The 144,179-nt window shown below is 45.7% G+C and overlaps 2 protein-coding genes across 3 annotated transcripts in view; both read right to left on the bottom strand.

The window, feature by feature from the left end:
* HAMP (hepcidin antimicrobial peptide) overlaps positions 1-1,396 on the bottom strand; it is a 10,137-nt gene extending 8,741 nt beyond the window's left edge. Inside the window, exons 1-2 of the mRNA XM_068241530.1 lie at positions 1,108-1,396; positions 465-530 (exon numbers count right to left, since the gene is read on the bottom strand). Of these exons, the coding sequence (XP_068097631.1) occupies positions 465-530; positions 1,108-1,188 (147 nt within the window). The 5' untranslated portion in view covers positions 1,189-1,396. The remainder of the gene's footprint in view (positions 1-464; positions 531-1,107) is intronic.
* A 38,160-nt stretch (positions 1,397-39,556) lies between these two features.
* On the bottom strand, positions 39,557-114,804 carry USF2 (upstream transcription factor 2, c-fos interacting). 2 transcript variants are annotated; one of them, XM_068241528.1, is made up of 10 exons: positions 114,375-114,804; positions 65,515-65,561; positions 64,161-64,276; positions 60,361-60,480; positions 54,558-54,711; positions 49,480-49,567; positions 48,204-48,262; positions 44,923-45,017; positions 44,700-44,831; positions 39,557-40,309 (listed from the first exon to the last, which is right to left on the bottom strand). In XM_068241528.1, the coding sequence occupies exons 1-10, from the start codon at positions 114,407-114,409 to the stop codon at positions 40,220-40,222; spliced, it is 936 nt and encodes a 311-aa protein (XP_068097629.1). In that variant the 5' UTR covers positions 114,410-114,804; the 3' UTR covers positions 39,557-40,219. The 2 variants fall into 2 exon arrangements, with proteins under 2 accessions (XP_068097629.1, XP_068097628.1); XM_068241527.1 differs by having other exon boundaries at positions 44,700-44,852; positions 114,375-114,803.
* Positions 114,805-144,179: the final 29,375 nt, after the last annotated feature.

The raw sequence follows: 144,179 nt of genomic DNA, 5'->3' as shown, positions 1-144,179 counted from the left end.
TACCAGAGACGAACAATAGTCAAAGTATTTTATACATACCTGGGGCTTCCTCCAGCTCCATCCGCACCACCAGGAGCAGTACTATTCTCCGCCGGAGACGGAGAGAGAGCACTGCGCACCCCCAGACTGGCCGTGACTGCCTGAAGTTACGAGACCCGGTACCGGCGTAGGAGAAGGCTGGGGACGGCGGCGTAGGAGCAATCTGTGCAAATGGCGACGGAGGAAGCCCCAGATATGTATAAAATATTGACTATTGTTGGTCTCTGGTTTCCTTTAAATGCAAGAATTAAAAATTGTCTTCTAGGAGAAGAGCTCAGGTGATAAAGTGAATTGCGTATAGCCCAGAGGTGAGATAACTGAAGAGAAACGCTTTGCGAATCAGCCCTAATGTACAGTGGGTTTCATTCTAACATCAATTGCTGGTGAAAGCGAGAACTTTACTGAGAAGCAGGGAAGGGACTCACCGGATTGTGGGACTCCTCTGTCTGCAGTGTGTCCGGGTGCTCTGCTGTGTCCATGACTTCATATTGCTGCAAAATATCAGGGTGTTATTATCAGTGATAGGAAGCTGATACATAGACAGACAGAAGGACAGATGGGCAGGCAGGATATAGGTAAGTATAGATAGACTGGTAGGTAGGGCATAGGTGGATGGATAGATGGATAGATAGATAGATAGATAGATAGATAGATAGATAGATAGGGGATTAGATAGACGAATAGAAAGAATGATATATGACACAAATAGATACAGTAGATAGATGGATAGATAGATTAGAATGATATGGCACAGACAGATCCAGTAGATAGATAGATAGATAGATAGATAGATAGATAGATAGATGAATAGAGAGAATGATGTGACACCAATAGACAGGTAGGTAGGCAGGATGTAGATGGATAATAGATAAGATAGATGAATATAGAAATGATATGACACAGATAGATCAGATAGATACAGTAGTAGATAAATAGTTAGATAGATAGTTAGATAGATAGATAGGCAGATAGGGGATTAGATCAATGAATAGATAGAATGATGTGACACCTATAGATAGATAGATAGATAGATAGATAGATAGATAGATAGATAGAGCCATGTCTCACCCCAGGTATGGAGGCGCAGGTTGATGGATAGCAGATGGTGGACAGGAGGACGAGGACGAGGCATACAGTTATGGATCTCATCTTCTCTCTGTGTCTGTAGGTAGGGCAGGTGTGCTCGGTCAGGCAGTGAGGTGTGCTCGGTCAGGCAGTGAGGTGTGCTCGGTCAGGCAGTGAGGTGTGCTCGGTCAGGCAGTGAGGTGTGCTCGGTCAGGCAGTGAGGTGTGCTCGGTCAGGCAGTGAGGTGTGCTCGGTCAGGCAGTGAGGCTTGCTGAGTTACCTGCTGGGACTCTGCTGTATTTATACAGTCCCCGGGTCACATGCAGGGTCGCTCTTCCGATAATCCCTGGCGTCAGGGCACCGTCCAGCCTTATCTCTGCTGATTGTTTGTTGTCATTTTTTTTTTTACTTTTCCCTTTCCCGGCAGATGAGATTTATATCCAGAGACTTCTGTAAAGTTTAGCAATATGTAAGGAATGGGAGTTTCCAGGGCTTAAGTCCGGTAATTTCCCCCATTCTTTATAGGAAAATACAGACAGGGCCGGTTCTAGCCCCAGTGGGGCCCCAGGGCAAAAGTAGCTTGGGGGGCCCCAACCACCCCCCAACCGCTGCTGGAACCACCCTCATTTAGCTAGTCTCCCTCCTGGTATAGATAGCCAGATGTGTCACCATGATTAGATAGCCACCCCACCCCCTCAGTATAGATAGCCAGGTATGTACTCCATGATTGGACAACCCTCCCCCCAGTATAGATAGCCAGATATGTACTCCATGACTAGGCGGCCCCCCTCGTACTATAGATAGCCAGATATGTACTCCATGACTAGGCGGCCCCCCTCGTACTATAGATAGCCAGATATGTACTCCATGACTAGGCGGCCCCCCTCGTACTATAGATAGCCAGATATGTACTCCATGACTAGGTGGCCCCCCTCATACTATAGATAGCCAGATATGTACTCCATGACTAGGTGGCCCCCCTCGTACTATAGATAGCCAGATATGTACTCCATGATTAGGCGGCCCCCCTCGTACTATAGATAGCCAGATATGTAATCCATGACTAGGCGGCCCCCCTCGTACTATAGATAGCCAGATATGTAATCCATGACTAGGCGGCCCCCCTCGTACTATAGATAGCCAGATATGTACTCCATGACTAGGTGGCCCCCCTCGTACTATAGATAGCCAGATATGTACTCCATGACTAGGTGGCCCCCCTCGTACTATAGATAGCCAGATATGTACTCCATGAATAGGTGGCCCCCCTCGTACTATAGATAGCCAGATATGTACTCCATGACTAGGCGGCCCCCCTCGTACTATAGATAGCCAGATATGTACTCCATGACTAGGTGGCCCCCCTCGTACTATAGATAGCCAGATATGTACTCCATGATTAGACAACCCTCCCCCCAGTATAGATAGCCAGATATGTACTCCATGACTAGGCGGCCCCCCTCGTACTATAGATAGCCAGATATGTACTCCATGACTAGGCGGCCCCCCTCGTACTATAGATAGCCAGATATGTACTCCATGACTAGGCGGCCCACCTCGTACTATAGATAGCCAGATATGTACTCCATGACTAGGCGGCCCCCCTCGTACTATAGATAGCCAGATATGTACTCCATGACTAGGCGGCCCCCCTCGTACTATAGATAGCCAGATATGTACTCCATGATTAGACAACCCTCCCCCCCAGTATAGATAGCCAGATATGTACTCCATGACTAGGCGGCCCCCCTCGTACTATAGATAGCCAGATATGTACTCCATGAATAGGTGGCCCCCCTCGTACTATAGATAGCCAGATATGTAATCCATGACTAGGCGGCCCCCCTCGTACTATAGATAGCCAGATATGTACTCCATGACTAGGTGGCCCCCCTCGTACTATAGATAGCCAGATATGTACTCCATGACTAGGTGGCCCCCCTCGTACTATAGATAGCCAGATATGTACTCCATGAATAGGTGGCCCCCCTCGTACTATAGATAGCCAGATATGTACTCCATGACTAGGCGGCCCCCCTCGTACTATAGATAGCCAGATATGTACTCCATGACTAGGTGGCCCCCCTCGTACTATAGATAGCCAGATATGTACTCCATGATTAGACAACCCTCCCCCCAGTATAGATAGCCAGATATGTACTCCATGACTAGGCGGCCCCCCTCGTACTATAGATAGCCAGATATGTACTCCATGACTAGGCGGCCCACCTCGTACTATAGATAGCCAGATATGTACTCCATGACTAGGCGGCCCACCTCGTACTATAGATAGCCAGATATGTACTCCATGACTAGGCGGCCCCCCTCGTACTATAGATAGCCAGATATGTACTCCATGACTAGGCGGCCCCCCTCGTACTATAGATAGCCAGATATGTACTCCATGATTAGACAACCCTCCCCCCCAGTATAGATAGCCAGATATGTACTCCATGACTAGGCGGCCCCCCTCGTACTATAGATAGCCAGATATGTACTCCATGATTAGACAACCCTCCCCCCCAGTATAGATAGCCAGATATGTACTCCATGACTAGGTGGCCCCCTTCGTACTATAGATAGCTAGATATGTACTCCATGACTAGGCGGCCCCCCTCGTACTATAGATAGCCAGATATGTACTCCATGATTAGACAACCCTCCCCCCAGTATAGATAGCCAGATATGTACTCCATGACTAGGTGGCCCCCCTCGTACTATAGATAGCCAGATATGTACTCCATAACTAGGTGCCCCCCCTCGTACTATAGATAGCCAGATATGTACTCCATGACTAGGTGGCCCCCCTCGTACTATAGATAGCCAGATATGTACTCCATGATTAGACAACCCCCCCCCCCTCCCCCCAGTATAGATAGCCAGATATGTACTCCATGATTAGACAACCCTCCCCCCAGTATAGATAGCCAGAGGGTCTCCCGTGGTAAGTAGATAGATAAATGTGCCCTCACCCCATGATAAGTTAGTCTCTTCCTCCACCCCATGTGCAGAGCAGTGAGGAGGGAGGATACAACTCACCTGTCAGCGTCGCTGTGAACTTCAGCAAATCTTCTCCATGTCTCACAGTTACAGTGTGTCCTCTCTGATTCCTCCAGCGCCGCAGTACTGAGAGGCGCCACTAGAGGGCAATAGAGAGGAGACACACGCTAAACTGTGCAAAGTAGAGAAGACTTGCTGAACTTCCCAGCAACGCTGACAGGTGAGTATGCTTTCCGCACATCTCTGCATATTTTCAGATGGGGAGCAGTCGGGGAGGCCCTGCCTGTCGCTGCTGCCTTATGTCCTCCACCACCCGCACCACGCACAGCACCCGGCAGACAAATTCTTTATTTAACAGATGCTTGCCCACCCTGGACTCTGGGGCATGGGGGCAATTGCCCCCTTTGCCTTAATGGTAGCGCCGGCCCTGAATACAGACTATGAAGCTTTACAGTTTTATAAAGATACAGTTTATAGGCATGTGAGTGATGGTTTATTATATTTAATAGTGATTGCATTTCATTTCATAGTATTTCTCATACAAAGAAACATTATAAAAAAACACACAGTGAAGTGTCATTGGTTCGGAAACTCACTACAAATAACATTTATATTAGATTGTGGTTACATTTTTTTAGCCTAATTCTCAGATGGAAATTTTTCATAAAACCAGAGCTGGTGCTGCCATTAAGGCAAAGTAGGCAATTGCCCCAGGGCCCCAACAGCTGCCGGACCTCCTCTGCACTGCCAGAACTCCAGGTGGTCTCCACCGACTGCTCAGAGTCGGGACAAGGTCCTCCAGCACCCGAGGCTGAGACACCCAACAGCGCCCCTCCATCCCTCCACCCCAGCCGTCACACTCTGATTCCTATTAGAGTAAGAGGCAGCCCAGGGTCCCCCAACACCTTAATCTCTAGTTATCTGGCTTGCAGTCACTGCCATGTATCCCCTTTTCTTATTTCTTTCTGCTTCAAACACAATAGGGGAATGATAGGTGAGCAGGGGTGCTCGGATACCCCTTTTCAAAATCCGGATTGATCCGGATCCGGATACCCAGATATCCGGATCCGGACACCTAGGGATCCGGATCGGATATCCGGATCTTAACTTTTGGGTATCCGAATTGAATCAGATATCCGACCCCAGTATCCGGGATATCCGGGGGGATTCGGATATCCGGATAGCAAAACCGGAAGTGGCCTTTAAATCAATAACTGCAAAGTTGGGTGTGCGTAATTATTCGGCCCCCTAAGTCAATACTTTGTAGAACCACCTTTTGCTGCAATTACAGCTGCCAGTCTTTTAGGGTATGTCTCTACCAGCTTTGCACATCTAGAGACTGAAATCCTTGCCCATTCATCTTTGCAAAACAGCTCCAGCTCAGTCAGATTAGATGGACAGCGTTTGTGAACAACAGTTTTCAGATCTTGCCACAGATTCTTGATTGGATTTAGATCTGGACTTTGACTGAGCCATTCTAACTCATGGGTATGTTTTGTTTTAAACCATTCAATTCTTGCCCTGGCTTTATGTTTAGGGTCAATGTCCTGCTGGAAGGTGAACCTCCGCCCCAGTCTCAAGTCATTTGCAGTCTCCAAGAGGTTTTCTCCCAAGTTTGCCCTGTATTTGGCTCCATGCATCTTCCCATCAGCTCTGACCAGCTTCCCTGTCCCTGCCGAAGAGAAGCACCCCCAGAGCATGATGCTGCCACCACCATATTTGACGGTGGGGATGGTGTGTTCAGAGTGATGTGCAGTGTTAGTTTTCCGCCACACATAGCGTTTTGCATTTTGGCCAAAAAGTTCCATTTTGGTCTCATCTGACCAGAGCACCTTCCACATGATTGCTTTGTCCCCCACATGGCTTGTGGCAAACTGCAAACAGATCTTCTTATGCTTTTCTGTTAACAATGGCTTTTTTCTTGCCACTCTTCCATAAAGGCCAACTTTGTACAGTGCATGACTAATAGTTGTCCTATGGACAGATTCCCCCACCTGAGCTGTAGATCTCTGCAGCTCTTCCAGAGTCACCATGGGCCTTTTGACTGCATTTCTGATCAGCGCTCTACTTGTTCGGCCTGTGAGTTTAGGTGGACGGCCTTGTCTTTGCAGGTTTACAGTTGTGCCATACTCCTTCCATTTCTGAATGATCGCTTCAACGGTGCTCTGTGGGATGTTTAAGGCTTTGGAAATCTTTTTGTAGCCTAAGCCTGCTTCAAATTTCTCAATAACTTTATCCCTGAATTGTCTGGTGTGTTCTTTGGAATTCATGGTGTTGTTGCTCCCAATATTCTCTTAGACAACCTCTGAGGCCGTCACAGAGCAGCTGTATTTGTATTGACGTTAGATTACACACAGGAGCACTCTATTTAGTCATTAACACTCTTCAGGCAATGTCTATGGGCAACTGACTGCACTCGGACCAAAGGGGGCTGAATAATTACGCACACCCCACTTTGCAGTTATTTATTTGTAAAAAATGTTTGGAATCACGTATGATTTTCGTTCCACTTCTCACATGTACACCACTTTGTGTTGGTCTTACATGTGGAATTCCAATAAAATTGATTCATGTTTGTGGCAGTAATATGACAAAATGTGGAAAACTTCAAGGGGGCCGAATACTTTTGCAACCCACTGTATTTAACAGCCTGACATGACAGGTGCTGTTTATGATAACCCTTGCTGCGCTCCATGTGTCATGCTGAAGTCCAGCAGGTCTCGGCTCCTGCTAGTCGGACGCGCTCAGACGCCGGGGCGCCAGAGGCTGCCAGGACAGTCAGTGACCTCGCTGGAAGAGGAGGAGGAGGGTGTGGGCTGCTTCCTGACCTGTGACAAATAACAGCTATCAATAGATGCTTATCTGCTGATAACACAATCTGTGCTGAACTTCATGTGTCAATGACATGTACTGCGGGTACCACAGCTGCAGCACAAACAAATATTATTACTATGGCCACTACTATACTAGACTAGTTAACAGGCAATTTATTTTATTGTTATCCTCTACTTTCTGGTTATAGAACTGATGGGGAGCTTTGGTTGGTTAAACCTTTTTTAGCTGTCCTTTGTTCCCATTTGTTATAATTTATTTTATTTCCACAAGGATGTGTAGCTTGAATACTGAAATTAAGCCATAGGGGAGTGACTGCAGGTGTGGCAGGGGTGTGTCCTAAAGGTGTCCCTCCTTCTGTATCTGAGAAAGTGGTAAAGAATCAGAAAGCAGGCGGCTGAAAGAAAGTGGGTGTTGCTTCCTAGCTAGCGAACTGTTCTCACTCTCCAGGACAGATTCGAACATCCTGATCCTGCCCGCCCTCTTTTTTTGCTGCTGGGAGATTACCTATTTGTATCCAGCACTGCAGCTTAGCAGAAGCTTAGCAGCTTCCTGACCAGTTCCTTCCTTCTAAGTGGGTGATAGAGCATCTGACCCATCTTATTCACAGAGACTCCCAGAACATATCTACCTAGGTACCAAGGGATCTGCATATCAAGTTTTGAAGAAATCGGTCTAGACCAGCGCTGGGTAAACTACGGCCCGCGGGCCACATCTGGACGGATTCCCCCCCCCCCCCCCTTTCACTGCAAAGTTGCGAGTGGGCATCGGGGGATTTGGAACTCATCTGGCTCACCAATGTCCTGCGTCGAGTCTCCACGGGAACAGGACACTACATCATGTGACGTCAGGACGTGGCAGCGTATTACGTGTAATACGCTGGCACGTTCTGATGTCATGTGATGTGACGCCCTGTTGCTATGCAGACGCGGGACATTGGTGAGCGAGGTAAGTTTCAAATCCCTCGATGCCCACTCGCAACTTTGCAGTGAGGCACAGGGGTTGGAATTTAACCTCTTACAGACAAGCAGGCATATTAAAATGTCCTGCTGGAGCCTTTTAATGGTTCCAGGACTTTTTTTAAGTTAACCAGTGCTGCTGCCGCTGTGCGTGTGCACGTGCGTTCCCGCGCACGTGAGAAATGTAAAACAAAAAAACACAACATAGACAAACTTCACCTTTATTTCCAAATACTATATTGTCCCCATACTTTGTACTAGGGACATAATTCAAATCTTGTGATAACCAGGACAAATAGGCAGATACAATGTGTGGGTTTTATGCACAGTAGCAGTGTTTATATTAAAACTACAGGGGATGAAATTGGAGAAATAGTGTATTTTTTTCATTTTTTCCCTTGTTTTCCCTTTAAAATGCATAGAAAATAAAGTAATTACTGAAAACAAATATCAACCCCAAAAAAGCCCAATTTGTGGTGAAAAAAACAAGCTATAGATCATTTCATTGTGATTAGTAGTGATTAAGCTATTGGCAAATGAATGGGATGAGCACTGAAAGGTGAAAATCGCTCTTGTCCATTAGGGTAAAAACCCCTTTTGGGTGAAGTGGTTAAGGAATACGGCCCGCGGTCCACATAATGCGGCCTGGGCCTCGTAAACTTTGCTCAGGCCTGGTCTAGACATTTTCCAATCAAGCAGCACAGAACAAGTAGCGGCGTCAGCTGAGAACTGACCTAATATCTATTGGTACGAGGTAGCGGCTGATATTTCCCGATGGAGTTTGGATGGGGAAATAGAGATGAATCCTAATGCCAGACATACGCTGCATACTGTATGCGTAACTTATTGCTCTGTAGAAAGTGTGTCAGCGCAATATAAATGCGTAATAATAATGATATCCCCAGCTGGCACATCGCCCTGATAAGACACAACACGTATAAAACACTGTAGGATGGGAGACGTTACACGTTGGCGTCACCTCACCATATGCAATCATTTAAACGAGACTCTCCCTCACGCTGTGCTGCTAATTACATCTCATTATGGGTGATTTAATAAGGACGGAGCACAAACAGATCCAGCAAACCTGCACTGGATTTCTTAAAGCGGGATTATCACCATAAAAATCAAATTTCACAACAACTGATCTGAGTGTATTACGTGATACAGATGCTAATCCTGCATTCAAAACTTTCAAAACTTTTTCTGCTGTTTGATGGTTTGGAGTTATTACATACCTTAGGAGCACTGGCCCTTTAGTAGTCAGTGCCAAACAGGTGCATGCTGGGGGTTCTTATTATCTATAATAATACAACCTCTTCCATTTAATTCCCTGCCTAGCTGCCTATCTGAAACACAATTTTCTGCACACTTGTGTTTACAAGCAAGGCTGGGGTGACTCATCAATTGGAGGAAAAAAGAAAAAAAGTAAATGGCAGAAATGACATCAGGATTTAGCCTCAAACTGTGGGTAAAAGACATGGTTCCCACCAGGAACAGAATTCTCCTCATCTATATATATAAAATCGGATGTATGTGTGTGTGTGTGTGTGTGTGTGTGTGTGTGTGTGTGTGTGTGTGTGTGTGTATGTGCCGCGATCACTCGAAAACCCCTTGACCGATTTGAACGAAACTTGGTATACAGGTTCCTTACTACCTGGGATGATAGGTTCTGGGGGTCTCGCGGCCCCCCTGCCCACCTGGGCGGAGCTACAAACAGCAAATCAGATTCCACCCATTCAAGTCAATGGAAAAAATGTAAAAGGCTGCCATTCTCACAGTAATCAAGCCAGAGTCCCCACACTTGGCACAGTTGGTCACTTGGTGACCGAGGTTACAAATCCAGGAAAAGCGGGTGGAGCATAAAACAGCCAATCAAAATTCAGCCATTCCTTTTAAATGGGAAAAAATGCAGCCATTCTTACACTGTTAATCGCAGGGTTCTCAAACTTGCCACACTTCGCCACTGGGTGAATAAGATTAAGATTTTGGAAAGTGGGTGGAGCCTACAACAGCCAATCAAAATTCACCTATTGCGTTTAAAGGGGAATATTTAAACTGCTGCCATTCTTACACTGTTTATGGCAGAGGCTTCAGACTTGCTGCAGTCAGTCATTAGGTGACTGGGGTCCAAATTCACTAAAGGGGCGGGGCCACAAACAGCCAATCAGATTTCTTTGCTGGATAAACTGCTTCCATTCACACAATTTTGATGCCAGGAACCTGAAAGCTCACAAAATTGGTCATTGAGTGACTGTGTGACAAGGTTACACAAAGTGGGTGGAGCCAAAAACACATTTTACTGGGAAAATATAAACTGCAGCCATTCTTACACTGTTAATGGCAGGGTTGTCAAACTTTGCACAGTTGGTCATTGAGTGAATGTGATTAAGATTTTGGGAAGTGGGTAGAGCCTACAACAGCCAATCAAAATTCAACTTTTGATTGTCAAAGGGAATATTTAAACTGCAACCATTCTTATACTGTTAATAGCAGATGCCTCAAACCTGGTACAGCTGGGCACTGGGTGACTGGGGTTCAAATTCAGAAAGGGGCGGAGCCACAAACAGCCAATCAGATATACAAAGTATTGATACCAAGGATCCCAAAGCTGATAAACTTGGTAATTGAGTGACTATATGTCAAGGTTACAAAAAGTGGGCGGTGCCAGAAACTTAATTTTTTACATGGCAGGGTTCCCAAACTTGATACAATTGGCCACTGGGTGCCTGGGATTATTATTCAGAAATGTGGGTGGAGCCTACAACAGCCAATCAAAATTCAGCTATTGATTTTCATGGGGAATATTTACATTGCTACCATTCTTACACTGTTAATGGCAGAGGCCTCAAACCTGATACAGTCAGTAATTGGGTGACTGGGGACCAAATTCACTAAAGGCGGTGGAGCCACAAACAGCCAATCAGATTTGTTAGATTGATTTCAGCCATTCTGTTATTGGCAGGGTTCTCAAACTTGACACAGTTGGCCACTGGGTGACTAGGATTAATATTTAGGAAAGTGGGTGGAGTGTACAGCAGCCAATCAAAATTCATCTTTTGATTTTCAAGGGGAATATTTACATTGCTGCCATTCTTGCACTGTTAATGGCACAGATTATTATACAGAAAAGTGGGTGGAGCCTAAAAAAAACAATCAAAATTCACCTGTTGATTTTCAAAGGGAATATTAAAATTGCTGCCATTCTTGCACTGTTAATGGCACAAGCCTCAAACCTGGTACAGTTGATCATTGGGTCACTGGGGTTCAAATTCAGAAAAGGGGATAGAGGAGGCATGGGCAAACTTGGCCCTCCAGCTGTTGAGGAACTACAAGTCCCACAATGCATTGCAGGAGTCTGACAGCCACAGTCATGACTCATAAAGGCAAATGCATTGTGGGATTTGTAGTTCCTTAACAGCTGGAGGGCCAAGTTTGCCCATGCCTGTGATAGAGCCACAAACAGCCAATCAGATGTTTCATTTCACTGGGAAAATACAAATTATTGATGCCAAGGACCCAAAGCTCACAAACATGGTCATTGAGTGACTGTGTGTCCAGTTTACAAAAAGTGGGCGGAGCCAAAAACAAATTTCAATGGGAAAATGTAAACTGCAGCCCTTCTTCACTGTTAATGGCAGGGATCTCAAACTTTGCCAAGATGGTCACTGGGTGACTGAGATTAATATTCAGGGAAGTGGGTGGAGCCTATAATAGCCAAAATAGCCAAAATAGTCAAAATTCACCTGTTGATTTTCAAAAGGAATATTTAAATTGCTGCCATGTTTACACTGGTATTAGCAGATCAGAGCAGTTTCTAGGCTAAATTTCACCCAGGGCGAGGGTGTAAAAATCGCCCCCCACCCCACCCCCATGGAGCCAGGCATAGGTGCCCGCAGTACAGGTTGAACAGGTTAGCTACGTAGGTGCCTCCAGTATAGGGTAGCCTGCATAGTTGCCCCCAGTGTAGGTTAGATAGGTAGGTGCCTGCTTTATAGGTTATCTACGTTGGTGCCTCCAGTATAGGGTAGCCCGTATAGTTGCCACCAGTGTGGGTTAGATAGGTAGGTGCCCCCAGTATAGTTTAGATAGGTAGGTGCCCGCAGTATAGGTTAGATAGGTAGGTTCCCGCAGTATAGGTTCGATAGGTAGGTTCCCCCAGTATGGGTTAGATCGGTAGGTTCCCCCAGTATAGGTTCAATAGGTAGGTTCCCCCAGTATAGGTTAGATAGGTAGGTCCCCCCAGTATGGGTTAGATAGGTAGGTTCCTGCAGTTTAGGATAGTTAGGTAGGTTCCCGCAGTATAGCTTGGCTAGGTAGGTTCCCGCAGTATAGGTTAGTTAGGTAGGTTCCCGCAGTATAGGTTAGTTAGGTAAGTTCCCGCAGTATAGGATAGTTAGGTAGGTTCCCGCAGTATAGGTTAGTTAGGTAGGTAGGTTCCTGCAGTGTAGGATAAATAGGTAGGTTCCTGCAGTTTAGGTTAGTTAGGTAGGTTCCCACAGTTTAGGTTAGTTGGTATGGGCGGTATGAGTTGGGCGCAGGAGCGGGGGGAGCGAACATAATAGTAATAACTCACCTGCTTCCGCCGAACCCGCGCTGCTTCAATGTCCTTCCTTTCCCGGCATCTATCTCATTAGTCACAGTGCTTCCTGTGATGACATGCGGTATGTCATCACAGGGGGCGCTGTTACCAGGCGACGGACGCCGGGAGAGGAAAGATATTGAAACTGCGGGGAACGGATGAAGAAGGTGAGTTATAACTATTATGTCCGTTCCCCCGCTCCGGCGCCCCCCCCTCCTGCCGCACAATAAAGCACCCCGGGCGATTGCACGTATCACACACCCATAGAAACGGGGCTGTAGCAGATGCCTCAAACCTGCTATAGTTGGTCATTGGGTGACTGGGGTTCAAATGTTGGAGAGGAGTGCAGCCACAGACAGCCAATCTGATTTGTTTAATTTCTATGGGAATATACAAATTAGACCCCGAAGTTCACAAACTTGGTCATTGAGTGTTCGTGCATTAGGGTTAGAAAAAGTGGGCGGAGCCAAAACCGGTCAAATACATACACAGGCAGTTCCACGTCATTAGTGGGTGGAGACAAATGCAAATTTCACTGGGAAAATGTAAACTGCAGCCATACTTACACTGTTAATGGTAGGGTTCTCAAACTTTGCACAGTTGGTCACTGGGTGACTGGGTTAAATATTCAGAAAAGTGGGTGGAGCCTACAAAAGTGAATCAAACTTCACCTATTGCTTCTCAAGGGGAATATTTAATTGCTGCCATTCTTGCACTGTTAATGGCACAGGCCTCAAACCTGCTACAGTTGGTCATTGGGTGACTGGGGTTCAAATTCAGAAAAGGGGTGGAGCCACAAACAGCCAATCAGATTTTTTTCATTTCAATGCAAATTATTGTTTCCAAAGACCGCAAAGCTCACAAACTTGGTCATTGAGTAATTGTGTGTTAGGGTTAGAAAAAGTGGGCGGAGCCAACACTAGCCAAATACATACCCGGGCAACGCCGGGCAATCAGCTAGTTTACTATATAAAATTCACTGAAATCAAAACGTGGACAGTACAATACATGTCTTATTTAAGTCGATCAAGACTTTTATGTGTTTTTTTTTCCCCTGGCATAGTATGGCTAATCCTCCTGCTTGAAAAGGCATTAGCTATTAGGTGTCAAATGTTTGCACCCCTCAGCTGGGTTATATCAGCAGGACATGATGGAGGTTTCTAGCAGGATGGCAAATTAGTACTTGAGTCATGCTGACATGTAGATTTTGTTATTTAAATAAATATGTTTTTGATAACATGATAACAACAAAAGGGTACTTGAAGTGAGAGGGATGTGCAAGCGGCCATATTTATTTCCTTTGGGTGTGAAGATAGCATCTGCGACTTCTGTAAATAAGGACAGCTAAAGGGGGCATGGCATCTCCTATAACTATTAGAAATCATGAGAAATTCCAGGGAAAGAAAGGGTGCTGGGTTCCCTTTAAAGTGGACCTGAACTCAGATCTTCCTCTCTGCGCTAAAAGATAAGCAACAGTATAATTAACCTTTAGGTTTCTTTCACACTAAGACGTTGCGTTAGGTGCTACGTTAAGGTCGCATAACGTGCACCTAACGCAACGCATGGTGGTGGTGGCAGAGGACGTTAGCAAAGAGCCGCGTTAAGCGGCTCTTTGATGCGTCCGTGATGCGTCCTATAGTTGCATGCGCTGGTGGAGACCACGTGAGCGGAACACTCCGCATCACGTGGTCCCGCCAGTGACGTCACCACAGTGCAGTGAATATTAATTAGCCATGTGGCTAATCACTGCGCCTGTGCAAGCAGGCTAACGCGGCAAAGCCGCTCTAACGCCGTAGCATGCTGCACTTTAGATTGATGTGCAGCGTTACAATGTAACGCAACGTGGGCACTGTGAACAGCCCATTGCAGTTACATTGCTGTGCGGTGGGCTGCATTACAGGCTAATGTGCGCCTGTAACGTCTAACTGTGAAAGCAGTCTTAAAGAAAAAACATTTCTTTGTTACAGCTGATACAATTCCTGCAATAAATCTGCAGTGCCTACTTCCTGATTTCATGAAAACAGACATAGGGTTGACATCCTATGTTTACAGCCAGCTGACAGATCAAATTACACTGGTGATTAGTCACCGTTGAGGGGAAATTAGACAAGCTAAACTCTCTAAATACACACAGGATGTATTGCTCTCTGTTTTCCTTCTGTCCTGTGCAAGAGTTCAGATCCACTATAAAAGGACATAAATATGTACACCTCCATATCCCTCTCACTTAAAGAGAATCTGTATTGTTAAAATCGCACAAAAGTAAACATTCCAGTGTGTTAGGGGACATCTCCTATTACCCTCTGTCACAATTTCGCCGCTCCTCGCCGCATTAAAAGTGGTTAAAAACAGTTTTAAAAAGTTTGTTTGTAAACAAACAAAATGGCCACCAAAACAGGAAGTAGGTTGATGTACAGTATGTCCACACATAGAAAATACATTCATACACAAGCAGGCTGTATACACCCTTCCTTTTGAATCTCAAGAGATCATTTGTGTGTTTCTTTCCCCCATGCACTGAAGTTTCAGGCTGCTCTTTTCTTCCTGCAAACAGCTTTGCCCTTGTCTGTAATTCCTCAGTATGTGAAAGCCCAGCCAGCTCAGAGGACGATTTATCCAGCTTGTAAAAGATAAGAGAGAAGAGAGAAGCTGCTCTAATCTAAATAACACACAGGCAGTGTGCAGAGAGGGGCCTGGAAGTCCCCCTTCATAGCAGAACCACAACACTGAAGAGTTGGCAGCCTTCCAGACACAGGCCGACAAGTCTGACAGGGGAAAGATACATTGATTTATTACAGAGACAGTGATAGTATAAAGAGCTGCAGTAAGCCAGAACACATTAGAATAGCTTTTGGAACTTGTAGGATGATAAAAAACAGGATGTAATTTTTGTTACGGAGTCTCTTTAAGGTTCCCTTTAAGTTTAATAGGCAAAGCTTATGTTTATTTTATTTGCTGTAATTCAGTTTCTGGGATGGTGCACACCAGAGCGGCTCGTTTTTTCCACAAACGCAAAATCGGGGGCTGCAGCTATATTAGTCTATGGCAGTGTTCACACTTGAGTGATTAGCGATAATCGCGGGTGTTTTCCGCGATTAGCGATAATCGCAGGTGTCCCGCAATTATCGCTAATCGCAAACGTGTTGTATGCAGCATTTTTTCGGCGATTTAGGAGCGATCACCATTAGCATATATAGAACCACTAATCGCGGTTGCTCCAAAAATGCAAATTTGTACAGTGATTTTTCTGCGTTAAATCACGGAAAAATCCCCTACAGAAAACGGTACCACATTTGCTAGTGGTTAGCGATTTTAGGTGTGAATGGGCCCTTAAAGTATAGGAAAGTGGAAAACCGCTCTGAAAAATGCTAGATAAGGCCCAGTGCACACCGAGCGGTTTTTGGAGCGATCCGCCGGCCACATCCGCCTCTAAAAACGCTTGTCTAATGTATTGCAATGGGATGGTGCACACCGGCGGTTTGCGGTTTTTGCCAAGCCGCAAACGCGCCTCCTGCTGCGCGTTTGCGGTTTTCGGAAGCGTTTCGTCCTCAATGTAAAGTATAGGAAAACCGCAAACCGCTCTGAAAAACGCTACTTCAGAGCGGTTTGCCAGGCATTTTTGTTACAGTAGCTGTTCTGTAACAGCTTTTACTGTAACAATATGTGTAATCTGCTACACAAAAACGCACCCAAAACCGCTAGGTATGTTTAGAAAACCTCTCTAAACATACCTAGAATCGCTCTGAAATCAGCTCCCAAAACCGCTAGCGTATTGCGGATCTGCTAGCGGTTTTGGTGTGCACTGGGCCTTAGATCACTTTTCCAGGTGTTTTTGTTACAGAAGCTGTTCAGTAGCAGCTTTTACTGTAACAATATTTGTAATCTGCTACTCAAAAACGCTCCAAAAAACACTAGGCATGTTTAGAAAACCTCTCTAAACATGCCTAGGAATCACTCTGAAATCTGCTTCAAAAACCTCTAGCGTTTTGCAGATCTGCTAGAGGTTTCTGGTGTGCACTGGGCCTCTCAGAAGTTGTGTGAAGTCGTAACCCTGCTGCCTCGTTGTGCTGAGCTTTGTGGTCCAGCGGTAATGTGCCCTAGTTTTGTGTTTGATGTTAAACCTTTATCAGAAGCTATGAGTCAGACTGGTGTGTCTGCAGGACAAGCTGTGCGTGATAAAAGAGAGACGCACTCGGCTGGGACACGGCGTATTGCCTGGATGACGGCTGAGCTCACATCGCTGATAATACGCTGTGATCTCTAGTTCATCCACCAGGCACACTGCAGCATACAAGTTACAATAATACAATGCGAGGGCTACACGACACACACACACAACTCAAGGAGGTTGGACTGTTTCCCAGATCTCTCTAGCTCTGTCACTCCTGCCCCCACCTCACAAAGTACATAGAGAACATCTGAGATAAAAAAAAGAAAGCAGATAAAAGTTCTAATCTAAATCCGATATCCCAAAATGTGTCCTGAAAACAAAAACTGCACAATCTCTGTAATGTTTAAGGGGCCCATACACCTATCGATTTTCCCGCCGATATACAGCAGATTCGATCACTGTGATGATTGAATCTGAAATTGGCGCGCACACGCTGTCCGAACGATCGATTTCCGTCCGAAATCAATCATTCCCGCCGATGTGTCCGTGCGGAAGATTTTTCTTGATTGCCGGCGGGTCGGGAGTGCATCGATAGCGGCGTTCGAATGCCCGACAACTGACGCAATACAGCGGCAATACATTACCTGCTCCGGCCGACGTGAGTCCTCCCGGTCACCGCTGTCTCTTCTCCGCTGGGTTCCGCGTTCCGGTCCGGCTGGCTTCACTTCCTGTCCCGGCAGGAAGTTTAAACAGTAGAGCGCCCTCTACTGTTTAAACTTCCCCGGACAGAAAGAAGTGAAGCCAGCCGGACCGGAACGCGAAACCCAGCGGAGAAGACGACATCGGTGACCGGGAGGACTCGCGCCGGCCGGATCAGGTAATGCGGGTTGCGGCGGGCGGCAGCACCACCACCAGATTGTGATCGCTTTCATGCTGAAATCGATTCACAATCTGTTTGCAGTAAAGGCAGCCATACGATCCCTCTCTGATCAGATTCGAACAGAGAGGGATCTATCTGTTGGTTAAATCTGATGGCAAATCGACCAGTGTATGGCCACCTTTAGAAAGAAAACCCCTGACGACGCTAGTGAACGAAACCGGTAGGATAGGAGAACAGCAGCATCTGACTTTTCATTAAAGCGCTTTCTACTTCCTGGGGTACCCTGTAAATAGATCCCCATATGCGAGTTCATGATTCTTCCTTCTTACTTTGTTTTAACTTGTTTTATGGATAAACAGCCTGCGCTTAGTGCGATTTTTCTCTGTTTTCCACGGAGTGTAATTGCTCTAGCAAGAGAATGTATGCAGATACTGGTTGTGAGGACTGAGGAGGTGCTGTACGAATGAGAACATCTACTATTTGATCGAGCTACAAGATACTAGGATAGATGGTGGGATGACCTCATGATTAGGGATGATCAATGATATGCACATTTTTTGGGGGGTTTATGCAAATGTATGTACATTTTTATGCAAATTTATGCAGCTTGAAAATTGACCAATCAATTTAAACCTGGGTGAGACTTGATTGGTCCATTTTCAATCTGCATATATTTGCATAAAAATGTACATACATTTGCATAAACTCTGCAAATTTGCATATCATTGATCATCCCCACTCATGATCCTGGATTACTCTCGCTCATTAACAACCTTATAATATGGGCTGTTAACTACTTCAAGACCGCCCCACACTAACGGGCGCGGTCGCGGCGGCAGCCCCAGGACCGCCTAAAGCCAATTGGCGTCAGGTCCTGGAGCCGGCCACTGAAGGAGATTGCGCGCCTCTCCTTCCCGGGGGGCAGAGCTCCATCCCGTCTTCAGTCTCCGACCGGGAGGCTGTTAGACGGCGTGATCGCCATCTATTTACACAGTACAGCGCTACGATCAGCAGCAGCTCTTTACTGGGGTCAGTCCCCCTGGGGGACGAGAGCGATCGGCTCTCATAGGCAGAGCCTAGAGGAAAAAAGATAAATAAATACATTCATTTAATTAAAAAAAATAGGAATAAATATTTGTATAAAAAAAAAAAAAAAAAACTGGGGGGCGATCAGACCCCACCAACAGAGAGCTTTGTTGGTGGGGAGAAAAGGGGGTGGGGAATCACTTGTGTGCTGTGTTGTGCGGCCCTGCAGCTTGGCCTTAAAGCTGCAGTGGCCAATTATGAAAAAAACGGCCTGGTCTTTAGGGGGGTTTACCACTGTGGCCCTCAAGTCGTTAAATGCTGGTAAGCCTCTTCTTTTGTATTTTGGTGCAGGGCATTTCTTTTGGTGCGTGGATGCACCTGTAGCACTGAAATCTAGAATACTAAATAATGTTTAGAAAGAGTCCGAATAGAACTGAGCCCCCCCCCCCCCCCCCCCCATGACTTGTACTATTCCTGAAAGGATCCGACTGTGACCGACATGTTTTGGCGTATCCACTCCTTCATCAGTCCAGCCCACAGCGTGCACCTCTCCTTCAGATACTGGCTTCATGCACCTCTGCTTCAGATACTGGCTTCAATTCATCAAAGGCTGTTCGATTAAAAAAATAAAAAAAAATACTGCATGCGGTATTTTAGACTTTTGTTTTGCTAATTCCTCAAGATTTTCACAGGTGCGGTAGAAATTCGGTAATTTACCAAAGCCCACTGACAAAAACCTGTTCGTAACAGCAGAAGAGTCTCTGTTTTTACATGCTGCTCTCCATGCAGCGACAGCATTACAATAGTAAGAGGCATCCCCGACATCCCTTTAGATGTTCATATTTGTTATACTGTTTATTAGACTGCCTCTGCTCGCTTTGAATCTGAGTTTTTAACATTTTATTTAGTTGCCACAGCTTAGAAGGACTTCCAGGAGACATTACACATGCCATGCTTAGGTGATTTCCCCACTAGCTCATCTACATCTTCAAACAGGAACCTAAGAAGTTAAATGGCCACCGGGAGACTTGGGCGCCGGATACGGCTCACCCTGATGCTGCACAAGTCCCGGCGGCATTAATTACTACCTCCAGGTCGACGTGGATGGTAGGGAATGATGTAATTCGGCTTCCAGGCAAATTAGTGTTTTAAAAGCAACTTAAGCTCTGTCTTCAGACGGCGCCGAAGTTACTCACTGTGCGCCGTTATAGCCGTAATACCTATTACGGTCTATGGTGGCGCCGGCTGCGCCCAAAACTCCTCCGCTGTTATTACAGCGCTCAGCAGGGTAAACCACTTTTGTTCTGTGATCTCTCCGCTCGCTGCCTGGGGAGTAGAAGGAATAGACCAGCTGAAGAAGCCTGCGGGTCCTATCAGATCCGATCATCGGGACTTGCTGGAGATAGGCTGTTTCTAAGGGCTCCCTGCTCCTGTCATTCATTGGGATATCCACAGGGAAAGCATTGGAAGCTGGTATTCGCCACCTCAAACCTGATACTGATTTCGCCAACGATTTAACCTAATACTGCATGCTGTAACCTTGATGAATTGCCATTTACTGACATGTGTCAGCACATGGGCAGCACGGTGGCGTAGTGGTTAGCACTCTCGCCTTGCAGCACTGGGTCCCGGGTTCGTATCCCAGCCAGGGCACTATCTGCAAGGAGTTTGTATGTTTTACCCGTGTCTGCATAAGTTTCCTCCGAGCACTCCGGCTTCCTCCCACATCCCAAAAACATACAGATAAGTTAATTGGCTCCCTCCTAAATAGGCCCTAGACTACAGTACTTACACTACATAATACATACATAGACATATGACAATAGTAGGAATTAGATTGTGAGCTCCTTTGAGGGACAGTTAGTGACAAGACAATATATATACTGTACAGCGCTGCGTAAGATGTCAGCGCTATATAAATACTAAATAATAATGTGTTGAGGTATTTAGCGCACAAGTCTGTAATTTACCTCACCGCTCGGTAAATTCAGCTTTCCATGCGGTAACAGCCTTGATGAATTGATTTTTTCCTAAGTGCTCGATGAAGTCAGTTGTTTTCTGCATTACTGAATGCGGTATTGCTTGATGAATTGAGGCCACTGTAGCTAATCTTCCCTCAGGCCATTTTAACCACCCTGGCGTTCTATTAAGATCGCCAGGGAGGCTGCGGGAGGTTTTTTTTTAAATAAAAAAAAAACTATTTCATGCAGCCAACTGAAAGTTGGCTGCATGAAAGCCCACTAGAGGGCGCTCCGGAGGCGTTCTTCCGATCGCCTCCGGCGCCCAGAATAAACAAGGAAGGCCGCAATGAGCAGCCTTCCTTGTTTTGCTTACATCGTCGCCACAGCGACGAGCGGAATGACGTCATGGACGTCAGCCGCCTCCGATCCAGCCCTTAGCGCTGGCCGGAACTTTTTGTTCCGGCTACGCTGGGCTCAGGCGGCTGGGGGGACCCTCTTTCGCCGCTGCTCGCGGCGGATCGCCGCAGAGCGGCGGCGATCAGGCAGCACACGCGGCTGGCAAAGTGCCGGCTGCGTGTGCTGCTTTTTATTTCACTAAAATCGGCCCAGCAGGGCCTGAGCGGCAGCCTCCGGCGGTGATGGACAAGCTGAGCTCGTCCATACCGCCCGGCTGGTTAAAGTGGTCTGAAACTCCGACATAACATTCAATAGAAATGTGTTTTCCTACTTTGTATACTCATACAGTTATCCTATCTGCTTTTGTGCACAAGTATTATTGTCTGTTTACAAAGTGTAGTTTATCTTGCCCTGAAACCTGCCATTGCATTTTATTCAACCAGCTTTTTATTATATATTAACATCTTCTAATTAGCTGTTCTGATCTGTTTGTGTGTTTGAAGCACAGAGAGCTTCACAGGGAGCTCCTTTTCACCTGTTACTGTGTTTGCACACATTGTAACAACATTAGAATGCAAACAAAGATACTGTTATCTACAGTTTGGATGCGGATTTGAAGCTGAATAGCAGGACAAAGTGGTTTGTTTATCCATTTTAGTGATTTTCTGCTAAAAAAATTTTTCTAGGATAGTAGCTTTCAAGCTGTGAGGAATCTTTTAGAGCAAAGTAAAATATGCTGACTTGAGATTTATAAGAGTAATAGCACTATTGATTTTTTTTTTTTTAATAAAATTCTGCTACATTTTGGCATACCTTGTCGTCTTTATTTTTATGGTACTATTTATGTGCTGTTAAGCCTGCGCAGCTGGAAGGAATATTTTTGTTGTTCTCGTGGAGTGTCTCCTTTGACCTCATTGATAATCAGTGATGAATTGTCTGCCGCGGCATCACATCAAGGAAGGGTTCCAGTTTTCAAAAGCTTTGGGCAGAGCTAATACTACATAGAGGTGGTACAATTGTTCAGTGATTGGCCAATCCTAATTGAAAGTGTGTACCAGGCTTGAGTGTGTTTTTCTCTGACAAACAAAGTTGGAAAATGTTTTTGTTTTTTTTATAAGTATGCAAATTCCTGTTGCTGTAAATAATCATTTGTGATCTTTTCGTGTGATAATTTTGGAATGATCACTGTACGGATCACAGGAATGGAAGAACAATAGAAACTCCTTTAAAGGGAACCAGAGACTAAGCACCCTCATGTATTTTACCATATAGATCAGTGGGAACATTAGAGAAAACACCTACCCTGCTCTCTGTTTCATTTTGCACTGCATAGCTTGCTTCTAATCAGCCCTGATAAAATCCCTGACTGAGCATTCAGTCTGGCTTTGCTCAGGAATTTTGATAGCTCAGTCTGTGTTCTCTCATGTCTTTTCAAGTCCAAGCCTGCCCCCTGCTGGTTCTGCTCAGGAATCATTATAGCTGAGTCATTATAGCAAAGCCAGACTGAATGCTCAGTCTGGGATTTTATCAGGTCTGATAAGAAACAAGCTGTGCAGTGTAAAATGAAACAGAGAGCATGGTGTTTTCTCGAATGTTCCCACTGATCTATATGGTAAAATACATAAGGGCGCTTCGTCTCTGGTTCACTTTAAGTTTAGTGATTTGCTCTTATTGATTCAGCATTTTGGACCACTTACAACCTCCTCGGTAACATCGCAGGTAACCTTTACATACTAGATTTTCCACCAAGACAATCACAATCTAATTTTTTTGCCATAAAAAATGTGGTCTAGCCATAAAAATAGGTGCACACCTGAAAAAAAAACAAAACCTCAGTAGTGGCAAGCCTCTGGCTATTACAGAGACATCCCCAATTCTCGTACAACCTGCCATTCCAGCGCTGGGTCCCTCTAAACATATTTTTAATCCAATCTTTACAAAACCAAAAAGCTGGATATAAAGCCATCATATACAGTACTTATCAGTACATGCAGTGCAGAAGGAGGAGCGGAGAAGGGTCGACAGTCGTTTCACCCTGCAATGTAGCTTTCGCATGTGGTCTTGAGAAAGCCCACATTGCAGGGCGAAACAATCATCAACCCTCCTCCACACCTCCTTCTATACTTCATGTGCTGGTAAGTATACGGTTTTATATGCTGTTCTTCCGCTTTTATAAAGATTGGATTAAAGGTTAGGAAGTTTTTACATTTAGCAAAGAGTTTTGCTCATGGATTCTTTTCCTACTTGAAAGTAACAATTGATCTATATTTCATCCGGATGTTGCACCCCAATTGTGAGTGTGTGTAAGTGTATCAGGCATAAGCGTTAGTGTGCACTCACTTTCTCCTTGGTGTGCATGTCCTCTAAACATATTTCTCGAATCTGTGTACAAACTTGTCTACATTGGGCATGAGTGGATACGGTTCACACATGCCCAGTAGAACAAAGTCGCATGTGCACAGCTTCTTCCTTCATGCATGAGTGCCTTTGTTCTACTGGGCATCCACGGACCGTACATTATACGAGTGTCCAGCATGGAGAATTTTGTACTCAACGGGAGCATGGCCACAACAAGACAGAGGGCTAGTACAGGTGGCTTCCTACTACTGAGATATCAAGTCTTACACCTTGTTCATTACTTGGGGGTGTGCTTTAAAGCGAATCTGAGATGAAAAACTAACTATAACAAGTAGCTTGTCTATATGTCTTATCTAAAGTTTAGATAGTTTACACAGCAAATCTAGCTGCAAATAGCTTTAATAGAATATGATTCTTTCTTCCTGTGATACAATGACAGCAGCCATGTTGTTTGTAAACATTACACAGAGGCAGGCTTATCTGCATCTTGAGCAAAAAAAACCTAATCACCCCTCCTCCTCCTCTGAAATCTCTGGCTAGTAACACCTCCCCCTCCTCCTGCCCAGACTGAGCTCCCATGAGCCCTTGCTACTGTCTAAAAGTCAACATAACACATTTTTTGTTTTTACTGTCTAAAAGTGCCTTGGCTCTCTAAAAACCTGTGGGCGTGGCTTGTTTAGTTTATAGGGAATTAGAGTATTAAAACAAAACAATATTTGGCTTGAGGAATGCCCTATAAACAATAGGAAAGGAACACAATTATGCAATGAGTAAAAGTTCATCTTGGATCCACTTTAAGTCTATTTCAATTAAAAAAAAAAAAATCAAGGTGTTTTCTACAGTTTAGATGAGGGAGATTGCCACGATTCATAGTCACTTTCTCCTGGCACTCTTACGCCTATCCTACATTGAGACAGTCAAGGGTCATGGATTGGTGACAATGTTGACCAGTCAGCAGATATATTACCGTAAGAACAACAGCAGGAGCATTCAGAAGGAGCTGATCTTCTATAGGACTCAAAGAACATTGGTGAGAATGTTTTCAAAGTCTCCAGCAATCCGGTCCTGTTGGGAAAGGTACGGAGGAGAGCTGTGCTGGGATTGCTGGATCCCTCACCCACATTGTGACACAGCGAGGGGCCCGCCAGGTAAAGTACATGCTTAGCAAACATCAGAGAGGCGCCAGGAGCGAGCTGGGCGTCAGACAGACTGGACAGAGGACAGCAGAGGTGCAAGCCATCCACCGTATATTTCATAATCCACAAACTTCACCTTACACTGGTGTCTGAAATCATTTCCTGAAAAAAATTGTGGCCCAAATACCCCCTTTTTTTTTGTTTCAAAATCGTTGCGTGATGTGTGCACCATCTTCTATAGGGATTTGAGGACAATGCTGGTGAAGGTGTTGTAGCTGTAGGTTCACCTCCTCTCATTGATGCTGTTTAAACTCATCCATGGGGGTCTTCCTCAACTGGTTGGGGGGAGAGGGAGGGGGGCGCTTACTTCACAAAAGCATTATGTAAACAATCTCTGGATGGGTCAACAAGTAAAGCTAGCGGTGTGATCTCCGGATCTGCTCCATCGAGAGGTTGTGCCAGAAACCTTCAGGGTCAGACATTGCACAGTGGAAAAAACAGAATGTGGAGAATAATTAAGGCATCGAATGGTAATTGGATTGAATTTCAGCTAGGTCACATCAAAGTAGTACAGGTGTCCCATGCTTACAAACTGGTTCCATCCCGGGACAATGTTTGTAATGCCTAGTACCCACCATACAATTTTCTGTAAAATTTACCTGCCAGATAGATAATTTCCAACATGTTGAAAATTATCTAACCATCTATCTGCCTAGCAATTAAGCATTGCTCTACTCAGCAGGAGATAACCAGAAGACAATGCCCCTACCAGTACTTTACAGAATATAATCTAATTACAGATGCAGATGTAATCAACAATCAGCCAATGCAAACCAACGGGATTCTAATTTTGGCATAATTTAGTTTTTAGGTTTCTAAAATTGGAGAAAAAAAACTGAAGGGTGTTTTTTCGTTCTTCAGGTTTTTTTTTGTGTACGTGCTGTCGGCGGACTGATAAGGCTGTTTCTGAACGATCCGATGAGCAGATCGTTCAGAAACAGCTTTATCAGTCCGCTGACATCGCGTACACATGCACTACTGTCGGCTGAACGTTCGGCCAGCGGGAGGGTCCCACGGACCCGTCGTTGCTGGCGTGAGTGTGTGTGTGTATGCACCTTAACAGAAAAATCTAACAGAAAACTGTATGGTGTGTACTAGGCATTAGTCAATCAAGTCATGTATTGTATACACAGGTAGTCAGAAGTACGCTAGGCCTGAGGACATCACTTCTATAATAAAATTGTTGACTTCCCCTAAAAATTTGCTTCTGAGTAAGTTCACATTGAATCTTCTGCAATTTGTATGTGGCACATCGCAAAGGATTTCAAAATTACCAGCTAATGCTAAAGTAAAAAAAAAAACTGAACGAAAAAACACCCTTCAGTTTTTTTTCTCCAATTTTAGAAACCTGACTAAATTATGCCAAAATTAGAATCCCGTTGGTGTGCATTGGCCGATTGTCGATTACATCTGCTTGCTCTGGCCACGGCCATTATTTTAGAAGTCCTGTACGGCTACTTTTTAAAGAGATTATTTCAACTTTTACATCCATGGGCCCTCGGGTCTGATAACCACTTTATAAATCAAATCCAGACATGGACTCCACAAGACCTCATATGAGGTCCAGAGCAGCAGAAGATACACAATGGGCTCTATTCACAATAATTTTCCACATGTGGAAATGCACTTGCGGTACATTTTCTACCAAAATTAAAGCATTTTGACATTCACAAAATTTTCTGCACGTTTTCTCCGCAAGTGGAAGAAGTGCGGTAAAGATTGCAAAAAATGCAGAAATTTTTTTAGCAAAAGTCAGTAATTTTCCACAAAAAATCCAAATTCACAATGAAAAAGGGGCGCATTATTTCTGCCTTAACTACTGATTTTAGATCGCCTCCAAGTACCTGGTGATTTACTGTATTTCGCTTCCCATTGACTTAACAGAGTCTGGAGCCTTGAGGGCTGTGTTTGCTGGACTTTACAACTTTTTTTTTGGACAATTTTTTGTGACTTTACCGCATGTTTTCCACCTGTTTGCGTACTTCCCCCCCCCCCCCCCCATATACCCGCATGCAGAAATCTTTTAGTGCATAAGGAAAAGATGCGGAAATTACCACGGCCGGTAATTTAGCGGGAAAAAATCCATTACTGCATGCGTCATTGAGAATAGAGCCCGTTATCCTTTAGTTTGTGAATTGAGTTCTCCATGGATTAGACTTGTTTCTCCCACAGATGTATGAACAGATTGAGATCTGCGGAACTTGGGAGAGTAAAAAAGAATGTACTCAACAGACTAGGGCACATTCTTCCATTGCTCTATGGTCACGCTCTGATGCCCACCTTTCCACTGTAGCCACTTGCTGCCAGTGATGATACTGTGTGTGAGCCATGCGCGCAGAGCAGTGCTGGTGGCCATACGCGCAGAGCAGTGCTGGGGGTCAAGCGCACAGAATTACACTGGGCTTAATGCAGCCTTAGTGGGATAAAGCATTTTGTTTCATTATATAGGAACATTTATTGAGCATTCCTTTAGATTAAATAATCTGTATGGAAAGTGATTATTGCAGCAGGTAAACCTCAGTCAAGGTACAGCAAGTTGAGGGTCAGCAAGCATAACGAAACCTTCAAATAAGAATTAAAACCCTTGTTCAGGCTTCCATACCTGGCTGGCTGCGTTTGCAATTCTGGCCACCTGTACAAATGAGGGAGGAGTGAATCATCTCCTCATCAGCTGACCTTTTTCAGCCAGTGCAGAGGGGAGGGGCGCAACCATACAAATGAGGAAGCAGTGAATGCTCTCCTTGCTAGCTGAGCATTTCAAGTAAGTGCAAAGGGGAGGGACGCAACCATACACGAGGGAGGAGTGAATGCTCTCCTTCTCAGCTGAACATTTCCAGACAGTGCGGAGGGGAGGGATCCTCTCCTTTTCACCTGAACATTCCCACTCAGTGCAGAGGGGAGGGACGCAACCATGCAAATGAGGAAGGAGTGAATCCTCTCCTTAGCTGAACATTTCCACTCAGCGCAGAGGGGAGGGGGGGCAACCATGCAAATGAAGGAGGCGTGAATCCTCTCCTTCTCAGCTGAACATTTCCACTCAGTGCAGAGGGGAGGTGTTTTTGTATACAGCAAATGGACAAGCACCATATACATTAATAATAAATAAATTATATTTGTAGGGTAAGGGGACTGTTCCTGAATAAGGAACCAGACTTCCTTCCCAACATAGGTAGAGTGTGCTAAAAGGAATTATATACTGAAAACGTTTACAGTGATGTGAAAAACTATTTGCCCCCTTCCTGATTTCTTATTTTTTTGCATGTTTGTCACACTTAAATGTTTCTGCTCATCAAAAACCGTTAACTATTAGTCAAAGATAACATAATTGAACACAAAATGCAGTTTTAAATGATGGTTTTTATTATTTAGTGAGAAAAAAAAACTCCAAATCTACATGGCCCTCTGTAAAAAAGTGATTGCCCCCCTTGTTAAAAAATAACTTTACTGTGGTTTATCACACCTGAGTTCAATTTCTGTAGTCACCCCCAGGCCTGATTACTGCCACACCTGTTTCAATCAAGAAATCACTTAAATAGGAGCTATCTGACACAGGGAAGTAGACCAAAAGCACCTCAAAAGCTTGACATCATGCCAAGATCCAAAGAAATTCAGGAACAAATTTGAACAAAAGTAATTGAGATCTATCAGTCTGGTAAAGGTTATAAAGCCATTTCTAGAGCTTTGGGACTCCAGTGAACCACAGTGAGAGCCATTATCCACAAATGGCAAAAACATGGAACAGTGATGAACCTTCCCAGGAGTGGCCGGCCGACCAAAATTACCCCAAGATCGCAGAGAAAACTCATCTGAGAGGCCACAAAAGACCCCAGGACAACATCTAAAGAACTGCAGGCCTCACTTGCCTCAATTAAGGTCAGTGTTCACAACTCCACCATAAGAAAGAGACTGGGCAAAAACGGCCTGCATGGCAGGTATCCAAGGCGCAAACCACTTTTAAGCATAAAGAACATTAAGGCTTGTCTCAATTTTGCTAAAAAATATCTCAATGATTGCCAAGACTTTTGGGAAAATACCTTGTGGACCGACGAGACAAAAGTTGAACTTTTTGGAAGGTGCGTGTCCCGTTACATCTGGCGTAGAAGTAACACAGCATTTCAGCAAAAGAAAATCATACCAACAGTAAAATATAGTGGTGGTAGTGTGATGGTCTGGGGTTGTTTTGCTGCTTCAGGACCTGGAAGACTTGCTGTGATAGATGGAACCATGAATTCTACTGTCTACCAAAAAATCCTGAAGGAGAATGTCCGGCCATCTGTTGGTCAACTCAAGCTGAAGCGATCTTGGGTGCTGCAGCAGGACAATGACCCAAAACACACCAGCAAATCCACCTCTGAATGGCGGAAGAAAAACAAAATGAAGACTTTGGAGTGGCCTAGTCAAAGTCCTGACCTGAATCCTATTGAGATGTTGTGGCATGACCTTAAAAAGGCGGTTCATGCTAGAAAACCCTCAAATAAAGCTGAATTACAAAATTCATCCAGAGCGCTGTAAGACTCATTGCAAGCTATCGCAAACGCTTGATTGCAGTTATTGCTGCTAAGGGTGGCCCAACCAGTTATTAGGTTCAAGGGGCAATTTATTTTTCACACAGGGCCATGTAGGTTTGGAGTTTTTTTTCTCACTAAATAAAAACCATCATTTAAAACTGCATTTTGTGTTCAATTATGTTATCTTTGACTAATAGTTAACAGTTTTTGATGAGCAGAAACATTTAAGTGTGACAAACATGCAAAAGAATAAGAAATCAGGAAGGGGGCAAATCGTTTTTCACATCACAGTATATACAAAAGAGAAAGAAGGATTCCCCATACAAAAAGCACCAACACTACCAAATTGATATACATTTATAATCAATCACTTTATTAGGAACATTCAGCAATAAAAAAACATTTAAAACACCAAGAGGAATTGCACTGGGTTTAATACAATACCATGAAAAAATGAACCTTAGGGGATACATTTTAGGCATATGCATAACCAGAGTAATTCTGTGCAAGGGACACACATAAATGCAATTACAACTATATGCCTAATCCTCACCACACAAGTCAAAATTCATTGAGCATATTGAAAAATTATTTAAAGTAAAGTGCCAATCGTGGTAAAAAAAGAACCACTATAAGGGTAAGATAAGGCGCTAGCAATGCCCAAATAGGGTAGGTATGCTGTGCAAGAATCGCAAAGATAAGGTTGCTAGTTAAGGTAGCCATACACTGGTCGATTTGCCATCAGATCCGACCAACAGATAGATCCCTCTCTGATCGAATCTGATCAGAGGGATCATATGGCCACCTTTACTGCAAACAGATTGTGAATCGATTTCAGCATGAAACTGATCACAATCTGTGGAGCTGCCACTGCCCCCCGCATACATTACCTGATCCAGACGGCACATGTCCCCTGGTCTCCACTGTCACTTCTCCGTGCTAGGCTCCTCCAGCTTCACTGAACTGCCGGCCGTGGAAGTTTAAACAGTAGAGGGCGATCTACTGGGACAGGAAGTTCAGTGAAGCTGGAGGAGCCCAGCGCGGAGAAGTGACCGCGGAGACCAGGGGACACGTGCCGTCCAGAACAGGTAATGTATTGCCGCTATCGACGCATTCCCGACCCGCCTGCGATCAAGCGAAATCTTCCACGCATATGGATCGACAAGAACGATTGATTTTGGACGGAAATCGATCGTTCTGCGATTTCACAGCAGATTCGATCAAATCTACTGTATATCGGCGGGAAAATCGTTTGGTGTATGGGCCCCTTAAAAGGGACGGCCGAGTAACCAGCTATCAAGTAAGAAAAATGTAAACAAAAGATAGGAGGGTGACTTACGTGCTGCAAAGAGGAACCCAGATGCAAGGCAGCCTTCATGCATCTCGCGGGTTACTCGGCCGTCCCTCTTACTAGCAACCTTATCTTTGCGATTCTTGTACAGCATACCTACCCTATTTGGGCATTACTAGCACCTTATTCTACCCTTATAGTGCTCCTTTTTAGCACGATTGGCACTTTAATTTATTCTACAATCAATATGCTCAATGATTTTTGACTTATGTGGTGAGGATTAGGCATATACCGGTAGTTGTAATTGCATTTATGTGTGTCCCTTGCACAGAATTACTCTGGTTATTCATATGCCTAAGATGTACCCCCCTTATTAATAAGGTTCATTTTTTCATGGTATTGTATTAAACCCAGTGCAATTCCTCTTGGTGTTTTTAATGTTTATTGTTGTTTAATTTTCCTAATAAAGTGATTGATTATAAATTTGGTAGTGTTAGTGCTTTTTGTATGGGGGAATCCTTCTCTTTTGTATATAAACGAGTGCAGAGGGGAGGGACACAACCATACAAATGAGGGAGTAGTGAATCCTCTCCTCAGCTGAACATTTCCAGCCACTGCAGAGGGGAGGAGTGAATTCTCTCCTTCATAACTGAACATTTCCAGCCAGTACAAAGGGGAGGGATGAAACCACAGAAATGCAGGTGGAGTGAATGCTCTCCTCAGCTGAACATTTCCAGCCAGTGCAGAGGGGAGGGCTGCAACCTTACAAATGAGGGAGGAGTGAATCCTCTCCTTCTCAGCTGAACATATCCAGACAGTGCAGAGGGGATGGGATGCAACCATACAAATGAGGGAGGAGGTGAATGCTCTCCTCCTCAGCTGAACATTTCCAGCCAGTACAGAGGGGAGGGGCGCAACCATACAAATGAGAGAGGAGTGAATGCTCTCCTCCTCAGCTGAACATTTCCAGTCAGTGCAGAGGGGAGGGACACAACCATAAAAATGAAGGAGGAGTGAATGCTCTCCTCAGCTGAACATTTTGCAGTCAGTGAAGGGGGAGGGCGCAGCCATACAAATGTGGGAGGAGTGAATGCTCTTTTGCTCAGCTGAACATTTCCAGCCAGTGCAGAGGGGAGGGACGAAACCATGCAAATGAGGGAGGAGTGAATCCTCTCCTCAGCTGAACATTCCAGTCAGTGCAGAGGGGAGGGGGGCAACAACACTAATGAGGGAGGAGTGAATCCTCTCCTTCATAGCTAAACATTTCCAGCCAGTACAAAGGGGAGAGCTGCAACCATACAAATGGGGGAGGAGTGAATGCTCTCCTTCATAGTTAAACATCTCCAGCCAGTGCAGAGGGGAGGGGGGCAACTATACAAATAAGGGAGGAGTGAATTCTCTTTTCTCAGCTGAACATTTCCTGTCAGTGCAAAGGGGAGGAGCATAACCATGCAAATGAGGGAGAGGAGTGAATGCTCTCCTTCTCAGCTAATAATTAATCAGTATGATGAACCCTAGTCTACCAAGGTCACTGAAGATAAAAAATGTTGCTTTAATTTGCAAGGAAACATCCCCACCCTCTCCCTCCATCAGTTTCTGACCAGAAATGCTCAGCTGAACACAAGCTGGAAATAGGGGAGGGGGGCTTGGGAGCCTTACAAAGCTCCACCCACTAGTGTGCCTGCAAATAGGATTGGCCACACCTTCAGACAAACACAGCAGTGGGTACAGAAAACAGATAATTATTTGGAAACTTTACAGTGCCAAATTTCACAAACAAGACCCCAGACATCAGTACAGCTTTACATACATTTCCTTTCTCCCAAAACTCAATGGGGTAGTGTGCTCCATTAAAGCGGTATTGTCACCATAAAAATCTAATTTTAACAGCAACTGGTCTGAGTGTATTAAGTGATAAAGATGCTTATCCTGCATTCAAAACTTGCAAAACTTTTTCTGCTGTTATGGTTTGTATTTATCACATTCTTTAGGTGCACTGGCCCTAGTGCCAAAGAGTTGAATGCTGGGAGTTCTTTTTATCTATAATATATTCCTCCTCTTCCATTTCCCTGCCTAGCTCCTTATCAGAAACACCCTCTTGTCACTTGTGTTTACAAGCAAGGCTGAGGTGACTCAGCGATTGGAGGATAAGACAGTGCAGTTGTTAGAATACACCTCAGTGGGAGTGTCTGAAGACTCTGGGAGGAGGGCAGCTAATGAATACACAATGAGCAAGAGAAGGGAGGGGGGAAAACAAGAGTCAGGGAGGATATGATGTCAGCATTAGCTTGGCAAGGCTGCCTAGAATAGGATTTTCTGCTTTTCCTTTATAAAAGTCACAGGAATCATTATGTGGATAGCACAATACATCTGTTAAGTAGTAGTAGTATTTATCTACTTATATATGGATTTTTTATTTCTAGGTTAGCATGGGTGTCGCTTTATCTTTAAGAAGGAAATGATTAGGTTGCATAGGAGTCATGCTATTAGCAGAACAAAAAACAAAACACTTTTTTTTTTTTAAAGAGACTGAATTCTGTATGCTAGCATTTTACTTTTACATAGATTTGAAATTCACAGATCTATGCATGTAACAATTGTACAATAAAGTAAAAAAAAAAAAATTGAAATAAAACTCTTTACAACGTGCCAGTGGTGCGCATGATGTGAGAACTACGCAGCAAGCAGGCCTGGGGACGGTGCAGAAATATGGACAACCGCTCAGCCGCTGGAGACGTGATCTGTGCGTTTTATAGCAGAATGAATCCGCTCACAGATGGCAGACACAACCTGACCCGGCAAAGCTGCTGAGAGGTGGATAAAGTGCATAGATACACCTTCATGGCAATCCGATTCAATATTGCTCTGTGATTATTATTATTACGCTCGCAGGAAGTGGAAACCACAACATGAGGATACTGATGCATAGACTCCCCATCCTGCTCGATACATAGCTCAATCCCGCCACCTAGTGGCACTTTCAGGTCACTGTAAGAGACGGGTAAAAAGGGGAAAGAACATCTGTAGTGGGATTTGAATTTGCAACTCCAAGCAATTCTTCAGAAATATACACAAGATAAAAAAAAAAAAAAACATTTAAAAAAAAAAATAAGTTCACTTTTATCTTATGTCAAATGGCCCAAATATTTTCATAAGAGCACCACATTGGCTCACTGGCCAGCCTTTCAACAATAAATGACCCCATTCAGCTCTGGGCAAGCAAGGACAGATATTAGTATTCGTTTATAGTCACCAAAATCAGGGCTAGTGTACACAGATTCTAACTGCCATTTTAAACTGGAAATGAAAGAGAAACGTTAAAGAGAACCCGAGGTGGGATTTAATGATGTTACTGGGGCACAGAGGCTGGTTGTGCACACTAATACCAGCCTCCGTTGCCCCATGGTGTGCCTCCATGTCCCCCCTGCGCGCCGCTATACCCCCCGCGGTGCTGGCGACACGCAGCGCGTCGCCAGCACAATGTTTACCTCTCGCCTGTCTGTTAGCGCCGCTCCCCCGCCTCCTCTGTATCGGCACTACCCGCCCACGTCACTTCCCTCCCGCTGATAGGAGGGAAGTGACTCGGACGGGTAGCGCCGATAGGGAGGAGGCGGGGGAGCGGCGCTGACTGACAGCGCATAGGTAAACATTGTGCTGGCGACACGCTGCGTGTCGCCAGCACTGCGGGGGGTATAGCGGCGCGCAGGGGGGACATGGAGGCACACCATGGGGCAACGGAGGCTGGTATTAGTGTGCACAACCAGCCTCTGTGCCCCAGTAACATCATTAAATCCCACCTCGGGTTCTCTTTAACCCAAGATTGAACTTCACCCCAATCAGTAGCTGATACCCCCTTTCCCATGAGAAATATTTTCCCTTTCTCAAGAAGATCATCTGTGTGGCTGATATTGTGGTAAAACCCCTCCCACAGTATGATGTCATGACCTTGGTCTTAAAGCAGACCCAAACCAAACATTTTTTTTAATTAAAAATATTTAGTTGCACCACTGTGACACATACAAAGAAATAAACACTCCAAACCTATGAGCATTTCAGTGCATGCTTTTCACCCTCTTTTCATAACTAGGGTTATACAGGTAGCCATTAGCAATTCCTCCATTGCCGGACACCATCTACTCCACCAGTCTGCCGGATTCTGTCCCGGCAATATGAAAGGAAGGGAGGGGTTCCTCCAATAAATGTAAAATATTTTATATTTGTCATCATGCAGCTGAAAAAAAGGCTGCCATTTATTATTATAATTTAGAAAATAGATTTTATTTCTGAATTCTTGTAATTTTAATTTGGGTCCACTTTAACAGTTTGCTGTACGAGAACCACTTTGCATTGCGGGAAATAGGGGCTTTTTTCAACTGCCAAGCAAGCAGTATCTCCCTCTGTGCATAAAACACTCTGTAACAAACATTCCATACAGATCCCCTGGCAGAACTAAAGATGTCACCACCAGTGATACATTTCATAATATAATTCAGGGAGAGGAAAGATTTTACAATGGGCAAACACTGACTAATCTATAAATGAATACTGCAAAAAGTAAACAATTGTATTAGTTATTTTAACTACTGTTCCTCTTTAAAGGGGCACTACAGCGAAAAACTGTAACATTTAAAATATGTGCAAACATATATAAATAAGAAGTACATTTTTCCAGAGGAAAATGAGCCATACATTACTTATCTCCTATGTTGCTGTCACTTACAGTAAGTAGTAGAAATCTGACAGAACCGACAGGTTCTGGACTAGTCCATCTCTTCATAGGGGATTCTCAGCAAGGCTTTTATTCTTTATAAAGCTATTCCCTAAAAAGGATTTAAACAATGATACTGGCCAGCTTCCCTGCTCGCTGCACAGTGTTTTGACAGTTGGACAGAGTAACTGCCATTCACTAAGTGCTTTTGAAAATAAATAAATCCCTGAGAATCCTCTATAAAAAGATGGACTAGTCCAAAACCTGTCGCTTCTGTCAGATTTCTATTACCTACTGTAAGTGACAGCAACATAGGAGAAAAGTAATTTATGGCTCATTTTACTCTGGAAAAAAATGTACTTCTTATTTATATATGTTTGCACATATTTTAAATTTTACAGTTTTTCGCTGTAGTGCCCCTTTAAGTGAAAAAACTTCCTCTCTGCTCTACAACAGATTAGCCACACCATTATAAATACCAAGAACTTCTTCTTTGAAGCTCAACTGAAGCAAGAGGGACATGGAGGCTGCCATATTTATTTCCTTTTAAGCAATACCAGTTGCCTGGCAGTCCTGCTGATCTGCCTTAAATACTTTTAGCCATAGACCATGAACAAGCATGCAGCAGATCAGATGTTTCTGACATTATTGTCAGAACTGGCAAGATTAGCTGCATGCTTGTTTCTGGTGTGATTCAGACACTACTGCAGTCAAACAGACCAGCAGGGCTGCCAGGCAACTGGTCTTGCGCCAAAGGAAATAAATATGGCAGCCTCCATATACCTCTCACATCAGTTGCCCTTTAAAAAGTGCCCAAAAGGGTTAATGGGTTTAATTTTATTTTCTCCTGGGAGCCTTGTGAGTCTCTGATTTGTGTCACACTTTCCAAGCTTCTGAAGTTATGTTTTTATCTCTAAATGAAAAAGGCTTGACAGGGCTTCTGTGTGCATGTTACAAATCTAAGTAAAAAAAAAAAAAAAAAAAAGGACAAATGCTTCCAGTAGTAGCTGAATTTGATCATTGAGGAAGAGTGACTTTCACACACGACATTACTTTTGCTCAAAGGCAGGTAGGATAGCTATACTGTACAGTCAAGTAAGGTGTTGGGAGTAATGTTCTTAATCTGTATATTATGCCAGTCTGCCTTTCTGATTAAACATGTTTTTTCAAATCAGGTCAGCTTTAGTTCATAATCCGCTGCTCAGATTTTCTCTGAATTTGGATGGAACACCCATCTTCATTTCGAGATCAGGTCGACATCAAAAAGTGAACTGGACTCAAAGGTCTGTGTACACTAGCCCCAAGCCAATAGAGCTTTCGTCTCTATAGTTTGGTGTAAAGGCGGGGCCTTGTCCAACTTTAGTACTCCATCCCTAGGGTCCCACATCAAGACAGCTGTGGACACATTTAGGACAACTTCCTGCTGTAAGGGATCGTGGAGCAAGTTTCGCCATCAGATAAAGACGACAACTTTTCATGCATTTAAACATTCCAGATTTTCCCCCCATTTTAACATTTCATGTAGGATTTCTCCAGTCAAACATTTAAGTTAAAAAGCAAGGAAGGGTTAAAAAAGCATCAGTGTTATTGCCATCCATGCCTCTATTCAAATGACCCCAAACTTTCGAATTAGGATTTTTTTGTTATCTGTTGAAATGTACTCTTCTATCCAGTCCTAATCCCTCTCCCTTCCATACCTCAGAACACAGCACTAGGTTTACCAAAAGCAAAAATCAGCCAGCATTCGCCAAGGTGGAAGGCAAAGACCAGCAAAACTATCTGGCAGATGGTTATAGCCCTTCAGTACTGTATCTACAACTTTTAAAGGATACCTGAAGTGACATATGACATGATGAGATAGTCATAGGTATGTACAGTGCCTAGCACAAAAATAACTATGCTGTGCTCCTTGTTTTCTTTCTCTACCTAAAAGAGTTAAATATCAGGTATGTAAGTGGCTGACTCAGACAGGGAGTACAGTGTGACCCTCAATGATAAGAAAGTCCAACGATAAAACACTTTCCTAGCAGAAAATGGCTTCTGAGAGCAGGAAAGAGATAAAAAGGGGAATTTCTTATCAGTGAGGGTCACAATGTAGTCACTTCCTGTCTGAGTCAGGACTGAGTCAGCCACTTACATACCTGATATTTAACTCTTTTAGGTAGAGAAAGAAAACAAAGGAACACAGCATAGTTATTTGTGTGTTAGGCATTGTACATACACACGTCTATCTCATGTCACGTCACTTCAAGTATCCTTTAAAGCTAATGGGAAGTAGGGGAAAACAAAAACAGACTTACATAAGGAGAGTAAGGGCTCTGGGTCCAAGAGCCTTCCCATTCCTCCTACGGCCCACTTGTTCCAGTGCTGACTAATCCGTTTGAATCCCCCACCGTGGGAGGCTTCTGGTGCTCGAGTGCTCCTGAAGATGGCTGTGCTGTACTGCACATGTGTGAACGCCCAAGAGAGCACCCTAGCACAGTACAGAGCCGCCCATCTTAGAGCATGCAAGCTCCTAGAGCTTCCTGTGGCAGCACAGAGTAGTATTTGACCGATCGGTCGCATACTGCTGCAGGGGGAGCCAGTGCTGGAACCGGGAGAGGAGCGGGAAAGCTTTATAGGACCCAGAGCCTTTCCTTTCCTTACATATCTGTATTTTGTTTTGATTTTTTTTCTCCCCGCTTTCCATTGAATTTAGGAAAAAAAAAGTGTGTATGTCTGAGCTGGAGCTTAGAACAAACCTGTTATAGGAAATGTGGATGCTGCCATCACTGAGCCCTGCAAACTGCTAGAGCATGGCTGGAATGCTTGCTGCTCTACTATAATACTTTCAGTGAAAGCAAGTCAGGTGTTCATGTTCCACAAGTTTCCTGCATACTTGTCCCAACAGATAACCAGGCCATTTACAAGGAGCCAATCACATTGCTCTGTGATGATCAGGGCCATTTACAGGGAGCCAATCACATTGCTCTGTGATGATCAGGCCATTTACAAGGAGCCAATCACATTGCTCTGTGATGATCAGGCCATTTACAAGGAGCCAATCACATTGCTCTGTGATGATCAGGGCCATTTACAGGGAGCCAATCACATTGCTCTGTGATGATCAGGCCATTTACAAGGAGCCAATCACATTGCTCTGTGATGATCAGGCCATTTACAAGGAGCCAATCACATATCTCTGTAACTCTTACACAGTAGATAAGCATTACAGCCAGGAAATTAGCAGTATCTGGTGAGTCATGACAGCCTCCATATTCATTTCATTACAAAAGTGTGTAAGTGCAACAGTAGAAAGTCATTTTGCAAAAGGTATTCAAATTCTCCCCTCAAATCAATGGTGCAATCACACTGAAATATCGATCATGCATGGGATGCTATAGCGCCCTCTATTGCTTACATGCAGCATCTACACAAGAGCCTTATTTGTGCACACTTCCTGCTGCTGCCATACTGCAGTTACTCCTTCCTGTCTTCCCAGCCACTTCCTGCTGTGCGGCATGTAAACAATGGACTGTGCTGCAGCGTCTCATCCAGTTACAGAAGCAGAATCGCCTGATTCATTGATGAATAGGGGGATACTGAACACGGCACATTCACAAAATGTTACACTTTAAAGCCCATCTAAACCAAATGCCAAACAAGGCAAATTCTGAAAGTATATGAGGATTATAAAGTATTATTACCTGGAAATGAATTGTTAACATTGAAAAATCATTTGTGTAGATGCTCAGGCTGCAGCTGTGCACCTATCCATACAGGCTTAAAGCAAACCTGACGCGAAAATAAACTTCTAAAATAATGAATTGTATGTGTAGTACATCTAAGAAGTAGAACTTTAGCAGCAAAGAAAAGAGTTACATGTTTTCCAGTACAGGAAGAGTTAAAAAAAAAACCTTCAGTTATCTATGCAAAAGAGCTTATCTGAGCTCTTTGAATACAGTCCTGTTTTCTGAAGCACTCATACAGCCAATAAACAGTGAGAGACAGCTTGAGATAAGGTTTTACTGCAGGAAGGTTCAAAGGTTCATTATTTCTGCTTTGATTTATAGTTTTAAAAACATTGTGTGGTTTTAAAACTGCAACTGTGACAGTATCATGCAAATTTTTTTTTAAAGCTATATAACTGAAAATAAAAATAGGAGACCCTTTTCTTTACTACTAATGTTCTATTCATTATCTGTACTACAAATACAATTGATCTTTTTTTTTTTTGCTTCAGGGTTTAGCAAAGAGGGCATAAAGTACCCATACATTTCTCGATCTGCCACTAGACAGAGCCCTCTCTGATCTAATATGATTATGATCTCATTATGATCTAAAGTGGGCACCCTAACACCCACTTCCTGTTAATAAGTGATGAATGGGCACCCTAAAACCCACTTCCTGTCAACGACAAGGTGCCATCTCCTCATGTAGAGACATGGCTTCTGCTGTAATCCAGGGGATTCTGGGTAATTTAGTCTGGCATCCATCCTCAGGCCTTTGAAACGAGCATTCCGTTCTGCGCCTTGCTTCTGTACACAGTTTCTATTCGCTGAGAATTTGCCTTGTTCAATCACGGCTTTAGCTGGGTTTTAAGATTCTTCTGGGGCTTTCAACTTTTACCATTAAAAAAAATAAAAAATACATTACAGCAAGATCTCAAGCCTGAAAGTATAATTTGTACCTCTGGCCACGTGTGCACCAGATCTCCTATGAACTTATAATACATAATTTCCCTGGAAGTTAGTCTAAAACTATCAGCAATTTTTCCATCCTTCCACGTACTCCAGTCACAACGGACTTTAAAAATAAAAAAGGGAAACGAAAACAGAGAATGTAAGTTGAAGGGGTGAAGGAAGGTTATCTTATCTAGGTTTTCATTGCTAAAAGTCTAAAGGTAGGTTCATATTTTTATATATTTATAAAAAGAAAAAAAAACTGAGCGATGCAATGTTATTAACCCCTCTGTGCCATGGAGGGCCATCCTGGGGGCCGAGCTGGCAGTGAAGAGGCCGGATCCTTCCTCGCAGTGTCCATTAGAGGTGAAGGGCGGAGCTCTCCCTACAGGGAGACGCCATGGCTGTCTCTTGCCTTTCCGCCCCCCGCCGGCACATTCTGTCTTGCGTCCACAACGTCCTTCGTGAGGATTGGAGGAGGAGCTTTGACACAATAAATTTAAAGGGAGCGGAGGGTGAAGAAGCGGGGTGCTGGCAATGGTAAAAGGAAGGGTGCTAATATACAAGTTTTTTCGTGGCAAATTACTCCCTATTAAATAAAAAAAAACGAAAACAGAAAATCCCCACGCCGGATGTGGTGACCGGCCTACGACCTCTGGCTCTCCTCCACGATCTCGAGGCCGTGCTGCTGCAGCTGCGCTCTCAGGAGCGTGTTCTCATTCTTCTGTTCCTCTATCTGCAAATGGGACAAAGAAAACGGGCAATGAGGCAGCTGGAACGCACCACGAAGACACTGAAAATGCAGGCCGGCACGTCCTACGTGTTGTCACCTTATGGTCAGTGACGAAAGCTCAGAGTTACAGCTTGGAAATGGATCAATTAAATGCAACAGATTAATCTGATTGGTCCATTTCCAAGTTGCTTAACCTCCTCGGCGGTAACCCCGAATCAGGTTTGGGGTGGAAAAAAGAAGCCTGACACAGGGTAGCCGCTGGGAGGTACTGGAGACAACGTAGCGTGACGGCGTTTCAACTCACCTCCATCGGGATCCAGACCCTGGCAGCCATTCTTCTTCCGGTCCTTGGAGGCTCTGGATCCCTCTGGTGAGATCACCGTTTGTCATCATGACAACAGGCTACAATCTCACTATAAGGGTACAGCGGCACCCAGAGGACGGAGGGAAAATAGCAGCGCTGGTTCACAGGGAGGTATGCAGTATGATTTTTTTTCCTGCTTTCAGGGTCTAAAAAGCTCATTTTAAACAATAACAGTTGCCTGGTATCTCTTTGGCATCAGCAGTGTCAGTATCAGACTCCTAAAACAAGCATGCAGCTAAATCTAGTCAGACTTCAGTCAGAAACATCAGATTTGCATATGTTTGTTCAGGGTCTATGGCTTAAAGTATTAGGGGCAGGGGATCAGAAGGACAGCCAGGCAATCTGCATAGTTCAAAAGGAAATAAATAGGTCAGCCTCCATATCCCCCTCACTTCAGGTATACTTGTCTGTCTGGGTGTGGGAGGCCCACATACCTGTAGCTCACTCCCAATGGTGGAGACTGTCCAGTAATGAGTGACATTACTCCACACTGCCTAGGGCCAGGTCTATGGACAAATGGCTGTTTGCATAGATCTGACCCCTGGGAGTGGTTAACAGAGATAGGCGTTGCCCACAAGATGCTGTACAGGCAATGCAGGTGAATGGGTGCCCAGCCTGGGTTCATGACAGGCACCTAATAGTGCTGTCAGGCAGGGCAGTAAGCTCCCCCTAAGGTTAGCTAGGTAGGTGCCTCCAGTATAGAGTAGACCGTATGGTTGCCCCCAGTATAGGTTAGATAGGTAGGTGCACCCAGTGTAGGTTAGATAGGTAGGTGTCCCAAGTGTAGGTTAGACAGGTAGGTGCCCTGAGTATAGGTTAGATAGGTAGGTAGGTAGGTGCCTCCAGTATAGAGTAGACCGTATGGTTGCCCCCAGTATAGGTTAGATAGGTAGGTGCCCTGAGTATAGGTTAGATAGGTAGGTGTCCCAAGTGTAGGTTAGACAGGTAGGTGACCTGAGTATAGGTTAGATAGGTAGGTGCCCTGGGTATAAGTTAGATAGGTAGGTACCCCCGGTATAGGTTAGGTAGGTGCCCCCAGTATAGGTTACATAGGTAGGTGCCCCGAGTAAGGGTTAGATAAGTAGGTGTCCCGCAGCAGTGGGGGGAGCAGTTAGGAGTAGTTACAACTCGCTTTCCTTCCGCGATCCACCACATTCTCTATCTCCTTCCTGTAGCAGGCATCTGTCACATTGATAACAGCGCCCCCTGTGATGACATGCGGTCACGTCATCACAGGGGGCGCTGTTACCAACGTGACGGATGCCTGGGACAGGAAGGAGGTAGAGGCTGCAGGGGATCGTGGCAGGTGAGTCTTAAATACACTTTGCCAGCTCCCCCTGCTGCTGCGCCCCCCTCCTGACGATCAATCCGGTGCACCGGGCGGCTGCACTATATGCACGCCCATAGAAACGGGGCTGCTGTCAAGTAATAGTGAGTGCACCGGAATCTACCTTATGGGAGAAGCAAGGACTGGAGTGATACGTGAACTTGAAACATTAAGGCATATGGAGTCAGAAAGTAAAAGGCTTTACTCATGTTGGAGCGGATTCTCCCCTCTAGTGATGGTAGCTACTCATAATCTAAATTCAAGTTAGTGCTGCCCACAGCAGGGGGGAGTTAACTTACCTATGCCGCCTGTAGCCAATGCGTTCCACGTAACTCCACCACTTCCTCCTTCAAACCCGAAAGGAGGAAATAGTGGAGGCATAGGTAAGTTAACCCCCAAGCCGCGCTAGTTTAAATTTGGATTACAAATATCTACCATCATTACTCCCCCCTCTGGACCATACGGCACCTCCTTTCCTAACCACACACTTGTGTATGCCCACAGTTAGCAAAGACAGTGGTTCTGCTATACTTACCCCAAAACAAGGCCCTGGTGGGGGAGTGGGCCGCAGAGGCATGAGTCGCCATCCAGAACATAAAAAGTGTGTCCAGCTAAAACTACTTTCATTTTTCTTTTGATCTACCATGACTTAGACAGGCGAAAAGCTTTGCCGGATTACTAAGCTGTCTACAATGTATATCTAATGGAATCTCATATTTATTATCACCGCTTTATAAGTACTTCCAGTTCAAAAGACAGAGTATCGATTTTAGCAATATTTTAAGATACTCTCACCTGACCGTTAAACGTGGAGACTCTTGCTCACCTTCCCAATTCCCTCTTCATTAAAGTGAACCTGAGATTAGAGGATAGAAGAGATGTATACATACCTGGTGAGTAGGATAGTACAGAGGCGCCAGTAGGATAAAATACACTAAAATGTTTAAAAATTTTGGGAAGCGGTGGTGGACCAGCAAACCCCAAAAACAGACAACGGTACTGTCAGTTATGGTCAAAAAAAATTATTTTAATCACATACTCCTAGTATAGGTTGCAACGCGGTTCGCAGGCAAAATCCTGCTTCATCAGGCAGTAAATAACCGGAGCAAACAACAGCACGGGGTCCAAACGGAGCTTGGCACCTTCCCAGAGAAACGTGTTGCAACCTATACTAGGAGTATGTGATTAAAAGAATTATTTTTTTTGACCATAACTGACAGTACCGTTGTCTGTTTTTGGGGTTTGCTGGTCCACCACCGCTTCCCAAAATTTTTAAACATTTTAGTGTATTTTATCCTACTGGCGCCTCTGTACTATCCTACTCATCAAGAATCCACCCTTGGTGGAAGGGTGACATACCCTATTTTTCCTTCTATCCGCAGAGAGCGACGTTTTAATCCCGAGTGGGGACAGGATTGTTCTCCCCACCTGCTCTTACAGTGGTTGCCTTGGCGGTAACCCTGGTTTGTGAGTATAACATTTATACTTTTCATTCTATTCACCAATTCCAGTGCATACTACACTATATTGGGCTCTCGGTTCTTTGTTTATACATACCTGGGGCTTCCTCCATCCCCCTTTGGCCTGATCGCTCCCTCGCCGCCATCTGGATCCTCGGCAAGGGCTCCCCGTAAGTTCGGCAGTTGGCACATGTGCAGTGCGGCTGGCCACAGAAGCGGTACGGGGGTGGGGCTGGGGGTTAGTTATTTAAACCCACACGACACGTGCGTGGCAGTAAGCCCCGACTGGCAGAACTTACAGGGGCCCTTACCGAGGATCCAGAAGGTGGAGCGCGGCGGCGAGGGAGTGATCAGGCTGGAGGGAGCCCTAGGTGTGTATAAATTTCTCCTATCCTCTAATCTCAGGTTCACTCTAAGCAGGATTGTACAGTGTTTCCAATTCATAAACTAACACTCAAACCGTTTTGTAGTGACAATGATCCAAAGCCTGTACGCAGCAGGACATAGTTTACATAGGAGCAGGGCTAGCCATGAGTCATTTTCTGCTGCAAACAACTGGAGTAGAATGTTAGCATATTCAAGTGGAAATCAAATCAGATTTGGAAGTATGAAGCCTTATTGGCCAGTAGAGATGGTCATTCGGATTCCGCGTTTCCGATCGGAAATCTGATTTCTGCGGCGGAAATACCGCAACTCAGTAATTTTAGGCCACTCACAGGGCTCAGAAGCATTGGACCAATCCGAGAATGCAGAGTCAACTCAAAAGTATTTTGACCAATTAGGGAATGCCTAATTGGCCAATTAGGGAAAAGTTACACCCCCCCCCCCAAAAAAAAAGAGACTACTCGGAAATCAGCTAAATCAGTAATCGGAACTGGTGGAAATGGGAATTTCTGTAGAATCTAAAATCTTGATTTTTCGACCATCTCTATTGGCCAGTCGCCTTTGTCCACCTGGAGAAGATCCCTCATTTCCTGTTGAATGTGACGTGACAGGAAATAAGGATGCATCTCTACCGCAGGAAGAAGGAAGTATATGAGAGCTGGAAGGCTACATGGTAGGCAGCCCACTGAGGTGACGACAAGGGTTAGTTAACCCAAATACCAGGATCTGCTTTAGATTGAATTCAGTGCTTCGATCCGACTGATTAACCCAAATGGTGATATACTATTGGCTGACAGAGGTTTCTCTCCCATCCCCCCAGCAGCAATACACAACAAGTGAGCACGGTGTGGGACGGACCTGCTGACGCAGCAGCTCGTTGTCCATCTGCAGCCTCTCCACTTCCTTGAAGGTCTCCTGCATGCGTTGGTTGGTCTGCCGCAGCTCGCGGATATAGTCACAGGCTTTGGAGAGGATCCCCCCTTTGCTCTGCTGCGAAAATAAATCAGAAGACTTTAGGCAATTGAATATGATTCTAGAACATCACTGGAATGTAGAAGTCACCAAGAGAAACCGTTCTTACTGCTCCGGTTTTGCTGCTCTCTGTGTTGCAATCTGGAATGATTTTGGACAGCTGGACGATCCAATTGTTGATCTTGTCTCTTCGTCTTCTCTCCACTGCAAGGAAGGAAGGAGAGTCAGAGGTGACCAGCGGGATGCTGAGAGCACCATGTATAACAAACACTCCCATGCAGCTGGTAAACTCAATGGGTGCCTGTACCCAAATAGAGGGAGCTAAAGCAAACCTGCTCAAATCTACCCATTTTATATCCCCGCCCACCATGGTAAACAGTACATAATTAGCAAACTTCCAAGAAAAGCTCGCCTTAAAAGGGAACCAGAAATGAGAGCGATATGGAGGCTGCCGCATATATTTCCTTTTAAACAATACCAGTTGCCTGGCATCCTGCTGATCTTACTGGTTTCAGTAGCCTCTGAATCACACACCTGAAACCAGCCTGCAGCTAATCTTGGCAGGTTTTTGTCAAAAACACCTGATATGCATATGCTTGTGTAGGGTATATGGATACAAGTATTCGAAGCAGAGTATCACCACTGAGGGCTTTTACCCCTTGACCACCAGAGCAATTTTCACCTTTCAGCGCTCCTTCCATTCATTCGTCTATAACTTTATTATTACTTATCACAATGAAATGAACTATATCTTGGTTTTTTCGCTACCAATTAGGCTTTCTTTGGGTGGGACATTATGACAAGAATTATTTTATTCTAAATGTGTTTTAATGGGAAAATAGGAAAAATGTGGGATTTTTTTTTTTTATTATTTTTCAGTTTTCGGCCTTTATCGTTTTTAAATAATGCATGCTACTGTAATTAAAACCCATGAAATGCATTTGCCCATTTGTCCCGGTTATAAAACAGTTTAAATTATGTCCCTATCACAATGTTTGGCGACAATATTTTAATTGGAAATAAAGGTGCATTTTTTTCAGTTCAGTTGGGTCCATACCTAATTACAAGGCCATAGTTTATAAAGTAACAGTGTTATACCCTCTTGACATAAATATTTAAAAAGTTCAGTCCCTAAAGTAACTATTTATGTATTTTTTATTTATTGTAATTTTTTTTTTAATTACATAAAAAAAAAAACAACAACTGGGGAGTGTGGGAGGTAAGGAGTTAATTTTTTTGTGCAAACCGAATTTGTAAGTGAAAAATGCTTTTGGGTGTAGTTTTACTATTTGGCCACAAGATGGCAACAGTAACTTTTTGTTTAATGCGACCGGACGCTTGCAGGAAGTACTAGGAGGCTGGGCAAGTTTTTTTTTTTTCACAATGATCGCGCTGCTTATCGGAGAAGCAGCGGATTACTGCAGGGCTTAGATCAACGAACGGGAATGGATTTTCCCGTTCATTGATCTCCGGGCGAGCGACCGGCGGCGTGTTTACGAGCGGGAGTGCGCGTTAGAGCGGAAAGTACGGATTTCTCTGTCCCTGGTGGTGAAAGGATGGAAAAAGGGATGGAGAAATTTGTACGCGTGGGGTAAAGTGGTTAAATAAGCATGGCAGCCTCTGTATCCCTCTCACTTAAGGTTACCTTTACAAGGAAACATATCAGAGATATTCAAACCATCTCCTAATTTAAAGGGGCACTATGGCGAAAAATTGTAAAATATATGCAAACATATACAAATAAGTAAATTTTTTCGAAAGTACAATGAGCTAAAAATTACTTTTCTCCTATGTTGCTGTTACTTACAGTAGGTAGAAGAAATCTGACAGAAGTGACAGGTTTTGGACTACTCCATCTTTTCATAGGGGATTCTCAGGGATTTATTTATTTTCAAAAGCACTTAGTGAATGGCAGTTGCTCTGTCCAACTGCCAAAAAACTGTGCAGCGAGCAGGGAAGCTGGCCAGCATCATTGTTTAAATCCTTTTTAGGGAATATCTTTATAAAGAATAAAAGCCTTGCTGAGAATCCCCTATGAAGAGATGGACTAGCCCAAAACCTGTCGCTTCTGTCAGAAATCTACTACCTACTGTAAGTGACCGCAGCATAGGAGAAAAGTCATTTATGGCTCACTTTACTCTGGAAAAAACACCCTTATTTGTCTATGCACATATTTTACATTTTACAATTTGTCGCCATCGTACCCCTTTAAAGTTATTTTACATTCTCTTTAACTTTCAGTCTGCAGCTGCAATGATGACCCAGTAACGAACCATTTCGGAGCAAAGTGAAGTCGAACAATGGCTCATTCTTCTCCTGCACAAACTCCAGGCTAGGTTAGATTTTCATCATGAACCCCTGTCCTCCCCCCCCCCCCCCCTCTTTACTAAAACAGACCTTTCCCTCTAGTTAAAGAAAACCTGAACTGAAAATTAAAAGTCAAAATAAACATACACAACTCATACTTACCTCCTGTGTAGTCTACTCCTCAATCTCTTTCTCCTCTCTTGCATCCCATTTGTCCACTGTAATCAGTGGAATTCATCGTCCTCCATTTTGAAAATGGCTATTACCAACTAACAGCTTCCTGGTCAGCACACTGTTAAACTGTAACATCGCCACTTGAGCCATAGGGAAACATGGACACATCAGTTCTCCTCTCAGCTGTAACTGACAGCAACTGATGTATTTCACTGTCAGAAGAAAATGGTGAGCTTCTGAGAGGAACGGATGGCAAGGTAACTATGTAACGTTCATTTGAAGTTACCTCATGTGTTTATTTTAAATAATTTTACTCAGTACAGGTTCTCTTTAAACAAGTTAAATTCTTAAATCAAACCTGTGTGCACAAAAAACACCGTCCGGTATCTCAGCAGCAGCAGCAGGGTGAGCAGTCATTCGGCTCACCATGCTCCCAACCGACCGGGCGGCCAAAAGACAAAAAGACACGTACACCCTGTAGCCCCGTCCCTGTGGAGGTAGCTGCCACCACCCGCAGCTGGCTGCACTTCAAAGCTGTAGCCTCTGCATCTCCACCGCAGGAGCAGTACACACATCTACACACTACAGCTCCTGGCATACATCTCCCAGCATGCATTGCAGCCAGGAGCGTGCTACACAGGTGTGGCCAGCTGTGGACGGTGATGGCTACCTTCACAGGGATGAGGGTCTACAGGAGCAGCTCCCCGTATGTAAACAATGGCGCTCCCCCAAAAAGCATACTACGTTTCGTTCCATTACAGGGCATTGGATCTCAGCCTGGACACCGTGACCTATGACATGCACAATGCATTGTGGTTATATCATGAGTAGTGCACACAAACTGCTCAGGGGAGTGACAGATGACAGTCGTGCACATGGCATTGTGGGCATTAATCTTACATCACTCACCCTCATTATGCTGCGCTCTACGCCGCTCATCCCGTGGAGTTCTGACTCCATCCATCTTACTAAATAGAGGGGAGGAAAAAAAAAAAAGTCATCATAAAACAGTATAACAGTAAGAGAGGATGATTTCTCACATGTGACACCGCACTATGAACAGGCTGTTCAGCTCAGGGCACCAACTCACAAAAAAGAGATTCAGGAAAGGGTGCATAGAAGCCATAGTGTTACCAGGGGGAAGGGAGGACCTCAGTTTAAGGGAAGTGGCTGGATAGTGCACTGGTTAAGGGCTCTGCCTTTGACATTGGAGACCAGGGTTCGAATACTGGCTAGGGTCAGTACCTATTCAGAAAGGCATCCATGGGCAAAACTACCTAACACTATATGGTGGCCTCTTGTGCGTGCCCTTATAGGGAACCTAAACTGAGAGGGATATGGATGTTTCCTTTTAAACAATACCAGTTGCCTGGCAGTCCTGCTGATCTCTTAGGCTGCAGTAGTGGCTGAATCACACACCTGAAACAAACATGCAGCGAATCCAGTCTGATTTCAGTCAGAGTAACTGATCGAAATGCTTGTTGAGGGGCTGTGGCTAAAAGTATTAGAGACACAGGATCAGCAGGAGAGTCGGGCAACTGGTATTATTTTAAAAGGAAAAATCCAGATCATTCTCAGTTTAGGTTCCCTTTAAAGCGTACCTGAGATGGAAGAAAGAAAAAAAATACACATACCGGGGGCTCCCATCGCAGAATGCTTCCGGCAACGGGCATGCACAGAATGCCCCAGACCGCCAATAGCAGACAATGCAGGCGGAGGACAGCGAGGGAGCGATCGGGCTGGAGGAAGCCCCAGGTATGTATATATTTTTTTCTCCCTCGCTGTCTCAGGTTTACTTTAATGGCTGCAGCTATCGAGCGTTTTAAGTCCGACAAGCCTTTTGTCTTAAACTATACAAATGTTAGGATGATGATGATGATTATTATTATTATAAGGAATGGTCATCTGAACTAGGATTACTCACAACTAGAAGGAGGGATTATGGGGTTATAAATATAAAGAAGCAACATAAAGAAAATTCTGTGACAAGCTGTACACCACAAGATAACAACAAAACATTCAAGGGCGCCCCCTGTGGCTGGAGGAATGGATGTTTACATCCCGTTTCTTGGCAGAGCCAAAGACCATGATTATTGTAGAAGGCGGGCTGGAGAAGAGTGTAATCCCACCACCAGCCACAGGAGGCTGCAGGATTGCAGTGCAGTAGAGTCAGACTGGTACATACGGGGAGTAGGGGTGCGTGCGCGGGGCGATAGTCCTCTGCGTTGCCGTGGGAATAACATCTTGCGGGGTCATCATGACATAAAACTGCCCTGTTGACAGAAAAAATAAAACGCAATGTAAATGCTGGTAACACCAGATCTCAGATATAGGACAAAGGAACAGTACATGTCACAGAAATGCAGTAAGAGGTAAACCACTCTATATTTTACCCTGAATAAATTGTAATAAATTGAGTATAGGTTATTTTGTATTTTTCAGATAACCATTACTTCTCAAAGTGTGTTCATCTCTGTTCAGCTGTGTACATACAAAACTTTAAATTTGGTCACCTGAAACAATTGTTCATGATCATTTCATGTGAACGCTGAGCTTACACGTCTCCCCCCCACCCCTCTCCTGACATTAGTGGTCCCCACTTCATGCGAATGGCTAAGCAAAGACATCCTTGGCTGACACTACTGTGCCTACAGTGGGGGTACCTCTTGCTCCCCCCCTATAGAACAGCGCAGACCACTCTGCAGATAGCGCAGCGTTATGTCTAAATTAGGACTGCTCCTAAATGGTACCGTGACATGATCTAGACTAGGCATGGGCAAACTTGGCCCTCCAGCGGTTAACAACAACAACAACAACAACAAATAACATTTTTAAAGCGCTTTTCTCCCGTGGGACTCAAAGCGCATAAGCATGGCTCCGACCATCGTGGTACAGAGGAAGAGTTTTATAAATCTGGAAATGCCAGGCTAAACAGGTGGCTTTTCAGTCTGGATTTGAATAGCTCCAGGGATGGTGCTGTCTTTACTGGGTGTGGTAGGGAGTTCCAAAGAGTAGGGGCAGCATGACAGAAGGCTCTGTCTCCAGATTTTTTGAGGTGCACTCTGGGAGTGACCAAGTTTATAGAACTTGCTGATCTGAGGTTGTGAGAGGTGTGGTGCAGCTTCAGCAAGTCCTTCATGTATCCAGGGCCCAGATTGTGCAGGGATTTGAATGTCAGCAGTCCAATCTTGAAGAGTATTCTCCATTCTACTGGTAGCCAGTGCAGTGAGCGAAGGATCGGTGTAATGTGACAGTGGCGAGGCTGGTTTGTTAGCAATCTGGCAGCAGCATTCTGCACTAATTGCAGGCGACGCAGGTCCTTTTTGGGGAGGCCAGCATAAAGGGCATTGCAGTAGTCCAGCCGTGATGTGATGAAGGCGTGGACTAGGGTTTGAAGATCCTCTGGGGGAATTAGATGTTTAATCTTTGCAATGTTCTTCAGATGAAAGAAGGAAGATTTAACTACAGATGAAATTTGGTTTCTGAAACTTAATTCCCCATCGATTAGTACGCCAAGGCTGCGCACAAGGTTGGAGCTGTTTATGTCTGAATTCCTAATCCTGATTGGTGTTGCTTTAGGATAGAGCTGTTTTGATGGCGGGCACTGGCTTTGGACAAACAGGACCTCAGTTTTGTCAGCATTCAGTTTCAACCAGTTATCATTCATCCATGCCTGAAGCTCAGCTAAGCAAGAGTTTATTTTTGGGGTAGGGTCTGTTCCACCAGGTTTGAAGGACAGGTATAGCTGTGTGTCATCGGCGTAGCAGTGGTACGTCAGGCCATGTCGTTGGATAAGTGTACCGAGTGGCAACATGTAGATTGCAAACAGCAGAGGGGATAGGATTGATCCTTGTGGCACTCCGAATTGTAGAGGTGCAGGTTTGGACATTATAGGTCCTAGGCATACTCTCTGTGTTCTGTCAGTCAGGAATGATCTGAACCACTGGAGGACTGAACCACTGATGCCACAGTACTCCTGCAGTCTGTTAAGCAGGATTTCATGGTCAACTGTATCAAAAGCAGCTGAGAGATCCAACAGGATTAGGATGGAGCATTCCCCTCTGTCCCTTGCCATGAGCAGATCGTTGCAGACTTGGATGAGGGCTGTTTCACAGCTGTGGTGTTTCTTAAAGCCAGATTGTAGAGGGTCCAGGATGTTGTTTACTGACAGCCTGGTTTCAATTTGCAGATAGACAGCCTTTTCAATAACTTTACCTAAGAAGGGGAGGTTGGAGACAGGTCTGTAGCTGCTCATAGCATCTGGATCCGTGGAAGGTTTTTTAAGAAGGGGCTTGATGATTCCTTCTTTTAGAGAGGTAGGAAACCTCCCTGCTTGCAGAGAGCAATTTACTATTTTGTGAAATGCTGGACCAAGCAGGTCAGGACATTTCAGCATATGTTTAGTTGGTCCAGGGTCCAGGTCGCAGGTTGTCTGGCGGAGACGACAGAGGATGTCTGAGATCTCTTCCTCACTAATACTTTTGAAGTCAGTCCAGGGTGTTAGGCTGTTTTTGCAGCTATTTCCATTAGTTGCATGAGTCTTGGGTGCTGTGGACTGAATGAGAGACCGAATAGAAGATACTTTGTCAGCAAAGTAGCAAGCAAATTTCTCGCATAGCTCCTTTGAGGGAGTTATAGTAGGTTTTAGACAGGATGGATTACATAGTCTATCAACTGTGCGGAATAGTTGGGCTGGTCTGTTGGCGGCCTTTGCGATCTCCTGTGATAGGTAGGAGGATTTTTTCTTGGTGATCGCATTTTGGTAGCTTTCCAGGTGAGAGACAAGGGTGTGTTTATCTTTTGAATTCTGAGATTTTCGCCACTTCCTTTCTAGTCTGCGCACTTCTTTCTTTATGTCCTTTAGTGAGCTGTCAAACCACCGTGCATGGTGAAGTGGTGTAGACCGTTTGATGCGAACTGGAGCGAGGGCGTCATAGGCAGATGACACTGCATGGTTGTATATCAGGACCATGGAGTCTGGGTCTGCGCAATGATTGGTTAATGCGTCGAAGTTGAGGATATTCTGAACGTGCTGGGGTGAGACATCTTTCAGTGAGCGGTATCTTATGAGTTCTTTCCCTCTGTGTTTTATCGCTGGTGCTGTCAGAGAGAAGTGGATGGTGTGGTGGTCTGACCATACCACTGGTTTATATCCATGTGTGATATTAAAAGTCCGGAATGAAATATAAGATCCAGGGTGTGCCCTTTCGTATGGGTGGGGAGGTTGACAGCCTGAGAGAGACCCAGTTCACTCATTATGAGAAGTAGTTCACTTCCTAGCTGGGAGTCGTGATCATCCACCCATGCATTGAAGTCTCCCAGGATGATCCATCTAGGGTGTTCCACTGTTAGGCAGGATAAGAGTTCAGATATTTCCTTAAGAAAGGCTGGACCATTTTTTGGGGGGCGGTATATGAGCAATATGTTGATGTTTACTTCTGCTGACAGTTGAGCTGCAAGACATTCAAAGGTTTCAGTGGGGCCTATGGGCAGGGGCCTTATGTTCAAAGAGGATCTGAAGCATATGGCAAACCCCCCCACCCTTGCCGACTTGTCTCTCACAGTGCAAGATTGAATAATTGGCCGGCACGGTTGCTTCAAGAGTTGGGCCTGCATGCTTCCCAAGCCAGGTCTCTGTCAAAAAGGTCAAATCAGAGAGCTCTATTAGGTTAAGGAACTACAAATCCCACAATGTATTTACCTTTATTAGTCAAGACTGTGGCTGTCAGACTCCTGCAATGCATTGTGGGACTTGTAGTTCCTCAACAGCTGGAGGGCCAAGTTTGCCCATGCCTGATCTAGAATGATTGTTTCAGGTGAAAGTTGCTCATGGTGTTTGCGCGGTATTGACTTAATGCTTAAACCTAACCTGACAGCAGAATGTACTGTGTGAGGGGAAAACTTGCTGATGCCTGTGAGAGGACAGCTACACGATTGGCTGAGCAGCCTCTGGAAAGCGTATGGGTGAGACGGCGGCATGGTGCACAGAACGCTTGCCTTGCAGCACCGGGATTCCAGGTTTCAATCCCAGCCCAGACATTATCTGTATTGATTTTGTATGTTCTCCCAGTATTTATGTAGGTTTCTTCCACCGTGGTTTTTCTCTTAAACTCAGAAAAATCGATATATTTTTTAATGAAACTTTGCTGACAAAAGAGATTCTTAAAGAGACGAGCGCGAAAAAAAAAAAAGATGATATGATTTGTTTGTGTAGTACAGCTACACTTCATCATCCCTCCTCCCTTCTCTATAGAAACAGAGGTATCTGTCTGTGCAGCTGTGTCACCCTAAAGGTGGCCACACGCCATACAATTTTTTTAAAATATCGGTTCAATTCAAGAATAGCAATCAGTTTTTCTGACAGATTGTAACATTTCAAAAATATGACCAATGTACCACACACCTATGTTCAGTTTTTCCCCAATTATGATGAAAATGATTGGAAACTGAGAAAATTGCTTGGGAGTATATATTAATAAATTGACAATCTACCACTCACCATTCAATTTTCATAAAATTGAGAAGACAAATCCACCATTCCCGATTGACTTATCGAATAAAAACGGGAAATCCAATTAGATGTCTTGCTTGGATTAAAAAAAAAAAAAAAAAAAACACTTTTCGATTTTTCGGAAAGTCCGATTTTTTTGTCGAATTGACGTAAAATCGGATCATGTTATTGTATCGTGTGTGGCCACCTGGGCTGGAGCTCGATTCTCACCGGTGATACTAATTTAGTGTGTGCGACTAGCTTTACTGCAGGCTCATATTTGCACATGACTCTTCTTTAAAGTGAACTTCCGGACTAAAAATCTACTCAGCAGAACTGAAAAGGCTTGGTGTTTCTTTAACAGTTTCACAGCATCAGAACTTTGTTTCTCTTACCAAAGCATAATTTTTAGCTGCATTTTTAGCTAAGCTCCACCCATCAAAGAAAACTGCCCGGGCTTTTTTTCCCTGATGCTGTGCAGAGCATGATGGGATTTCCTATGTTATTCACGTTGCCTAGCAACTGGGAGAGGCGCTCAGGACAGTTGGAACTGTGTCTCGTGCTCCCTGTCACCTCCTTTCAACCAAAAAGATGGCTGCCCTCATTAAATCAAACATTTGCCTGTTCTTTTTAAACACGGTGGGTAAGATATTATATTACCTATCTATTTTAATTAACATAACTAATGTAACTTAATGACAGTATGTTTGTTTAGGCTGGAGTTCCTCTTTAATGTGATATGTGGAAGCAGGTGAGAGCTATGAAGCCATTACCTCCAGCTTGAGCCAGCGTGGGGTCAGCTGTCTGGACAGATACTGCCGTGGTGTCGCCCACCGTGGAAGCCGGGAAATAGGCAAACCGTGTCTCCCCGCTGACTGCATCTGTGGAAGGACTTCCTCCATTACTGAAAGGGTTCTGGATGACAGCCTGGGGAAGGCAGACAGAACAGAATAATCGGCTTTTTTAGTAAAGTAGAAAGAAAAAAAAAGCATACAGAATAAAACATCATATAAAAACAATCACTACTTTACTACAGACAGTGCCTTTATCCTCTAGGCCAGTGATGGCTAACCTTGGCACTCCAGCTGTGACAAAACTACAAATCCCATCATGCCTCCACCTCCCCGAGTTATGCTTAGAGCTGTATTGCAATGCCTCGTGGGACTTGAAGTTCTGCCGCAGCTGGAGTGCCAAGGTTAGCCATCACTGCTCTAGACCCTAGGTTCTCAACATGTGGTACGCGTACCCCAGGGGGTACTTCTGATGGGTCCAGAGGATACTTGGCCTTGATGTATTTAACCATTTACCGCCATCCTAACGTAATAAAACGTCATGCTTACCGCTATTAACAGCAACATGACGTTTTAATACGTCGCGCATTCCCGCCGCTGCTACCGCCGTGTGTCCGCCGCTACTACCGTCGGGATCCCGTGCTGGGCGATTGGGGAAGAGGACCGAACAGTCCTCTACCCAATCGCAGTGCCTGGAGTGAATGGACGTGACCGCGAACAGCGGCTACGTCCATTCACATAAACAGGAAATGTAACAGTTTAATAAAGTGTAAAAAAAAAAAAAAAAAAAAAAAAGTGAACACGTCCTATGAGTGTTCACTAGCGCCATCTTGTGGCCAAAAAGTATATTACACCTACAAAATACATACATTTTCAAGTATATACACATCATTAATAAAATTACACTTCCAACCCTCCCCCCCAAAAAAAACACTTGTAAAAAAAAAAAAAAATCAGCTTAAAAAAAATAAATAAATAGTTGCCTTAGGGACTCAGCTTTTTTTTATTCTATATTTTATGGGGGAAAATTAATTTTAATTTATTACATAGGAGCTTGTAATTATGGCCAGAACAAACAGAAAAATAACCACTTATATTTCAAAATAATATACTGTCGCCATACATTGTGGTAGGGACATAATCTAAACGGTTTAATAATCGGGACAAATGGGCAAATAAAACGTGTTTGTTTTATCCACAGGAGAATGTTTAATTTTAAAACTATAAAGGCTGAACACTGAGAAATAATGATTTTTTTTCTTTTTTTCTCATTAAAATGCATTTAGAATAAAAAAATTCTTAGCAAAATGTACTATCCACAGAAAGCCTAATTGGTGGCGAAAAAAACGAGGTATAGATCATTTTCTTGTGATAAGTAGTAATAAAGTTATTAGGGAATAAAAGGGAGGAGCGCTGACAACTGAAAATTGCTCTGGTCCGTTAGGATAAAAACCCTTGGGGGTGAACTGGTTAACCACCCTGGCGTTCTATTAAGATCGCCAGGGAGGCTGCGGGAGGGTTTTTTTTAAATAAAAAAAAAACAAAACTATTCCATGCAGCCAACTGAAAGTTGGCTGCATGAAAGCCCACTAGAGGGCGCTCCGAAAGCGTAACTCTGATCGCCTCCGGCGATCAGAATTAACAAGGAAGGCCGCAATGAGCGGCCTTCCTTGTTTTGCTTACTTCGTCGCCATAGCGACGAGCGGCGTGACGTCATGGACGTCAGCCGACGTCCTGACGTCAGCCGCCTCCGATCCAGCCCTTAGCGCTGGCCGGAACTGTTTGTTCCGGCTACACTGGGCTCGGGCGGCTCGGGGGACCCTCTTTCGCCGCGCTGCGGAGGCGATCAGGTAGCACTGGCAAAGTGCCGGCTGCGTGCGCTCCTTTTTATTTGGTCTAAATCGGCCCAGCAGGGCCTGAGCGGCACCCTCCAGCGGTAATGGACGAGCTGAGCTCGTCCATACCGCTAAGGAGGTTAATTAAGTTTAATACATTTATAGTTTTAGAAAATAATAAATCCTATAAACCACATCCAAACTAGTATTTCAACAAATTAAAACAATAGCAAATGTGTGTAAAATGGTTTAGAAACGATTATCATGTACTACTATTAAGTGCATCTGTACCGGGCCGGATTTGTACTCTTTACCGCCCAAAGCCACTGTCACCAGCTGCCCCCCTTCAGTATAGGTAGCCAGATGACCCCTCTCCCTTTCTCTCTAGTATAGGTAACATGATGACCCCTCCCCCTCAAGTATTGGTAGCCAGATGACCCCTTCCCCTTTCCCTCCAGTATAGGTGGCCAGATGACTCCCTTAACCCCGCCCTTTCCCTCTCCCCCCTTTCAGTATAGGTAGCCAGCTTGCCTTCACACTGCAGTAGCCACCTGTGTTGCCTCTCCATTCGTCTCCAGCGCAGAAGCTTCCTCTTTCCCTCCCTCTCCATCAGCCGCTGCTGTACATCTGTCCATCCAACCAGCATCACTCACTTGTGATTTGCCGGCATGTTACCAGCAAGTCAGACAGGAAGAGGAAGCTTCTATGTGAGCGACTGGCGGCTGCTATTCCACATCCTCCGCTTGTAACTCTGCGATGCTGCCTAAGTCCATAGCCAACAGCCACAACTCCAACGTGCAGAGAGAGCAGTGCAGCCGCTGCACAAGGGGCTGGCAGCAGAGTACCGCGATCAGGCACTCGCCTAATCTCTCTCCACTGCAGCATTTGAAAGCTTGCAAATGCTGCACCAGTTTAGCCTGCTGCTTTGGTGCCCTTGTTCCTGTGGTGCCCTAGGCCATGGCCTAGGTTGGCCTTGGCCTAAATCCGGCCCCTGTATGTGTATCAAGGGGTACTTGAGATAGTCTTTACCATATCAGGGGGTACATATCCATGAAATGTTGAGAAACACTGCTCTAGACCATACATGCCAAATCTGGCCCTTAAGGGGTTTCCCCACTTTGCATTATGTTTGGCCCACTCTAGACCACCAGGGAAGCTAGATTGGAGGTGAAGCCCTAGAACACCAGGGAAGCCATATGGGTTAGGTAGGGGAAAAGCCCTAAACACTAGGAAACTGTATAGGAGAGGGTGGGGGGCCACTAGACACCAGGGATCTGTGTATGGGAGGGAGAACTACTAGACAGCAGATAACTGTATAGGGGAGGGAAGAGGACCACTACACACCAGGGAGTTGGAGGGGAGTAATTGGACGCCAGGGAACTTTATAAGGTGGCGAGTAGACATTGAGGTTGGCCCGTGGCTAGGTCCCAGTATTCAGTGTCGGCCCACTTTGTATTTGACACCCCTGCTCTAGACCAATAGTACATTGCACCTTTAGACCAATAGCACCTACACCTCCTACTCAGCTTGATGTAAAGCAGTGGACAACAACTAATAAGCTTTTACGCCAGGTACACACACCATACAATTTTATGGCAGATTTACCTGCCAGATCGATTATTTCCAACATGTCTGCTCTGAATTCCTATCAATTTTCCGATCGTTTTTCATTCACTTCCATGAAATTCGATCGAAAAACGATAAACAGTTAAAGTATATGGCATAAACAAAGCATTAGCTTTACAATGAACATCAATCAGTCATAACTTTTACAAGAACACCAGAGTGGTAAGGCCAGCAGTAGTCTTGTGAACAGATGGTGGTGGGAGGAGCTGCCAGTCGGACAGCGGTGCTCTAGTGCTGGGCTGCCTGTTGGACAGTGCTGCTCTAGAACTGCTTCAGTTGTTTCAACTATTGAAATCACATTCAAAAGGGGCACCGGATATTGTTGCTAGTGGAATATTAGTAAAGTTACCGATATTGCACTACTTCATTCCACTAATAAAATATCTAATTTATACCAATATTTTATTAGCCCTATTTTCACACTAGCCCTCACTTTAGCGATGCCTTACTAATCCCATTTCTGTAAAATTGGCTGAAATTTAAACCTACCCCTAACTTACTACCACGAGCCATCTCTCTACTGAGGCCTAACCCCATAATCGATCCCCCCTCTGCACAATGTCTAACCCTAACTGAACTCACCAACCCATGCCTAACCCCGAAATCACACCTCTCCCCCCCCCCCCCCCCCGCAATCCACATGCCGATTTGCTGCAAAAAAGCACTAGTAGGGAAAAAGAACACCTCAAAAACATACCACACCAAACTGGTATGGTGCGGTATGTTTTTGAGGTATATTTTTCTTTTTCCCTACTAGTGCTGTTTGTTACACACCGTTCTGCACATTCTGGATTGTAATATAGCTATTTATTTTTTGTTCCCTTGGGATTTAATGTTACATATTTATGTGATGGTGCTTACCCATTTGTTTGAGTAAAATTACTGCAAAAAAGCAGATGCGTTGAAGTTTTGGCGCTGCCTTCGGCGCCGATGAGAATAGCCACGATTAGCGACTATAACTGGAAATCTGTAGGCACACGCTTTATTTATTTTTTTTTATTCGGGCACCAAAGCGCAAACATTTCCAGTGATAGCTGCTAATCACGGTTATTAATATGGGCGCCTGTGGCGACATCTAAACCTGCTTAGCTGAGATCACATACGGAGCGGCTCCTGTGTAGCAGGACTCATGGAGGAGCATGTGATCAGTTTGGTCAGGTGACAGAAGTGTAAGCCTCTCATTTGCAGATCATGTGTTATTTCTGTTTCCCATATAGCTGAAGGGGCTCTTTACCACTGAGCACAAATGCTAATGCTCTGCTAGCCTTTCCAAATTTTAACACACGTTCTTCCACGTGGTTTTACAACAGCGACCGCGAGGGAAGAGTAACCAATAGAGCGATGATGAAAGAGGCGGTCAACAAAAGATTGAAAACAACCATTCAGTGGCGATAAACCTCAATTCTTAAGCCACTGCAGTGTTCTCCCCAGAATTTGTTTCCAGCCGGGTGGCATGAAAAAGTAGCCGGGTGGGGCGAGTTGAAAATGCAGGGCAAAACTGCTTACAGCATAGGAGGATGTGAGGAGCTGAACAGATGACAGCCGGGTGGTCACAAAATCTAGCCGGGTGGAGCACCCGGCTAAAAGAGCCTGGGGAGAACACTGCACTGCATTGGCAAAATAGGGTCACAAACTATCAAAAACAAATCAAAGATTGACAAAAGGCATTTAAAAAAAAGTGCAGTTTTTCATCTTTATTTTTATCTACACAGGGAGACACTACATGACCATATACATGACTAATGGTGCCCACACATCAAGGGTGTCCAACTCAGATACAAAGAAGGCTGAAAATGAAAACCGGGCCTAGTCGTGGGCCAACCTTAATGTCTAATGGCCACCTTCCTCCCTTATAAAGTTTACAGGAGTCTAATGGCCCCCCCTATACAGTTCCCTGGTGTCTAGTGGTCCTCCCTACCCAGTTCCCTAGTGTTTAGTGATCTCCTCCTCCCTCCCCATATGGCTTCCCAGGTGTTCTAGGGCTTCACCTCCAGTATATGCACCTTTAGGCAGACTTGTGTATCACAAGGGTATTGGTAAAGACTTCCACGCAAAAATGTAAATTTACAACACGTGGAAAACTTGGTTTAGAGGGTTGAAGGTGTCCTACAACGTGCAGTTTGTCAGGGATTACACCCACCAGCGCCGTGTGTGTATAGATTGATAAAGATATAAAGAGATATATATCTATCTATATCTATATATATATATATATATATATATATATATATATAGATAGATAGATAGATAGATAGATAGATAGACTGTTCCAAAGTAGATGGACATTGCATGAGGCATCACACGATTACATCTCAGCCACTCACCTGTGCTACAGCCTGCGGTGCGCCCGCGAAGGCTGCTGTAGAAACCACACTCACTGCTCCGGATGCATCGCCCTGTCCGTCCAGCTGACCGTCTGTCACCTGGACAACTCTGTATGTCACCTATTGGGGTTGAGAAGATGCAACTTATTTTCAGAGCAGAAACTGCACAGAGCTCAGAAGAGCACATTGCCCACTCTGCAGAAGCCACTCCATTCAGAACACAGCCAGGAGGTGGAGGTCCCTACAGCTAGGACAGGAGGTGGAGTCCCTACAACCAGGACAGGAGGCGGAGTCCCTACAACCAGGACAGGAGGCGGAGTCCCTACAGCCAGGACAGGAGGCGGAGTCCCTCTGTTGGCTGCACACATATGCCGGTTCAGGTCATCCCTAAATTATATTAGGGAAGGGGGAGATTCATTTAATAGCCAACTGAAGTGAGAGGCATATGAAGGCTGCCATATTTATTTCCTTTAAAGTGAACCAGAGACGAAGCACCCTCATGTATTTTACCATATATATTAGTGGGAACATTAGAGAAAACGCCTACCCTGCTCACTGTTTCATCCTTCACTGCTCAGCCTGCTTGTTATCAGCCCTGATAAAAATCTCCGACTGAGCATTCAATCTGGCTTTGCTCAGGAATCATTATAGCGGAGTCATTATAGCGCCAGAAGGGGGCAGGCTTGGGCTTGAAAAGACATGAGAGAACACTGAGCTATAAATATTCCTAAGCAAAGCCAGACTTTATTAGGGCTGATAACAAGCAGGCTGAGCAGTGAAGAATGAAACAGAAAGCAAGGTAGGGGTTTTCTTCTAATGTCCCCACTGATATGATAAAATACATGAGGGTGCTGCGTCTCTGGTTCACTTTAAAGGGAACTGAGCACATTCTCTTTCAATGGAACCTCTCCTGGCATAGAAGCTGCCATGTTCCCCCCTCCCCTTCTCACATTCCTTATTTACAGAAGTCAGAGATGCTATCTTGACACATTGACACAAACTAGGTCTTTGAAGAAACAGTCCTAATTACTAACCCCCTTTGTTGTCTAATAGCATTGTTTACCTCTTGGTAATTAGCCCAATAAAACAATTAGGAACCTGAAAGCTCTGCGGCCGGGGACGGCCGGGCAGCCCTGCTGGAACAGGGTAATTAATCTACTTTGAATGTAAAATACAAGGTAAAATGAAAGTTTATTTTAATAATGAAACAGATTGTCGGCATGCATTTTTCATGTGCTATAGAAATGTCCTGAATGATAAAAAAGGTGCTCGGTTCACTTTAAAGCAATACCAGTTGCCTGGCTGTCCTGCTGATCCTCTGCCTCTAATACTTTTAGCCACAGACCCAGAACAAGCATGCAGTAGATAATATTTGTTTAGCGCTTTTCTCCATACAGAGTGGCAGCACATATGTGACATCACACGGTGAGCGGGGGAGTGGCATGCACAATGAGGTTGGCTGTTCAGCCAAGTTGATCCGTGGATCAATTGCGTGTCGAGGTCTACTGTGCACATACCGGATTATCAGCTGAGGCAGTTGTCATTGGCCGGCTCAGCCAAATTTAGTAGTGCGTGTGTATGGGGCTTAAAGCTATGTACCCCCGTCGCGATTTTCCTGGCGTTTTTTTGAGTGCCGTAGTGGGCGTTTCCATGATATTGCGATGTGGGTACAGTCATACGACCACGCAAACGTTGCTCCGCAATAACGACCGTCATGGAGGATCAGATAACTAAGATCCTCAACGACTCCTGTGTTTGCTTGAAGTCTTGTTTTCTCCCGACGCGTAGCGCCGTGTGACGTCATGCATACCTGCTGACAAGATGTTTCGCTTGACAACTGTCATCAAGGGGACGTCACAGGATCAATCGGGCGATGAGTAGGAGGCTTTAGAGCAGCAGCCCCAGGAATACTGGTCTAACTCCTGAGTGTTCTCTTGTCCAAACAAATCCTTCCATCACATGTGAGCCTCATAAATCCTCTGTCTGTTTACACAATCCTCCTATAAATAGGGCTTTGTAACACCAATGGGAAAAGGAGGAGGGCGGTATCGGGAGAACTGAGGTCAATTCAGGGCTCTCCCAGACTAAAGATGGTATACACTACTAGATTTTTACTGCATCTGTTAAAGGATCCATCACAAGCTGAATTCACCAACTAGCTCCATTCAATGTTGATTAGGTTCCAGCTACAATTATGTTGTGGACCGTGCTTACCCAGTTACTACTCACTTTAGCATTTAGATGGCGCTGTGCTCATAATGGTAAGACCACCTTGTTAAAGTGAACCCAAGCTGAGAGTTACATGGAGGCTGCCATATTTATTTCCTTTTAAGCAATACCAGTTGCCTGGTTGTCCTGCTGATCCTCTGCCTCTAATCCTTTTAGCCATAGACCCTGAACAAGCATGCGGCTGATCAGGTGTTTCTGACATTGTCAGATCTGACCAGTATAGCTGCATGATTGTTAAAGGGAACCAGAGAGGAAGCTATGTAAAAAATAGAGAAAGCTTTTATACATACCTGGGGCTTCCTCCAGCCCCATAAACCTGAATCGCTCCCACGCCGCCGTCCTCCGCTTCCTCTATCGGCGGTACCGGGTCCCGTCACTTCCGGCGGAAGCTGCCAATTTTCCGCATGGCACGCGTAAGGCTAAGGAGGGAGCCCCTGTGATGCGGAATATTGGTCGCGTCTGCCCGCCGACTGGCCGAAGCAACGGGACCCAGTACCGGCGGACAGAGGAAGCGGAGGACGGCGGCGTGGGAGCGATCCAGTCTTAAGGGGCTGGAGGAAGCCCCAGGTATGTATAAAATCTTTCCTCCCAACGCCTCTGGTTCCTTTTAATGGTGTTATTCAGAAACTACTGCAGCCAAATAGATTTGCAAGACTGCCAGGCAACTGGTATTGAATAAAAGGAAATAAATATGGCAGCTTGTGATGAGCGCACGAGGAGTGAGCTATTCGACTCCTATTGGATGCGTTGCAAGACTCACTACACACACTTCCTCCTTCCAGCTTGAAGGAGGAAGTGCGCGTAGTGAGTCTCAACGCATGCAAGACGTTTGGAACGCAGAGGACTGCGGACTTATAAGTAACCCTCTCTCTTCCAGCCACACACCTGAGGCAATCAAGCCTCATTTTAATCACGGATTCAAATAGCTCACTACTCGTGAGCTCATCACTGATGGCAGCCTCCATATCCTTCTCACTTCAGTTGTCCTTTAACCCCTGTACACATGTCAAACTGTTGGCTGAAATAATGATTAGTGAGTATTGTGGGTGGCAGTTTTGGAACGAATGCAGTACAGACATGTTGTTCAGCGCCTGGCCAAGCATGTGCACTGCTCTATGGAGAGGGACTATGGTAAATGCACAAGCGGATTCCTGTTCCAGGAATTTCCAGCAAAGTTACAGCTGAGAATAAGAAGTGCTGTGTTACTACAACACAGCCAGACAGGTCACTACCAATGTGATGTCACCCTCTATTTCATGTTCCCCCTGTCACAGATGCCATTCAGCCCTCAGTCGCTGAGGGGATTCTGAAGGGATTCAACACTGCAGACAAAGTAACCTTTTGGGTTGGTTGGCGAGTCCACACACAATACAATTTTGATTGTGTGTACAATCTATACAATCTGCGATCTTGTAAAGAGATCAGGTAAGCAGCCACCAATTCACATTAGCATGCGGATACGCAATTCTATCTCTAGCTAGTCCTATAGCAAAACCGGTTAGTTCAACAACCTCTCTAGATATAACAATGACGTGTGAATCGGGGTGATATGAAGGGTTTCTGCTACTCACCTGTCCTCCATTGTTCTCTGTGCGGAACTGATACTGAATGTTGTGGTCTGAGAAGGCTGCTTGCTGGACAGTAGCAATGGCCACCGCTGTGTGTTCATCGGCACTCGTCTCATCCCCTGCGCACAGTCACATACAAAGTCATTACAAGGTGCAGCACATTGTCCCTGCATAGCTGTGTGCTCTGACATCCATACACTAACAGCACATTGTCCCTGCATAGCTGTGTGCTCTGACATCCATACACTAACAGCACATTGTCCCTGCATAGCTGTGTGCTCAGGCATCCATACACTAACAGCACATTGTCCCTGCATAGCTGTGTGCTCTGACATCCATACACTAACAGCACATTGTCCCTGCATAGCTGTGTGCTCTGACATCCATACACTAACAGCACATTGTCCCTGCATAGCTGTGTGCTCTGACATCCATACACTAACAGCACATTGTCCCTGCATAGCTGTGTGCTCAGGCATCCATACACTAACAGCACATTGTCCCTGCATAGCTGTGTGCTCAGGCATCCATACACTAACAGCACATTGTCCCTGCATAGCTGTGTGCTCAGGCATCCATACACTAACAGCACATTGTCCCTGCATAGCTGTGTGCTCAGGCATCCATACACTAACAGCACATTGTCCCTGCATAGCTGTGTGCTCAGGCATCCATACACTAACAGCACAAGGAAACAAGCAATATCTCACGGGCTGGTAAACAATGTTTTGCTTGAGTCAATATTATAAAATTTAGGGCCTGATAGATTAACGTGATTGTCAACTGAAAAAGCAAATCAAAAACAGATGCTTACCTATGGAGAGGGAGGGCTCTGGGTCCTATAGAGCCTTCCCCAGTTCCTCTCACGGTCCCCGCGTTCCACCGCTGACTCCCCCGTTAGCATTCGGCCGATCGGTCCAATACTGCTCTGTGCTGCCACCGGAGGTTTCGGAAGTCTTTGTGAGCCCGAGTGCCCCATGAAGACGAGCAGCTCTGTACTGTGTGTAAGCGCGTTTTCTCATGCAGCCGCAGTACTGAGCCACCTGTCTATAGGAGCACTCGGGCTCCCAAAGACTTGCGAACCTCCCACGGCAGCAGATTGGAACAAGGTGACATCGCTGGAACAACGGGACTGTCAGAAGAACAGGAAGGCTCTTTAGAACCCAGAGCCTTCCCTCTCCATGGGTATTTTTTTTTTCAGTTGACTTCGGTTTAAAAACAAGTACCAGCGTATGGCTAGCTCATTACAAACAGACAGTACAATAAAAAGCTCAGGAAGACAGTAGCAGGAGAGCAGCTCAGTGCATTCAAGACGGAAAACTTTATCAGTATGAGAGCATAAAGCCAGAAGACTCACCGTCGTGCAGCTCTACCACTTCATCTGTGTCCTGTCCCTTATCGTGACTGCAAAAAAAGGAGGGAAATGCTTCACAATACAGGTAAGCACAGACATCATATACATGCATGCAGATTTTCTTTTTCTGTGTGAGATGCGGGAAGCAGGCTGGACCATTCTCAGAGCCAGGTAGCAGAGGTTCTTTATACATTAAAGACGCCACCTACAGTACAGTCTAAAGTTTTCCTCTCATTTAGGTCAGTAGAACTGAAGGAGGAACTGTAACCAAGGATTGCACTTCATTCCAAGCTGTAGCCCTTTCCCAGGAGAAATCTTTCACTTTTCTCAAATAGATCATCGGGGGAGGGGGGTCTGTATGGCTCATATTGCGGGGAAACTCCTCCCACTGTGTGATGTCAGGACCATGGTCCTAACAGTGTCCTGTCTGTGAACCTTGTTGCATTGTGAGAAATAATGGCCTTTTCCAAATGCTAAACAACCAGTATTTCTTGACCTCTCTTCTATTTTTTAGCTTCTCACTTTGAAATGTATTGATTTATTTTGGCCCCCTTTTCCCTTAAGTGCCTCTTGGACTGGACAGGCCGGGACCAGCATTCTGTATGAATTGGGCTTCCTCTGCACTGATAATTCCAACAGAGAGCTCCATGTCTGTTGATCTGGGGTGGAATCTGCAGCCAAACAAGGCTCTGATAGTTACATGGAAATACAACGACCGAGATTGGGGATCTTCTTGCGGCAGGCCTTCCAATCTGTGGTATTTTCCTTCATGTTTGAAATCTGACTGTGTTGTGTGTGGCTGGAGGAAGTGGTTTCCTGTATCGCAAAGCTGGGGCGCCCATGTATATGCTTGTGTTGTGGTTAATGTTAGCACCTTGTGGACAGCATGCCACTTCATAAAACACAGACACACACATGCACTGTACACACACACACAGGCCCAGACACACACATGCACTGTACACACACACACACAGGCCCAGACACACACAGATACACTGTACACACAGACACACACAGACACACTGTACACACACACACAGGCCCAGACACACACACACGCACTGTACACACACACACACACACACACACACACACACACTGTACACACACACACACACACACACTGTACACACACACAGGCCCAGACACACACAAGACACACTGTGTACACACACACACACACACACACACACACACACACACACACTGTGTACACACACACACACACACACACACACACACACAGATGCACTGTACACACACACAGGCCCAGACACACACAGACGCACTGTACACACACACACACACACACACACACACACACACACACACACACACTGTATACACACACACACACACATGCACTGTACACACACACACACACACACGCACTGTACACACACACACACACAGACGCACTGTACACACACACACCCACACACACAGACGCACTGTACACACACACCCACACACACAGACGCACTGTACACACACACCCACACACACAGACGCACTGTACACACACACCCACACAGACACACACGCACTGTACACACACACACACACAGACACACTGTAAACACACACACACACAGACACACACACAGACACACACGCACTGTACACACACACAGACACACACACACACTGTACACACACACACACGCACTGTACACACACACACACACACACAGAGACGCACTGTACACACACACACACACACACACACACGTACTGTACACGCACACACACACACAGAGACGCACTGTACACACACACACACAGACGCACTGTACACACACACAGACGCACTGTACACACAGACGCACTGTATACACAGACGCACTGTATATACACACACACACACACACACACACACACACACACACACACACACACACACACACCTCCTGTAATGGGGCCCTTTTCCACTAGGAAACAATCGCATTTCCTTCTATTTCCACTACCGTGATTTTGCCGCGATCTATCTGGTGTAAGGTATGATTGTGCTGCATTCGCAATTTCCGAGGAGAAAAACAAAAAGAAAAGAAATCGCGGAATCGGCATTGGCACAATTGCTATGTGATTTTTCTGCACTCCTATCGCAAACGCACCAAAAATGCAGCAGGTTGGTGACTGCAGCTCAGGGAAAATCAGGTCGCACTAGCAAAAAGCAGCACCGCAAGATCGTCGGCAAAACATGAGCGATCCATTTTTTTTTGTTTTTACTGAAATGCATCCAAGCACAGTACTGTGACAAGTCAGTGTTCGGGGACTTGAACTATAGAAGTCTGTGTGGTCAGGTCTGCCACTCGTTCTCCAATAGATACATCTCTGGAAAGCAGACCGCACCCCCTCTCTGTCCACTAGATACTGAGTGGCAGACTTAACCACACCTCCTCTAAAACCCATCCACTGGAAAGTGAGTGGCAGGCATGGCCACACCCCTTCAGTACAGCACATGGCCTTGTGGTCTACGGTGAGGAGGAGTTCCCAGTGCTGATCACATGACTGTTGGGTGAAAAATTAAATGGTTTGTTTAAAAATAATTAAGGGCAGAAAAGGACTCCCTGTGTCTTCCTGTACATCTTCACGAGCTGGCTTGTCACTAAGGAGACGCAGCTCTTCTCTCCTAAATATTATTGTATGGTGGGTGTTGCGTCCACAATGTTGTCTCTGCCATGTTGTGAAACATATCCCTTGATTCAGCAGCTGTCTGAGGGCCTTTGTTACAGCAGCATTTCATTCCATGCTGACAAGCAGTGTGACATGGCCAGACGCTGGATATCTACAGGAAGGATATGGGGGGGGGGGGGGGGGGGGGGGTGTCTGGATGTAAACACTGCACATGAGGAATATCCCTTGTTCAGCTGCAGAGGATTTTCTAATGTATACTTCTGACAGCTGCCTGAGCCCAGACACACTGCTGAATGCACAGATGGAATACAGAATGTGGGAGATGTCTAACCCGCTAGGAAATATTATATAGCCTCTCATAGCCCAGCCACACAGTACAGCCAGAATTACCAGCGCTGTGACTCTACTCCAGAGGTCCCCAAACATTTTGGGTCGAGGGCTGGGTCAACATACTTCAGACTGCTGGGGGGCCGGAGTATACATAAAATTATGTCTTTGCGGGTCAAACAGTGAAGCATACCCAGGTGAAAACCTGCAGTCCAATTGGACAGCAGTGTCACCTGATGTGGAATTTGATTGGAAACCAGCGAAATTACTGCTTTCTGGCTTCATTCTATATGTGGAAAACCAATATTTAAAGATGTAGCTGACTGCATCTATAATATTGTGTGTATGGTGGGGCGGTAAAAAAGCTTCAGGGGGCCACATTCGGCCGCGGGCCTTAGTTTGAGGACCACTGCTCTACTCTATAGCCAGACAGGTAGAGTTCCTGAGCTCCCCCCCCCCCCCCCCCCAGCTGTACAGGGGTCACTCCCCACAGTGCCGCCTATTATTATTATTATTTATATAGCGCCAACATCTTCCACAGCGCTGTAGAGAGCCTACAGATTGAGCTGGATCCTGATGGGCGACATTAACTGATATGTGTACGCAACTTAAACAGGAACTTCAGCAAAAAAGGGGAAATAAAAATAAATGAATACATTGAAAAGTGAGAAGCTAAAAAATAAAAAATAGATTATTCAATGGATTTATATTTGTGCCATGTAATTAGTTCATGTTATGTGAACCACGATGAGCCTGCAGGTCATCATCACCTTTACTACTGGCAGATGAAAAAAACAACAGCACTACAACTGCCATTATCTACAACCACACCCCCTAACAATGTGATAGGCTAAATCTGTTCTCCGTTGTTATTGCCTGATGAAGCGGGATCAAACCTGTGAAACGCGTTGCATATTTGGAGTTCATAAATAAAATAAATTGACTGTCTTTACTACAGTCGCTGTGTGTCTACTTGGAGGAGGTAAGTCCACCACTGCCTCCTCTATTTACCAAGGATTTGGTTTTTAAGCTCATTTAGCTTCCTCTTATCCTTTTGGCGCCTCTGTTCTCCTGCATAATATTGAGTCCACCCTGAGTGGAGGGTTGAACCCCCTTTTTTCTCATCTACAGAGAGCGACTTCTTATTCCTGAGCAGGGTCAGGAGAATCTCCCCACCTGCCTTTACAGTGGTTGCCTAATGGTAACCCTGGTTTGTGAGTATTAATATTTACTCTATCTAGTAACCATTTACCAGTACATATTGCACTATTGGGGCTCTTGGTGTTCCTTGTTTTTATGACATCACACTGTTTCACCACAATATCAGGCACACAGACCCCCTTAAAGAGGAGCTGTTAGGTATAAGGTCTCAGAGAAAATAAACACATATCAGTAGCTAAAGATTGGCTGTACTTACATTACATATGCATTTCACTGTCCACGTTTGGATTTCACAGAATTTGTATATAGTATATGCAGAGATAGATGCTCCTGACAGCTCATGGCAGGCTCCATGTTTTTCTGTCAAATGTGTCGTCATGTCCTGCCTGCTTCCTGATCACAGAAAAGCTGGTACTTGAACAACACAGTGTGCAGTGAATATTAATGAGCCATGTGGCTAGGAACAATAGCTGACTCCTGCAGTGTACTCTGCCCGGAGATTTATCAGTGCTACGCGCTGGACTGATTACAAGCTGCTGTAACGTCTCATTAGCAGCCGAGGGGAGGGCCCCAGAATGCTTTGCAGTATAGTATGCGGCTTGCGTCCTCTTGGGTTTTAACAGCCTTTCTGATAAGCACACATCAAAGGTAACTGAGATTTTTATCTTCACTAATGGCTTTTGGGCTTCCTTCTAAACTGTTTAACACAGGAGAATAGAGGTTTAAATTAGCTTCTGCAGCCTGACAGTTACTCTTTAACCACCCTGGCGTTCTATTAAGATCGCCAGGGCGGCTGCGGGAGGGTTTTTTTTAAATTTAAAAAAAACTATTTCATGCAGCCAACTGAAAGTTGGCTGCATGAAAGCCCACTAGAGGGCGCTCCGGAGGCGTTCTTCCGATCGCCTCCGGCGCCCAGAATAAACAAGGAAGGCCGCAATGAGCGGCCTTCCTTGTTTTGTTTAGATCGTCGCCATAGCGACGAGCGGAGTGACGTCATGGACGTCAGCCGACGTCCTGACGTCAGCCGCCTCCGATCCAGCCCTTAGCGCTGGCCGGAACTTTTTGTTCCGGCTACGCTGGGCTCAGGCGGCTGGGGGGACCCTCTTTCGCCGCTGCTCGCGGCGAATCGCCGCAGAGCGGCGGCGATCGGGCAGCACACGCGGCTGGCAAAGTGCCGGCTGCGTGTGCTGCTCTTTATTTGAACAAAATCGGCCCAGCAGGGCCTGAGCGGCAGCCATCGGCGGTGATGGACGAGCTGAGCTCGTCCATACCGCTAAGATGGTTAAAGAGACACTGAAGCGAAAAAAAAATTATGATATTATGATTTGTTTGTGTAGTACAGCTAAGAAATAAAACATTAAGATCAGACACATCAGTCTAATTGTTTCCAGAACAGGAAGAGTTAAGAAACTCCAGTTGTTATCTCTATGCAAAAAAGCCATTAAGCTCTACGACTTTCAAAGTCCTGGAGAGGGCTGTCTTCTGACTTTTATTATCTCAACTGAAAGTAAACAAATGTCTTTTTCTCTGCCAGAGGAGAGGTCATTAGTTCACAGACTGCTCTGAAAGAATCATTTTGAATGCTGAGTGTTGTCCAATCTGCACATATTAGAGAATGATGCAATGTTAGAAAACACACTATATACCTGAAAATAAAAATATGAGAATATGTTCTTTGCTGCTAGTCTTCAAGTAATTATTCATAGTACATAACCAATTCATCCTACTAATATAATAAATGGGAAAGTTTGGATGTTTGTTACTCGATCACGCAAAAACGGCTGAACGGATTTGAATGAAATTTGGCACACACATAGTACATTACCTGGAATAAAGTATAGGATACTTTTTATTCCCATAACCAAAAAGAGACAAATACTGGAAAATGTAAACTGCAGCCATTCTTACACTGTTACCCTGGAGGTGTGTTTAGCTTCTAAGGGTAGAATGGTTAATTTGCATATATTCAGCAGTGGTGCACTGGGAGACATCTCAAGCTCACTCCAACCTGAATTATCGCAAATTCTTTCTGTTTTAAGATTAAGATTCTTAACATCTTAGTAAGGGGGCTTTTAGGACCATTGTAGTCCCTTACACACTCCAATGAGTTCTGGGTCACCATGAGCTTGCTGGTTAGTCTGTACCTCTCTGTGTTACAAGCCCTACTGCATACAGCTAATCCATGCCATGCACTGCTGAGGATCAAACAATCCAAAACAGTCTGTATGCATGTTGGATTATTATGGCTCTGTACAAATTAACAAGCTGACACATCATTGCATTCCAGCTGTTCTGGAGGTGTGTTTAGCTTCTAAGGGTAATAATGGTTAATTTGCATATATTCAGCAGTGATGCACTGGGAGACATCTCAAGCTCACTCCTACCTGAATTATTGCAAATTCTTTCGGTTTTAAGAAAGCAAACTTTTGTTTTTCTTACACTGGTAGGTATGGTAATGGTAGGGTTTTCAAACTTTGCACAGTTGGTCGCTGGGTGACTAGGATTATTATTCAGAAAAGTGGTTGGAGCCTATAAAAGCCAATCAAAATTTACCTATTGATTTTCAAGGGGAATATTTACATTTCTGCCATTCTTGCACTGTTAATGGCACAAGCCTTAAACCTGGTACAGTTGATCATTGGGTGACTGGGGTTCAATTTCAGAAAGGGGGTGGAGCCACAAATAGCAATCAGATTTGTTTCATTCCAATGCAAATTATTGTTGCCAAACACCGCAAAGCTCACAAACTTGGTAATTGAGTAATTGATTAATTGTGTGTTAGGGTTAGGAAAGTGGGCACAGCCAACACCAGCCAAATACATAAGCGGGCAACGCAGGGTCATAAGTGGGCGGAGACAAATACAAATTTTACTGGGAAAATGTAAACAGCAGCCATTCTTACACTGTTAATGGTAGGGTTCTCAAACTTTGCACAGTTGGTTACTGGGTGACTGGGGTTAATATTCAGAAAAGTGGGTGGAGCCTATAAAAGCCAGTCAAAATCCACCTATTATTCTTTAAGGGGAATATTTAATTGATGCCATTCTTGCACTGTTAATCACCTGTACCTGGTACAGTTGGCCATTGGGTGATTGGGGTTCAAATCAAAAAAGAGGTGGAGCCACAGCCAGATTTATTTTATTTCAATGCAAATTATTGATACCAAAGACCGCAAAGCTCACACACTTGGTCATTAAATTTTGTGTTAGGGTTAGAAAAAGTGGGCGGAGCCAATACCAGCCAAATACATACCTGGGCAATGCCAAGTCTTCAGTGGGCGGAGACAAACACAAATTTCACTGAGAAAATGTAAACTGCAGCCATTCTTACACTATTAATTGTAGGGTTCTAAAACGTTGCACAGTTGGTCACTGGGTGACTGGGATTAATATTCAGAAAAGTGGGTGGAGCCTACAAAAACCAATCACAATTCACCTATAGATTTTCAAGGCAAATATTTAATTGCTGCCATTTTTGCACTGTTAATGGCACAAGCCTCAAACCTGCTACAGTTGATCATTTGGTGACTGGGGTTAAATATTTAGAAAAGGGGTGGGACCACAAACAGCGAATCAGATGTGTTTCATTTCAATGAAAATTATTCATGCCAAAGCCCACAAATCTCACAAACTTGGTCAATGACTATTGACAATTGTGTGTTAAGGCCCATACACACGTCGGATTTTAGCGAAAGACCCATCGTTTGAACGTTCCGTCGTTCGGACGTTTTCGCGTCAAATCCGACGTGTGTACAGACTATCGTTCGGGTGATAAGACTGGTTACCAGCGATCCGCCCGGCAGATCGCTGGTAACCAGTCTTATCACCCGAACGATAGTCTGTACACACGTCGGATTTGACGCGAAAACGGCCGAACGACGGAACGTTCAAACGACGGGTCGTTCGCTAAAATCCGACGTGTGTATGGGCCTTTAGGGTTAGAAAAAGAGGCCACAGCCAACAGCAGCCAAATACATACCCTGTAAACAGTAGGCAATCAGTGGGTGGAGAGAAATACAAATTTCACTGCCAGAATGTAAACTGCAGCCATTCTTACACTGTCTGTCAATGGCAGGGTTCCTAAACTTTGCACAGTTGGTCACTTGGTGACTGGGATTAATATTCAGAAAAGTGGGTGGAGCCTACAAAAGCCAATCAAAATTCACCTATTGATTTTCAAAGGAGTGGAGCCACAGCCAATTATTGATGCCAAAGACCGCAAAGCTCACAAACCAGGTCATCATTGAGTAATTGTGTGTTAGGATTAGAAAAAGTGGGCAGAGCTAACACTAGCCAATTACATACCCGGGCAACGCCGGGCGACCAGCTAGTTATATCGTATATTTTTTTCGCTTCAGTGTCTCTTTAACGCTCTGTTTGAGAAAAGGTAACGATTTCTTGTTGGAAAGGGGGTATCAGCTACTGATTGGGATTCAATGCTTGGTTGCAGTTCCTCTTAAAGGCTGGATTCACACTTGGATGCATTGCATTGCAGCAGCTTTTCTCTCAATGTGATGCAACGCAACACAACGCAACGCCAGGGCTGTGGAGTCGAGGAGTTGGAGCAATTTTGGGCACCCAGAGTTGGAGTCGGTGATTTAATAAACTGAGGAGTCAAGAGTCGGATGATTTTTGTGCAAAATTCACAGCCCTGGTAAGTATTAGACTAAGGAGTCAGAGTCGAGGAGTTTGAGTCATTTTAGGTACCTGGAGGTTTCATAATCTGAGGAGTCGGAGTTGGAAGATTTTTGTACCGACTCCACACCACTGCGCAACGCATCTAAATGTGAACCCAGACTAAAGATATACATGTTGGATAGTTGTAAACAGAAATCAGCCATTTTGCAGACATTGCGCAGTTTCTGTAGATATTGGTTTGCAAATAGTAACCCGGCCACAGGGAACAGCCAGCCTTAATCTTAAGAGTAATTAGTATGTTAGCTACACATATTTATGGGTTTATTCTATAGAAGTCATGTAGTGGGTTTCCTTTAGTGGTTACACAACTATGTTAAAGCCCCACTCCGATCTAGACTCGCGCAGCACCTTGTGAGATGGGAGAATCAGTTATTTGTTGATCTGTAAATACCCTGATTACTTGCCTATGTTAGCAAGTAGGCAGAATAAGTACCGGTATACTTTAAAGTGGACTTGCCCTGAGGACTTCCTCTCTGCTCTAAAAGATAAGCAACAGCATAATAACCTTTAAATAAAAAAATCTGTCACAACTAATACAAATCCTGCAATAAATCTGAAGTATGTCTACTTCCTGTTTTCATGGAAGCAGACATATTGTTAAAATCCTGTGCTTTCAAATGAGCTTATCTGCCGCCTGGCAGTCAGGTGACACGAGAGAGATAAAACTACGACTTATGATTAGTCACAGATGAGGGGGAATTAGACAGGCTTAACTCTCTTAATACATACAGGGTGCATTCCTCTCAGTTTTCCTTCTCTCCTGTACAAGAGTTCAGGTCCACTTTAAGGCCGGTTTTACACTGGATGTGAGTTGCAGTGCAGAATGCGCACCGCAGAAAACCCTGCGCCACAGTGCGGCGGCAGGTTCATATGCATAAGCCCGCCAGCCGTCTGCTGAAGTACTCCATTCTGGGCAAGAAGTACGTAACTGGGATTCCCTTCTGTGCAGCCTATCACGCCATGCTCCAGTTGCGCACACTGCCTGTGTCGCCCATTGACTTGCATTACAGCATGATCCGTGTGGTAGGCACTGTTCATTCAGTTATGCGCTGCAAACTTTGCGTATGGATTACGGAGATTTTGATACTTCCGCCGCGCCACGTTGCGTGAACTGTGCAAGTCTCAAAAGACTTGCATCTCCCCTGCGGCAAGGGAGAGTACCGCTGAACGACGCAACATGGCCAATGTGCAAGGGTCACAAACGGATGCAAAAGGGCAGGTACGTGAAAGGCACAGCGTGGGTGCGCTTACTGCGCTGTCTGCATCAGTTGCGTACACATCGTGCGAACAAAGCCTTCATTTCTTGTCTCTGCTCAGTGGCAGTGTTGTAGAGTAAAATACATGAGCTAATGACCTTTTTTAATCTATCCCCTATCCTTAGAAGCCCTTCTCTGACAGAAAAAAGCTTTATGGCTGCGATTCCTTATCAGTGATGGTTATACTATAGTCCAGTCCGGCCAAGGGAAAAGCTGTGACATACTGTATGTCTGAAAATTAACTCTTTCAGGTACAAAACAAACAAAGAAACAGCCTAGTTATCTGTGTGCTTGGCACTGAACAAAGACATGTTTATCTCATCTTGTCACCTTGGGTACACTTTAAAAATGATTTGACATCAATCAAGGAACTTACACGTAGAAAGAAGATCTAGGAAATCTTATGCATCTATAATAGGCCTTGAACACCTCTGGGAGATATTCTATAAGACTCTGCTAATACGCTGTTACCGGCAGATACATTCTCAGTGTACAGGGAGCATTGTGAGAGCAGACATGAAACGCACAGTATTTATGATAATAGAGGATGACTAATGAATGGCTGAGATCTTTGGGTGGCTTCGCAGGTCCCTGGGGCCATGGTGTAATAAGCCAAAGATAAGCACCAGCCTGCAGAACATCACTCGCAGCCCGATGCGCTCTTACACCGTCGCCAGCGCTGCACATTGATTGGCTGTGCGGACGTCACGCAGAGCGCTCTGCAGGTACTGCCGCTCAGTAACTGCACTCACACCATAGCCTCTGAAATCATTCCATTTCCACTCCAAACTGCAGGCAGCTCCCCAATTAATGTATGGCGGCGCCCCCTCCCCCCTCCCCTTACATTCCAAACAGCATGCACATACAGATTAACAACTCCAGCACAGCAGAAAGGAAGCCCTTCACAACTAAAGAGTTACTCCGTCTGATAAAGGTCCAGGTAGTCACAACGAACAAGATAGAGACTGTAGGTACGCTCTTAACCTGAATCTGTCCATAAGTGGAAACACTGTGCCATCTCTGCCCCCTGTACCTCCTCTACGCCTCTGTGCCTGTAAAGTCCCCTTCTCTGTCACATCTGTTCAATGTCCCTCTCAGTCCCCGCGCCCCCCCCCCCCACTGTGTCATCTCTGTCCACTGTACCTCCTCTAAACCGACCCCTCCCCCCCCCCCAGTGTCCACCTCTGTTCAGTGCCCCCTCTGTCATCTCTGTCCCCTGTACCTCCTCTCTGCCCCGGTTCCCTTCGCGTCTCCCTTCTGTGCCACCTCAGCACCACACACCGTATCACCTCTGTCCCCCTGTGTCCTTAGTCTAAAAAAGCAAAGTGTAACTTTACCAAGTTAAAAAAAAAATATGTTTACACCCGTTTTCACAAAAACAGCATGGTCTTTTTCACTTATTCCAACAGAATCAAATCTCAATTTCACATTCTCAGACCATTTTACTCCCACTTTCTTTTAGAACACTGGCAGAATGTCTGACTTCACCCCAAAATTGAGTGAGTCATCAGACTGTGAGCCTCAATTTAGGGACAAGTATTGCTTGATGTGCTCTGTAGGTGCAGCACGGTGGTGTGGTAGTACTCTTGCCTCTGCAAGGGCCCAATTAGGTGTGCGTCTAACAGCGTTTGATAGGGGCCCAGGCACATTATTGCATTACTGTGAAATGCAGCGTACATAGTTTGCGCACTAGCAGCTCCCTGCTCGGGTTCCGGCAGAAATAGTCAAGCCTGACGGGGGTCTGCTTTGCTGCGCAGCGGCAACAGAGGTTGTGTTAGGTTTTTTTTTTTGTCTGTGAGTCCTAGCATAACATCTTTCTGGCCGAGAAGGTCCTGAGGTAACTACCGCCCCCAGGGGCACTTTTTCCCTAATGCTGTGTACACACGTTACGATTTTCTGTACGATTTTCCCACCTGATCATTTTTTTCCACTCGATTCTGCGCTCGAGTCTCTTATCTTTGCTCGAGTCTCTTATCCTTTTCCATTCACTTCTATGAGAAATCAAGCGCAGGATCGATCGAGAGTAATATCGGACATGAGAGAGTTTATCAATCGGATGCATCTATCGTACGGAAAATCGTAACGTGTGTACCCAGCATTACAGGTGTTCTTTAAGCATCTCTTAGATCAGTGTTCTCCCCAGGCTCTTTTAGCTGGGTGCTCCACCCGGCTAGTTTTGGTGAGCACCCGGCTGTCATCAGGTCACCTCCTCCTCTGCTGTAGTTGTGCAGAGAAGCGCCGGCCCTGCATTCTCTCATCTCGCCCCACCCGGCTACTTTGTCATGCCACCCGGCTGAAAAAAATTTCTGGTGAGAACACTGTAGATAGAGGATGGGGCGCCGGTTAGCACCGTAAGTAAGGCATTCAGTAATGCAGGGAGCTGGTTACACAGAGGGTTAAAAGTTAATCCTAATGTTTAGCAGCAGGCTGACTTGGCACAGGGAAGAGACTGGCACCGAGGTGTTATGGACGCTTTGTACAAGGTGTGCCCTTCAGACGCACTCCTGAGCTTATTTCCCCTGGTCCTAACTAACTGTAAGCTGCAGCAGGCATCCAGTCCTGTCAGACGCCCACACTCCTCCTCCTCGCATAGGTCACATGGCTGATGCGCCAGCAGCCAGTCACATGACCTTCTGCTACAGAAGGCTGCATTCATTTCTCTTATTTTACAGCTAAAAACACAAATTACTTTTTCAACACACATTACTGAGGAGACATGGAGAGTAGCTGGGGGAAAAGTTATAATCTCAGTGCTGATCCCGAAATACACCGAATCCTGTGATGATACAGCAGAATCAAGAATTTTCTACAGTAAAAACTGCAGGTCAAAATATTCAACAGTTTCGAGAAATCAAAGCAAATTAAACAGTGTGGGAGAGAGCTGAGCTTTCCTATTGGTTGGTGAAAGCCGATATGGAGGTTTGAAAGGCCAAAGGGGTGGGGATTTCACCTGACACTGGGTGATTTCCTCCTGGCACTTGTAGTAACAATAGTAATTCTTCTAGGTACATCTCTAGAACAAAACTTGTATAACCTTTACTGTATGAACCCTCAGATTACCATATCTAACTATTTAACCAAATTTAAAGAGGAACTCCAGTGAAAATAATTTAATATAAAAAGGTGCTTAATTTTTACAATAATTATGTATACATGATTTAGTCAGAGTTTGCTCATTGTAAAATCTTTCCTCTCCCAGATTCACATTCTGACATGTATTACATGGTGACATTGTTACTGTGGGCAGATTATGTAGCTGTTCTGGCTTTAACAGACAGCTATAAACAGCCATTTCCTGTGTGTGTCATTGTTACATTGTGGCAGTTTGCCCAGAGTACCGTACGGTACCAGAGCCTCTTGTGGGAGGGGTTTCAGCACAAAATCAGTCATACAACGCCCCCTGATGGTCTGTTTGTGAAAATCATTATATTTTTCATGTAAAAGTGGGTATCAGCTACTGATTGGGATAAAGTTCAATTCTTGGTCGGAGTTTCTCTTTAACCTGGGCTTCTAATGGTCCCCCACAGACATCCTGAGACCGCGCAGCCACTCCCTAATGCTCTGGCCCCGCCTCTCGTTCACTTCTGGAATTTCAGACTTTAAAGCCTGAAAACCACTGCGCCTGCGTTGCCATGTCCTCACTCCCACTGATGTCACCAGGAGCGTACTGCGCAGGCCCAGTATGGTCTGTGCCTGCGCCGTGCGCTCCTGGTGACATCAGGGGAAGCGAGGACACGGCAACGCAGGCGCAGTGGTTTTCAGACTTTAAAGTCTGAAATTCCAGAAGTGAACCGGAGGCGGGGCTGGAGCATTGGGGAGTGGCTGCGCGGTCTCAGGATGTCTGTGGGGGACCATTAGAAGCTCCGGGTAACAAACTCATTTTCCCCCGACCCCCTTCAGTATCCCTTTAAAGGAGAACTGTAGTGAGATATATATATATAGAGGCTACCATATCGATTTCCTTTTAAGCAATACCAGTTGCCTGGCTATACTGCTGATCATCTGCCTCTAATACTTTTAGCCATAGACCCTGAACAAGCATGCAGCAGATCAGGCGTTTCTGACATTTTTGTCAGATCTGACAAGATTAGCTGCATGCTTGTTTCTGGTGTGATTCTGCAGGCAGATAGCTCAGCAGGGCTGCCAGGTAACTGGTATTGCTTAAAAGGAAATTAATATGGCAGCCTCCATATACTTCTCACTACAGTTCCCCTTTAAGAGAATGAGTTCCCCTTTCCTGCCCATCAACGGAGCTTTCCGTTGGTTGGATCTGATTGCTGCAGCCATATTTGTTTATTTATTTTTTAAATAAATTTGAGTATTTTTCCCCAACGCCCTCCCTCATCCGCCAGCCAATGACAGCGATCAGCTGTCATAGGCATTAGCCTATGAGAGCCGATCGCTCCTGAGCCTCTCTATGGGACAGACGAGTGACACAGCTGTCCCCAGTACAGCGCTGCACTAGATCGCAGCACTGTGCAATGTAAATAGACGGCAGTTTCGCCGTCTCATAGCGGGAGACTGATGAAGGAGCAGAGCTTCGTCATTGAAGCGGAGATGCGCGCGCTTCGGCACATGCGATCTCCTGCAAAACCCCGCAGCAGGGCTGCCACCCTCACGACACCCATCGGCGTTAGGTGGTTGGGAGGGGGTTAAACAATACCAGTTCCCTGGCAGCCCTGCTGATCTTTCTGGTCAATAGGGTCTAAATCACACACCTGAAATAAGCATGCAGCTAAGTGAAAGGTCACTTAAGCCTCATCTACACCACACAATTTTTTGACCGATTCAATTCATTGATTCGATTCAATTCGACATGTCCGATCGGGATTCGATTCGTTTCTATTTGCCATTGCAAAACAAATTGAATCCAGATTGGACATGTCGGATTGAATCAAATCGAATCAATGAATCAAACAAAAAAATTGTATGGTGTAGATGGGGCTTTACATGTATAGATCGACGTCAAATCAATACAAATGGTAAAACGGCTCATGCACATTTTCCTAAGCCAACGAGCATCCAAATCTGCAGCATAAAATACGGACAGAATTAGTGGATGAGGCTTTTAGTGGATAAAGAAAAACTGAAGCTTTTTCACAATGCACTGCTATGGAGAAAAACCCCAAATGCATACTAATGCATACCAACACATTGAGTGTAAAAGGGCCCTAAGGTTCTTATTCCTCTAGGTTTGGAGCCAACAAAAGCAAGTCCATGATGAGTATGGGCACATTTTAACTAAATACCTTAACACAAGTTCAGTTATCCGATTGTTGGGAGTGTTTCATGGCTGACTGTGACATCTGCACTAGAATCATGCAGGATGCTGTGATAGGACCTCTCTTGGCCATCCAGCCTCTGCCCGCTGGGCAGAAAGCACAATGGCAGCGGGAGCGACACGCCACGTGCAGAGCCAGCGAACAGTCTGCATTGTCACACAACAAGGGCTGCGCTAGCTGTGGATCCGCATGCCATCACAAATGGGATCATTTATTATACTGTAACCAGTCTTTTAATACAAGGATTTCTCACTCGATCGGTGCAGAATAAAATTCCGAGAATGGCTGCATTCACCCTCGTAGCTTTGTGCTGCCGCCATTCTTGTACAAATATCAGTGAATAGGTGTATACTGCTCGGCAAGGCTTCTGCTGGCAATGAGTGAGCTCACAAAGAGAGATTTACAGGCACTGATATCACAGCTTTCTTGTACGGGAACAGTAAGCCTCTGAATCACAGCACAGTGGCGACAATGCTTTATACACCGGTATTAGTGAATAAGACATTGCAAAGTCCTTTCAACAGGGGAGAAATCCTACACAATGGTTTAATATGATTTACATCAAAATACTGTATGGATCCAATAGGCCAACAAGGCAGTGGCAAAAAAGTAACCTTCATGTAACAAAAAAACAACAACAACAAAAAAAATTATGTAGCAGACAGTTGTACATCACTTACTGTAAAAAAACATACTGTATATGCACTCTTCTGTTTTGGTCTGAAATGAAATCTACTCTTAACCACTTGAGGACCTAGGGCTTTACCCCCCTTAAGGACCAGACCCTTTTTTTCCATTCAGACCACTGCAGCTTTCACGGTTTATTGCTCGCTCATACAACCTACCACCTAAATGAATTTTGGCTCCTTTTCTTGTCACTAATAAAGCTTTCTTTTGGTGCTATTTGATTGCTGCTGCGATTTTTACTTTTTATTATATTCATCAAAAAAGACATGACTTGTCAAAAAAATGATTTTTTTTAACTTTCTGTGCTGTCATTTTTCAAATAAAGTAAAATTTCTGTATACATGCAGCACGAAAAATGTGGACAAATGTTTTTAATAAAAAAAAAAACCCCATTCAGCCTATATTGATTGGTTTGGGTAAAAGTTATAGCGTTTACAAACTATGGTGCAAAAAGTGAATTTTCCCATTTTGAAGCATTTATGACTTTTCTGCCCACTTGTCATGTTTCATGAGGGGCTAGAATTCCAGGATAGTATAAATACCCCCCAAATGACCCCATTTTGGAAAGAAGACATCCCAAAGTATTCACTGAGAGGCATAGTGAGTTCATAGAAGATTTTATTTTTTGTCACAAGTTAGCGGAAAATGACACACTGACAAAAAAGAAAAAAAAAAAAGTTTCCATTTCTGCTAACTTGCGACAAAAAAAAAAAAAAATGAAATCTGCCACGGACTCACTATGCTCCTCTCTGAATACCTTGAAGTGTCTACTTTCCAAAATGGGGTAATTTGTGGGGTGTGTTTACGGTCCTTGCATTTTGGGGGGTGCCTAATTGTAAGCACCCCTGTAAAGCCTAAAGGTGCTCATTGGACTTTGGGCCCCTTAGCGCAGTTAGGCTGCAAAAAAGTGCCACACATGTGGTATTGCCGTACTCAGGAGAAGTAGTATAATGTGTTTTGGGGTGTATTTTTACACATACCCATGCTGGGTGGGAGAAATATCTCTGTAAATGACAATTGTTTGATTTTTTTTTTTTTTTTACACACAATTGTCCATTTACAGAGATATTTCTCCCACTCAGCATGGGTATGTGTAAAAATACACCCCAAAACACATTATACTACTTCTCCTGAGTACGGCGATACCACATGTGCGACACTTTTTTGCAGCCTAGGTGCGCTAAGGGGCCCAACGTCCTAGTCACAGGTCATTTTGAGGCATTTGTTTTCTAGACTACTCCTCATGGTTTAGGGCCCCTAAAATGCCAGGGCAGTATAGGAACCCCACAAGTGACCCCATTTTAGAAAGAAGACACCCCAAGGTATTCCGTTAGGTGTATGGCGAGTTCATAGAAGATTTTATTTTTTGTCACAAGTTAGTGAAAAATGACACTTTGTGAAAAAAAACAATAAAAATCAATTTCCGCTAACTTTTGACAAAAAATAAAATCTTCTATGAACTAGTCATACACCTAACAGAATACCTTGGGGTGTCTTTTTGTGATCAGGGGGGATAGATGCATACAGTATACGGGGGGGGGGGGGGGATCAGGAGGGAGCAGGGGGCAGTTTAGGGCATTAAAAAAAAAATAGCGTTTACAGATAGTGACAGGGAGTGATTGTTGGGTGATTAGGGGGGTGATTGGGTGCAAACAGGGGTCTGGGGGGTGGGCAGGGGGGGTCTGAGGGGTGCTGTGGGCGATCAGGGGGCAGGGGGGGAGGGGTATATCAGTGTGCTTGGGTGCAGACTAGGGTGGCTGCAGCCTGCCCTGGTGGTCCCTATACATTACAAAGTGTATTATACACTTTGTATGCGGCGATCCGGGTGCTAGTAACCCGCCGGCGCTTCCGAACGGCAGACGGGTTACAGCGTGAGGGGGCGGAGCCAGTCCCCAGCGGAGGATCGCGTCACGAATGACACGATCCCTCCGCCCATGCCCGTATTGTACCAATTGTACATGCGGCGGTCCACTTCCCGGCCGCCATTTGTACATGCGGCGGTCGGGAAGTGGTTAAAGGGAAGGTTCAAGCAAAATAAAAAAATGAGTTTCACTTACCTGGGGCTTCTCCCAGCCCCATGCAGCCATGCTGTGCCCTCGTAATTACTCACTGCTGCTCCAGTCCCCCGCTGGCAGCTTGCTGACCTCGGAGGTCGGCGGGCCGCATTGCGTACATTTTTACGCATTCCCGCTAGTGCAGGAACATTAACACATACATTTTTAAATGTTTACGCATTGAACCAGTAATGCGTAAAAATGTGTTAATGTTCCTGCACTAGCGGGAATGCGTAAAAATTTACACAATGCGGCCTGCCGACCTCCGAGGTCAGCAAGCTGCCAGCGGGGGAATGGAGCAGCAGTGAGTGACTACGAGGGCACAGGATGGCTGCATGGGGCTGGTAGAAGCCCCAGGTAAGTGAAACTATTTTTTTTATTTTGCTTGAACCTTCCCTTTAAAGAGAATCTGTACTATGAAAATCTTACATAAATAAATGTACCAGCCTGTTTGTTGTCTTCTACTAGCTTCCTATGTGACATTTTCGCCCCCGCTGCTTTCCTGATGATAAAATCACTGCTTTATTCATTGTTTTTGTAAACAATGAAGATGGCCACCAAACGGGAAATACATCAGAGCAGGTGCCTGTTTGCAGTGGCTCCTCTCAATTGTGACTTGATTGCTGGAATGTTACTTCCACGTGTTGCCTTAGCGGCTTGTGTGGGCTCTGCACTGATCTCTCTGCACTCACAGCTGTTTGAAATGTCTCAGCTCCACCAGCCTTGCAAAGACGCTGGCTGTGAGCAGAGACCTTGTCTGTGACTCATACACACACAGGAGAGCCTGCAGGGGGAATGTATAACTTCTCCCTATCACAGCAGAGGCAGCCCATTCCTCATTGGCTTGACAAAGAAAAGAAGTTTACATATATTACAGAGACAGTGCAACTAGAAAAGGCTGCAGTAATCCAGAGCACATTAGAACAGGTATAGGAACTCATAGGATAGAAGAAATAAGGCTGAACATTTTGTTACAGAGTCTCTTTAAGGGGCCCATACACTGGTCAATTTCAGCTATTGATCAATCGGAAATCGATTCCATCTAATCAGCCAAACGATTGATTTGCGGCCGATTTCGATCGATGGCCCATAGCGTTGCATTTGATCTAATGGTCCTATAATGCATTTAGATCAATTTCCAATAGATTTCATTCTGAAATCTATTGGAAATCTGTTCATAGTGTGTGGCACACATCAGAAAGATTCCTGTTAGATTCGACTCGACAGGCATCTGACAGAACTCTATTCGATGGTCGAATATGCTGAAATTCTATAAGTATATGGTCACCTTTAAAGCAAAACTATAGCCCCCTGTTCCAACAGATAAAACACCCCAGCAGCAGCACCCAGCATTTTTTGCCCACCCACCCCAGCAGCAGCACCCAGAATTTTCTGCCCACCCACCCCAGCACCCAACATTTTCTGCCCACCCACCCCAGCAGCAGCACACAGCATTTTCTGCCCACCCAACCCAGCAGCAGCACCCAGCAATTTCTGCTCCCACCCACCCCAGCAGCAGAGCCAAGCATTTTCTACCCAGCCCACTCGCAGCACCCACTATGTAACCCTGCCTGTCTCCACCCTCCGCTGCACTATTATATGTTCTAAAGCCTAATCTATAGTCACACTGAGCTCCCTCCATGCTGTCCAGAGTGTGGTTTTAACTTAAAGGGAACCTGAAGCGAGAGGTATATGAAGGCTGCCATATTTAATTCCTTTTAAACAATACCAGTTGCCTGCAGCCCTGCTGATCTGTTTGGCTCCAGTAGAGTCTGAACAATACCAGAAACAAGCATGCAGCTAATCTTGTCAGAACTGACAATGTCAGATACACCTGATCTGCTGCATGCTTGTTCAGGGACTATGGCTAAACGTATTAGAGGCAGAGGATTAGCAGGACAGCCAGGCAACTGGTATTGCTTAAAAGGAAATAAATATGGCAGCCTCCATACACCTCTCACTACAGTGGCCATTTTCATTATAAAATGATCGTTCGTTGATGGAATCTATCAGTTTTTCGATTCCATCAATCTCATCGGATTGATTAAAGTTTTTCCACCCATTAGAGGGCTGAGCGATCATTACAGATTGATCATAACAATCAAATAGAATGATTGCCCAGAGGGACTGTATTGTTAATGGACACATACACTTGGAGGGGCACAGGCAGAGGGTCTGCTGGTTCTCGTGATATTGAATGTCGTTACCGTCGCACACAATCGATTCCCTGTGTCCGATTATTTTACCAACATCCCCTTATCAAGCATTTCAAACAAAACATCGATTGGGTGGCCATGTTCCTGCACCAATTGTCCTCCAATTTGAGAGAATATCGAATTGGAAGGTTAGTGACATGACTATGTACTCTGTAAAGTGCTGCAGAAGATTTCAGCGCTATATAAATACATAATAATATGGTAGGACATTAGACTATGGCTATAGTAGGATTGGATTGTGAGCTCCTGACATGACTATGTACTCTGTAAAGTGCTGCAGAAGAGGGCAGTACTGTATAAATACATAATATGGTAGGACATTAGGCTATGACTATGGTAGGGATTAGATCATGAGCTCCTCTGAGAGCCGTCAATTACCTGACTATGTACTCTGTAAAGTGCTGCAGAAGAGGTCAGTGCTATATAAACACATAATAATAATATGGTAGGACATCAAACTAAGACAGGGATTAGATTGTGAGCTCCTCGGAGGACAGCAAGTGACATGACTATGTACTCTGTACAGTGCTGCAGAAGATGTTAGTGCAATATAAAAAACAGTGGTCGAGCAGCCCTTAATCTCCAGCTTACGTATAGCGGCGGATTAAAAAACGAATCTATACGTACAAGGTAGAGAAAGCAGAGAACGCAACATCGCATGAATGACCCACTTATCTGAGAATTACAGCCTCATAGCAGAGATGAGGGAAGGATTATATATATGGGGGCTGGGAAACACGACAAATGACAGACAAATCAATAATAAACACATATCAATTAGCTAAAACACCGCAGTCCAGAAAGACAGGAAACTGGGCTGTGGGTCGCTTCAGAAGAGAAAATAAACAAGAAAAATGGGAAGTGGCAGGCCACAAGCTTCAAGGAAAGTGGCGCGACTGACGGAACCCTGCTGACGGGAGCTTAACATGAACTTCAAGCTGTATCAACAAAGCCTTGCAGCAAACATGAGCACGTGACTATATGCCTGACAGCCTGGCCACTTTCTATTACCTCTCACCCAATGACATTGCTCTGCAAGGCTGGCCATATGCTACAGCTTACCCTGTATGGTATTCCGCTAGAAGGCACAATCATATGTGAATGGGCGGCACACAGTCTGACTCCATCCAATGCTACAGCAGCAATTCCAACCCAAAATATGACTGTTAAAGGGGAACTTCAGCCTAAGGCCCCGTTCACACTGCACGCGTTTCCAGCCGCGTTTTGGAAACGCGTGCAGGTGGCCGACACGCACGACATCAGACATTGCATAGAGTGCAATGTCTGATGTTCACACTGCATGCGTTCCGGACCTGTGTGGTCCGGGAACGCATGCTGCACGCATTTTTTGTAAAAACGCGTGGCTGTCCCATTCACTTTTCAGTGATGGGATCAGCCACGCAACGCATACGAACGCGGATGGCGTGCGTTCGTACGCGTTGCGGTCCGCATGCGTTGCGGTCCGCGTTCTGCAGTCTGAACGGGGCCTAAACAAACATACTGCCATCAAGTTACATTAGTTATGTTAATTAGAATAGATAGGTAATATAATCTCTTACCCACCCTGTTTTAAAAGAACAGTTTGTGATTAATGGGGGCAGCCATCTTTTTGGTTGAAAGGAGGTGACAAAAAGCAGGAGACACAGTTCCAACTGTCCTGTGTCCTGATTACCCCTCCCACCTGCACACGCTAGGCTTCAAATGTCAAATTTAAAATGAAAAAAAAAAAAAAAAAAAAATTGCACCAAAACAGCAGAACGAGAACAACAAAATCAGAAATCCCATCATGCTTTGCACAGCATCAGGGGAAAAAAGCCCGGGCAGTTTTCTTCTGTGCAGCTAAAAATGAGGCTTGTATAAGAGAAACAAAGTTCTGATGCTGTGAAACTGTTAAAGAAACACAAAGCCTTTTCATTGCTGCTGAGTCGATTTTTAGTCCGAAGGTTCACTTTAAAGCAGGGCTGTGGAGTCGGTACAAAAATCTTCCGACTCCAACTCTGACTCCGAATCAAACTCTGGGTACCCAAAATGGCTCAGACTCTAATACTTACCAGGGCTGTGGATTTTGTACAAAAATCATCCGGCTCCGACACCGGGTACCCAAAATTGCTCCGACTCCACAGCCCTGTGTTAAAGGATCGCTCCTTTAAAGGGAACCTAAACTGAGAAGCACATGGATTTTTCCGTTTAAAATAATACCAGTTGCCTGACTCTCCTGCTGATCCTGTGTCTCTAATACTTTTAGCCACAGCCCCTGAACAAGCATGCAGATCAGGTGCTCTGACTGAAGTCAGACTGGATTAGCTGCATGCTTGTTCCAGGTGTGTGATTCAGCCACTAATACACCTAAAGAGATCATCAGGACTGCCAAGCAATTGGTATCGTTGATCCTTTGCCTCTAATAACTTTAGCCATAACCCCTGAACAAGCATGCAGCAGATCAGGCGTTTGACATCATTGTCAGATCTGACAATATTAGCTGCATGCTTGTTTCTGGTGTGATTCACACACCACTGCAGCCAATAGATCAGCTGGTATTATTTAACAGGAAATTAATATGGCAGCCTCCATATATACCTCTCACTACAGTTGTCCTTTAAGCAAGGCAGTGGAGTCAGAGTCGTGGAGTCGGAGCAATTTTTGGGTAGCTGGAGTCGGAAAAAAATGCTCCGACTCCTAATGAACTTAAACGGTAATTAAAATAGAAAATATGATAAAATATTCTATAAATATATATATATATATATTTATTACACACACACTAATAGCTCTGCTTAGACCACAAAAATAAACCAATAAAAGTATAGTTACTTGTGCTGCTTCAATAAAGCAATCCCCGTAATTTTCAAGTCAGACATATACATATGTGATTGTGACTGTATATATGATGTGTACACAGGAATCTCTTATATATGTTACGGCCAGAACCCGAAGTGTGGCCACTTCGCGTTCTGGCCAGCCACTTCGGGTTCTGGCCGGCCAATGTGCGAAGTGGCCGCAGCGGAGCGGCCAATGTCAGAAATGTAATTACTACACTAAGCTACAATATATTTGACGGCCGTCTCGCTGCGGCCAAATGTATAACAACTTGCTTAATTTCATTAAATATAGCCGGCGGCAATGTAATAGATGAAGCCGCCGGCTTTCGCACTGCCTCCTCTCCTCCTCCTCCCCCCCCCCCCCCCCCCCCGCCTCTCCCTGCCTCCTATACTACATGGAGCAGCCGGCGGGGACACGCGTGTCCCCCCAGAGTCGTTCGTCGCGGCAGGAGAATCCTGCCGTTCCTGCAGAGCGGGTGCTCTGCTTCCCCTGCCGCGACGAACGACTCTCCGTATCGTATAGGAGGCAGGGAGAGTAGGAGTGTAGTAATTACATTTCTGACATTGGCCGCTCCGCTGCGGCCACTTCGCACATTGGCCGGCCAGAACCCGAAGTGGCTTGCCAGAACGCGAAGTGGCCACACTACGGGCTCTGGCCGTAACATATATACTAAATAACGTTCCCCGATCGTTTAAAAAAAAAAAAAAAGCAGCCAACGACCATTAAGTCTAACGACGGACGAGCTAGATCGTTAAAAACAAACTATCTAGCTTGGCGGATTTTATCCAACGACGATAGTTTGCAAAAGTAGTACACTGTTGGAAAACGACCGTTCGTACTAGGCTTGGCATGCGCATTTTGCTATTTCTCCATGGAACTTTTCATTTTTATGCGCAAGCGCAATAGTTGCTTTACGTAATATAACGTTCGTTCTAACGATCAGATCGTTACACACTTTTAAAAACTAACTTTACTTAGGTCGTTCTTTCGTCAATTAAAAGTTCGTTCGTCGTTCACTACGAACGATCGTTGTCGCATGTGTGTACGTAGCTTTAGTCTATGACTAAAAGTATTAGAGGCAGATCAGCCGGCTAGCCAGGTAACTGGTATTGCGCGAGGGCCCGTTTCCACTCTCGCGAAAACGGCCGCGAATCCGCAGAGTTTCCCCGCAGGCAAATCGCGCGGGGAAACTCTGCCATAGGGGATAACTGCGCCGCCGGCCGAATCGCTTGCAGTAGCAATTCGGCCGGAACCCCCTACAGAATTCGCGGCGGAGGCTGCGATTCCTGCACGGCTCATGGGATTCGCCTGCGATCCCGCCCACCCGTTCAGTGCACTAGTGGAAACGAGCCCTAAAAGGGAATAAATATGGCAGTCTCCATATCCCTCTCACTTCAGTTGTATTTTAAAATTCCTAAGCGTTGGCAGTTAAGAGATGCATTTCATGTTACATACTTTCAATCAACAAGATTGTAATATGCAAATTAGAGGAGTCGGAGAGATTAGAGGAGTTGGAGTTGGTGGATTTTTGTACGGACTCCACAGCCCTGCCTTTAAGTCCCAACTATACCCCTGAAGCGACATGACTGCCATGGTTTTTATTATTAATGATGTATTATTTTTTGCTCCCCATTAGTGGCACATACAGGCTTATTTCCTTAATATCGAGCTTTAAGACATTTGTCCACATCATGCAATCCAACCTGATTTTTTTGGAATGCATACGCTTGCCAACTATTCTCACAGTTATCATGCTGCTGCTTTTCAACTGATACAATTTGTAATCATCCATCCAAATGCCAACGCAGTGCATGCTGTATTTTTACTGCATTTGCATTTTTTGGATGCTTTGCAGGGAAAAGTCCAAAACGTTATCGTGTCATGGGAATGATGGTTCATAGGAAAGCCCTGCAGAGACAATTCTTGCTGAAAAATACAAAAATAGTCATCGCGCGTGTCTGCTGTGGTGAGTCAGTGGAGCACAAGGGCACATCATGTCACTTAGTGCAGAGCTGGCAGTAGCAGAGGTACCCCCTGAAACAAGAGAGTGCCTTATAAACCCAAGCTCTAGGGTACGTACTCTGTAGGCAGTGTTCTCCACAGAGATTTTTCCTTGCCGGGTGGCATGAAAAGCTAGCTGGGTGGGGCATGACGGGGAAATGCAAGGTCAGCACAACTCTGCCTACAGCACTGGAGGAGGAGGAGGAGAGCTGATGACAGGCAGGTGCTCACCAAAATTAACAGGGTGGAGCACCCAGCTAAAAGAGCCTGGAGAGAAAACTGCGGTCTGCCAAGGATTTAGAAAAACATTTCTTTGCTACAGCTGATATAAATCCTGCAATAAATCTGCAGTCTGTCTACTTCCATGAAAGCAGACATATTAACATCCTGTGTTTTCAAATGAGCTTATCTGCCATAGCAGTCACCTGACACAGAGGAGAGATCAGATTACAACTTGCTATTGGACACAGATTAGGGGGAACTAGACAGGCTAAACTCTATAAATTCATACAGGGTGCATTTCTCCGTTTTTCCTCTGTCCTGTGCAAGATTTCAGGTCCACTTTAAAGGGAACCTTAACCGAGATTTTTACCTGAAACTTTTTTTTTTTTCCATCTCGGTTAAGGTTCCCTTGAAATGATACCAGTTGCCTGGCTGTCCTGCTGATCTCTTTGACATCATGCCTGAAACAAGCAAGTGGCTAATCTTGTTACACTTCAGAGCGTTTGATCTGCATGCTTGTTCAGGGTCTATGGCTTAGTACACACAATGCAATTTTCTGTCAGATATACGGTCTAATCCATTATTTCCAACAGGTCCGATCTGATTCTAGATACTTTTTCTAAAAGATTTCGTATAGAAGTGATCAGAAAAAGCAATCGGGAATCAGATCGGACCTGTCGGAAATAACTGATTGAACAGTAAGTCTCACGGAAAGTGCATCGTGTGTACCAAGCATTACAGGCAGAGTATCATTTAAAGTGAACCGTGCACTTTTTTTTATCATAGTTACATAGTTATTTTGGTTGAAAAAAGACATACGTCCATCGAGTTCAACCAGTATAACTCAGGACATTTCTATAGCACATGAAAAATGCATGCCAACAATCTGTTTCATTATTAAAATAAACTTTCATTTTACCTTGTATTTTACATTCAAAGTAGTTTTAGTAGCCTGTTTCAGCAGGCCTGCCCGATGGTCCCCATCCTCAGAGACTTCAGGAACCTAATTGTTTTATTGAGCTAATTACCAAGAGGTAAACAATGCCTTTTCATCAACAAAGGGGGTGAGTAATTAGGACTGTTTCTTCAAAGACATTGTGTGTGTCAATGTGTCAAGATAGCATCTCTGACTTCTGTAAATAAGGAATTTGAGAAGGGGAGGGGGGAACATGGCAGCTTCTATGCCAGGAGAGATTCCAATGAAAGAGAATGTGCTCAGTTCCCTTTAAAGAGAACCCGAGGTGGATCTTCGGGAGGCAGATGGGACACAGAGGCATGTTCTCTGCCTCCTGACATGGCTCTGTGTCCCCTCACTGCTCTCTCTGCCCCCCCCCCACTGCCACGCATTAGCCCCCTGAGATTAGTGACAAGATTTGTCGCTAACTCGGAGGTAAACACAAGGGAGAGGGATTCCCTGTTCAAAACGCCAGCCAGGGGCGTTCCTGCAGTTTCCTGAGCTGCCTTTGGGCAGCTCTCTCTCCCCGGCCGCGCCCCCTTCTGCTCCCCCGCCTCCCTGCACACTATGAGAGACACAGAGTCTCTCAGTGCAGCGTTGTGACCTATAGGTCACCAAAGTGAAAGTGCGCCATTGCAGCCCCCAGGAGCGGTGAGGAGTGAGGGTTTTTGTGGCTACCTGATTCACTCAGCCCCGCGGATCAGGTAGCCTAATTTTTTTTTCATTTTTTGAGCGCACTTCGGGCTCTCTTTAATAGGAAATATGTCAGCCTCTATTTCCCTCTTACTTCAGGTGTGATTTAACCCTAACGGTACCTACATACATTAGGGCTCATTCACATGAGTGGCTAGGCAACGTTTCCCAAACTTTAGGTCGCAAAGAAATTACTCGATTTTCTATTGAGGGATTAAGCAAAATCGACTTTATTGGGGGATCAAAAAAGCATACACTAGTGGCCCACACACTGCAAATTAGATCCTGGCAATTCTCCTTGAGAGGAAGCCCCAGGTAAGTATAAATACAGGATAATCTTTGATCTCAGGGTCACAAATGTTTACTAAAAGCACAACTTGCACTTGAGAATTAAAAAAAAAAAAAAAAAAAAAAAAAAAAGTTTTCAAACAAGACAGGAAACAAAATACACAGATGCCCATCATCTAATCAGTGCAACTCCTGTACTGAAAGAGAGAAGTTTTTATGGCCACTTCGTGTTTACACTTTCAGGGACTGATCAGATTTCTTGATCAACCAGAAGGTTGTTCATGAAATCTCATTAACAGATAAATATTCTAACAGGCTGAAAGGACACAAAGCACAGGAGACTTATGCTTGGAATACACCTTACGTTTTTCGCAGTCGATTCTCTGTGCAATCTATTAGCCATTTGATTCTCTGCTTGATTTTTTTTATCTTCCGCTCGTTTTGTTTATCTTTTTTCCATTCACTTATATGAGAAATCGAGGGGATCAGAATCGAGCGGAGAATTGGACAAGTCGGAATGTTATCATCGAAGGCATCTATTGGAACGATTCTCCGCAAAAAAACGTAACGTGTATTCCCAGCATTGGGCCCCCTGCACACTGCAAATCCGATGTGTGATTCCGTTTCCGATTTGCAATTCCGATTTTCCCTGAATGTAATCAACAGAAAACCGGTGGAAAAAACGCAGCATGCAGTAACGATTAAAAATCTGAATCGGATGTAAAAAACTGTTAAAAATCGGAAACGTATGCAGTGGGCAGGGAGCCTTAAGATGCGTACACACGTCCAACTTTATGCCTGATTGACGTTTAAACTAGTTTTCTGAATGACTTGAAGTGCAAACAACAAGTAGTTCAGATGTCATATACACACTGACCAACAAAGTGGCTGAAATGGTAATTTACATGTCGTTTAACCAACTTGATAATGGACAATGGACTAGATAGAACAATTGACTAGATTAAATGACTGGTCAAACGACTTGTTGTTTGAACATCTATTAGTTTGACAAACAACTAAAAGTTGTTTGTATAGATGTATGGACCTAAAAGTCATTTGAATGACAGTTGGTCCAACGGATCTGGCAAAACCGGCTATTATCAGTCCAACTTGTCGTTCAAAAAAGTTGGACGTCTGTACGTAAAAGGTACGTACACCTGTCTGATTTTTCCGAAATACTTGCCGTTCAAACGGCAGTTGGACGTGTATACGTTCGATCGTTAGACTGATAGCAGGAGGTTTGACTGATCCATTGAACTAATGGTCGTTCAAATGACAGTTAGGTCCGTACCGGTGTACAAACGACTGTGAGTACTTTGTACAAGTAATTGCCATCCAAACAAAGTCTTTTGATTAGTCGTGTGATCTGGTCCATTGTCTATCCACTCCATTGACCAGTCAAACGACATGTAAATTAGCTGACATTGGCATATCAGTTGTTTTGTCGTCTGTGTGTACAAGACGTCTGAACAACTGTTTGTTTGAATGACAAGTCGTTCAAACACCCGGTTTGAAATACAATATTTCGTAAAATCAGACGAGTGTACGCACCTTTAGGCCTCTTTCACACATAGCAGAACAGAAATCACGTGCAAGTCAACGGCATCTCTTGTGAGTTGCATTGTTTGTCTTCAAAAGACAATTTGTTTTCAGTAAAAGTTTGGCTAGTGTGTATACTTTTTTACACAACAGACGTGTGATTCAAAGATCAATACAAGCCAGTGGGAATTGTGAATTCTCATAGCAATGTGAAAAACACATGCAAATTTGAAGTTAATTATGTTTTCAAGTAAATTACCTTCATTGGTACGAATGAAAAATTTGCATTAACAAACATACACAAACAAAAAGATTCATAAGCGGAACCCCCCCCCCCCACAAAACGCAAGAGTCACAAACATGAAAAAAACTTGGAAAACCACGAACAGAAATGGCAAGGATAAGTGTGAAAACTGCCTTATAATGAAACTTCTTTTTTTTTTTTTTTTTATGAATGCACAAGCCTGAGTTGTAAATTGTGACCTCCCATTCCTACCTCTTAAGGGGCCCATACACCAGTGATCGAAACGGCCGTGAAATCGCCGCGCACACCAGTGACAGAACGATGGATTTCCGTCCGAAATCCATCGTTCCCGTCGACTCCCGTCGATCCATCCGTGCGGAAGATTTTTCTTGGGTCGGGAGTGCGTCAATAGCGGCCTTCGAATGCCCGACGCAATACAGCGGAGATAAATTACCTGCTCCGCCGACGCGAGCCCCCGCTGTCACCTCCCGGCTCCCATCTTCTCCCATCACCTTCCGCATCACGGCATCAGTGTATAACTTCCTGTGTCACTGCAGTGACAGCGGAAGTACAAATAGAGGGCGCTCTATTTGAACTTCCGCTGTCACTGGCGTGACAGAAAGTTATACACAAATGCCGATGAAAGAAGATGCCAGCCGGGAGCCGATGCGAAGAAGATGCCGGGACCAAGCGGAGAAGAAGACAGCGGTGGACCAGGGGACTCGCGCCGGCCAGAACAGGTAATGTATGCAGGGTAAGGGGGGGGGGGGGGGGCGTTTTCAGGCTGAAATCGATTCACAACCTGTTTGCAGTAAGGTGGCCATACGATCCCTCTCTGATCAGATTCCATCAGAGAGGTATCTATCTTTTGGTCGAATCTGATGGCAAATCGACCAATGTATGGCTACCTTTATAGTAGTATTTACTACTGGACAACTGTCAGCATCGCCAGTTATGTAATACTGGTGAAAGGAGTAAGCACTGGCCTTGTGACAGTTGGCTAATGGGAGCAACTTAGTGAGGAACTAAGGGACAGGCACGATTTACAACTCAGCTGCAGACGCATTCACTTTAAGCGGACCCAAACCAAACATTTTTTTAATTCAAAATATTTAGTTGCACCACTCTGACACATACAAAGATAAACACTCCTTCACGCCTATAAGCATTTCAGTGCATGCTTTTCACCCTTCTCTTTTCATAACTAGGGTTATACAGGTGGCAGCCATTACTTCTGAGCTTAGTAGGAGGTTTTAGATCATGGGTGTGTTTGTCATTAGCTACCCTCCCTCACAGGGGCGTCGTCTATGTGAAAGCTCACACAAGCTAAGATCACCTCCCCGTGACATCATCAGTGGCAGCCTGTGTTTTGTTTTATTTTTTTATCTCCTCCACCAGTCTGCCGGATTCTGTCCCGGCAATATGAAAGGAAGGGAGGGGGTTCAAACTATAAATGTAAAATATTTTATATTTGTCATCATGCAGCTGAAAAAAGGCTGCTAATTATTATTATTATTATTATTATAAGTTAGAAAATAGATTTCTGAAATCTTGTATTTTTAACTTGGGTCCACTTTAGAAAGCCTGTGAATTCTCCCTATTTTGTACATAGTGCTGACATCACCAGCAAGATGGCAGCTCCTGTGCAGGAAGAAAACAGGCAGCAGATCCGAGCTATGGCAAAGTACAGTAGTAACAGCAAAACACATTGAGGTAGAAATGTCTGTTACCTCAACATGCACATCTTGTCACATTTTTTTCAGGTTTGTCTTAAAGCAAACATTTAATGAAAGAGAACCCGAGGTGGGTTTTAAGAACGCTTTTATTAAAGTAAATGCAAGAAAAATAACATTTGCGTAAAAACCAAATCTCAGCTGTGGGAACAGAGCACCCCAATTGCATCGATAATCAGGGTGCCCGGCAATCAGAGAAGACCTGGAAAGTCACATCCCATCTAAGGTTTAAAATAAAGCCAATTTTCTCACTTAAGCATCTCTCTGCACTTTGTAGCAGGGCTGTGGAGTCGGGCAATTTTGGGTGCCTGGAGTCGGGAAAAAATGCACCGACTCCGACTCCTACTGAATTTGTAACTGTAATTAAAATAGAAAATATGATAAAATGTTCTATTTCTCAGATAATAGTCATTAAAAATAATGTATATATACAGTATATATACAGTAATAGTTACTTGTGCTGCTTCAATAAAGCAGTCCCCGTATTTTTAAGGTCAGATATACAGATCTGATTGTGACTGTATATATGATGTGTACACAGGAATCTCTTATATATACTAAATAACATCTATGCTGTAAGAATAAAGTCTGATGTGTAGCTGTGTCACTAATAGAGATGGTCAACGAGATGGAAATAATTCTGCATTGATGCTGATTTATGCAAATGTATGCACTCCCTTTGCTGATGAAATCAAATAATTTGATATGTTGTTAAAATTTGGTTTGGTGACTACAAATTAAAGGGTACCTGAGGCGGATGAAAAGTAAAGTTTTATACATACCTGGGGCTTCCTCCAGCCCCCTTCAGGCTAATCAGTCCCTCGCTGTCCTCCACCACCCGGATCTTCTGCTATGAGTCCTGGTAATTCAGCCAGTCAGCGCTGTCCGGCCGCATGCCGCTCCCACAGCCAGGAACATTCTGCACCTGCGCAATAGTGCTGCACAGGTGTAGTATGCTCCTGGCAGCGGAGTGTGTGCATACGCACTACGCCCGACTGGCTCAAGTACCTGGACTCATAGCAGAAGATCCAGGTGGTGGAGGAGGACAACGAGGGAGGCGGCTGGAGGAAGCCCCAGGTCTGTATAAAACTTTAATTTCATCTGTCTCAGGTTTACTTTGTTACACAGTAGCACTATACATATGCTCTCCCCACAGAGCTGCAGGGAATCCACTGAGAATGCTGTGCACATTGAACACAGAGGTGTTGTCTGTCACCCATAAACCTTGTTCAGATTGTACATGAAGTGTAATATAGGAAGAATTCCCTTATTCCCCTGCAGAGCACCTGCACATCACTCTTACATGTACCCACAGTTACATTGCCTACGGCCTGATAGATGTTCTTTGTTCCGGTTTGTACCTTTTACAAGTACTCTTACCAAGGACTAGTTTTAGTCTAAAGGGAATAAATATAGTAGTTAACATATCCTTCTCACTTCAGTTGTCTTGTAAAATTCCTAAGCGTTGGCAGTTAAGAGACTAATTTCACGTTACATACTTTTAATCAACAAATTGCTTTTGGCGTCAATTTTTGGATCAGTGGGGACTGCAGCCCCATTCTTTTGGGTCAGGGGGTGGTGTGGAGGGGTAGCTCCATTTTTGTATGGTGTCTGTATCGTTTTTAATGGGTTTTATGTATTTGTATCAGATATAGTAGTTACTTATCATGTTTACTTGATTGTTTAATAAAGTGTATTTTTTACATCTTCATGCACCAAAGAGCCAATTCTCTTCCTTGTTTTTTCAAATACATTTATGTTGGCATAGTGCATGAAGATTATCTTTGTTATACGAAATTGTATGATTACCTCTGTCCTAATTGACCTCAGCCCCTTACCCAGAGTTATTGGTTTCGAATAAATATAGTAGTTAACATATCCTTCTCACTTCAGTTGTCTTGTAAAATTCCTAAGCGTTGGCAGTTAAGAGACTAATTTCACGTTACATACTTTTAATCAACAAAATTGTGATATGCAAATTAGAGGAGTCGGAGTCGAGGAGTCGGTGGAATCCTAAACTGAGGAGTCGGAGTCGGTGGATTTTTGGACCGACTCCACAGCCCTGCTTTGTAGGCGCCTCTTTCTACTCTGGTTTTTCAAACAACAGAACATAAAGCAAACAAGCGTGTGGTCAAGGTCTCTCGCCACATGTACAAACGTAATGTCTACAACTTGCGTCATTTATGTGAGCCTAAACTCTATTACATGAAATGTGGCCGTGTGGCTATGAAGCATCACATCTCTATATCAGTTCAACAAACCATTGAACGTTGACAGAATTCATTAGATCAATGACAGTAAAAGGGGAACTGTCGCAAAAACCTTAAAAACACATACAAATAAGAACTACGTTACTTACAGAGTAAAATGAGCCATACATTACTTTTCTCCTATGTTCCTGTCACTTACAGTAGGTAGTAGAAATCTGACATTACCGACAGGTTTTGGGTTAGTCCATCTCTCCATAGGGGATTCTCAGCATGGCCTTTATTCTTTATAAAGACGTTCCCTGAAAAATATTTATATAAAGATGCTGCCCAGCCTCCCTGCTCACCGTACACTTTTTTGGCAGTTGGACGGAGCCACTGCTATTCACTAAGCGCTTCTAAAAATAAAGAAAACTCTGAGAACCCCCCTATGAGAAGATGGGCTAGTCCAAAATCTGTCAGTAATGTCAGATTTCTACTACTTACTGTAAGTATCAGCAACATAGGAGAAATGTAATTTATGGCTTATTTTACTCTGGAAGAAACATGCTTCTTATTTGTATATGTTTGCATGTATTTAAAAATTTTAAGCCAAGTACAAATATGGTGGTAGCTACAGACTTTCAATGTAAAGAGGCATACACTGTACACAGCGCTGTAGATCAGGTAAATGACTGATATCCTCCTGATCTCTATATTTAACCTGCTCTTGCACTGAAAATGTTACACAAGATGTCTTGTCTTAAAGGGATACTGTAGGGGGTCGGGGGAAAATGAGTTGAACTTACCCGGGGCTTCTTATGGTCCCCCACAGACATCCTGTGTTGGCGCAGCCACTCACCGATGCTCCGGCCCCGCCTCCCTTTCACTTCTGTAATTTCTGACTTTAAAGTCAGAAAACCACTGCGCCTGCGTTGCCATGTCCTCACTCCCCCTGATGTCACCAGGAGTGTACTGCGCAGACACAGACCATACAGGGCCTGCGCTGTGCGCTCCTGGTGACATCAGCGGGATCGAGGACACGGCAACGCAGGCGCAGTGGTTTTCTGACTTTAAAGTCAGAAATTCCAGAAGTGAACTGGAGGCGGGGCCGGAGCATCGGTGAGTGGGTGCGCCAACACAGGATGTCTGCGGGGGACCGTTAGAAGCCCTGGGTAAGTTCAACTCATTTTCCCCCGGCCCCCCTACAGTATCCCTTTAAGCTGGGTCTACACGTAGCGATCCGGCGGCTCGATTAGCCGCCGGATTGCCTCTTCCGCATCCCCGCGCGTATCCGCCGCGTCCCTGCTCGTCCGCACGTGCGTCAGATTCGATCCCCCCTTGTCCCCGCCGGCGCCGCTTATCTTCCGGTCGATTCCCTGCCATTGTCCGCTCGTGGGGAACGAGCAGGGAATCGAGCGGTGGCGAGATCGGACCTGTCGGATCTTATCGAGCCGCATCAGCGGCTCGACTGATAAGACACATCGCCTAGTGTAGACGGGGCTTAAAGGCGGCCACACACGATACAATAAAATGATCCGATTTTACGGCAATTCGATAAAAACGATCAGATCTCCCGGAAAAAATCAAAAGCTTTTTTTTTTTCATTCGACTGAAAAAATTCGATCGGATTTCCCGGTTTCTTCGATTTTTATAGATCCGGAATGCCAGATATTTTTCTTCAATTCTTCTAAAGATTGTATGGTGTGTGTTAGATTGTCAATGTATTAATATACACAACCTAGCAATTTTGTCAGTTTCCAATCATTGGTACATTGGTCATATTTTTGAAATGATACAATCAGTCAGAAAAATTGATTGCAATTCTTAAATTGAACAGATATTTAAAAAAATTGTATGGTGTGTGGCCAACCTCCTTGGCGGTATGGACGAGTATACACATCCATTACCGCCGGAGGTCGCCGCTCAGGCCCTGCTGGGCCGATTTTTACCAAATAAAAAGCAGCACACGCAGCCGGCACTTTGCCAGCCGCGTGTGCTACCTGATCTCCGCCGCTCTGCGGCGATCCGCCGCGAGCAGCGGCGAAAGAGGGTCCCCCCAGCCGCCCGAGCCCTGTGCAGCCAGAACAAATAGTTCCGGCCAGCGCTAAGGGCTGGATCGGAGGCGGCTGACGTCCATGACGTCACTCCGCTCGTCGCTATGGCGACGAGGTAAGCAAAACAAGGGAGGCTGCTCATTGCGGCCTCCCTTGTTAATTCTGATCGCCGGAGGCGATCGGAATTATGCTTCAGGAGCGCCCTCCAGTGGGCTTTCATGCAGCCAACTTTCAGTTGGCTGCATGAAATAGTTTTTTTTTTATAAAAAAAAACCCCTCCCGCAGCCTCCCTGGCGATTTTAATAGAACGCCAGGGGGAACACGTGCGTGCGTGTTTTCTGCACAGGGAAAATGAGAACTCATGATAATCAATGGGCTAGTACACACGTCATGCGTTTTTCGCACGCAGAAAAAATAAAAAACCTGACATTCTGCATCATGATTCTGCACATTTTGTCAGTTTTCCGTATCATTTACGGTACATCAGCTGCTGTGAAAAAAGCATGTGCTTTTTCCTGCATAGAAACACACTTGGGGCTTGATTCACAAAAGAGTGCTAACTGTTAGCACGGCCGTTTTCGCGCGAATTTTCGAGCTTAATTAAATGGTTTCGTGCGCAAACCAATTTTTGTCCGAAATCGTTATCACGTGCAAACGCAAAACGGCCGTGCTAACAGTTAGCACTCTTTTGTGAATCAAGCCCTTGGTGTGCAGAAAACTGTAAGACAAGTGTAATCCCTGCCTCAGGCTCGGTCCACACTATGCACGGTTGCATAGTGGGTCGCCCCCCCGTTCTCACCTGGGACCCCCCTTCCCCGCTCCCCTCCAGCTAGTTTCTTTTAAAATCAATTGGGCGACAAGCGGGGAACTCGCTCACTTCCTTGTTCCACCGCTTGCCGTGTCACTTCCTGCAATGCCGCCCAATGAAATACAGAGGGCAGCATTGCAGGAAGTGACGTGGCGAGCGGTGGAACGCAAGGAAGTGAGCGAGTTCCCTGCTCGCCGCCCAATTGATTTTAAAAGAAACTAGCTGGAGGGGGAACCCACGGAACAGTTTAAGTGGGTTAAGATGGCCCGCATTTTTAACATTTGTATCCGTGGCTCCGGTTTTGGTCCGGGCCCAAAAACAGAGCCACTGATACGTTTTAAAATGTGAACAGAGCCTAATGCCTGGTACACATCATGCAATTTTCCATCAGATCGCCAGGTCAGATCGATCATTTGGGAGAAGTCCAATCTGATTTTCAATTGTTTTTCTGATCAATTTTTTACAGAAGTGTTCGGACACTTGATTACAAAAATGATCGGACTTGTTGGAAATTATCTTTTCGACCCATCTGACTGGGAATTGCACGGTGTGCCCCAGGCATTTAAAGAGACTCTGAAGTCTCATTTATTTACCTACTTTTCTTATATAATCCTCTTCAGCATTAAAGGGGAACTGAAGTAAGAGGTATACGGAAACTGCCATATTCATTTCATTTTAATCAATACCAGTTGCCTGGCAGCCATGCTGGTCTATTTCTCTGCTGTAGTATCTGAATAACACCAGAAACAAGCATGCAGCTAGTCTTGTCAGATCTGACTTAAGTCAAAACACCTGATTTGCTGCATGCTTGTTCAGGGGCTATGGCTAACAGTATTAGAGGCAGAGGATCAGCAGGGCTGCCAGGCAACTGGTATTGCTTTAAAAGAAAATAAACATGGCAGCCTCCATATACCTCTCTCTTCAGTTCCCCTTTAATGCCCTAGTAGAATCGCTGCATCCCTGAGGCAGATAGCAGATTTATTACAGGGACATCGACCTGCAAAGTTCCACGACTTTGCAGGTAGCAGATTATGCTGCCCTGGAGAGGCAGAGCTTTGAGCTGTAGCTCTGCCTCTCTGCAATCAATCTCCGCCTCCTCCCCACCCCTCTCAGTAAAAGAGGACAGAGGGGCGGGAAGAGGCGGCAATCAGCAGAGAATGACTGTGGAGGAGACAGAGCTACAGTGTAAAGCTCTGCCTTTTCTAGGAAGTAAAGCCCTAGGAGCCCGGGGGCTTTGCAGGGCTTACACTCTGTAATAAATCACTCAATTGCCGCGGGGATGCAGCGATTCTACTAGGGCAATCATGCTGAAGAGGATTACATAACAAAAGCAGGTTAAAAAAATGAGACTTCAGAGTCCCTTTAAGAAATGGCTTTGTGGTTGCTGCCAGCTTTGTACTGCTTGATTTAATACAAAGCAGTGAGAAGGTGATGCATGCTGCTGTGGCCACACTGCTTCTCCCCAGTTTCTGCTGGCATCACTCCTACAAAGAATGATGCGCACAACCAGCAGCCCTGTGAGCATTCCCAACAGCTGCACTGCAACTTACAGCAATACTGAAAGTGAACCTGAACTCTTGCAGAGAGAAAGGCACCCGGTATGTATTTAGAGAGTTTAGCCTGTCTAATCCCCCCAGTGTTCTCCCCAGGCTCTTTCAGCCGGGTGCCTCACCCGGCTAGTTTTGATGGAGCACCTGGCTGTCATTGGCTCACCTCCTCCTATACTATAAGCAGAGTTGCACAAAGAAGCACCAGTCCTGCATTTTTTCATATTGCGCCACCCGGCTACTATTTCATGCCACCCGGCTAGAAAAAAATTCTGGGGAGAACACTGCCCCCCCACCTGTGACTAATCACATCTGTTATTTGATCTCTCAGCTGTGTCAGCTGGCTGCCTCGGCAGAGCGGCTAATTTGCAAACAAAGGATGTTAACCCTATGTCTGCTTCCATGAAAGTAGGAAGTAGACACACTGCAGATTTATTGCAGCTGTAACAAAGAAATATTCTTTAAAGGTTATTATTCTGTTTCTTAACGTAAAGGGAACCTAAACAGAGGGATATGGATGTTTCCTTTTAAACAATACCAGTTGCCTGGCAGTCCTGCTGATCTCTGTGGCTGAATCACACAGCTGAAACAAGCATGCAGCTAATCCAGTCTGACTTCAGTCAGAGCACCTGATCTGCATGCTTGTGGAAGGGGCTGTGGCTAAAAGTATAAGAGACACAAGATCAGCAGGAGAGTCGGGCAACTGGTATTATTTTAAAAGGAAAAATCCATATCCTTCTCAGTTTTGGTTCCCTTTAAAGCAGAGAGGAAGTTCTTTGTTCAGGTCCACTTGAAGAGAAGCCGATACAAAAATGTAGATACTCAAGTGGAGGGAAGGTTCTGGATCCCATAGGAGCCCTCGGTCCACCGCACACATATGGAGTGACTTCACAACAGCCACTGAGGGCTTGTTTCCACTGTTGCGACGCGATTTCGGCCGCATTCCGACGCTTGTAAAAACGCATGCGGATGCGTTTCCACATGCGTTTTTACCCGCGATTTCGCATGGCAGGGTGCCATGCGAAATTAACCATGACACTGCCAGGGCAAAATAAAATTGGAAAAGGTGCGAAATCGCGGGTAAAAACGCATGTAAAAACCGCATGCGTTTTTACTATTAAATACATTAGCGGCGATTCGCACGGATTCCCGACGCAGGCAAAATCGTTGGCTCTTTTGTGCGTTTTTTTACCGCTGAAAAAAACGCACATCACCAACGCTACAGTGGAAACAGGCCCACCCACTTGCATACCATGTGCGAATCTGCATGCGTTGGACGCATGCAGATTCGCGATAGTGGAAACGAGCCCTGAGTGTTGCCACGTCAAAACAGGAAGTAGATCAGTATTTACTTATTTCTGCAGGAAGATACAGGAGGTAACAGACAACAGCTACAAAAATATCCTCATTTAAAAAGGGAACCTGAGGTGGCATTAAAAAAAAAAAAAAAAAAAAAAAAAAAAAAAGAGAAACCTCTGGACTGTCCAGAGACTTCCCTGCACCCAGGTTAGTATCAAACGGTTTTCAAATGTAAAAACATATTCCCCAGAGGTAGTATTTAGGTCCGGTTTACACTCAGAAACACAAATTGCAATCACTGATTTTACATTTCAGCGTTCTGTAATTTTCTATATGTTTTTTTTTTTCCTTTTGGTGATTCTTGTAAGGGCCAAGAATACCTAGGTGAGAAGTAGGGAGGGACCGGGAGCCAAATAGTGCAGTATCGTTAGGTATAGGGAAGATAAACTCATAAATATATACTCACAAAGGTGGGTTGCAGTTCCTGCAACCACCATATAGGCCTGCAGGGAATTAACCGTTACTGCTCGGTACTTCAGGTCCTGCTGGATACTGGATGGTCGCTCTCCTGTCTTATGATAGACTTTCCAGAAAAACTGCAAAGCCATTACCTCCGAAGGAGGTCTGACTGGTAGTGGGTGGGGTGGAGGTGCCCAATGTATGTTCTATTTTGGTATTTTTAAATGAAAATAAAAATGTATATAATAAAAAAAGAGGCAATTGCTTACCACTCCAGAAGATAGACACCAGTTCAACTGGGAAAAAAAGTTTTTAGTCAAAAAGCAATCTGACAACGCGTTTCACGGGCCATGGACCGCTTCCTCAGGTAAATACAAAATGCCTTGTATAGCATAGGGGATATGAGTGTAGGCGCCTCTGTCTATACTCTATCCCCTATGCTATCATGGCATTCTGAGGAAGCGGCCAGGACCGGTGAAACTGGTTGTCAGATTGCTTTTTGAGTAAAAACATTTTTTTTCCAGTTGAACTGGTGTCTATATCTTCTGGAGAGGTAAGCAATTACCTCTCTTTATTATATAAATTTTTATTTGCATTAAAAAGAAATACCAAAATCGAACATACATTGGGCACCTCCACCCTACCCACTTCTGTAATTTTCGGTGATTGCGTTTTGCGATTGTCATTCCAGTGAATAAGAATCGCTCGGTGGGAAAATGCTACATGCAGAATATTTGTGATCTTCGGAAATCGCAAAGGCCCCACAATTGCCGCAGTGTATTATCTCACAGGATGACTTGTGCTGCATCGCTTTGATGAAAGCGCCCAAGTGTGACTGTGGCCTAAGGGCCCGTTCAGACTGCAAAACGCGGACGGCCACGCATGCGGAACGCAACGCGTACGAACGCACGCCATCCGCATTTGTGTGCGTTGCGCGGCTGATCCCATTACTGAAAAGTGAATGGGACAGCCGCGCGTTTTTTGTAAAATCTGCGTGCAGCATGCGTTCCCGGACCGCATAGGTCCGGAACGCATGCAGTGTGAACATCAGACAGTGCAGTCTATGCACTGTCTGATGTCGTGCGTGTCTGCCTCCTGCACGCGTTTCTAAAACACGGCTGGAAACGCGTGCAGTCTGAACGGGCCCTTAGAGCCCGTTTCCACTGCTGCGGAAAATCGGTCCTAATCCACAGAGTTTCCACGCAAGCAAATGGCGTGGGGAAACTCTGCCATGGGGGATAATGCTGCCGCCGTCCGAATCGCTTGCCTTTGCGATTCGGCCGACATTGCAGCATTTTTTCGTGCGGGCGGCAGCAAATCCCATGGCATGGCTTCTGGGATTAATTTGCATACTCACAGACCGGGAAGTGCAGCCAGGTGCGGCAGCTAGTGGAAACGGGCCCTCACTTACACCGACTTTCAGAATGAGTTTGTTGTGGGCACCTGTTTTAGGTTAATTGCATTTGCTCTATATATGGTGCAGCTATGAGAATATTAGATAGATTGACAGATGCAACACTAGCCTGTGTTGTCTGACGTGAGCAGGTATCAGAAGTAATAAACACAGCATGTATCTCCTGATCCAGTTCTGTACCATGCCTGAAGAAGAAACAAAGTTTCAAAAGCTTGCTAAGAAATCTTGCACAATTAGGCATTGAAGGCATCACCTAAACTACTTTTGTTATGTCTTTGGAAGGAACACTAACGATGCCAAAAGAGAAAGCTGATAAAAGTGAAGTGCTACATGTAAAGCAGCCCATACACTCAGCCGATTTTCTGGCCGACCGATCGATCGCGATCGATCGATCGATCGATCGATCGCAAATCGGTTGGCCAATCGACCGATCGACGGCCGATTTCGATCGATTTCGATGGATTTCCATCGAACTAGCAGGGTGGAAAATTTAGGTCGATCTGATGAGATTGCTTATCAGTTTGCATTGGCCTTAATGGAAATCTGATGGCAAAAAAATGCCATCAGATCGAATTTCAACAGATTTCAAACTGAAATCTATTGGAATTCTATCCTGGTAAAAAATGTTCTAAAAACGCATCAGATAGATCATCAGATGCATTTCTTATCTGTCTGCTGCCAATCTGACGAGTGTATGGGCACCTTAATACATGGATACTGTGATATGCATCTCATTTACACACCACTGTCCACACTCACCAAGTAAATAAAAATATAATACACACATAACCGTTCTCTGCACAAAGGGGAACAATACGCATTGTTTACACACCAGGTGGACATACTAATAAAATAACAAACCAAACATTATTAGTAAAGGAATTTACTGTGTGGGTGCCCAATGCGTACACAACACCAGGACGACTATCTATCCATCTATACACACACACCACTCAGGTATACGGTGCACGTGGACACCGGTAATTTAACTATATCTCATGGTGGGGTAGCACTCTCACCTTGCAGCACTGAGATCTCAGGGCCAGGATACTATCTGCATGGAGTTTGTATGTTCTCGCTATGTTTATCTTGGTTTCTTCTAGATACTCCGGTTTACGTCCCAAGTAACATACAGGCAAGCGGTATGCTCCCAAAACCAACCTTAAACAAATGCTAGATGGTTTGCGACTGAGGTAGCCTCACAGGGCCTCTTTGCGCAGAAGCATGTGTACAGCAGTCTCACTCAATGCGTCAGTGAGCGGTCAGCCTGGAGAATGGTCTTGGCCAAGAGAAGTATTCTCCTACTTTGTTCCACTGGTCTGTGTCCATGGTAGCACATTAGGCTATGATTACCGTACGGATAAAATGGCAAGCTTTTCTGAGGACAGTTAGTAACATGCCTATGTACTCTGTAATGCGCTGCAGATGTCAGTGCTATATAAATACATACTACTACTACGGTAGGACATTAGACTATGAGACTATTAGATTGTAAGCTCCTCTGAGGACAGTAAGGCCTCGTTCACATCATACGCGCTTCCATGCGCATTTGGAAGCGCATATGATGTGCTCAAACGCAGGAATGGCAGAAGGGAATAGACAGCCCTTCTACTGTTCACATCTACTGTGCTGCGCAGCAGTACGATGCGCTAGGAAGAGCTAGCGTACTGCTGCCTGCATTTTGCCCACAAGCGCAGAGCTTATCCCATCACGGTCAATGGATGGGATCAGCGGCGCAGATGGCGTGCAATCGTACACGTTGCGTTTCGATTGCACGGCCATCTGTGCTGAAGAGATGTGAACGAGGCCTAAGTGACATAACTGTACTTTGTATAGTGCTGCAGAAGATGTCAGTGCTATATAAATACAAGAAGTTTTAAATCAGGATGATCCCATTTATTGGCTAACTAAAAATGAATAAAAATAAGCAAGCTTTCGGCCTTGTAGCCTTCGTCGGGCTATATAAATACATAATAACAATATTAATAATAAGGTAGGACATTATACTATGACAATGGTAGAGATTAGATTATGAGCCTTTCTGAGGACATGACTATGCTCTCTGTAAAGTGCTGCAGAAGATGTCACTGCTATATACCAGGGCTGTGGAGTCGGTCCAAAAATCCACCGACTCCTCAGTTTAGGATTCCACCGACTCCTCGACTCCGACTCCTCTAATTTGCATATTACAATTTTGTTGATTAAAAGTATGTAACATGAAATTCGTATCTTAACTGCCAACGCTTAGGAATTTTACAAGACAACTGAAGTGAGAAGGATATGTAGACTACTATATTTATTCCCTTTAGACTAAAACTAGTCCTTGGTAAGAGTACTTGTAAAAGGTAAAAACCGGAACAAAGAACATCTATCAGGCCCTAGGCAATGTAAATGTGGGTACATGTAAGAATGATGTGCAGGTGCTCTGCAGGGGAATAAGGGGATTCTTCCTCTATTACACATTCTTCATGTACAATCAGAACAAGGTTTATGGGTGATAGACAACACCTCTGTGTTCAATGTGCACAACATTCTCAGTGGATTCCCTGCAGCTCTGTGGGGAGTGCATATGTAGAGCATAGTACTACTGTGTAACAAAGTAAGCCTGAGACAGATGAAATTAAAGTTTTATACAGACTTGGGGCTTCCTCCACCCGCCTTCAGGATAATCAGTCCCTCGTTGTCCTCCTCCATCACCTGGATCTTCTGCTATGAGTCCAGGTACTTGAGCCAGTCGCATGCACACACTCCGCCGCCAGGAGCATACTACACCTGTGCAGCACTATTGCGCAGGTGCAGAATGTTCCTGGCTGTGGGAGCGGCATGCGGCCGGACAGCGCTGACTGGCTGAATTACCAGAACTCATAGCAGAAGATCCGGGTGGTGGAGGACAGCGAGGGACTGATTAGCCTGAAGGGGGCTGGAGGAAGCCCCAGGTATGTATAAAACTTTACTTTTCATCCGTCTCAGGTACCCTTTAATTTGTAGTCACCAAACCAAATTTTAACAACATATCAAATTATTTGATTTCATCAGCAAAGGCAGTGCATACATTTGCATAAATCAGCATCAATGCAGAATTATTTCCATCTCATTGACCATCTCTATTAGTGACACGGCTACACATCAGGCTTTATTCTTACAGCATAGATGTTATTTAGTATATATAAGAGATTCCTGTGTACACATCATATATACAGTCACAATCAGATCTGTATATCTGACCTTAAAAATACGGGGACTGCTTTATTGAAGCAACACAAGTAACTAATTTTGATTGGTTTATTTCATTTTTGTGGACTAAGCACAGCTATTACTGTATATATACATTATTTTTAATGACTATTATCTGAGAAATAGAACATTTTATCATATTTTCTATTTTAATTACAGTTACAAATTCAGTAGGAGTCGGAGTCGGTGCATTTTTTCCCGACTCCGACTCCAGGCACCAAAAATTGCCCGACTCCGACTCCACAGCCCTGCTATATACATACATAATTTCACTCTTCAGCCATGCTCTAACGTTATGTACACAGTCATAGCACCAGGAATACCCCCTGCCAATAACTAGCAGTGATCAGACAGTATTACAACACCAGAAAATTCACTCAAACCTTACTAGCAGTAATCAGGCAGTTGTACTGCACCACGAGTCCACCTCATGTATCAGCAATGATCTAGCTGTATGTGGAGCAGTGATCGGGCAGCAGTGCGGTACCAAGTGTCACCTCCTCATGTACCAGTAATGATATGACAGTAGTACAGCACCAGCAGAGATCACCAGTTTATTAAAAACAAATTCTCCTCGCGGAGAAGCATGTGACTGACGCAATCATGTGACTGACATGCAAGCCTCTGAACGGCTGCTCACAATCATGTGATCATGCCTCATGTCTGTAGGCTAATACAGGAAGCAGAAGTGAGACATGATCACAAGCAATCATGCTGACATTTACAATTAACCTGATCAAATCTACTGCGTTTCCATATAACTGAATTACCCTTGATGTGGAATAAATTCATATTCACTAACCAGCCATGATCCAGCATAAGCATTGCACCAGGTACCTCCTTACCAAGCAAGTAAGGCCTGGAACCCACCAGGAGCGCTTTGTGATTTGAAAAGCTCTTGCTAATGCAGTGCGATGGGTGTGATCCCACGTGAGCGATGTGATTTTATAAAAATGCCCCATAGCATTGCAGTCGCTAGAGCTTTTTGTTCAAATCACTAGTGCTTAGAAAAGACTTCTAGTGGGTTTTTGCCCTAAATAGCACTCCAAGAGCCCCTAGCCCCGCAAAGCACAGGCAATAGTATAGAATTGCGCAGAAAAAGTGGGATCAGCGCATCACCAGGCCGCCTCTGGATGGCCTCAGCTCAGAGATGCGCTGAGCCCCCCCATGAACTACAAAACGCACCTTGAACCCAAACAGAGGCTCTGCATATACACCAAAGAAAAACTATCAAGTGGGAGCAGCTGACCAGAATTAAATCAAACATAGCAAAGAAATGAACAGCGCTACTTAAAAACAGATGAGTGCTTACCTGCAAAAAAGTGCACACCCCACTCATGGGATTCAAATACACAATGTGCATACACATGACCTGTCTACCACTTGAAGGATGTTAGTTTCCACTAACAAATTGCAAATTGTTAGTGGAAACTAACATCCTCCAAGTGGTAGACAGGTCAATAGTATAGAATATCCAGCAGTCCTGCCAAACCGTACCAGGGAGTATGGTAGTGAACCTGGAAACCTTCACTACAGTGATCAGGCAGTAGTACAGCACCTGGAGTCCCCCCATAGCAGTGATAAAGCATTATATAAAGTTTCCCATAAGTGATTAAAGTGGACTTAAACTCTTGCACAGTACAGGAGAAAAACCAGAGAAAGGCACCCTGCATGCAGTGTTCTCCCCAGGCTCTTTTAGCTGGGTGCTCCACCCGGCTAGTTTTGGTGAGCACCCGGCTGTCAACAGCTCACCTCCTATGCTGTAAGCAGAGTTGCGCACAGAAGCACCAGCCTTGCATTCTCTCATCACGCCCCACCCGGCTACTTTTTCATACCACCTGGCTGGAAATAATTTCTGGGGAGAACACTGCTGTATGTATTTAGAGAGTTTAGCCTGTCCGATTCCCCCTCATCTCATCTGTGACTAATCACAAGTGTAATTTGACCTTTCAGCTGTAGACCCACTGCAGATTTATTGCAGAATTTGTACCAGCTGTCCTAAAGAAATGTTTTTCTTTAAAGGTTATTATGCTGTTGCTTATCTTTTAGAGCAGCAAGGAAGTTCTGAGCCTACTGTAAGTAGTAGTCAAGTGCCAAGCAATACCGGCAGATATCAGGCAGTGTAGTTAACTCCCAGAAGTAGTCACTGATCAGGCCATACATATCTCGGCCTGCCACCAAATCGACCATCAGACTGATCACTCGATCATTGAATCTGATCAGAGGGATCCATAACCCGCCCACACACTGTAGACAGATTTGTCTAGCACCGCCAGAGCCAGCCCCCCCCCCCCCTAATGTGTGTGTGTAAGGGTCTTTCTCAGGCCCCTTATTGCAGGCTCACCTGTCACACCTCCTCCTGTGTACACAGTGTATTTTTGAATTGCCACCACAAGCGCCTGTGACACTGGCACATGTAGTGATTTCAGTGTCAAGTGGTGCAGTGGCAATTCAAAGACACCAGAAAAAGGAAAAGGTGAGGAGTAGCGTGACAGGTGATCGTGCAACACTCGCCACAGGCCTGGGAAGGGGCTGAGGTTCATTGGCCATTGGGTAATGAAATGCTTTTATCGCTGCGCACCGATCAAGCCCTTGTGACAGATATCCTCTCCAATGCCAGGATTCCAATAGGTTCGAGTAAAACAGGCCTGCTGTAAGAGGGTACTGCGATTGGAGAACTGCTCCCTATGAGGTTTTCTGATGGGTCCCCTAAAGTAGGCTAGCACCGTTCACTATATTCAGATCGTATTGTATGAAAACAGAGAAGCTGGTAGGCCAAATAGATCCTGAACAATTGCAATATTGATGATCTAATTAACCCTCCTGGCGGTCTATTAAAAACCGCCAGGGGGCAGCGCAGCAGTTTATTTATTTTTTAAATCATGTAGCGAGCCTAGGACTCGCTACATGATAGCCGCTGTGCAGCGGCATCCCTCCACCCACTCCGATCGCCTCCGGTGATAAAGCCCGTCCGGAAATCCCGGTCTGAACGGGATTTCCATTAGGGCTTCCCCCGTCACCATGGCTACGAGCGGGATGACTTCACTGACGTCAAAGGGAGTCCCGATCCACCCCTCAGCGCTGCCTGGCACTGATTGGCCAGGCAGCGCATAGGGTCTGGGGGGGGGCAGGCCAGGTAGCGGCGAACTGGCGGGCAGCGACAGCGATCGGTGTGCACACTCAGCTAGCAAAGTGCTAGCTGCGTGTAGCAAAAAAAAAAAAAAAAAAAAAAATTATGCAAATCAGCCCAGCAGGGCCTGAGAAACCCTCCTGCGCGGCTTACCCCGCCGGGAAGGTTAAAGAACTGGTCATAGATATAAACATAACTGGCCTAGGGTGCGTACACAAATCCACTTTTGGATTGATAGCCATCATACTACAAGGAAGTGGTAAAAATTGGCCAAGCATTGACCAATAAAAATTGGACGTGTGTATGCGCCCTGGCAAGTTTAACTCTTTAATGGTGTGGGTCGATTAAATACAATGATTCCTTTCCATATGAATGCTCTTATTGAAAATAAGATCATTCGCTAAAAATTGCACTATTTATAGGCACCTTTAGGGGAAAACTAAAGATTAAGCTTTAATTAACTGTGGCTTCTTCCATCCACTAGAAGTCTATCTGGTCCAGCGCCGCAGTCCACTGACCACCAGGGTGTTGCTGTCCCCTCTGTAACATCACTGACCCCAGTTGGGTCACAGACTTCTGCACATGCAAACCTCTCTCGATTACAGTCTTTGTGAACTGCGCAAATGCAGGACACTCATGGACACAGGAGCTCAATTGCAAGAGGCGCACAGAAGCCTGAAACACGACTGGGGTTGACAATCTTACAGAGGTAACAGGCACCCTGGAGGACAATGGAACTGCAGGCTGGAGAAATAAGATCCAGGTATGTAAAACGTAATCTTTTATTTTTGCACCTATGATACACTTTAAGGCAGTCCAGTGACAAACAGAAATATAACCAGCAACCCCAGCAGTAGTGCAGAAGCACCCTGTGCCAGGCAGTAACATTACCAGCACCCCCAGCAGTGACTGGCAGTAGTGCAGCACCAGGAGCACCCCCTGTACCTGGCAGTAATATCACCAGCACCCCCAGCAGTGATTAGCAGTAGTGCAGCACCAAGAGCACCCCCTGTGCCAGGCAGTAATATCACCAGCACCCCCAGCAGTGACTGGTAGTAGTGCAGCACCAGGAGCACCCCCTGTGCCAGGCAGTAATATTACCAGCACCCCCTGCAGGGACTGGCAGTAGTGCAGCACCCCCTGTGCCAGGCAGTAATATCACCTGCAAGGACAGGCAGTAGTGCAGCACCCCCTGTGCCAGGCAGTAATATCACCTGCAAGGACAGGCAGTAGTGCAGCACCCCCTGTGCCAGGCAGTAATATCACCTGCAGGGACAGGCAGTAGTGCAGCACCCCCTGTGCCAGGCAGCAATATCACCAGCAGGGACTGGCAGTAGTGCAGCACCCCCTGTGCCAGGCAGCAATATCACCAGCAGGGACTGGCAGTAGTGCAGCACCCCCTGTGCCAGGCAGTAATATCACCTGCAGGGACAAGCAGTAGTGCAGCACCCCCTGTGCCAGACAGTAATATCACCTGCAGGGACAGGCAGTAGTGCAGCACCCCCTGTGCCAGGCAGTAATATCACCAGCAGGGACTGGCAGTAGTGCAGCACCCCCTGTGCCAGGCAGTAATATCACCTGCAGGTACAGGCAGTAGTGCAGCACCCCCTGTGCCAGGCAGTAATATCACCTGCAGGGACAGGCAGTAGTGCAGCACCCCCTGTGCCAGGCAGTAATATCACCAGCAGGGACTGGCACTAGTGCAGCACCCCCTGTGCCAGGCAGTAATATCGCCAGCAGGAACAGGCAGTAGTACAGTATAACCTGGAATCCCATCTGTATGTAGCAGTATGACACAAGCAGCCCATGTGAATAGTACTATTGTAGGCCCCCCTCCCTAGGCCCACAAGCATTAGGCAGCAGCAGTGTCCCCTCCCTCCCTCCCTCCCCGCAGGCCTCAGGCCGGGGTCTCACCTGGCGGAATCGAGGGTCTGGTCCAGCATGTCCATGTGTCGGGGTCGGGAGAGGGGGGCCCCCCGGCCGGGGTGGCAGTGGCGGTGTTGGGGGGCCGGGGCGGCCCGGGGAGGAGGAGGAGGCGGGAGGCCCGGCGGATCTGATCACGGGGACAAACAGACGGGTCATGTGAGGAGATCCCTTCCCTGCCTCTCCTGCACCGCCGCCGGGACACGTGAGGAGGGGAGGCGGGGTGACAGCAGCTGCCTCTCTGCACACACCGGGAGAACGGAGACACGCGGGCGGGCCCGACACACACAGGCGGATCCCTCAACTCTCACCACCACAGCGGGAGCGCCAATACACGAGCGGGCGGGCCCGACACACACACACACGCAGCAGCGACATGGAGCGGGCGGGCCCTAGAAACACACTGACCAAACCTCCAACAGCCCAGCTCCATCAGTTTCAGCGATGCGGGAGGGCACAACATCTCTGCGTTTCTCAGATTCTGCTGTACTGTTGCGGGCGGGCAGTTTTTCTTTTATTATGTGAAAGATCCCTAGCAACCACCTTATATTGATGCTAGTTCCGCAGTAAAAACGAGCCCAGCTTTTGTACATTTATTTATGTTTTTTTTTTACTTGCAGAATCCAAAAGGCACTCATTTTTTTGCTTTCAGAAATTTCTTGCAGGCGGGCCCTCGAAACATGTTTTCATGGAACTTTGGGCAATGGGCATAAATATTTAGAGACATGGCAACTCCCTTCTCCCTGCCCTCATTACACAGCAGCGGGTCGTCCGCTTGTTTGACCCCATCCACTTTCACTGTGAGGCGCACTGGAAACGTCACGCGGGCGGCTCCGTGAAACTAATAATTGAGTAAATCTTACTGTAGGAATAAAACTTGTGCGGGCGGGCCGTTTATGTTTGTTGCAGGAAGTGCTGCTCCCCCTAATGATTAGTGAATTCAGTGGGGCAGCGCGGTGCTACACTGGTGCTGATGATAACGTTTTATCCGAGGATATGTACTACAAGAAACTGCAGCAAAGGAACCTTCCCCGGACAATGGAAGGGGCCCGCTGACAGCCTTGCGCGCGTTCACGCGATGCGCGCCAAGGCGGGGGCGCGCTTCCCTAGTAGAACAAAGAACTACGAAATCTCCAGAAGGGAACGCCCACTCCAGGAGAATAAGGGGCGGGGAACTGTCAGAAGTGCGTCACATGACGATGATTGGCAGGTGGGAGGGGAGCAGAGCAATGCTGCCTAAGCTGCTCTAATAATGTAATTGGCATTTGTGGCTGCATAGCACCCACATGTCCTACCTGAGGGACAGTCCATCTGTGGGAACCTAATCCCTCTGTACCTCTTCCATCCTCATTTGTCCTTTCAGGACTCATGTACAGATCTGTGTTGATGGGTGTATGTTACTACAAAAAAATATGCATTTTTACATATTTTCAAGTGTATATCATAAGTGCTTGTATATTCTGCAATGTTTACATAGAATGTGGCCATGCACCTGTCCCAGAGGACTGCACAGTCATCTCTTTAAATCATTTCCCTATGTCCCTGCGTCCCATGTCCCTGTGTCAGTGCTTTAGCGCTACTCCGCATGTCCAACACTGACAGCCGTTGGGTCAGGGGGCGGGGCAGCCGCGCGTGTGTGCGCTCTGTAATGCTGCAGTGGTGACAGACCTAGAGCCCGTTTTTAAACGGGCTTAGGGCAGCTAGTATGCTATAATACCCCTGCGTCCTCCTGTCCCTGCACTTGTGCCACTGCGCATGTGCCGCACGGACAGCAGTTGGGGCAGGGTGCCGGGCATGCGTGTGCGCGATGGGAGGGTGTGCATATGCGCGCTGACATCTGGTGGTGACAGACCTAGAGCCCGTTTTTAAATGGGCTTAGGTCTACAAGTGAATATATAAATATACCTGTATCTGAGATGTAAAAAAATATATACATACCTGGGGCTTCCTCCAGCGCCATTTAGTCTCAGCAGTCCCTCGCCATCCTCCGCCTCCTGCATTCTCTGCAATTTGGCCTGGTAATTCAACGCAGTCCGCCTCGCTTCCCTTGCTGGGAGCATTCTGCGCGCGCAAGGCTGAGCCATGCGCGGTTCCTCCTGACTGGACAAAGTACCGGGCAAAATTGCAGAGAATCCAGGAGGTGGAGGAGGATGGCGAGGGACCGATGAGACCGAGCAGGGCTGGAGGAAGCCCCAGGTATGTATATGTTTTAATGTATTTTACTCACATACACGTTAAAGGATACCAGAGCTGAAAAATATAGGAGAAACGGGGGGAGCTGACATGTATGGTGAGCTGTCCTGAGGCCCACCGCTTCCCCGTTCTCCTTTCTGCCCCTCCGATAGTGATAATTGCCCTCTGGCACCCTCTTTTGGGTCGCCGAAGTCGTGCATCACTGCGCCTGCGCTGGCCTGGCTGCGTGCGGCCGGGAGCACTCTGCGCATTCTTGTGAAATCATGCACAGATCACTTCTGGCCGCAATCGCGCGCTGTGGGACACATGCAGCCGGGCCAGCGCAGGCGCAGTGATGCCCGACTTCGGCGACCCGGAAGAGGGTGCCAGACAGCAGCACTATTGGAGGGGCAGAAAGGAGCCTGGCCACCTTCATTTCACTTTAAAGGGATACTGTAATTGGGTCGGGGGAAAATGAGTTGAACTTACCCAGGGCTTCTAACGGTCCCCCACAGACATCCTGTGGCCGCGCAGCCACTCACCGATGCTCCGGCCCCGCCTCCGGTTCACTTCTGGAATTTCAGACTTTAAAGTCGGAAAACCACTGCGCCTGCGTTGCCGTGTCCTCAAGCCCGCCGATGTCATCAGGAGAATACTGCGCAGACACAGACCATACTGGGCCAGCGCATTATGCTCCTGGTGACATCAGCGGGATCGAGGACACGGCAACGCAGGCGCAGTGGTTTTCAGACTTTAAAGTCTGAAATTCCAGAAGTGAACCGGAGGCGGGGCCGGAGCATCGGTGAGTGGCTGCGCGGGCACAGGATGTCTGTGGGGGACCATTAGAAGCCCCGGGTAAGTTCAACTAATATTCCCCCGACCCCCCTACAGTGTCCCTTTAAATGGACTCAGAGCTGATTAAAATAAAACGTTTTATACATACCTGGGGCTTCCTCCAGCCCCATATGCTTGGATCGCACCCACGCCGCCATTCTCTGCTGCCCACAGCTTTGGGAACCGGGTCCCGTCACTTCCGTCAGTCAGAGCCAGTCTGACGTAAGTGAAATGCGCTGTTTGCGTATCTCTCCGGCAGCCGCTGGTGAGATATGTAGAGGGCGCACTTCTCCTGCGACAAGACCCGGTTCCTGAAGCTGCGGGCAGCAGAGGACGGCGGCGTGGTAGAGATGCAAACGGATGGGGCTGGAGGAAGTCTCAGGTATGTGTAAAACATTTTCTTTTAATCAGCTCTGATACACTTGAAGTTTTTTTACAGAAGTTTTACAGAAATACTTAAGGGAAAAATAAAAATGATTTTAACTTGGGGATTCCTCCAGCACACTGGACTCGTCCTGTGCCCATGATGTCCTCCTGGGACTTCTGGCCAGCAGTGGTGACCCCCACAAAGCAGTCTAGTCGCCGATGTTGCTGTCACTTACAGTACATAGTAGATATCTGACAGATCTGACAGGTTTTGGACCAGCCCATCTCCTCATGGGAGGCACTCGGTTTTCTTTATTTTCAAAAGCACTTAGTGAATAGCAGTTGCTCAGTCCAACTGCCAAACATGTGTACGGTGAGCAGGCAGGCTGGCTAGCATCTTTGTATAAATCTTTTTCAAGGAGTGTCTTTATAAAGCACAAAGGCCATGCTGAGAATTAGTGTGCACGTTCGTGGGAGTGCAGGCGATCGCTGTTTTCCAGCTGAGGTAGTTCAATGGTAGTTAAGTGACCCAAAAAATACTGATTCTGCCTTATACAGGGGGCAGGAGTGGATACTAGATGCCAGTAGTGGTGGTGTAGGATTATTGGGTTATGGTCGGTGCACTACTGGGACCAGCAGACCTGTCTCCAACAGCTAATGGGTGCACTGGACACATAGAATTGCAATTTAACAACAGCAAGAAATAGAAAAACAGCCCTTAGAATGGTGAACTACTGTAGCACTAAGTGCTGACTGCATTTGTCTGCCTACAGCTAAAGTGCACAGTGTGGACACACTGAACAGCTCTGGGTGTTATGTAGATGATGACCCCTGGAAAAAGGGGTCAATTTTTGGCTCCATTATAATGTATAGGGGCGGGTCGCACACCCCATATGTACGCGAATAGACGAGAACACATGTCGTTCGCCACAAACTATTCGCCAGCATAACAGTTCGGGCCATCTCTATTAAAGAGACTCTGTAACATCAAAAACATCCCCTGGGGGGTACTCACCTCGGGTGGGGGAAGCCTCGGGATCCTAATGAGGCTTCCTACGCCGTCCTCTGTCCCACGGGGGTCTCGCTGCAGCCCTCTGAACAGCCGGCAACAGACCCGACTGTTAGTTCAATATTTACCTTTGCTGGCTCCAGCGGGGGCGCTGTGGCTGCTTTCGGCTCCGAACTACAAGGAAATACCCGATCTCAGTCGGGTCCGCTCTACTGCGCAGGCGCCGCAAACCTGAGCCTGCGCAGTAGAGCAGACCCGACGGCGATCGGGTATTTCCGTGTAACGGCGATCGGGTATTTCCGTGTAGTTCGGAGTCGACAGCCGTCAGAGCGCCTGCGCAGGAGCCAGGAAGGTAAATATTGACGTCATTTTTCACGGAGGGCTGCAGCGAGACCCCTGAGGGACGGAGGACGGCGTGGAAAGCCTCATTAGGATCCGGAGGCTTCCCCCACCCGAGGTGAGTACCCCCCAGGGGATCTTTTGATGTTACAGATCCTCTTTAAGACTCCCCTATGGAGAGATGGACTAGCTTAAAACCTGTCGGTAATGTCAGATTTCTACTACATACTCTAAGGGACAGCAACATAGGAGAAAAGTCAATTATGGCTCATTTTACTCTAAAAGAAACATACTTCTTATTTGTATACGTTTACATATATTTTAAATTTTAAGATTTTCGCGACAGTGGTCCTTTAACCTCCCTGGTGGTATGATTCCTTCTGATTTTAGGGTCTAAAAGCAGTACAATTTTTTCATGTGCTTTTAGACCCTAAAACCATGAAAAAATCATACAGCAGAGAGTCTGCAGCAGCCCCAGCACTTACTCACCTCCCTGGATCCAGCGCTGCAGTTTTCCCTCCATCCTCCAGGTGGCGCTGTAACCTTATAGTGAGATTGCCGGCTGTCGTCATGACAATATCACCAGGGGGAAGCAAAGCCTCGGAGGAGCGGAAGAAGAATGGCGGATACGTCAGGATTCCCCAAGAGGTGAGTTCAAACGACCGCTGCGCACATTGCTCTGCATAGAGCCTCTGGCGGCTACCCTGAGTTTAGGTTGGGGTTACCGCTTTGAGCTGCGGTTTTCCACCCCGACTGTAGCTTGGGGTTACCGCCCAATGAGGTTAAGTATTCCTTTAAGATGTGGAGCGCCATATACAGTATTACCTGCGTCTGGCGGAGAGAAAGAACCTCCTTCCGCCTCTTCAGCACCACTTCTTAGGCCTCTTGCACACTGCACGCAATTCCGATTCAGATTCCGCTTTTTAATCAGTTTTTACATCCGATTCCGATTCCGATTTGCAGTGTGCAGGGAGCAGACTGCAAATCAGAATCTGAATCGGATGTAAAAACTGATTAAAAAGCGGAATCTGAATCTGAATCGCGTGCAGTGTGCAAGAGGCCTTAAAGGTATACATACTGGTAAAAAGTCAGTTTGAATCACCTGGGGCACAGCCCTCTGCAGCTGTCCTTTGCCCTCATAGTCACTCGCGAATCCTCCTGTCCCCCGCCGCCAGCTAGTTTCGTTTTTGCCGACAGACTTACTGCATCTGTGCAGGCCTGGCCAAGGGTCTCCTCTTTCGCGTTCCTGTCCACAAAAGCGTTCTTTTGCGGACGGGAGCGCGAAGAAGGCTACGCAAGGCCAGGCCTGTCAGCAAAATGAAACTAGCTGGCAGCGAGGGGACAGGAGGATCTGGGAATGACTGTGAGGGCAAGGGACAGATGCAGGGGGCTGGTAGAAGCCCCAGGTGCAGGCCCGGATTTACATCACATGACCCTATAGGCACAGATGTCCTGGCAGCGTAGACTTCGCCCTCCATGAACCTTCAAACACCCGCCAAACCACACTGCAAGTGTGCTGGCTGTCCTAACTGTCACTTTTCCCTTAGATCCCTTGCCCGTCATAGGTAGCTACAGGTGCCTCTTTGTATTAGGTAGCCAAAGGTACCCTCAGAATTAAGTAGTTAGAGGTGCACCCAAGTATTAGGTAGCCAGAGGTGCCTCCTACTGAAGGTAGGTCTGGTCAGTGGAATGCCGAGAGCTGGATGAGTAACCTCTCATTTACACTCCGCTCGGGACTCTGCATAGGTAAGCAAGAGGGAGGCACTTGGGGAGAGAAGGGAGCCGCCTTTGCATCATCAGACGCCTGAAGGCACGTGCCTACAGTGCCTTATGGTAAATCCGGCCCTGCCCAGGTGATTAAAAGTGATTTTTTTACCATCCCTTTAAGCCTTGTACACATGGATGAGACATGCCAACCCACGGGTATCGGCACTCAATAAATAAATAAATATGGCAGCCTCCATATCACTCTCACCTTGGGTTCATTTTAAAGCCCCAGTTTACCTGCCACCGTTTGGCATTGCTGTGAGGGCTTTTCAGCTCAGCAATATATCAGACACAGATATACTGTAGACAGGGCCGGATTTGTAGTTTTTACCGCCCAAGGCCACTATCACCAGCTGCCCCCGCTCCGACAGCATGCTAAACACCCCCCCTCCCCCCCCCCCACTCGGCAGGGATTAGATTGTGGGCTCCGCCGAGGACAGTTAGTTAAGAGATGGCTGGGATTAGATTATAAACTCATCTGAGGACAGTTAGTGACATGATGGCTGGAATTAGGTTGTAAGCTCCTTGGCGAATGGCACATTCGGTGAGTGACAGGCAGCCTAGAGATCACTTTAAGTGCCCGTTCACTGCCCTTCATCCTCCGAGTGCCAGATCTAGCTGTTGGCAGCTGCAAACTGCTAATTTGCTATGTGCAAACTCTGTGTAGCAGACTAAGTGCTACTGCTGCCCACTGTCCGCCCCTTGCTTTCCTGGTGCCCTAAGCCATGACTGTAGATCTGTGTCTGACATATTGCTGTGTGGGAAAGTATTGCTGTGTGGTAGTTGGGACTCCATGCAGTCTGTATACCTGCTGGAAACTGAACCCAGGTTTTGTGCTGCATGGCAAGTGCACCTCCTTACACTGCTGCTGATCTGAGCCTAGATCCCAGCCCCTCCATTGATGCAGAGTGTATAGTGTGCAGCAGTCAGGGGTCAGGTGTGAGTGAATACAGCCTGTGACTCTCTGGTATTGTGTATGGGGAGGATTATGTTAATATGTCTTTCACTCAAAAGGGGTTCATTTACATGTGTTACAGCAGGGAGGGATTCCAACTCATTCTCAGCCTGTATATGAAAGAGCTGATACAACAGAGGAGCTCCTATTGACAAGTTTGTTATGGTGTTTAGCTTGATAATGAGGTTCTCTTATAATGAGGCTTCTCTGAGCCACCCTGCTGCCATATTCCTCACTGCAAGTATCTAATAACATGCAGCATAAAGCGCCTGTGCTTGGGGCGAGTGTTTTGCCTGTCGCATCATATCAGGCAGCTTTACAGCCTCATGAACAGTTTTTACTTTCTTAAAGGACATCTTAAAGTGGACCGGGGGAAAATGAGTTGAAGTTACCCGGGGCTTCTAATGGTCCCCCGCAGACATCCTGTGTTGGCGCAGCCGCTCACCGATGCTCCGGCCCCGCCTCTGGTTCACTTCTGGAATTTCAGACTTTAAAGTCTGAAAACCACTGCGCCTGCGTTGCCGTGTCCTCATTCCCGCTGATGTCATCATTTAAATGGCTCGATCGTTTCAGCGCTTTGAGGACAATGGAAAAAGATAAAAACGAGTGGAAGATAAGAGAATCGCCTGCGGAATCGAGCAGGGAATCGATCAGGCGGAAGAATCGAGCGGCAAAATCTAGTATCGTGTATGCCCAGCATTAGATTTATGTGTTGGAAATTATCTATCCAACCATCTATCTGCCTCCTAGCAATTAGGGATTGTTCTACACAGCAGGAGATAACCAGAAGACAATGCACCAGAGATAATGACCAGTCTCTACCAGTACTAACAGAAAATCTAAAGGTGGCCATACACTGGCCCGATTCGCGGCCGTTTCGACAGCAGATTCGATCCTGGGATCAAATCTGCTGCCAATCGTTCGCGCTAAACGCACCCGCCGATCCGATTTCCTCCCGAAATCGGATCGGTCCGTCGATCGCGCCGTGCGGGAAATTACCCTCAATCGCCCGCGGGTAGGGTGCGCGTCGCTAGCGGCGGCCGATCCGATCAGGTATACATTACCTGAGGCTGGCTCCCGGGCGTCTTCTCCGCGCTGCACCCGCTCCATCCCGGCGCTTCCTGTCACTGCAGTGACCAGGAAGTTCAAATAGAGGGCGCTCTATTTGAACTTCCTGGTCACGGAGTGACACAGGAAGCGCCGGGATGGAGCGGGTGCAGCGTGGAGAAGATGCGGAGAAGATGCCCGGGAGCCAGCATCAGGTAATGTATGCGCCGGGGGGGGGGGGGGACAGGCGGCAGCGGCGGCTCCACAGATTGTGATTGGTTTCAAGCTGAAATCGATTCACAATCTGTTTGCAGTAAAGGCAGCCATACGATCCCTCTCTGATCAGATTCGATCAGATAGGGATCTGTCAGCTGGTCGATGTAATGGCAAATCGACCAGTGTATGGCTACCTTAACTATCTAAAGGGGCCCATCCACTTAACGATTTTCTGTGATCGAATCCGCTGTGAAATCGTTGTGCAAACGCTGACCGAACAATCGATTTCCATCCAAAATCGATCGTTCCCATCGATCTGTCCGTGCGTAAGATTTCGCTCGATCGCCGGCGGGTCGGGAATGCGTCGATAGCGGCGTTCGTATGTCCGACGACCAACGCTAGTGGCAATACAATACCTGTTCCGCCGGCACGTGTCCCCGCTGTCACTTCTCCGCGCTGGGCTCCGGCTGGCGTCACTCACATCCTGTCCCAATAGGAAGTTTAAACAGTAGAGCGCCCTCTACTGTTTAAACTTCCCCCGGCAGGAAGTAAAGTGAAGCTGTAGCCTTGGAGCCGAGCGCGGAGAAGGGACAGCGGAGACCAGGGGACTCGCGTCGGCTGTATCAGGTAATGTATGCGGAGGGGGATGGCGGCAGCTCCACAGATTGTGAATCGGTTTCATAGTGAAATCGATTCAAAATCTGTTTGCAGTGTAGGCAGCCAATAGATCCCTCTTTGATCAGATTTGATCACAGAGGGATCTATGTGCTGGTCGATCTGGTGGCAATCAACCAGTGTATGGTAGCCTTTACAGAGAATTGTATGGTGTGTACTAGGCATAAAGTCCCTTGGCCTGGCCCTCAGTGTTGTGCCAGGACAGATCACTTTGCATGATATCTCTTGCTCAGTAGGAACTTCAAAATAAGTCCCTGCAATGTGGTGCTCCCCTCTCCAGTGGGTAAAACTTGCTGCTGGGAAGAGGGTGTCTGTACAGCAATCGCTCCTAAACTGCAAGCTGTGCAGGTCATTTTGAGCAACAGAGGTCTTAATTGCATACCTGGTTTACACCAATAATGCATCACTTTGAGACAGTGGGTGGGTCAAATGGGCACATTAATCCTTAGAGTAGAACTCTACTCACTGCTTTTTGGCAGGGTGAGGGGAAGTGAGCTCAGTTTTTATGTTTCCTCAATACTTACAGCGGCATAGCTGTGGGCCCCTGTGTGAGATTTACACTGGGCCCCCTGAAACACTCTATCAATAACTGATATGGAGCTCTGGATCCTATAGAGCCTTCCCTATCCTCTCGTTGTACCCCCCCTTCCAGCGTTGTCACCCCCATTGTGTGTACTCAGCCAATTAGTTGAATAAACGCCAGTGAGCAGGGCCGGATTTAGGCCAAGGCCGCCTAGCCCATGGCCTAGGGCACCACAGGAGAAAGGGCACCAAAGCAGCAGGTTAAACTGTGCAGGGAGATCAGGTGAGCACCTGACCGTGGTACTCTGCTGCCAGCCGTCTGTGCAGCAGCCACCTTGCTTTCTGTGTACGTTGGCGTTGTGGCGGGCGGCTACGGACTTGGGCAGCATTGGAGACAAAGAGAAAGATGAAGCTTCTGCACTGTAGATGAGCGGAGAAGTGAGTGACACTGATGGCTGCTATGTTGTGAAGGTGAGCTGGCTACCTATACTGCAAGAGGGGCAATGGGAAAGGCAGGGATTAAGGGAGTCATCTGGCTACCTGTACTTGAGGGGGAGGGGTCCTCAGGCTACCTATACTAGAGGGAAAAGGAGGAGGGGTCACCTGGCTACTTATACTGATGGGGGGGGGGGGTCATCAGGCTACCTATACTAAAGGGAAGAGGGGAGTGGTCATGTGGCTACCTATTCTATTCTGGAGGGAAGGGGAAGGGATCATCTCGATACCCATACTAAAGGGGGGCAGGTGGTGACAGTGGCCTTGGGCGGTAAAGAGAACAAATCCGGCCCTAGTGAGCCCTTGGGAGGTTTCAGGTTGCGCATGCATAAGCTCACTTATGCGCGAACTCGCACATGCGCAGTACGGAGATGCCCACCTTTGGAAGCACTTGAGTGCTTTCAAAGCCACCCGCGGTAACAAATTGAATGGGGTGACTGCTGGTGGAACGAGGGGTACAAGAGATGACAGGGAACGCTCCATAGGAGCCAGAGCCTTCACTGTCCATAGGTAAGTATCAGACTTTGGGTGGGCTTTACACTCACTTGAACCTACATACTGCCGTTTCAGGCTGTTTTGACCTTCATAATTGCACAATGTGAACTGATTGTGGATCTGGTATGAAAACCAAAATAAGAGCAAGTCACAGCTGCATTATTTGTACTTGGTTTCTGAAGACATCCATAAACATAAAAATAGCTGTCCAAAGCAAATTGCAGCTGTCAGCCCATTGTTCCTTGAGGAAGCGTGTGAATACACACGAAACAGCTGTTGGTCTGGACGACTTTTTGCCCCATTTGTCACGATGTCCCCTTTTCAATGAAAGAGCGTCTCTGAGGAATATGGGATCCAACTGTTTCTCTTTTCAGTTCCAGTCCATTGTTTGACAGATAGTTGAAAAGATTTCAGTAAACTTCTCATCAGGACAGCGCAACATCAATAGAAAAATGACTTGGTGGATAGGGAGTCTTTTGTCCATTTTCTGTCTTGCGAGCTTTATACACAATCATCATTCTAGTGTACTTTGTCTAACATGTTGGTACCCCTGGAACATGTATTAACACCAAGATGAAGTCCCTTCTGACTGCACAAATCTCAGATATAGAACTTTTTACTATCTGACGGCTCCTCATCCGTTAGTAGGGCTGCTGATAATAATTGGGATTTAGCTCCTTTCTTAGGCTCAACACACACCATACAATCTTGGTTGTTCAATCTTACCACTTTCATGTAGTATAAGAGCTTATCCAATCAATCATTCAAGGTATTTTCAATCTGTTGGCCCTTATACTACATAGATTTGGTAAATCTGTACAACCAAGATTGTATGGTGTGTGTTGAGCTTAAGGTGTCGATTTTTTAACAAAGTTGTCTGTGCAAAGTTTTACGCATAAGGCACAAAAGCATTTTATAGTTTATACATGTTGGTACCCCTGGAACATGTATTAACACCAGGATGAAGTCCCTTCTGACTGCACAAATCTCAGATATAGAACTTTTTACTATCTGACGGCTCCTCATCCGTTAGTAGGGCTGCTGATAATAATTGGGATTTAGCTCCTTTCTTAGGCTCAACACACACCATACAATCTTGGTTGTTCAATCTTTCCACTTTCATGTAGTATAAGAGCTTATCCAATCAATCATTCAAGGTATTTTCAATCTGTTGGCCCTCATACTACATAGATTTGGTAAATCTGTACAACCAAGATTGTATGGTGTGTGTTGAGTTTAAGGTGTCGATTTTTTAACAAAGTTGTCTGTGCAAAGTTTTACGCATAAGGCACAAAAGCATTTTATAGTTTATCACACTCTAATCCGTGCTTTATTTCAATTATCCCCTAGCTGCAAGCATTGTTGCTTTTTGCCACTTACAGAACACTCCCGTTCTGCTGTCTGCACCTCCTCCCTCCTTTACATTTCCCCAGGCATGCATATTTGCCATAATCTTGCAGCTGAGTACTATTCGCTAGGCGGTAAGGAACGTATCCTTTGTGAAGGCAATGTGAATGGCCCCCCCTAGGCCTTGGCTATGCCTGTGGGTGGGCTGTCCATGTTTCTCTGTTCCACTCCCCCAGGGGCAGTCATAGGGCTCCTGGGCAGAGATAGTCCTTTAGGGGGTGTCAGCGCTAATCCCCACTTCTTGGCTGCATGGGAGGTCTATATGTGGCGCACATACCGTGCCACTTTAATTTGTCAACAATTAGGCAGGCAGTGAATATATAAGACAGGTGACACCTGGAAAGAGCGCACACTTTTTTTTCTTCTTCAGTTTGTAATTAATAGTGCACTTTACTCTGGGAGAAATGTACATTTTATATGTATGTATTTTAAATTTTATCATATTTGGCAATAGTTGCCTTTTAAAGGTACACATACACACTCTATCCTTCCCTGGCTGCCATACACAGAACCTGCAGGCTAGCTGTAATCAATGCAGACAGAGGAGACAGCAGGAGGGGCGGAGCTCCATCCTGTCTCCGTGTGCTTCTCCCCTCCCTATCTACTGCATGTAAGAATAACTACAGGGCTGATAAGGACTGAAGTGATAAGACAACAATCTCACTATGAAAACGTATCACTACATGTTAATGAGGCAAGCTTCTTTAGTGAATTAACACTTAAAATTCAGATCGATGTGTGGTGATAAGTTTTCACTTGCCTTATTATCACCTGCATGATCTTAGTGAATTGTAGCCAGTGACTTTCAGATGAGGCTGCTGTTTAGGAACACATTTAATCTGTGTAAAGAGCATTACATACCTCCCAACTTTTTGAGATGAGAAAGAGGGACATTTGAGCCATGCCCCTAACACACCCCTGATCACGCCCCCACCACATTCGTAGTCACACATTCCATAAAGATTTCATAAGAAAAATATGCTGTTTTATCATTCACACCTCACTGGTCCTTTCTATCCTGGTTCATTTTCCTTCATATTAACATTTTAAAATCAGTAATAGAGATACATTTTTAAAGGATGGGAATGAAGTTTAGAGTCAATCAAAAACATTTTTCAGTAGAAACATACCCATATTTATTTAGAAAGAGGGACAAAGTCCTGAAAGAGGGTCAAATGAGGAAGAAAAAGGGACAGAGGGACAGGGCTCCCAAAGAGGGACTGTCCCTCCAAAAGAGGGACAGTTGGGAGGTAAGCATTATTTCTCTAATTAACATTTACTGGCCTATTTAAAACCATGGTAGATGGGAAGTATAGATCAAAAATATATTTAGAACACAATTCATTTAGAGTCAGCAACTTTGTGTCCTCATTTTAGCACATGTGGTAATACACTTCTTCTAGGAGGGGAAGAGGCCCCGGTGTCACCGCCAGGCCACAATGGAGGAGACACTGATTACATGTGCAGGGCGTGTACTTCCTCCTAACAGACAGGTCACACTTCAGTCTGTGAATCACTGGTGGCTGTGTGTACTGGAGGTTCACTGACATAGGTTATACGTTTTCTCATTAATTAAGAAGGGCAAAAAATCTGATCCAGGAAATTATAGACCAGTAAGCTTAACATCAGTTGTATGCAAAGTATTTGAGGGGTTACTAAGAGATACTATACATGACTTCATAGTAGAAAATAATCTTATTTCTCAGCATCAACATGGGTTTACTAAAGACAGGTCCTGTTTGACTAACATGCTCAGCTTTTATGAGGTAGTGAACGCTAATGTGGATATTGGGAATGCTGTAGATGTGATATACTTGGACTTTGCAAAGGCCTTCGACACTGTTCCCCACAGAAGTCTGGTGCAAAAGTTGACTGTAGAACAAATGGAGACCGCACTCAGAAGGCTTCTATATTAACAGCTGACAGAGCAAAACAAGGTACATGACATGTTTTGGGCGGAGCCCTTCCTCAGGTGGGGAAAGGGCTGAGAAAGGGCTCCGCCCAAAACATGTCGTGTACCTTGTTGTGCTCTGTCAGCTGTTAATACAGTGTTTAAGAAGTCTTCTGATGGCGGTCTCCATTTGTTCTACAGTCTGCGGTTCAGTTAGCAGGAGTGGTGTACCTGCTGGAGTCCAGCACCGGCGTACAGGTCAAGGTTTGCTGACCTGTGGAGTGGTGGTGATAGTGTGAATTTGTGCAAAAGTTGAGGATGCAATGACTGGGGAACAGTCTGTGTGCATGGATAGGGAACTGGCTAATGGACAGATAATAAAGAGTTGTGGTCAATGGATCTTATTAATCGGTGACTGTTAGCAGTGGGGTCCCACAGGGGTCTGTACTGGGTCCAGTGCTCTTCAATGTATTTATTAATGACCTAGTAGATGCAGTAGAAAGCAATGTTGCTATTTTTGCAGATGAAACAAACTTGTGCAGAATCATCAACTCTCAGGAAGTTAGTGACATGTTGCTACAGGATCTGGATAGGATGGCTATATGGGCACATACATGGCAGATGAAATTCAATGTTGAAAAATGTAAAGTCATGCATTTTGGTCATACCAATGGTCTAGCACAGGCATGGGCAAACTTGGCCCTCCAGCTGTTACGGAACTACAAGTTCCACAATGCATTTGCCTTTATGAGTCATGACTGTGGCTGTCAGACTCCTGCAATGCATTGTGTAACTTGTAGTTCCTTAAAGTGACTCCCAGCTCATCTAAAAAATGAAAGTTGTACTCACCTGGGGCTTTCTCCAGCCCAGTGCTGGTCGGGAGGTCCCACGCCGGCGTCCTGGCTCCTCTCCTTCTCCCCGCTCCGGAATGGCTGACAGGCCGCAGCCCGGGCGACACTCTCCCGAGTGTCGGGCTGCTCCTTCCGCATATGACGCGGATTACGTCACACGCCGGCCGCCTGGCGTCATCACGGCGGCCGGCGTGAAAGTACTGCGCATGCGCGCTTTAATCGCGTGTGACGTAATCCGCGTACTCATCCACAACAAGTTAAATAATTCTATTCAATGCCAAGCCGCTGCAACTAAAGCTAATACAATTTTGGGATGCATTAAAAGGGAAACAAAAACTCGAGATGCTAGCATAATATTGCCCCTAGAATCCAAGCTATCTGGATAATGGACTTCACTGACCCACTGCGGATGCAGCGAACGTCCATCAAGCATGGAACTAGGCAATACACAATAATAAGAACATTAACAAACGGCTTAACTAACGGATAAATATATATTAGCAAGTCTGCATATATATTTATCAAGAAACTAGCTAAAGCACAAGTAATAAGGTCCCTTAGAACTACAATAACAGAACTATACAGAGTAACAAGGTGCCCACTAGACCAGCGTACTGACCACTATGACAGGCGGGGTCTAAAATGGGAGGCAGACTTTTAAACTGGCATCAGCCAATGGATGCAAGTATGCAAATTTCCGCACAGCCAGGGCCGGCCCGCTCATGAGGCGGGGTGAAACTTTTGCCTCAGGCGGCACTTCTTGGGGGGCAGCAACCGCCGTCCGTGGGTGCGGGGGGCCGGCCGCCGAGCTGGAGGGGTAGCGGGCAGGAAGAGGGTATTGGGCCTAGCGGTGGGGAGGGGGGTCGGACCCCCCCTCCCTCGCCTGGGTCCCCCGATCTGTGCTTCCCCTCCAGCTTTAAATAGTTACGTAGCTGCCGATAGTAAGAGGGACGGCGGCATTGCAGGAAGTGACGTCAGTGAAGCGCACGCTGGAACCGGAAGAGGTGAGTGATCCCCGCCCGTCCCTCTTACTATCGGCAGCTACGTAACTATTTAAAGCTGGAGGGGAAGCACAGATCGAGGGACCCAGGCGAGGGAGGGGTGGGTCCGTCCCCCCTCCCCACCGCTAGGCCCAATATCCCCTTCCTGCCCGCTACCTCTCCAGCTCGGCGACGCCCCAACCCACAGCTTGGGGGGGGGGAGGGGCGGCAATTTTTTCTAATTTTGCCTCAGGCGGCAAAAAGTCTAGGGCCGGCTGTCACGGACGGTTGCGGGGCCGCAGACGCGTCCTGGAACCGCCCGTGAAGAAAAAGCGATCGCACTCGATTCTCTGCATTGATTGCGCTTCAGATCAATAGGACCAAGATTTGATGTGTAGTATCCCTCTGCCTAGGAACAGCTGGGGGATCTGTCTTAGCTGAGTGGAAGCCTGGGGGGGGGGGAGGTGTTAATTAGCTTGAACATCTTCCCTGTGGAGGGCACAATTTCCCTTTCTGGTCTGGGAACCAGGTGACACCTAGCTGATCTCATGTAGATGTTAATTAACCAAAGGGTGATCAGGATGCCTAGGTGCAGCCAGGCAGGCTACGAATCTCAGGGAGGTCTTGACACCTTGCTCACTGGTAAAGATCAAAGGGAAGTCAGCTGTTAGCAGCTAGAACACATCCTGAATAAACCTGAGTCTCATAGCATAATCCATAACTTCCCAGATCTGTCATATTTCTGGGGTTCCTGAGATGGCAGCTTCACCAAACATGGGGGAAGTGTAGCATGAGTCCCGATGCTGGTTCTGAGGAAGTTTCAGAACATTCTGAGGTAAGGACTGCCAGTTGGGCAGTTTGAAAGTGCCCTGATGATACCACAGGGGTCCCACCCCTCATGTCTGGTATCAGGGCGCTGGGTAAATCGAGACCGACCTGAAAATATTAGTAAATCTGCCCTGACCTGTACGGTTCTGTGAGATAGAGCCCATATATGGTTAAGGCATGATTTCTGGTCTCCAGGACAAGGGGAGGACTCATCTCATGTTCTAAGGGGGTGTGTGGCCCCGCCCTCACTCCCTCCTACTGAATCAGGGGCATAAGAATGGCAGAGGAGCCAAACTCAGTGTCCTCCACCCTGAAAACATCTTGAACTCATCGGTGCCAGCTTGAGGATATGCTGGCATCCACCTGGTCTGAACTCTGAACTTTGATTGAAACCCAGGACTCTGTTTTTCCCACAAAAAGGACATCTTTCCAGGAACTAAGTATTTTTCTCCCTTCTTTTATTTTTTATACTGGCTATTACTGTTTTAATAATTGTTGATTTTAATAATTGTCTGTATATATTAATTATTTATATTGCGTGAATAAACGACTTTCTCCAAGTCATTCACTGTCCGCTACCCTGCTTATCAGCACACACAGAACTGATCCCGGGTCTCTGAAGATACGCTACTGTTTGTTTGTTGTTGGCTAGACAGAATACCGTGTGTTTAACCGTTTTATTCGCAGGACTAGTCAGTCAGTTAGTGGGCTCCACGGTCCCATGGTAACCGCGGTGGTGGCAGTTTACTCTGAACCAGTGGGTGAAGTTGTAATCACCCGTGTCTCACAGGCTCCCTTCTGAGTTGTCTGCGGCTAATTCTTAACGGTTCCTGCGCATTGACTGCGACCAGAGTTCGCACGATCTGTGCGCTGGCACCGTTTAGAAGGCTAAGTGCGGTCAGCCACTAGGGCTCCTGTGACATCGGCCCTGCACACAGCTGAATGGTAATCATTCAATCCTGAGCTGGCTTGATTACCATTTGCTAGCTGGCTGTGAATGCAAAGGACTCCCATAAGAAATACATGCAGTATTATGTAACATCATGCATGCAGGAAATCCTGGGCTACCTGGCCGCAGCTCAGCTGCAACAAGCAATTGGTGGAATGATGACAGCATCCTAAGCTGCCCCAAACTGCAGAGCGATCGCAAATGACAATGAGACTTATTGCGAATGCACAACTGAATGCAAGCAGATAAGCCACAACTGTCCGTTTGCAGCTCCACTGCAATGGACAGAATACACTACAGAAGGGATCCTTACAGCATCCTTATGAAAAGAGTGATACCAGAAACCAACATTCTTGATTTATGCATGACTTTGTCTTAATAGGCGATTACTCCAACACCGTTGCGTCTGGTGCTCATGGGTGCAATCAGGGTCCATTGGCCTGTGACGGGGTTGAAGACCTCTGCAGTGAATAAGTGATCATTGCCATTGTATCCGTCACATATGTAAACCTGTAGAAAGAAAATAAATGAATGAATTTGCTAATATATTCTTTACTACGTACACAGCGTCATGTTCAAAGCCATTCAGAAAAGGATCAAGATGAAATGGTGCCTTCCTATTTACTTAACTTTCCCTATTTAGTTTATCTCTAGCTCATCAAATGCCAATGCTACATTACATTTTATAATCTTATGACGCCCAGTCAGTTTAAAAAAATAAATAAAATAGCACTATTTATTATACAATTTTTATACTACTTAACCATTTTAGCTGAATGGACGTGACTGTCACGTCCATTCGGCTGCTGCTGCTGCGCGCTCTCGCATGCCGCCGTCCGTTACTCCAGAGATCAATGAATGGAAACATGGTTCCCATTCACTGATCAAAAGTCTCCGGCAGAAAGACCAACGGCTTCATTGAGAAGCCGCGATCGTTCTGAATAAAAAAAAAGTTTATCTTCCTCCCTCATTCCCATTCACTGATCTAAGTCCCCGGCAGAAAGATCGACGGCTTAATTGAGAAGCCGCGATCGTTCTGAATCCATAAAAAGTTTCTCGTCCTCCCCGTACTTCCTCCCTCGTTCCCATTCACTGATCTAAGTCCCCGTCAGAAAGATCGACGGCTTCATTGAGAAGCCACGATCGTTCTGAATTTACAAAAAATTCTCGTCCTCCCCGTACTTCCTCCCTCGTTCCCATCCACTGATCTAAGTCCCCGGCAGAAAGACCGACAGCTTCATTGAGAAGCCGCGATCGTTCTGAATCAAAAAAAGTTTCCCGTCCTCCCAGTGCTTCCTGGAAGCGAGAGCGTTCCCCTCCAGGACTAAAAAAAAATTTTTTGACTGTGGCCATCTTGTGGTCAAATAGTAAAACTACATCCACATACATTTTTTTTTATTAAATAAACACATATTATTACATTTAAAATTAACTGTTTAATTCTCACACCAAAAATTACCAAAATAACATTTTAGTGAAAAAAAAATGACAATTAAAAAAAACCCAAAAACATAAATAGTTACCTAAGGGTCTGAACTTTTCTAATACGCATGTGAAGAGGGTGTATTACTAATATTTTTTAAATTAGAAGCTTGTAAAACTGAAAAAATGAAGCTTTATTTCCAAATAAAATATTGGCGCCATACATTGTAATAGGGACATTATTTAAATGATGTAATAACTGGGACAAATGTGCAAATAAAATACATAGGTTTTAATTATGGTAGCATGTATTATTTTAAAGCTATAATGGCCGAAAACTGAGAAATAATGAATTTTTAACATTTTGTTCTTAATATTTCTGTTAAAATGCATTTAGAACAAAATAATTCTTAGCAAAATGTACCACCCAAAGAAAGCCTAATTAGTGGCGGAAAAAACTAGATATAGGTCAATTAATTGTGATAATTAGTGATAAAGTTATTGACGAACAAATGGGAGGAGAAAATTTGCTTGGATGCATATGGTAAAAAACGACTGAGGGCTGAAATGGTTAAAAAGACACTGAAGTGGGGAAAAAAAATAAGATATAATGATTTGTATGTGTAGTACAGCTAAGAAATAAAACATTAGGAGCAGAGATGTAAGTCTTATATTGTTTCCAGTACAGGAAGAGTTAAGAAACTCCAGTTGTTATCTATGCAAAAGAGCAATTGAGCTCCACGACTTTGAAAGTGGCAGAGAGCTCTGTCTTCTGAAGCTTGTTATCTCAACTGTCAGTCATTGTAATTTCTTTTTCTCTGCGGAGAAGGGGTTCAACAGTTCACTGGGCTGCTCTGTAAAATCAGTTAGAATGCTGAGTAGTGTGTAAACTGCAAATATTAGAGAATGATGCAATGTTATAAGAAATACTATATAACTGAAAATAAAACTATGAGAATATTTTCTTTGCTACTAAATGTTCTAGTAATTATCCGTACTACACAACCAATTCATTGTATCAGTGTCCCCCCCCCCCTTTTGCAGAGTAAGTGTACGCAGCAGAGCGGGCTGTCACCTTACCATTGATCCTCACGTACCAGCAGCCGACTTCACTCTGCTTCCTGTGACGTCATAGGAAACAGGAAGCAGGGTGAATGAAGTCGGCTGCCGGTACGCGAGGATAAATGGTAAGATGATAGCCCGCGCCGCTGCGCACACAGACTCTACAAAAGAGGGGGACACAGGGGGGCACATTTAGAGGAAGGGAGGGAGGGATGATACAGAGGGAGGCCCCACATACCGCATTGGTGCGGCTGGCGCCTTGATCATTTTTTTATGGTATGCATGACCACTAAGGGACGTGGTTAGGGGTGTGGCAGGGGTGTGGCCTAAGAGCATTTCTGGCTATACTGGGGGCCTACCTGGGGCTAACTATTGCTGGGGGTACCTCTGGTTACCTATGTTGGGGAGCATTTCTGGCTATACTGGGGGCTTACCCGGGGCTACCTAATACTGGGGGTACCTCTGGCTACCTATGTTGGGGAGCATTTCTGGCTATACTGGGGGCCTACCCGGGGCTACCTAATACTGGGGGTACCTCTGGCTACCTATGTTGGGGAGAATTTCTGGCTATACTGGGGGCCTACCTGGGGCTACCTATTGCTGGGGGTACCTCTGGCTACCAATGCTGAAGGGCTGCCTAATTCTGGGGGCATCTCTGACTATCTAAAACGTGTGTGTGCCTTATTATTATTTATTGGATTTAAAGGACTTCCGAGGCCAAATGTTTCCGCAAAAAATAAAAAAAGTTAGATACCTGTATAACTTTGGTGGACACGGAGGACGCCGTCCGCGCCCTCCGTGCCGTTCCGCCGGGTGCCCGCCTCTCAATAGCCCCCGGAATGGCTCACGACCCCACCGCCAGGGTCGGGCTCTGCTGCCTGTATAAAGATGGCCGTGGCTGCGCACTCCGCATGGCCGCTTCTGCGGCTGTGCAGCTCTAGGGCCAACCCCCCGATCCACGCTACAGGACACAGCCTGTAGCGTGGATTGGGGGGTTGGCCCTAGAGCTGCGCAGCCGCAGTAGCGGCCATGCGGAGTGCGCAGCCGTGGCCAGTGCCGGCGGCCATCTTTATACAGGCAGCAGAGCCCGACTCTGGCCGTGGGGTCGTGAGCCATTCCGGGGGCTATTGAGAGGCGAGCACCCGGCGGAACGGCACGGAGGGCGCGGACGGCGTCCTCCGTGTCCACCAAAGTTATACAGGTATCTATTTTTTGGGGGAACATTTGGCCTCGGAAGTCCTTTAAATAGCGCCAACATATTACGCAGTGCTGTACAATACATAGGATTACAGACAATGATAACAGGGGTGACTGACAGCACAATACAGTTAATAGGCAATAGATACAACAATACAGGTAATAAGCAATAGGACACACAACACAATACAGGTAGTAATACAATTCCAGATCATACACTGGAGTGGTAGTGCCAATAATACAAGTTCACATTACTCTGTGTAGAGTGTACAATCAAGTATGATAGACAAGGGGAGAGGGCCCTGCCAAAGGCTTACAGTCTACAGGGAGGGGTGGTAACACAAAAGGAGGTGCCTTCGTTTTGGGGGCCCCAGCCTAAATTTTGCTATGGGGCCCTATGGTTACTTTCTAGCTTACAGAGCCGGGACAAGGTCCACCAGCACCCAAGGCTGAGAGATCAAACTGCGCCCCTCCATCCCTCCAACCCCAGCCGTCACACACTGATTGCTATTAGACTAAGAGGCGCCCCAGGGTCCCCCAACCCCCCCAACACCTTATCCTCTAGTTATCTGGCTTGCAGTCACTGTCATGTATCCCCTTCTCTTATTTCTCTCTGCTTCAAACACAATATAGAAATAATAGCTGAGCTGAGTGCGCCCCTTACTACACAGCGCCCTGAGGCTGGAGCCTCTCTCGCCTCTGCCTCGGCCCTGAGCTACGCCCCTGGCTGCCTCTATGTATGCAGGAGGAGAAGAGCATGTCTGGGAAATGATGAGTACTATGTTAGCATCCCTTGCAAAATGTTGTTTGCATAATAAAATTGTTATTGAAAAAATAAAGTATAAACGCTTCATCTTGATATCAGGCAAACGTTCAAAAATAAATGATTAAAAATGAACAAAACCACATTGTTGCAGATGACACATCTACCTTCTCAGCAGTACAGGCAGGGGAGGTAGCGGTGTGGTGCACCTGCGTCCGGACCTCGCACGAGCTGTGGTATCCACTAAACTGGGTCTTCCTCTACTCCTGCCCATGTCAGCAGAAAATGATAGATTGCAATAGTCAGCTTCTAGGTAAATAGGAGAACAGATCTGTGGCCAGAGGCTGCTCAGCACTGACGGGGTCCGCCTTCCCAATGTGGCAGGGTATATGTCACACTGTTGTCACATACGGCACTGTGACAGCGGGATGGATCGGAGACTGGTCGTCATTCTCTTCTGTGCCACTTCTGCAGGTGAGGCATTGAGCCTAATCTACTAAGATTTACCTGGGCTGGGAATAGCAGAAAACATGAAACCGAACCTGAACGCAGAACTTCCTCTCTGCTGTAAAAGATAAGAAACAGCATGATAAGCTTTATGAAAAACATTTATTTGTTGCAGCTGTTAGAATTCCTGCAATAAATCTGCAGTGTGTCTACTTCCTGCTTTCATGGAAGAAAACATAAGGCTAACATACTGTATTTACAAATTAGCTGCTCTGCTGAAGCAGCCCAGATTACTGAGCTGACACAGCTGAGAGATCAAATTACACTTGTGATTAGTAACAGATAAGTATTATTATTATTTTTTAATTTATATAGCGCCAACATCTTCTGTAGCGCTGTACATAGTACAAACAAATAATGGGGAACAAATATACATGAGAAGTAAAAGACACTGTACAGTCATGGCATTGAATAGAATAAATACAAATACATACATAGTTGATGTGTAGTTGGAACATGTGCATATGTTAAAATTACAGCGGTATGAGAAACACTAGGAGGAGGTCCCTGCCCTTGCGAGCTTACAATCTGGAGGGTAGTGGGGAGGAAACAAAAGGCAAGAAAACACAAGGATTAGTTGGTGAGCCAGTGTGCCTTCAGTGCTGCCTATAGCAAATTATAGGCTTGTCGGAACAGGTGTGTTTTCAGAGTACGTTTGAAGGTTTCCAGACTCATGGCATGGCGAACCGGCTGAGGGAGAGCGTTCCAAAGGAAAGGGATAGTCCGTGAGAAGTCTTGGATGCAAGAGTGAGAGGAGGTGACTAGGCTGGAGGACAAAAGAGTCTCCTTTTAACCTCCAGCCTAATGGGGAAGTAGACAAATTAAACTCTCTAAATACATACAGGGAGCATTTCTTTATGTTTTCCTTGCAAGAGTTCAGGTCCACTTCTGAATCTAATATTTTTAGCCATAGAGCCTGAACAAGCATCATAGGCAAGTTTAGGGGGAGATTGATGGACAAACATCAAATCATTTACTGCGAAAATTCACAAACTGACCGTTTGTGCCGAGCTCCATAGACCTTAATGGCAGGCAAACTTCTAAAGCTACGTACACACATGCGACAACGATTGTTCGTTGTCAACGACGAACGAACCTTTAATTGATGAAAGAACGACCTAAGTAAAGTTAGTTTTAAAAGGTGTGTAACGATCAGATCGTTAGAACGAACGTTACACCACGTAAAGCAACTATTGCGCTTGCGCATAAAAATGAAAAGTTCCATGGAGCAATAGTGAAATGCGCATGTCAAGCCTAGTACAAACGATCGTTTCCAACGATGTACTACTTTTGCAAACGATCGTCGTTGGGAAAAATCCGCCAAAATCCGTCATTCGTTTTGAACGATCTAGCTCGTCCGTCGTTAGACCTCATGGTCGTTGGCTGCTTTTTTTCACACGATCGTTGTTTGAAATTATCGAGTAACGATCGTTTCAAACGACTATAGTTGCATGTGTGTACGCACCTTAAAACTTTCAGGGCATCTCTGCAGACTCAATTGCTTTAACAATGGTGTAAAAGGTGTACCAAAACCCAGATAGTGGCATGACAGAGGAGGATCAAGTGCAAAATAGTCACCAAAAATACGTATTGTGCACAAACGCTTTTTTTAATGGTTATTTTTAATGGCCACCAACTTTAGTGGTTGATAGCAAAGTCCCCATACAAGCTAGAATCCCAAAATTTGCAGGGTATGGAAAGGAGAAGAGTGGGACCTTATAGTTTTGGAGAAAATCGATTTTAAAGTTCATGTTCAGAGTGTGGGAAAGTGGGGTAAACATACTTTATCAGTTAGGGCCCGTTTCCACTTGTGCGGTGCGAATTCGTTGCGGAAAACGCGAAAATGAATTTGCATGCGGATGTGAATTTTACCGCAAATTCGCTTGCGTTTTCGAACATTTTTGTAAGTATGCAAATTTAACCATGTCAGTGCCTGTGTGCTTTTACATTGATTTTAGGCAAAAATGTATGCAAATTCGCATGGAAAATTTGCATAGCGAAACCGCATGTGAATTTCCTATTAATTACATTGTATGCGAACTCTGATGGCTCAGCTGTGCATATTTTGTCTGCACAGAAAAATGCTCTGTTTTCCTGACAAGTGGAAACAAGCTAATTAAGTTGTATTGGTTGTGCGAATCTGTGTGCAGAAAACGCATGCAGATTTGCGATAGTGGAAACGGGCCATCAATAGCAAAGCCCCAGTACATTCTAGAAACACCAAATTTTCAGGGTATGTTAAAGTGAACCAGAGACGAAGCACCCTCATGTATTTTACCATATAGATCAGTGGGAACATTAGAGAAAACACCTACCTTGCTTTCTGTTTCATTCTGCACTGCACAGCTTGTTTCTTATTAGACCTGATAAAATCCCTGACTGAGCATTCAGTCTGGCTTTGTTATAATGATTCAGCTATAATGATTCCTGAGCAGAGCCAGCAAGGAGCCGGCTTGGACTTGAAAAGACAGAAAATAGACTGAGCTATAAATATTCCTGAGCAAAGCCAGACTGAATGCTCAGTCTGGGATTTTATCAGGGCTGATAAGAAGCAAGCTGTGCAGTGCAGAATGAGACAGAAAGCATGGTAGGTGTTTTCTCTAATGTACCCACTGATATATATGGTAAAATACATGAGGGTGCTTCGTCTCTGGTTCCCTTTAAAGAGAACTGGGGAAACGAGGGAAAAAAATTGAAAAAGACCTTGCCGTTTTTGAGAAAATCGATTTGATGAATTTAGAGGAAAAAAGTGTATATTTACTGTAAATACAGTAAAATGACAGATAATATATTAACATGTATATAAATGTAATATTTTTTAATGACTAAAAATCACATCATTAATTAATTATTACTATTAGTTAAATTTGGCTTCTCTTACAACCACTGAATGTGTATATTTCCTTGTCTCCTCAGCATGGGCAGACCTGAGCGTGACTCAGTCCCCCCCATCCCTGGTGGTGGCTCAGGGGGATCAGGCCAGGCTGGGCTGTACATTCTCCCCATCAGAGCCTGGAGTGAAGGGAGCCATATCCTGGCACAAGTCTGACCCCGGAGAGGACACCATCTCCAGTCACATCCTTCCTCTACGAGGCCGGTTCTCACTCCGCTTCCCCAAGACCTTCCTGAGCGAGGGGGACGGCTCTCTGCTGATCAGTGATGTCCGCTGGGAGGATGCTGGGATCTATTACTGCAAACTCCTGATGTGGGAGAAGGAGGAGGAGCAGGGAAACGGCACTCACCTCATCGTCTACGGTACCACACTATAACCTGGCACACACTTTCAATTAAGATTGGCCAATCACTGACCGATTTTGCCACCTCCATGTAGTATGAGGGTCAACCTGCACAATATGTTCATAGTATTCAATATCTTTCGATCCTCACACTACAGGGATAATTGGTCAGTGATTGGCCAATCATAATTGAAAGTGCGTACCAAGCTTAATACTCTACAATAGAGAAGTTTAAGGGCTTGTTCACACTGGAGGCGTTTTTTCAAGCGCCTGCGATCTTTTAAACTTGCGCTGAATGCGCTTACACCATGCTATCCTATGCGCTAGTTCAGATTGGGGCGATCCGTCCGCTTTCTGTTCAGAGAAGCGCTGCATGGACCATTTTCAGGGCGATTTTTCTGCAATGGAAGGTTTAGGAAAAAAACGCAAAACACTCACAGAATAGCTTTGTTCAGCGATCGCGTTTGCGTTTTTAAGAATAAATACATTGTATTTATTCTTTTCCGGATCAAAGAGTTCACTTCCTTTCTGACGTCAGGAAGTGTAAAACGGAATCGCTCTGCAAAAACGCCTACAAAAACACTTACCAAAAACGTCCAACAAATAGAAATTAGCGGGAAGGGAAACAAAAATTCTCTTCAAAAAACGTCCAACGCTAACGCAATCAGAACGCAATGGGAACGAGGCCTAAAGGTGCCTAGTAAAGCACACCTGAAGTGGGGGGAGGAGTTAGATCCTCGTAATGCAGGTTCCCTCTTCCCCTTCTGGCCTTTTCACACGAACAGCTGCCGGGCGTCCCACGATATCTTGGTCAGATGCTTTTCTGCAAGTGTGCAGAGAAGCATTTGACGGCTTTTAGCAGTGATTTGCGTTATTCTCCCCCGTAGGGAGACACAGAGCTGTGGCAGTAAGCGAAGGTGAATGCTGCATGTTGCTTCCAGGGTCGGCTGAAATGACGGTAAAAATCTAGATCAGAACGCAGCATTTTCGCATATGGTGGTAAAAGTACGGAACAAGCACAGCTATTGCCGGCGGAAAACTACCCGCAATCACCCAGCAGTCCTCTAGGTATTCTTTAAAGGACGACTTAAAGAGAGTCTGAAGCCAAATTAATTTTCTATTTTTAATGTGCACGTATGTTAAGCATTAACACCAGAGCTAATTTGCTGCAACAGCGCAGCAGAACGAGGGTTTATCACCCCGAAATCCCTGGGGCAAAATTCTCCCCTCATTTCCTGGAGGAGGCAGAGCTTAGCGCTGTAGCTCTGCCTCCAGTCGCGTCAATCTCCGCCTCTCCCCATCCCTCTCAGTGAAAGAAGACTGATAAGGATGGGGAGAGGCGGAGATTGACTGTACTGGAGGCAGAGCTTCAGCGCTAAGCTCTGCCTCCCCCGGGCAGCAAAATCCACGACCTGGAAAGTCGTGGAATTTTGCCCCAGGATTTTGGGGTGATAAAACCTCGTTCTGCCGCGCTGTTGCGGCAAATCAGCTCTGGTGTTTACCCCCTTGCCGTTTCAATTATGTCGGCAAGGGGGCGGCGCAGCACTTTTTTTTTTTTTTTTTTTTAAATCATGTAGCTAGCCTAGTGCTAGCTACATGATGGCCGCTGAGCAGCGGCATCCCCCCACCCTCTCCGATCGCCATTCAGAACAGGATTTCCTGCTTGGCTTCCCCCGTTGCCATGGCGATGATCGCGATGACGTCACCCACGTCATGGACGTCGGGACATCAGAGGGAATCCCGATCCACCCCTCAGCGCTGCCTGGCACTGATTGGCCAGGCTGCGCTGGGGTCTGGGGGGGAGGCGCGGCGGGTAGCGGCGAATCGGCGGGTAGCGGCGGCGATCGCGTACTACACGCAGCTAGCAAAGTGCTAGCTGCGTGTAGGAAAACAAATTTGCGAAAATCGGCCCAGCAGGGCCAGAGCAATCCTCCTGCGCGAGTTACCCCGAGCTCAGCTCGGGATAACCGGCAAGGAGGTTAATGCTTAACATATGTGGACATTAAAAATAGAAAATTAATTTGGCTTCAGACTCCCTTTACGTGAGGAGCAGGGCCGAGGCAGAGGCGAGAGAGGCTCCAGCCTCAGGGCGCAGTGTAGGAGGGGGTGCACAACTCACATGCTATCCTTCCCCTATTGTATTTGAAGCAGAGAGAAATAAGAAAAGGGGATACATGGTAGTGACTGCAAGCCAGATAACTAGAGATTATATTGTTGGGGGTATTGGGGTCCCTGGGTCACCTCTAAGTCTAATAGCAATCAGTGTGTGATGGCTGGGGTGGGAGGTATGGAGGGGCGAACTTTGGTGTATCAGCCTTGGGTGCTCAAGGACCTTGTCCTGGCGAGAGGGGGATATAGAGATATACATTTACAGAAATTCTACTACCGCAGTAAAATGCTAATTTACCAGTTTTTTTTTTTATTTAACGCCATGCCTAAATTAGCATGCAGAGTTTTCAAATGTATGCTGACCTGCTATTATTTTATACCAGCTCATCCATCACAACCAGAGATCTTCCTCCAAGTGATATCACCCACTGCAGAAGAAGCGACCCTAATCTGCAGGACGTCCGGATTCTTCCCTGATGATCTACAGATTACTTGGCACAGCTCTGATATGCCCCTCCCACAACCTGGGCCCTTACAAGTATGGAAGTCACATGACGGCATCTCTCAGGCCAGCCTGCCTCTTGTCCTGCCTACAAGCTTCCAGTCACAGCATGTGGAGATAACCTGCACTGTGCAGCACCCTTCTCTCACGGAACCCCTCTACGCCACCTACTCTCATGGTAAATGCTTCTATACAAATAGGGTTGGTCAATCAGATTCACATAATTCTGAGTTGATGCAGAATTATGCATTTTCATGCAAATTTATGCAGCTTGAAAATGTGCCACTAACCCTTTCCTAACCTATGTGCGACTATGTCCAACATTCGCTTTTCCAGCAAATGCCAAGGTCGAACATAGTCCAACATAGGAAATATGGCTTCCACCAGAGGGCGCTGTTGCCAGATAAAATCCGGCACAACTTCAGCCCCTTTAGATCAACGTGTCAGACTACTGGTTCCATGCCGTTGGTCCCACACTCCGCCGCTGCGTCATGTAATTTAGATATTATATGGGTGCATTTAGGCTTTTCAATGGGGGCACCATTGCCAAATCTAGTCCAACATGGTGTCCCCCTGTGTGGAGAAAAGTTTCAGGCAAAGCAGAGCTGGGACAAGGTCCTCCAGCACCCAAGGCTGAGACACCAAAGTGCGCCCCTCCATCCCTCCCACCCAGAGCCGGGACAAGGTCCTCCAGCACCCAAGGCTGAGACACCAAAATGCGCCCCTCCATCCCTCCACCCCAGCCGTCACACACTGATTGCTATTAGACTAAGAGGCGCCCCAGGGCCCCCAACACCTTAATCTCTAGTTATCTGGCTTGTAGTCACTACCATGTATCTCCTTTTCTTATTTCTTTCTGCTTCAAACACAATTAGGAATGACAGCTGAATGAATTGTGCGCCCCCTCCTACACTGCGCCCTGAGGCTGGAGCCTCTCCAGCCTATGCCTCGGCCCGGCCCTGCTTCCACCCCAGCCCTTATACACTGATTGCTATTAGACTAAGAGGGGCCCCAACCCACCTACATCTTAATCTATAGTTATCAGGCTTGCCGTTACTACCATGTATCCCCTTTTCTTATTTCTCTCTGCTTTACATACAATAGGGGAATGATAGCTGAGTGAGTTGGCGCCCCCTCCTACACTGCGCCCTGAGGCTGGAGCCTCTCTCGCCTCTGCCTCAGCCTGGCCCCGAGGCAAAG

Source organism: Hyperolius riggenbachi, chromosome 6 (assembly GCF_040937935.1).
Source record: "Hyperolius riggenbachi isolate aHypRig1 chromosome 6, aHypRig1.pri, whole genome shotgun sequence".
NCBI lineage: Eukaryota > Metazoa > Chordata > Amphibia > Anura > Hyperoliidae > Hyperolius > Hyperolius riggenbachi.
This window is presented reverse-complemented; position numbering and strand designations above follow the sequence as displayed.

Excerpts from the sequence above, each read along its gene's own strand:
- USF2 (XM_068241527.1), bottom strand. The coding sequence starts at position 114,409 with ATGGACATGCTGGACCAGACCCTCGATTCCGCCAG. Across the intron at positions 64,277-65,514 it reads AGTGGTAGAGCTGCACGACG|GGGATGAGACGAGTGCCGAT; the intron begins GTGAGTCTTCTG and ends GACTGTGCGCAG. Across the intron at positions 44,853-44,922 it reads AGAGCAGCAAAACCGGAGCA|TCTTCTGATTTATTTTCGCA; the intron begins GTAAGAACGGTT and ends AATTGCCTAAAG.